This window comes from Schistocerca gregaria, chromosome 9 (genome assembly GCF_023897955.1).
Source record: "Schistocerca gregaria isolate iqSchGreg1 chromosome 9, iqSchGreg1.2, whole genome shotgun sequence".
Lineage (NCBI taxonomy): Eukaryota > Metazoa > Arthropoda > Insecta > Orthoptera > Acrididae > Schistocerca > Schistocerca gregaria.
Window position 1 is genome coordinate 113,695,937 of NC_064928.1, and position 144,179 is coordinate 113,840,115.

The following is a 144,179-nucleotide window of genomic DNA, read 5'->3' on the forward strand; positions in this document are numbered from 1 at the left end:
TTTGCAACGTAACACGAGTGGACAGAAGTCATTATGGTGCCTGTTGCATTCAGTCCCAATGCAATTTCTGTGTTTCATCGTCAATGTGGAGGTACATGAGTTTCAGCAAACGTGCAGTAGTGCATCGGAAAGAACTGCTGAACTCCCAGGAAAGTTTCCAAGAAGAGCCTGTTTGCAGTGTTTACACGAGTGGGCAGAAGTCGTTATAGTGAATGTTTCATTCAGTCCCGATGCAATTTCTGTGTTTCATCGTCAATGTGGTGGTACATGGAATACAGCAAACGCGCAGTAGTGCATCGGAAAGAACTGCTGAACTCCCAGGAAAGGTTCCAAGCAGAGCCTGTTTGCAGCGTAACACGAGTGGACATAAGTCGTTATGGTGCCTGTTGCATTCAGTCCCGATGCAATTTCTGTGTTTCATCGTCAATGTGGAGGTACATGGGTTACAACAAACGCGCAGTAGTGCAGCGGAAAGAACTACTGAACTCCCAGGAAAGGTTCCAAGCAGAGCCTGTTTGCAGCGTAACACGAGTGGACAGAAAACGTTATGGTGCCTATTGTATTCAGTCGCGATGCAATTTCTGTGTTTCATCGTCAATGTGGAGGTACATGGGTTGCAGCAAACGCGCAGTAGTGCATCGGAAAGAACTACTCAACTCCCAGGAAAGGTTCAAACCAGAGCCTGTTTTCAGCGTAACACGAGTGGACAGAAGTCGTTATGGTGCCTGTAGCATTCAGTACCGATGCAATTTCTGTGTTTCATCGTCAATGTGGATGTACATAGGTTACAGCAAACGCGCAGTAGTGCATCGGAAAGAACTACTGAACTCCCAGGAAAGGTTCCAAGAAGAGCCTGTTTGCAGCAAACACGAGTGGACAGAAGTCATTATGGTGCCTGTTGCATTCAGTCCCGACGCAATTTCTGTGTTTCACCGTCTGTGTGGAGGTACATGGGTTACAGCAATCAGGCCGTTTTGCGTCGAAAAGAACTACTGAACTTCCAGGAATGGTTCCAAGAAGAGCCTGTTTGCAGCGTAACACGAGTGGACAGAAGTCGTTATGGTGCCTGTTGCATTCAGTCCCTATTCAATTTCTGTGTTTCATCGTCAATGTGGATGTACATAGGTTGCAGCAAACGCGCAGTAGTGCATCGGAAAGAACTACTGAACTCCCAGGAAAGGTTCCAAGAAGAGCCTGTTTGCAGCGTAACACGAGTGGACAGAAGTCGTTATGGTGCCTGTTGCATTCAGTCCCGACGCAATTTCTGTGTTTCATCGTCAGTGTGGAGGTACATGGGTTACAGCAATCGCGCCGTGGTGCATCGAAAACAACTACTGAACTCCAAGGAATGGTTCCAAAAGAGCCTGTTTGCAGCGTAACACGAGTGGACAGAAGTCGTTATGGTGCCTGTTGCATTCAGTCCTGATGTAATTTCTGTGTTTCATCGTCAATGTGGAGGTACATGGGTTACAGCAAACGCGCAGTAGTGCATCGGAAAGAACTACTCAACTCCCAGGAAAGGTTCCAAACAGAGCCTGTTTGCAGCGTAACACGAGTGGACAGAAGTCGTTATGGTGCCTGTTGCATTCAGTACCGATGCAATTTCTGTGTTTCATCGTCAATGTGGAGGTACATGGGTTACAGCAAACGTGCAGTAGTGCATCGGAAAGAACTACTGAACTCCCAGGAAAGGTTCCAAGAAGAGCCTGTTTGCAGCGTAACAAGAGTGGACAGAGTCGTTATGGTGCCTGTTGCATTCAGTCCCGATGCAATTTCTAAGTTTCATCGTCAATGTGGAGGTACATGGGTTACAGCAAACGCGCAGTAGTGCATCGGAAAGAACTACTGAACTCCCAGGAAAGGATCCAATAAGAGCCTGTTTGCAGCGTAACACGAGTGGACAGAAGTCATTATGGTGCCTGTTGCGTTCAGTCCCGACGCAACTTCTGTTTTTCATCGTCAATGTGGAGGTACATGGGTTACAGCAAACGCGCAGTAGTGCATCGGAAAAAACTACTGAACTCCCAGGAAAGGTTCCAAAAATTGCCTGTTTGCAGCGTAACACGAGTGGGCAGAAGTCGTTATGGTGCCTGTTGCATTCAGTCCCGATGCAATTTCTGTGTTTCATCGTCAATGTGGAGGTACATGGGTTACAGCAAACGCGCAGTAGTGCATCGGAAAGAACTACTGAACTCCCAGGAAAGGATCCAATAAGAGCCTGTTTGCAGCGTAACACGAGTGGACAGAAGTCATTATGGTGCCTGTTGCATTCAGTCCCGATGCAACTTCTGTGTTTCATCGTCAATGTGGAGGTACATGGGTTACAGCAAACGCGCAGTAGTGCATCGGAAAGAACTACTGAACTCCCAGGAAAGGTTCCAAGAAGAGCCTGTTTGCAGCGTAACAGGAGTGGACTGAAGTCGTTATGGTGCCTGTTGCATTCAGTACCAATGCAATTTCTGTGTTTCATCGTCAATGTGGAGGTACATGTGTTACAGCAAACGCGCAGTAGTGCATCGGAAAGAACTACTGAACTCCCAGGAAAGGTTCCAAGAAGAGCCTGTTTGCAGCGTAACACGAGTGGGCAGAAGTCGTTATGGTGCCTGTTGCATTCAGTCCCGATGCAATTTCTGTGTTTCATCGTCAATGTGGAGGTACATGGGTTACAGCAAACGCGCAGTCGTGCATCGGAAAGAACTACTGAACTCCCAGGAAAGGTTGCAAGAAGAGCCTGTTTACAGCGTAACGCGAGTGCACAGAAGTTGTTATGGTGCCTGTTGCATTCAGTCGCGATGCAATTTCTGTGTTTCATCGTCAATGTGGAGGTACATGGGTTACAGCAAGCGCGCAGTAGTGCATCGGAAAGAACTACTCAACTCCCAGGAAAGGTTCAAAACAGAACCTGTTTGCAGCGTAACACGAGTGGACAGAAGTCGTTATGGTGCCTGTTGCATTCAGTCCCGATGCAATTTCTGTGTTTCATCGTCAATGTGGATGTACATAGGTTGCAGCAAACGCGCAGTAGTGCATCGGAAAGAACTACTGAACTCCCAGGAGAGGTTCCAAGAAGAGCCTGTTTGCAGCGTAACACGAGTGGACAGAAGTCGTTATGGTGCCTGTTGCATTCAGTCCCTATTCAATTTCTGTGTTTCATCGTCAATGTGGATGTACATAGGTTGCAGCAAACGCGCAGTAGTGCATCGGAAAGAACTACTGAACTCCCAGGAAAGGTTCCAAGAAGAGCCTGTTTGCAGCGTAACACGAGTGGACAGAAGTCGTTATGGTGCCTGTTGCATTCAGTCCCGACGCAATTTCTGTGTTTCATCGTCAGTGTGGAGGTACATGGGTTACAGCAATCGCGCCGTGGTGCATCGAAAACAACTACTGAACTCCAAGGAATGGTTCCAAAAGAGCCTGTTTGCAGCGTAACACGAGTGGACAGAAGTCGTTATGGTGCCTGTTGCATTCAGTCCTGATGTAATTTCTGTGTTTCATCGTCAATGTGGAGGTACATGGGTTACAGCAAACGCGCAGTAGTGCATCGGAAAGAACTACTCAACTCCCAGGAAAGGTTCCAAACAGAGCCTGTTTGCAGCGTAACACGAGTGGACAGAAGTCGTTATGGTGCCTGTTGCATTCAGTACCGATGCAATTTCTGTGTTTCATCGTCAATGTGGAGGTACATGGGTTACAGCAAACGTGCAGTAGTGCATCGGAAAGAACTACTGAACTCCCAGGAAAGGTTCCAAGAAGAGCCTGTTTGCAGCGTAACACGAGTGGACATAAGTCGTTATGGTGCCTGTTGCATTCAGTCCCGATGCAATTTCTGTGTTTCATCGTCAATGTGGAGGTACATGGGTTACAACAAACGCGCAGTAGTGCAGCGGAAAGAACTACTGAACTCCCAGGAAAGGTTCCAAGCAGAGCCTGTTTGCAGCGTAACACGAGTGGACAGAAAACGTTATGGTGCCTATTGTATTCAGTCGCGATGCAATTTCTGTGTTTCATCGTCAATGTGGAGGTACATGGGTTGCAGCAAACGCGCAGTAGTGCATCGGAAAGAACTACTCAACTCCCAGGAAAGGTTCAAACCAGAGCCTGTTTGCAGCGTAACACGAGTGGACAGAAGTCGTTATGGTGCCTGTAGCATTCAGTACCGATGCAATTTCTGTGTTTCATCGTCAATGTGGATGTACATAGGTTACAGCAAACGCGCAGTAGTGCATCGGAAAGAACTACTGAACTCCCAGGAAAGGTTCCAAGAAGAGCCTGTTTGCAGCAAACACGAGTGGACAGAAGTCATTATGGTGCCTGTTGCATTCAGTCCCGACGCAATTTCTGTGTTTCACCGTCTGTGTGGAGGTACATGGGTTACAGCAATCAGGCCGTGGTGCGTCGAAAAGAACTACTGAACTTCCAGGAATGGTTCCAAGAAGAGCCAGTTTGCAGCGTAACACGAGTGGACAGAAGTCGTTATGGTGCCTGTTGCATTCAGTCCCTATTCAATTTCTGTGTTTCATCGTCAATGTGGATGTACATAGGTTGCAGCAAACGCGCAGTAGTGCATCGGAAAGAACTACTGAACTCCCAGGAAAGGTTCCAAGAAGAGCCTGTTTGCAGCGTAACACGAGTGGACAGAAGTCGTTATGGTGCCTGTTGCATTCAGTCCCGACGCAATTTCTGTGTTTCATCGTCAGTGTGGAGGTACATGGGTTACAGCAATCGCGCCGTGGTGCATCGAAAACAACTACTGAACTCCAAGGAATGGTTCCAAAAGAGCCTGTTTGCAGCGTAACACGAGTGGACAGAAGTCGTTATGGTGCCTGTTGCATTCAGTCCTGATGTAATTTCTGTGTTTCATCGTCAATGTGGAGGTACATGGGTTACAGCAAACGCGCAGTAGTGCATCGGAAAGAACTACTGAACTCCCAGGAAAGGTTCCAAGAAGAGCCTGTTTGCAGCGTAACAAGAGTGGACAGAGTCGTTATGGTGCCTGTTGCATTCAGTCCCGATGCAATTTCTAAGTTTCATCGTCAATGTGGAGGTACATGGGTTACAGCAAACGCGCAGTAGTGCATCGGAAAGAACTACTGAACTCCCAGGAAAGGATCCAATAAGAGCCTGTTTGCAGCGTAACACGAGTGGACAGAAGTCATTATGGTGCCTGTTGCGTTCAGTCCCGACGCAACTTCTGTTTTTCATCGTCAATGTGGAGGTACATGGGTTACAGCAAACGCGCAGTAGTGCATCGGAAAAAACTACTGAACTCCCAGGAAAGGTTCCAAAAATTGCCTGTTTGCAGCGTAACACGAGTGGACAGAAGTCGTTATGGTGCCTGTTGCATTCAGTCCCGATGCAATTTCTGTGTTTCATCGTCAATGTGGAGGTACATGGGTTACAGCAAACGCGCAGTAGTGCATCGGAAAGAACTACTGAACTCCCAGGAAAGGATCCAATAAGAGCCTGTTTGCAGCGTAACACGAGTGGACAGAAGTCATTATGGTGCCTGTTGCATTCAGTCCCGATGCAACTTCTGTGTTTCATCGTCAATGTGGAGGTACATGGGTTACAGCAAACGCGCAGTAGTGCATCGGAAAGAACTACTGAACTCCCAGGAAAGGTTCCAAGAAGAGCCTGTTTGCAGCGTAACAGGAGTGGACTGAAGTCGTTATGGTGCCTGTTGCATTCAGTACCAATGCAATTTCTGTGTTTCATCGTCAATGTGGAGGTACATGTGTTACAGCAAACGCGCAGTAGTGCATCGGAAAGAACTACTGAACTCCCAGGAAAGGTTCCAAGAAGAGCCTGTTTGCAGCGTAACACGAGTGGGCAGAAGTCGTTATGGTGCCTGTTGCATTCAGTCCCGATGCAATTTCTGTGTTTCATCGTCAATGTGGAGGTACATGGGTTACAGCAAACGCGCAGTCGTGCATCGGAAAGAACTACTGAACTCCCAGGAAAGGTTGCAAGAAGAGCCTGTTTACAGCGTAACGCGAGTGCACAGAAGTTGTTATGGTGCCTGTTGCATTCAGTCGCGATGCAATTTCTGTGTTTCATCGTCAATGTGGAGGTACATGGGTTACAGCAAGCGCGCAGTAGTGCATCGGAAAGAACTACTCAACTCCCAGGAAAGGTTCAAAACAGAACCTGTTTGCAGCGTAACACGAGTGGACAGAAGTCGTTATGGTGCCTGTTGCATTCAGTCCCGATGCAATTTCTGTGTTTCATCGTCAATGTGGATGTACATAGGTTGCAGCAAACGCGCAGTAGTGCATCGGAAAGAACTACTGAACTCCCAGGAGAGGTTCCAAGAAGAGCCTGTTTGCAGCGTAACACGAGTGGACAGAAGTCGTTATGGTGCCTGTTGCATTCAGTCCCTATTCAATTTCTGTGTTTCATCGTCAATGTGGATGTACATAGGTTGCAGCAAACGCGCAGTAGTGCATCGGAAAGAACTACTGAACTCCCAGGAAAGGTTCCAAGAAGAGCCTGTTTGCAGCGTAACACGAGTGGACAGAAGTCGTTATGGTGCCTGTTGCATTCAGTCCCGACGCAATTTCTGTGTTTCATCGTCAGTGTGGAGGTACATGGGTTACAGCAATCGCGCCGTGGTGCATCGAAAACAACTACTGAACTCCAAGGAATGGTTCCAAAAGAGCCTGTTTGCAGCGTAACACGAGTGGACAGAAGTCGTTATGGTGCCTGTTGCATTCAGTCCTGATGTAATTTCTGTGTTTCATCGTCAATGTGGAGGTACATGGGTTACAGCAAACGCGCAGTAGTGCATCGGAAAGAACTACTCAACTCCCAGGAAAGGTTCCAAACAGAGCCTGTTTGCAGCGTAACACGAGTGGACAGAAGTCGTTATGGTGCCTGTTGCATTCAGTACCGATGCAATTTCTGTGTTTCATCGTCAATGTGGAGGTACATGGGTTACAGCAAACGTGCAGTAGTGCATCGGAAAGAACTACTGAACTCCCAGGAAAGGTTCCAAGAAGAGCCTGTTTGCAGCGTAACAAGAGTGGACAGAGTCGTTATGGTGCCTGTTGCATTCAGTCCCGATGCAATTTCTAAGTTTCATCGTCAATGTGGAGGTACATGGGTTACAGCAAACGCGCAGTAGTGCATCGGAAAGAACTACTGAACTCCCAGGAAAGGATCCAATAAGAGCCTGTTTGCAGCGTAACACGAGTGGACAGAAGTCATTATGGTGCCTGTTGCGTTCAGTCCCGACGCAACTTCTGTTTTTCATCGTCAATGTGGAGGTACATGGGTTACAGCAAACGCGCAGTAGTGCATCGGAAAAAACTACTGAACTCCCAGGAAAGGTTCCAAAAATTGCCTGTTTGCAGCGTAACACGAGTGGACAGAAGTCGTTATGGTGCCTGTTGCATTCAGTCCCGATGCAATTTCTGTGTTTCATCGTCAATGTGGAGGTACATGGGTTACAGCAAACGCGCAGTAGTGCATCGGAAAGAACTACTGAACTCCCAGGAAAGGATCCAATAAGAGCCTGTTTGCAGCGTAACACGAGTGGACAGAAGTCATTATGGTGCCTGTTGCATTCAGTCCCGATGCAACTTCTGTGTTTCATCGTCAATGTGGAGGTACATGGGTTACAGCAAACGCGCAGTAGTGCATCGGAAAGAACTACTGAACTCCCAGGAAAGGTTCCAAGAAGAGCCTGTTTGCAGCGTAACAGGAGTGGACTGAAGTCGTTATGGTGCCTGTTGCATTCAGTACCAATGCAATTTCTGTGTTTCATCGTCAATGTGGAGGTACATGTGTTACAGCAAACGCGCAGTAGTGCATCGGAAAGAACTACTGAACTCCCAGGAAAGGTTCCAAGAAGAGCCTGTTTGCAGCGTAACACGAGTGGGCAGAAGTCGATATGGTGCCTGTTGCATTCAGTCCCGATGCAATTTCTGTGTTTCATCGTCAATGTGGAGGTACATGGGTTACAGCAAACGCGCAGTCGTGCATCGGAAAGAACTACTGAACTCCCAGGAAAGGTTGCAAGAAGAGCCTGTTTACAGCGTAACGCGAGTGCACAGAAGTTGTTATGGTGCCTGTTGCATTCAGTCGCGATGCAATTTCTGTGTTTCATCGTCAATGTGGAGGTACATGGGTTACAGCAAGCGCGCAGTAGTGCATCGGAAAGAACTACTCAACTCCCAGGAAAGGTTCAAAACAGAACCTGTTTGCAGCGTAACACGAGTGGACAGAAGTCGTTATGGTGCCTGTTGCATTCAGTCCCGATGCAATTTCTGTGTTTCATCGTCAATGTGGATGTACATAGGTTGCAGCAAACGCGCAGTAGTGCATCGGAAAGAACTACTGAACTCCCAGGAGAGGTTCCAAGAAGAGCCTGTTTGCAGCGTAACACGAGTGGACAGAAGTCGCTATGGTGCCTGTTGCATTCAATCCCGTCGCAATTTCTGTGTTTCATCGTCAGTGTGGAGGTACATGGGTTACAGCAATCGCGCCGTGGTGCATCGAAAACAACTACTGAACTCCAAGGAATGGTTCCAAAAAGAGCCTGTTTGCAGCGTAACACGAGTGGACAGAAGTCGTTATGGTGCCTGTTGCATTCAGTCCTGATGCAATTTCTGTGTTTCATCGTCAATGTGGAGGTACATGGGTTACAGCAAACGCGCAGTAGTGCATCCGAAAGAACTACTCAACTCCCAGGAAAGTTTCCAAACAGAGCCTGTTTGCAGCGTAACACGAGTGGACAGAAGTCGTTATGGTGCCTGTTGCATACAGTACCGATGCAATTTCTGTGTTTCATCGTCAATGTGGAGGTACATGGGTTACAGCAAACGTGCAGTAGTGCATCGGAAAGAACTACTGAACTCCCAGGAAAGGTTCTAAGAAGTGCCTGTTTGCAGTGTAACACGAGTGGACAGAAGTCGTTATGGTGCCTGTTGCATTCAGTCCTGATGCAATTTCTACGTTTCATCGTCAATGTGGAGGTACATGGGTTTCAGCAAACGCGCAGTAGTGCATCGGAAAGAACTGCAGAACTCCCAGGAAAGGTTCCAAACAGAGCCTGTTTGCAGTGTAACACGAGTGGGCAGAAGTCGTTATGGTGAATGTTTCATTCAGTCCCGATGCAATTTCTGTGTTTCATTGTCAATGTGGTGGTACATGGAATACAGCAAACGCGCAGTAGTGCATGGGAAAGAACTGCTGAACTCCCAGGAAAGGTTCCAAGCAGAGCATGTTTGCAGCGTAACACGAGTGGACAGAAGTCGTTATGGTGCCTGTTGCATTCAGTCCCGATGCAATTTCTGTGTTTCATCTTCAATGTGGAGGTACATGGGTTACAGCAAACGCGCAGTAGTGCATCGGAAAGAACTACTGAACTCCCAGGAAAGGTTCCAAGAAGAGCCTGTTTGCAGCGTAACACGAGTGGACAGAAGTCGTTATGGTGCCTGTTGCATTCAGTCCCGACGCAATTTCTGTGCTTCATCGTCAGTGTGGAGGTACATGGGTTACAGCAATCGCGCCGTGGTGCATCGAAAAGAACTACTGAAGTCCCAGGAATGGTTCCAAGAAGAGCCTGTTTGCAGCGTAACACGAGTGGACAGAAGTCGTTATGGTGCCTGTTGCATTCAGTCCCGATGCAATTTCTGTGTTTCATCGTCAATGTGGATGTACATAGGTTGCAGCAAACGCGCAGTAGTGCATCGGAAAGAACTACTGAACTCCCAGGAGAGGTTCCAAGAAGAGCCTGTTTGCAGCGTAACACGAGTGGACAGAAGTCGCTATGGTGCCTGTTGCATTCAATCCCGACGCAATTTCTGTGTTTCATCGTCAGTGTGGAGGTACATGGGTTACAGCAATCGCGCCGTGGTGCATCGAAAACAACTACTGAACTCCAAGGAATGGTTCCAAAAAGAGCCTGTTTGCAGCGTAACACGAGTGGACAGAAGTCGTTATGGTGCCTGTTGCATTCAGTCCTGATGCAATTTCTGTGTTTCATCGTCAATGTGGAGGTACATGGGTTACAGCAAACGCGCAGTAGTGCATCGGAAAGAACTACTCAACTCCCAGGAAAGTTTCCAAACAGAGCCTGTTTGCAGCGTAACACGAGTGGACAGAAGTCGTTATGGTGCCTGTTGCATACAGTACCGATGCAATTTCTGTGTTTCATCGTCAATGTGGAGGTACATGGGTTACAGCAAACGTGCAGTAGTGCATCGGAAAGAACTACTGAACTCCCAGGAAAGGTTCCAAGAAGTGCCTGTTTGCAGTGTAACACGAGTGGACACAGTCGTTATGGTGCCTGTTGCATTCAGTCCCGATGCAATTTCTAAGTTTCATCGTCAATGTGGAGGTACATGGGTTTCAGCAAACGCGCAGTAGTGCATCGGAAAGAACTGCAGAACTCCCAGGTAAGTTTCCAAGAAGAGCCTGTTTGCAGTGTAACACGAGTGGGCAGAAGTCGTTATGGTGAATGTTTCATTCAGTCCCGATGCAATTTCTGTGTTTCATTGTCAATGTGGTGGTACATGGAATACAGCAAACGCGCAGTAGTACATCGGAAAGAACTACTGAACTCCCAGGAAAGGATCCAATAAGAGCCTGTTTGCAGCGTAACACGAGTGGACAGAAGTCATTATGGTGCCTGTTGCGTTCAGTCCCGATGCAACTTCTGTTTTTCATCGTCAATGTGGAGGTACATGGGTTACAGCAAACGCGCAGTAGTGCATCGGAAAAAACTACTGAACTCCCAGGAAAGGTTCCAAAAATTGCCTGTTTGCAGCGTAACACGAGTGGACAGAAGTCGTTATGGTGCCTGTTGCATTCAGTCGCGATGCAATTTCTGTGTTTCATCGTCAATGTGGAGGTACATGGGTTACAGCAAACGCGCAGTAGTGCATCGGAAAGAACTACTGAACTCCCAGGAAAGGTTCCAAGAAGAGCCTGTTTGCAGCGTAACAAGAGTGGACAGAGTCGTTATGGTGCCTGTTGCATTCAGTCCCGATGCAATTTCTAAGTTTCATCGTCAATGTGGAGGTACATGGGTTACAGCAAACGCGCAGTAGTGCATCGGAAAGAACTACTGAACTCCCAGGAAAGGATCCAATAAGAGCCTGTTTGCAGCGTAACACGAGTGGACAGAAGTCATTATGGTGCCTGTTGCGTTCAGTCCCGACGCAACTTCTGTTTTTCATCGTCAATGTGGAGGTACATGGGTTACAGCAAACGCGCAGTAGTGCATCGGAAAAAACTACTGAACTCCCAGGAAAGGTTCCAAGAAGAGCCTGTTTGCAGCGTAACACGAGTGGACAGAAGTCGTTATGGTGCCTGTTGCATTCAGTCCCGATGCAATTTCTGTGTTTCATCGTCAATGTGGAGGTACATGGGTTACAGCAAACGCGCAGTCGTGCATCGGAAAGAACTACTGAACTCCCAGGAAAGGTTGCAAGAAGAGCCTGTTTACAGCGTAACGCGAGTGCACAGAAGTTGTTATGGTGCCTGTTGCATTCAGTCGCGATGCAATTTCTGTGTTTCATCGTCAATGGGGAGGTACATGGGTTACAGCAAGCGCGCAGTAGTGCATCGGAAAGAACTACTCAACTCCCAGGAAAGGTTCAAAACAGAGCCTGTTTGCAGCGTAACACGAGTGGACAGAAGTCGTTATGGTGCCTGTAGCATTCAGTACCGATGCAATTTCTGTGTTTCATCGTCAATGTGGATGTACATAGGTTACAGCAAACGCGCAGTAGTGCATCGGAAAGAACTACTGAACTCCCAGGAAAGGTTCCAAGAAGAGCCTGTTTGCAGCGTAACACGATTGGACAGAAGTCATTATGGTGCCTGTTGCATTCAGTCCCGACGCAATTTCTGTGCTTCATCGTCAGTGTGGAGGTACATGGGTTACAGCAATCGCGCCGTGGTGCATCGAAAAGAACTACTGAACTCCCAGGAATGGTTCCAAGAAGAGCCTGTTTGCAGCGTATCACGAGTGGACAGAAGTCGTTATGGTGCCTGTTGCATTCAGTCCCGATGCAATTTCTGTGTTTCATCGTCAATGTGGATGTACATAGGTTGCAGCAAACGCGCAGTAGTGCATCGGAAAGAACTACTGAACTCCCAGGAGAGGTTCCAAGAAGAGCCTGTTTGCAGCGTAACACGAGTGGACAGAAGTCGCTATGGTGCCTGTTGCATTCAATCCCGACGCAATTTCTGTGTTTCATCGTCAGTGTGGAGGTACATGGGTTACAGCAATCGCGCCGTGGTGCATCGAAAACAACTACTGAACTCCAAGGAATGGTTCCAAAAAGAGCCTGTTTGCAGCGTAACACGAGTGGACAGAAGTCGTTATGGTGCCTGTTGCATTCAGTCCTGATGCAATTTCTGTGTTTCATCGTCAATGTGGAGGTACATGGGTTACAGCAAACGCGCAGTAGTGCATCGGAAAGAACTACTCAACTACCAGGAAAGTTTCCAAACAGAGCCTGTTTGCAGCGTAACACGAGTGGACAGAAGTCGTTATGGTGCCTGTTGCATACAGTACCGATGCAATTTCTGTGTTTCATCGTCAATGTGGAGGTACATGGGTTACAGCAAACGTGCAGTAATGCATCGGAAAGAACTACTGAACTCCCAGGAAAGGTTCCAAGAAGTGCCTGTTTGCAGTGTAACACGAGTGGACAGAGTCGTTATGGTGCCTGTTGCATTCAGTCCCGATGCAATTTCTAAGTTTCATCGTCAATGTGGAGGTACATGGGTTTCAGCAAACGCGCAGTAGTGCATCGGAAAGAACTGCAGAACTCCCAGGTAAGTTTCCAAGAAGAGCCTGTTTGCAGTGTAACACGAGTGGGCAGAAGTCGTTATGGTGAATGTTTCATTCAGTCCCGATGCAATTTCTGTGTTTCATTGTCAATGTGGTGGTACATGGAATACAGCAAACGCGCAGTAGTGCATGGGAAAGAACTGCTGAACTCCCAGGAAAGGTTCCAAGCAGGGCATGTTTGCAGCGTAACACGAGTGGACAGAAGTCGTTATGGTGCCTGTTGCATTCAGTCCCGATGCAATTTCTGTGTTTCATCTTCAATGTGGAGGTACATGGGTTACAGCAAACGCGCAGTAGTGCATCGGAAAGAACTACTGAACTCCCAGGAAAGGTTCCAAGAAGAGCCTGTTTGCAGCGTAACACGAGTGGACAGAAGTCGTTATGGTGCCTGTTGCATTCAGTCCCGATGCAATTTCTGTGTTTCATCGTCAATGTGGAGGTACATGGGTTACAGCAAACGCGCAGTCGTGCATCGGAAAGAGCTACTGAACTCCCAGGAAAGGTTGCAAGAAGAGCCTGTTTACAGCGTAACGCGAGTGCACAGAAGTTGTTATGGTGCATGTTGCATTCAGTCGCGATGCAATTTCTGTGTTTCATCGTCAATGTGGAGGTACATGGGTTACAGCAAGCGCGCAGTAGTGCATCGGAAAGAACTACTCAACTCCCAGGAAAGGTTCAAAACAGAGCCTGTTTGCAGCGTAACACGAGTGGACAGAAGTCGTTATGGTGCCTGTAGCATTCAGTACCGATGCAATTTCTGTGTTTCATCGTCAATGTGGATGTACATAGGTTACAGCAAACGCGCAGTAGTGCATCGGAAAGAACTACTCAACTCCCAGGAAAGGTTCCAAGAAGAGCCTGTTTGCAGCGTAACACGAGTGGACAGAAGTCGTTATGGTGCCTGTTGCATTCAGTTCCGATGCAATTTCTGTGTTTCATCGTCAATGTGGATGTACATAGGTTGCAGCAAACGCGCAGTAGTGCATCGGAAAGAACTACTGAACTCCCAGGAAAGGTTCAAAGAAGAGCCTGTTTGCAGCGTAACACGAGTGGACAGAAGTCGTTATGGTGCCTGTTGCATTCAGTCCCGACGCAATTTCTGTGTTTCATCGTCAGTGTGGAGGTACATGGGTTACAGCAATCGCGCCGTGGTGCATCGAAAACAACTACTGAACTCCAAGGAATGGTTCCAAAAAGAGCCTGTTTGCAGCGTAACACGAGTGGACAGAAGTCGTTATGGTGCCTGTTGCATTCAGTCCTGATGTAATTTCTGTGTTTCATCGTCAATGTGGAGGTACATGGGTTACAGCAAACGCGCAGTAGTGCATCGGAAAGAACTACTCAACTCCCAGGAAAGGTTCCAAACAGAGCCTGTTTGCAGCGTAACACGAGTGGACAGAAGTCGTTATGGTGCCTGTTGCATTCAGTCCCGATGCAACTTCTAAGTTTCATCGTCAATGTGGAGGTACATGGGTTACAGCAAACGCGCAGTAGTGCATCGGAAAGAACTACTGAACTCCCAGGAAAGGATCCAATAAGAGCCTGTTTGCAACGTAACACGAGTGGACAGAAGTCATTATGGTGCCTGTTGCATTCAGTCCCGATGCAACTTGTGTTTTTCGTCGTCAATGTGGAGGTACATGGGTTACAGGAAACGCGCAGTAGTGCATCGGAAAGAACTACTGAACTCCCAGGAAAGGTTCCAAAAATTCCCTGTTTGCAGCGTAACACGAGTGGACAGAAGTCGTTATGCTGCCTGTTGCATTCAGTCGCGATGCAATTTCTGTGTTTCATCGTCAATGTGGAGGTACATGGGTTACAGCAATCGCGCAGTACTGCATCGGAAAGAACTACTGAACTCACAGGAAAGGTTCCAAGAAGAGCCTGTTTGCAGCGTAACACGAGTGGACAGAAGTCGTTATGGTGCCTGGTGCATTCAGTCCCGATGCAATTTCTGTGTTTCATCTTCAATGTGGAGGTACATGGGTTACAGCAAACGCGCAGTAGTGCATCGGAAAGAACTACTGAACTCCCAGGAAAGGTTCCAAGAATTGCCTGTTTGCAGCGTAACACGAGTGGACAGAAGTCGTTATGGTGCCTGTTGCATTCAGTCCCGATGCAATTTCTGTGTTTCATCTTCAATGTGGAGGTACATGGGTTACAGCAAACGCGCAGTAGTGCATCGGAAAGAACTACTGAACTCCCAGGAAAGGTTCCAAGAAGAGCCTGTTTGCAGCGTAACACGAGTGGACAGAAGTCGTTATGGTGCCTGTAGCATTCAGTACCGATGCAATTTATGTGTTTCATCATCAATGTGGATGTACGTAGGTTGCAGCAAACGCGCAGTAGTGCATCGGAAAGAACTACTGAACTCCCAGGAAAGGTTCCAAGAAGAGCCTGTTTGCAGCGTAACACGAGTGGACAGAAGTCGTTATGGTGCCTGTTGCATTCAGTCCCGACGCAATTTCTGTGTTTCATCGTCAGTGTGGAGGTACATGGGTTACAGCAATCGCGCCGTGGTGCATCGAAATCAACTACTGAACTCCAAGGAATGGTTCCAAAAAGAGCCTGTTTGCAGCCTAACACGAGTGGACAGAAGTCGTTATGGTGCCTGTTGCATTCAGTCCCGATGCAATTTCTGTGTTTCATCGTCAATGTGGAGGTACATGGGTTACAGCAAACGCGCAGTAGTGCATCGGAAAGAACTACTCAACTCCCAGGAAAGGTTCCAAACAGAGCCTGTTTGCAGCGTAACACGAGTGGATGAGTCATTATGGTGCCTGTTGCATTCAGTCCCGATGCAATTTCTAAGTTTCATCGTCAATGTGGAGGTACATGGGTTTCAGCAAACGCGCAGTAGTGCATCGGAAAGAACTGCTGAACTCCCAGGAAAGTTTCCAAGAAGAGCCTGTTTGCAGTGTAACACGAGTGGGCAGAAGTCGTTATGGTGAATGTTTCATTCAGTCCCGATGCAATTTCTGTGTTTCATCGTCAATGTGGTGGTACATGGAATACAGCAAACGCGCAGTAGTGCATCGGAAAGAACTGCTGAACTCCCAGGAAAGGTTCCAAGCAGAGCATGTTTGCAGCGTAACACGAGTGGACAGAAGTCGTTATGGTGCCTGTTGCATTCAGTCCCGATGCAATTTCTGTGTTTCATCTTCAATGTGGAGGTACATGGGTTACAGCAAACGCGCAGTAGTGCATCGGAAAGAACTACTGAACTCCCAGGAAAGGTTCCAAGAAGAGCCTGTTTGCAGCGTAACACGAGTGGACAGAAGTCGTTATGGTGCCTGTAGCATTCAGTACCGATGCAATTTATGTGTTTCATCATCAATGTGGATGTACGTAGGTTGCAGCAAACGCGCAGTAGTGCATCGGAAAGAACTACTCAACTCCCAGGAAAGCTTCCAAACAGAGCCTGTTTGCAGCGTAACACGAGTGGACAGAAGACGTTATGGTGCCTGTTGCATTCAGTACCGATGCAATTTCTGTGTTTCATCGTCAATGTGGAGGTACATGGGTTACAGCAAACGTGCAGTAGTGCATCGGAAAGAACTACTGAACTCCCAGGAAAGGTTCCAAGAAGAGCCTGTTTGCAGCGTAACACGAGTGGACAGAGTCGTTATGGTGCCTGTTGCATTCAGTCCCGATGCAATTTCTGTGCTTCATCGTCAATGTGGAGGTACATGGGTTACAGCAAACGCGCAGTAGTGCATCGGAAAGAACTACTCAACTCTCAGGAAAGGTTCAAAACAGAGCCTGTTTGCAGCGTAACACGAGTGGACAGAAGTCGTTATGGTGCCTGTAGCATTCAGTACCGATGCAATTTCTGTGTTTCATCGTCAATGTGGATGTACATAGGTTGCAGCAAACGCGCAGTAGTGCATCGGAAAGAACTACTGAACTCCCAGGAAAGGTGCAAAGAAGAGCCTGTTTGCAGCGTAACACGAGTGGACAGAAGTCGTTATGGTGCCTGTTGCATTCAGTCCCGATGCAATTTCTGTGTTTCATCGTCAGTGTGGAGGTACATGGGTTACAGCAATCGCGCCGTGGTGCATCGAAAACAACTACTGAACTCCAAGGAATGGTTCCAAAAAGAGCCTGTTTGCAGCGTAACACGAGTGGACAGAAGTCGTTATGGTGCCTGTTGCATTCAGTCCTGATGTAATTTCTGTGTTTCATCGTCAATGTGGAGGTACATGGGTTACAGCAAACGCGCAGTAGTGCATCGGAAAGAACTACTCAACTCCCAGGAAAGCTTCCAAACAGAGCCTGTTTGCAGCGTAACACGAGTGGACAGAAGACGTTATGGTGCCTGTTGCATTCAGTACCGATGCAATTTCTGTGTTTCATCGTCAATGTGGAGGTACATGGGTTACAGCAAACGTGCAGTAGTGCATCGGAAAGAACTACTGAACTCCCAGGAAAGGTTCCAAGAAGAGCCTGTTTGCAGCGTAACACGAGTGGACAGAGTCGTTATGGTGCCTGTTGCATTCAGTCCCGATGCAATTTCTGTGCTTCATCGTCAATGTGGAGGTACATGGGTTACAGCAAACGCGCAGTAGTGCATCGGAAAGAACTACTGAACTCCCAGGAAAGGTTCCAAAAAGAGCCTGTTTGCAGCGTAACACGAGTGGACAGAAGTCGTTATGGTGCCTATTGCATTCAGCCGCGATGCAATTTCTGTGTTTCATCGTCAATGTTTAGGTACATGGGTTACAGCAAACGCGCAGTAGTGCATCGGAAAGAACTACTCAACTCTCAGGAAAGGTTCAAAACAGAGCCTGTTTGCAGCGTAACACGAGTGGACAGAAGTCGTTATGGTGCCTGTAGCATTCAGTACCGATGCAATTTCTGTGTTTCATCGTCAATGTGGATGTACATAGGTTGCAGCAAACGCGCAGTAGTGCATCGGAAAGAACTACTGAACTCCCAGGAAAGGTGCAAAGAAGAGCCTGTTTGCAGCGTAACACGAGTGGACAGAAGTCGTTATGGTGCCTGTTGCATTCAGTCCCGATGCAATTTCTGTGTTTCATCGTCAGTGTGGAGGTACATGGGTTACAGCAATCGCGCCGTGGTGCATCGAAAACAACTACTGAACTCCAAGGAATGGTTCCAAAAAGAGCCTGTTTGCAGCGTAACACGAGTGGACAGAAGTCGTTATGGTGCCTGTTGCATTCAGTCCTGATGTAATTTCTGTGTTTCATCGTCAATGTGGAGGTACATGGGTTACAGCAAACGCGCAGTAGTGCATCGGAAAGAACTACTCAACTCCCAGGAAAGCTTCCAAACAGAGCCTGTTTGCAGCGTAACACGAGTGGACAGAAGACGTTATGGTGCCTGTTGCATTCAGTACCGATGCAATTTCTGTGTTTCATCGTCAATGTGGAGGTACATGGGTTACAGCAAACGTGCAGTAGTGCATCGGAAAGAACTACTGAACTCCCAGGAAAGGTTCCAAGAAGAGCCTGTTTGCAGCGTAACACGAGTGGACAGAGTCGTTATGGTGCCTGTTGCATTCAGTCCCGATGCAATTTCTGTGCTTCATCGTCAATGTGGAGGTACATGGGTTACAGCAAACGCGCAGTAGTGCATCGGAAAGAACTACTGAACTCCCAGGAAAGGATCCAATAAGAGCCTGTTTGCAACGTAACACGAGTGGACAGAAGTCATTATGGTGCCTGTTGCATTCAGTCCCGATGCAACTTCTGTTTTTCATCGTCAATGTGGAGGTACATGGGTTACAGCAAACGCGCAGTAGTGCATCGGAAAGAACTACTGAACTCCCAGGAGAGGTTCCAAAAATTACCTGTTTGCAGCGTAACACGAGTGGACAGAAGTCGTTATGGTGCCTGTTGCATTCAGTCGCGATGCAATTTCTGTGTTTCATCGTCAATGTGGAGGTACATGGGTTACAGCAAACGCGCAGTACTGCATCGGAAAGAACTACTGAACTCACAGGAAAGGTTCCAAGAAGAGCCTGTTTGCAGCGTAACACGAGTGGACAGAAGTCGTTATGGTGCCTGTTGCATTCAGTCCCGATGCAATTTCTGTGTTTCATCTTCAATGTGGATGTACATGGGTTACAGCAAACGCGCAGTAGTGCATCGGAAGGAACTACTGAACTCCCAGGAAAGGTTCCAAGAATTGCCTGTTTGCAGCTTAACACGAGTGGACAGAAGTCGTTATGGTGCCTGTTGCATTCAGTCCCGATGCAATTTCTGTGTTTCATCTTCAATGTGGAGGTACATGGGTTACAGCAAACGCGCAGTAGTGCATCGGAAAGAACTACTGAACTCCCAGGAAAGGTCACTAGACGAGCCTGTTTGCAGCGTAACACGAGTGGACAGAAGTCGTTATGGTGCCTGTTGCATTCAGTCCCGATGCAATTTCTGTGTTTCATCGTCAATGTGGAGGTACATGGGTTACAGCAAACGCGCAGTAGTGCATCGGAAAGAACTACTGAACTCCCAGGAAAGGTTGCAAGAAGAGCCTGTTTGCAGCGTAACGCGAGTGCACAGAAGTTGTTATGGTGCCTGTTGCATTCAGTCGCGATGCAATTTCTGTGTTTCATCGTCAATGTGGAGGTACATGGGTTACAGCAAGCGCGCAGTAGTGCATCGGAAAGAACTACTCAACTCCCAGGAAAGGTTCAAAACAGAGCCTGTTTGCAGCGTAACACGAGTGGAGAGAAGTCGTTATGGTGCCTGTAGCATTCAGTACCGATGCAATTTCTGTGTTTCATCGTCAATGTGGATGTACATAGGTTACAGCAAACGCGGAGTAGTGCATCGGAAAGAACTACTGAACTCCCAGGAAAGGTTCCAGGAAGAGCCTGTTTGCAGCGTAACACGAGTTGACAGAAGTCATTATGGTGCCTGTTGCATTCAGTCCCGACGCAATTTCTGTGCTTCATCGTCAATGTGGAGGTACATGGGTTACAGCAAACGCGCAGTAGTGCATCGGAAAGAACTACTCAACTCCCAGGAAAGGTTCCAAACAGAGCCTGTTTGCAGCGTAACACGAGTGGATGAGTCATTATGGTGCCTGTTGCATTCAGTCCCGATGCAATTTCTAAGTTTCATCGTCAATGTGGAGGTACATGGGTTTCAGCAAACGCGCAGTAGTGCATCGGAAAGAACTGCTGAACTCCCAGGAAAGTTTCCAAGAAGAGCCTGTTTGCAGTGTAACACGAGTGGGCAGAAGTCGTTATGGTGAATGTTTCATTCAGTCCCGATGCAATTTCTGTGTTTCATCGTCAATGTGGTGGTACATGGAATACAGCAAACGCGCAGTAGTGCATCGGAAAGAACTGCTGAACTCCCAGGAAAGGTTCCAAGCAGAGCATGTTTGCAGCGTAACACGAGTGGACAGAAGTCGTTATGGTGCCTGTTGCATTCAGTCCCGATGCAATTTCTGTGTTTCATCGTCAATGTGGAGGTACATGGGTTACAGCAAACGCGCAGTAGTGCATCGGAAAGAACTACTGAACTCCCAGGAAAGGTTCCAAGCAGAGCCTGTTTGCAGCGTAACACGAGTGGCAGAAAACGTTATGGTGCCTATTGCATTCAGCCGCGATGCAATTTCTGTGTTTCATCGTCAATGTTTAGGTACATGGGTTACAGCAAACGCGCAGTAGTGCATCGGAAAGAACTACTCAACTCTCAGGAAAGGTTCAAAACAGAGCCTGTTTGCAGCGTAACACGAGTGGACAGAAGTCGTTATGGTGCCTGTAGCATTCAGTACCGATGCAATTTCTGTGTTTCATCGTCAATGTGGATGTACATAGGTTACAGCAAACGCGCAGTAGTGCATCGGAAAGAACTACTGAACTCCCAGGAAAGGTTCCAAGAAGAGCCTGTTTGCAGCGTAACACGAGTGGACAGAAGTCATTATGGTGCCTGTTGCATTCAGTCCCGACGCAATTTCTGTGTTTCATCGTCAGTGTGGAGGTACATGGGTTACAGCAATCGCGCCGTGGTGCATCGAAAAGAACTACTGAACTCCCAGGAATGGTTCCAAGAAGAGCCTGTTTGCAGCGTAACACGAGTGGACAGAAGTCGTTATGGTGCCTGTTGCATTCAGTCCCGATGCAATTTCTGTGTTTCATCGTCAATGTGGATGTACATAGGTTGCAGCAAACGCGCAGTAGTGCATCGGAAAGAACTACTGAACTCCCAGGAAAGGTGCAAAGAAGAGCCTGTTTGCAGCGTAACACGAGTGGACAGAAGTCGTTATGGTGCCTGTTGCATTCAGTCCCGATGCAATTTCTGTGTTTCATCGTCAGTGTGGAGGTACATGGGTTACAGCAATCGCGCCGTGGTGCATCGAAAACAACTACTGAACTCCAAGGAATGGTTCCAAAAAGAGCCTGTTTGCAGCGTAACACGAGTGGACAGAAGTCGTTATGGTGCCTGTTGCATTCAGTCCTGATGTAATTTCTGTGTTTCATCGTCAATGTGGAGGTACATGGGTTACAGCAAACGCGCAGTAGTGCATCGGAAAGAACTACTCAACTCCCAGGAAAGCTTCCAAACAGAGCCTGTTTGCAGCGTAACACGAGTGGACAGAAGACGTTATGGTGCCTGTTGCATTCAGTACCGATGCAATTTCTGTGTTTCATCGTCAATGTGGAGGTACATGGGTTACAGCAAACGTGCAGTAGTGCATCGGAAAGAACTACTGAACTCCCAGGAAAGGTTCCAAGAAGAGCCTGTTTGCAGCGTAACACGAGTGGACAGAGTCGTTATGGTGCCTGTTGCATTCAGTCCCGATGCAATTTCTGTGCTTCATCGTCAATGTGGAGGTACATGGGTTACAGCAAACGCGCAGTAGTGCATCGGAAAGAACTACTGAACTCCCAGGAAAGGATCCAATAAGAGCCTGTTTGCAACGTAACACGAGTGGACAGAAGTCATTATGGTGCCTGTTGCATTCAGTCCCGATGCAACTTCTGTTTTTCATCGTCAATGTGGAGGTACATGGGTTACAGCAAACGCGCAGTAGTGCATCGGAAAGAACTACTGAACTCCCAGGAGAGGTTCCAAAAATTACCTGTTTGCAGCGTAACACGAGTGGACAGAAGTCGTTATGGTGCCTGTTGCATTCAGTCCCGATGCAATTTCTGTGTTTCATCGTCAGTGTGGAGGTACATGGGTTACAGCAATCGCGCCGTGGTGCATCGAAAACAACTACTGAACTCCAAGGAATGGTTCCAAAAAGAGCCTGTTTGCAGCGTAACACGAGTGGACAGAAGTCGTTATGGTGCCTGTTGCATTCAGTCCTGATGTAATTTCTGTGTTTCATCGTCAATGTGGAGGTACATGGGTTACAGCAAACGCGCAGTAGTGCATCGGAAAGAACTACTCAACTCCCAGGAAAGCTTCCAAACAGAGCCTGTTTGCAGCGTAACACGAGTGGACAGAAGACGTTATGGTGCCTGTTGCATTCAGTACCGATGCAATTTCTGTGTTTCATCGTCAATGTGGAGGTACATGGGTTACAGCAAACGTGCAGTAGTGCATCGGAAAGAACTACTGAACTCCCAGGAAAGGTTCCAAGAAGAGCCTGTTTGCAGCGTAACACGAGTGGACAGAGTCGTTATGGTGCCTGTTGCATTCAGTCCCGATGCAATTTCTGTGCTTCATCGTCAATGTGGAGGTACATGGGTTACAGCAAACGCGCAGTAGTGCATCGGAAAGAACTACTGAACTCCCAGGAAAGGTTCCAAAAAGAGCCTGTTTGCAGCGTAACACGAGTGGACAGAAGTCGTTATGGTGCCTATTGCATTCAGCCGCGATGCAATTTCTGTGTTTCATCGTCAATGTTTAGGTACATGGGTTACAGCAAACGCGCAGTAGTGCATCGGAAAGAACTACTCAACTCTCAGGAAAGGTTCAAAACAGAGCCTGTTTGCAGCGTAACACGAGTGGACAGAAGTCGTTATGGTGCCTGTAGCATTCAGTACCGATGCAATTTCTGTGTTTCATCGTCAATGTGGATGTACATAGGTTGCAGCAAACGCGCAGTAGTGCATCGGAAAGAACTACTGAACTCCCAGGAAAGGTGCAAAGAAGAGCCTGTTTGCAGCGTAACACGAGTGGACAGAAGTCGTTATGGTGCCTGTTGCATTCAGTCCCGATGCAATTTCTGTGTTTCATCGTCAGTGTGGAGGTACATGGGTTACAGCAATCGCGCCGTGGTGCATCGAAAACAACTACTGAACTCCAAGGAATGGTTCCAAAAAGAGCCTGTTTGCAGCGTAACACGAGTGGACAGAAGTCGTTATGGTGCCTGTTGCATTCAGTCCTGATGTAATTTCTGTGTTTCATCGTCAATGTGGAGGTACATGGGTTACAGCAAACGCGCAGTAGTGCATCGGAAAGAACTACTCAACTCCCAGGAAAGCTTCCAAACAGAGCCTGTTTGCAGCGTAACACGAGTGGACAGAAGACGTTATGGTGCCTGTTGCATTCAGTACCGATGCAATTTCTGTGTTTCATCGTCAATGTGGAGGTACATGGGTTACAGCAAACGTGCAGTAGTGCATCGGAAAGAACTACTGAACTCCCAGGAAAGGTTCCAAGAAGAGCCTGTTTGCAGCGTAACACGAGTGGACAGAGTCGTTATGGTGCCTGTTGCATTCAGTCCCGATGCAATTTCTGTGCTTCATCGTCAATGTGGAGGTACATGGGTTACAGCAAACGCGCAGTAGTGCATCGGAAAGAACTACTGAACTCCCAGGAAAGGTTCCAAAAAGAGCCTGTTTGCAGCGTAACACGAGTGGACAGAAGTCGTTATGGTGCCTATTGCATTCAGCCGCGATGCAATTTCTGTGTTTCATCGTCAATGTTTAGGTACATGGGTTACAGCAAACGCGCAGTAGTGCATCGGAAAGAACTACTCAACTCTCAGGAAAGGTTCAAAACAGAGCCTGTTTGCAGCGTAACACGAGTGGACAGAAGTCGTTATGGTGCCTGTAGCATTCAGTACCGATGCAATTTCTGTGTTTCATCGTCAATGTGGATGTACATAGGTTGCAGCAAACGCGCAGTAGTGCATCGGAAAGAACTACTGAACTCCCAGGAAAGGTGCAAAGAAGAGCCTGTTTGCAGCGTAACACGAGTGGACAGAAGTCGTTATGGTGCCTGTTGCATTCAGTCCCGATGCAATTTCTGTGTTTCATCGTCAGTGTGGAGGTACATGGGTTACAGCAATCGCGCCGTGGTGCATCGAAAACAACTACTGAACTCCAAGGAATGGTTCCAAAAAGAGCCTGTTTGCAGCGTAACACGAGTGGACAGAAGTCGTTATGGTGCCTGTTGCATTCAGTCCTGATGTAATTTCTGTGTTTCATCGTCAATGTGGAGGTACATGGGTTACAGCAAACGCGCAGTAGTGCATCGGAAAGAACTACTCAACTCCCAGGAAAGCTTCCAAACAGAGCCTGTTTGCAGCGTAACACGAGTGGACAGAAGACGTTATGGTGCCTGTTGCATTCAGTACCGATGCAATTTCTGTGTTTCATCGTCAATGTGGAGGTACATGGGTTACAGCAAACGTGCAGTAGTGCATCGGAAAGAACTACTGAACTCCCAGGAAAGGTTCCAAGAAGAGCCTGTTTGCAGCGTAACACGAGTGGACAGAGTCGTTATGGTGCCTGTTGCATTCAGTCCCGATGCAATTTCTGTGCTTCATCGTCAATGTGGAGGTACATGGGTTACAGCAAACGCGCAGTAGTGCATCGGAAAGAACTACTGAACTCCCAGGAAAGGATCCAATAAGAGCCTGTTTGCAACGTAACACGAGTGGACAGAAGTCATTATGGTGCCTGTTGCATTCAGTCCCGATGCAACTTCTGTTTTTCATCGTCAATGTGGAGGTACATGGGTTACAGCAAACGCGCAGTAGTGCATCGGAAAGAACTACTGAACTCCCAGGAGAGGTTCCAAAAATTACCTGTTTGCAGCGTAACACGAGTGGACAGAAGTCGTTATGGTGCCTGTTGCATTCAGTCGCGATGCAATTTCTGTGTTTCATCGTCAATGTGGAGGTACATGGGTTACAGCAAACGCGCAGTACTGCATCGGAAAGAACTACTGAACTCACAGGAAAGGTTCCAAGAAGAGCCTGTTTGCAGCGTAACACGAGTGGACAGAAGTCGTTATGGTGCCTGTTGCATTCAGTCCCGATGCAATTTCTGTGTTTCATCTTCAATGTGGATGTACATGGGTTACAGCAAACGCGCAGTAGTGCATCGGAAGGAACTACTGAACTCCCAGGAAAGGTTCCAAGAATTGCCTGTTTGCAGCTTAACACGAGTGGACAGAAGTCGTTATGGTGCCTGTTGCATTCAGTCCCGATGCAATTTCTGTGTTTCATCTTCAATGTGGAGGTACATGGGTTACAGCAAACGCGCAGTAGTGCATCGGAAAGAACTACTGAACTCCCAGGAAAGGTTTCAAGAAGAGCCTGTTTGCAGCGTAACACGAGTGGACAGAAGTCGTTATGGTGCCTGTTGCATTCAGTCCCGATGCAATTTCTGTGTTTCATCGTCAATGTGGAGGTACATGGGTTACAGCAAACGCGCAGTAGTGCATCGGAAAGAACTACTGAACTCCCAGGAAAGGTTGCAAGAAGAGCCTGTTTGCAGCGTAACGCGAGTGCACAGAAGTTGTTATGGTGCCTGTTGCATTCAGTCGCGATGCAATTTCTGTGTTTCATCGTCAATGTGGAGGTACATGGGTTACAGCAAGCGCGCAGTAGTGCATCGGAAAGAACTACTCAACTCCCAGGAAAGGTTCAAAACAGAGCCTGTTTGCAGCGTAACACGAGTGGAGAGAAGTCGTTATGGTGCCTGTAGCATTCAGTACCGATGCAATTTCTGTGTTTCATCGTCAATGTGGATGTACATAGGTTACAGCAAACGCGGAGTAGTGCATCGGAAAGAACTACTGAACTCCCAGGAAAGGTTCCAGGAAGAGCCTGTTTGCAGCGTAACACGAGTTGACAGAAGTCATTATGGTGCCTGTTGCATTCAGTCCCGACGCAATTTCTGTGCTTCATCGTCAATGTGGAGGTACATGGGTTACAGCAAACGCGCAGTAGTGCATCGGAAAGAACTACTCAACTCCCAGGAAAGGTTCCAAACAGAGCCTGTTTGCAGCGTAACACGAGTGGATGAGTCATTATGGTGCCTGTTGCATTCAGTCCCGATGCAATTTCTAAGTTTCATCGTCAATGTGGAGGTACATGGGTTTCAGCAAACGCGCAGTAGTGCATCGGAAAGAACTGCTGAACTCCCAGGAAAGTTTCCAAGAAGAGCCTGTTTGCAGTGTAACACGAGTGGGCAGAAGTCGTTATGGTGAATGTTTCATTCAGTCCCGATGCAATTTCTGTGTTTCATCGTCAATGTGGTGGTACATGGAATACAGCAAACGCGCAGTAGTGCATCGGAAAGAACTGCTGAACTCCCAGGAAAGGTTCCAAGCAGAGCATGTTTGCAGCGTAACACGAGTGGACAGAAGTCGTTATGGTGCCTGTTGCATTCAGTCCCGATGCAATTTCTGTGTTTCATCGTCAATGTGGAGGTACATGGGTTACAGCAAACGCGCAGTAGTGCATCGGAAAGAACTACTGAACTCCCAGGAAAGGTTCCAAGCAGAGCCTGTTTGCAGCGTAACACGAGTGGCAGAAAACGTTATGGTGCCTATTGCATTCAGCCGCGATGCAATTTCTGTGTTTCATCGTCAATGTTTAGGTACATGGGTTACAGCAAACGCGCAGTAGTGCATCGGAAAGAACTACTCAACTCTCAGGAAAGGTTCAAAACAGAGCCTGTTTGCAGCGTAACACGAGTGGACAGAAGTCGTTATGGTGCCTGTAGCATTCAGTACCGATGCAATTTCTGTGTTTCATCGTCAATGTGGATGTACATAGGTTACAGCAAACGCGCAGTAGTGCATCGGAAAGAACTACTGAACTCCCAGGAAAGGTTCCAAGAAGAGCCTGTTTGCAGCGTAACACGAGTGGACAGAAGTCATTATGGTGCCTGTTGCATTCAGTCCCGACGCAATTTCTGTGTTTCATCGTCAGTGTGGAGGTACATGGGTTACAGCAATCGCGCCGTGGTGCATCGAAAAGAACTACTGAACTCCCAGGAATGGTTCCAAGAAGAGCCTGTTTGCAGCGTAACACGAGTGGACAGAAGTCGTTATGGTGCCTGTTGCATTCAGTCCCGATGCAATTTCTGTGTTTCATCGTCAATGTGGATGTACATAGGTTGCAGCAAACGCGCAGTAGTGCATCGGAAAGAACTACTGAACTCCCAGGAAAGGTGCAAAGAAGAGCCTGTTTGCAGCGTAACACGAGTGGACAGAAGTCGTTATGGTGCCTGTTGCATTCAGTCCCGATGCAATTTCTGTGTTTCATCGTCAGTGTGGAGGTACATGGGTTACAGCAATCGCGCCGTGGTGCATCGAAAACAACTACTGAACTCCAAGGAATGGTTCCAAAAAGAGCCTGTTTGCAGCGTAACACGAGTGGACAGAAGTCGTTATGGTGCCTGTTGCATTCAGTCCTGATGTAATTTCTGTGTTTCATCGTCAATGTGGAGGTACATGGGTTACAGCAAACGCGCAGTAGTGCATCGGAAAGAACTACTCAACTCCCAGGAAAGCTTCCAAACAGAGCCTGTTTGCAGCGTAACACGAGTGGACAGAAGACGTTATGGTGCCTGTTGCATTCAGTACCGATGCAATTTCTGTGTTTCATCGTCAATGTGGAGGTACATGGGTTACAGCAAACGTGCAGTAGTGCATCGGAAAGAACTACTGAACTCCCAGGAAAGGTTCCAAGAAGAGCCTGTTTGCAGCGTAACACGAGTGGACAGAGTCGTTATGGTGCCTGTTGCATTCAGTCCCGATGCAATTTCTGTGCTTCATCGTCAATGTGGAGGTACATGGGTTACAGCAAACGCGCAGTAGTGCATCGGAAAGAACTACTGAACTCCCAGGAAAGGATCCAATAAGAGCCTGTTTGCAACGTAACACGAGTGGACAGAAGTCATTATGGTGCCTGTTGCATTCAGTCCCGATGCAACTTCTGTTTTTCATCGTCAATGTGGAGGTACATGGGTTACAGCAAACGCGCAGTAGTGCATCGGAAAGAACTACTGAACTCCCAGGAGAGGTTCCAAAAATTACCTGTTTGCAGCGTAACACGAGTGGACAGAAGTCGTTATGGTGCCTGTTGCATTCAGTCCCGATGCAATTTCTGTGTTTCATCGTCAGTGTGGAGGTACATGGGTTACAGCAATCGCGCCGTGGTGCATCGAAAACAACTACTGAACTCCAAGGAATGGTTCCAAAAAGAGCCTGTTTGCAGCGTAACACGAGTGGACAGAAGTCGTTATGGTGCCTGTTGCATTCAGTCCTGATGTAATTTCTGTGTTTCATCGTCAATGTGGAGGTACATGGGTTACAGCAAACGCGCAGTAGTGCATCGGAAAGAACTACTCAACTCCCAGGAAAGCTTCCAAACAGAGCCTGTTTGCAGCGTAACACGAGTGGACAGAAGACGTTATGGTGCCTGTTGCATTCAGTACCGATGCAATTTCTGTGTTTCATCGTCAATGTGGAGGTACATGGGTTACAGCAAACGTGCAGTAGTGCATCGGAAAGAACTACTGAACTCCCAGGAAAGGTTCCAAGAAGAGCCTGTTTGCAGCGTAACACGAGTGGACAGAGTCGTTATGGTGCCTGTTGCATTCAGTCCCGATGCAATTTCTGTGCTTCATCGTCAATGTGGAGGTACATGGGTTACAGCAAACGCGCAGTAGTGCATCGGAAAGAACTACTGAACTCCCAGGAAAGGTTCCAAAAAGAGCCTGTTTGCAGCGTAACACGAGTGGACAGAAGTCGTTATGGTGCCTATTGCATTCAGCCGCGATGCAATTTCTGTGTTTCATCGTCAATGTTTAGGTACATGGGTTACAGCAAACGCGCAGTAGTGCATCGGAAAGAACTACTCAACTCTCAGGAAAGGTTCAAAACAGAGCCTGTTTGCAGCGTAACACGAGTGGACAGAAGTCGTTATGGTGCCTGTAGCATTCAGTACCGATGCAATTTCTGTGTTTCATCGTCAATGTGGATGTACATAGGTTGCAGCAAACGCGCAGTAGTGCATCGGAAAGAACTACTGAACTCCCAGGAAAGGTGCAAAGAAGAGCCTGTTTGCAGCGTAACACGAGTGGACAGAAGTCGTTATGGTGCCTGTTGCATTCAGTCCCGATGCAATTTCTGTGTTTCATCGTCAGTGTGGAGGTACATGGGTTACAGCAATCGCGCCGTGGTGCATCGAAAACAACTACTGAACTCCAAGGAATGGTTCCAAAAAGAGCCTGTTTGCAGCGTAACACGAGTGGACAGAAGTCGTTATGGTGCCTGTTGCATTCAGTCCTGATGTAATTTCTGTGTTTCATCGTCAATGTGGAGGTACATGGGTTACAGCAAACGCGCAGTAGTGCATCGGAAAGAACTACTCAACTCCCAGGAAAGCTTCCAAACAGAGCCTGTTTGCAGCGTAACACGAGTGGACAGAAGACGTTATGGTGCCTGTTGCATTCAGTACCGATGCAATTTCTGTGTTTCATCGTCAATGTGGAGGTACATGGGTTACAGCAAACGTGCAGTAGTGCATCGGAAAGAACTACTGAACTCCCAGGAAAGGTTCCAAGAAGAGCCTGTTTGCAGCGTAACACGAGTGGACAGAGTCGTTATGGTGCCTGTTGCATTCAGTCCCGATGCAATTTCTGTGCTTCATCGTCAATGTGGAGGTACATGGGTTACAGCAAACGCGCAGTAGTGCATCGGAAAGAACTACTGAACTCCCAGGAAAGGTTCCAAAAAGAGCCTGTTTGCAGCGTAACACGAGTGGACAGAAGTCGTTATGGTGCCTATTGCATTCAGCCGCGATGCAATTTCTGTGTTTCATCGTCAATGTTTAGGTACATGGGTTACAGCAAACGCGCAGTAGTGCATCGGAAAGAACTACTCAACTCTCAGGAAAGGTTCAAAACAGAGCCTGTTTGCAGCGTAACACGAGTGGACAGAAGTCGTTATGGTGCCTGTAGCATTCAGTACCGATGCAATTTCTGTGTTTCATCGTCAATGTGGATGTACATAGGTTGCAGCAAACGCGCAGTAGTGCATCGGAAAGAACTACTGAACTCCCAGGAAAGGTGCAAAGAAGAGCCTGTTTGCAGCGTAACACGAGTGGACAGAAGTCGTTATGGTGCCTGTTGCATTCAGTCCCGATGCAATTTCTGTGTTTCATCGTCAGTGTGGAGGTACATGGGTTACAGCAATCGCGCCGTGGTGCATCGAAAACAACTACTGAACTCCAAGGAATGGTTCCAAAAAGAGCCTGTTTGCAGCGTAACACGAGTGGACAGAAGTCGTTATGGTGCCTGTTGCATTCAGTCCTGATGTAATTTCTGTGTTTCATCGTCAATGTGGAGGTACATGGGTTACAGCAAACGCGCAGTAGTGCATCGGAAAGAACTACTCAACTCCCAGGAAAGCTTCCAAACAGAGCCTGTTTGCAGCGTAACACGAGTGGACAGAAGACGTTATGGTGCCTGTTGCATTCAGTACCGATGCAATTTCTGTGTTTCATCGTCAATGTGGAGGTACATGGGTTACAGCAAACGTGCAGTAGTGCATCGGAAAGAACTACTGAACTCCCAGGAAAGGTTCCAAGAAGAGCCTGTTTGCAGCGTAACACGAGTGGACAGAGTCGTTATGGTGCCTGTTGCATTCAGTCCCGATGCAATTTCTGTGCTTCATCGTCAATGTGGAGGTACATGGGTTACAGCAAACGCGCAGTAGTGCATCGGAAAGAACTACTGAACTCCCAGGAAAGGATCCAATAAGAGCCTGTTTGCAACGTAACACGAGTGGACAGAAGTCATTATGGTGCCTGTTGCATTCAGTCCCGATGCAACTTCTGTTTTTCATCGTCAATGTGGAGGTACATGGGTTACAGCAAACGCGCAGTAGTGCATCGGAAAGAACTACTGAACTCCCAGGAGAGGTTCCAAAAATTACCTGTTTGCAGCGTAACACGAGTGGACAGAAGTCGTTATGGTGCCTGTTGCATTCAGTCGCGATGCAATTTCTGTGTTTCATCGTCAATGTGGAGGTACATGGGTTACAGCAAACGCGCAGTACTGCATCGGAAAGAACTACTGAACTCACAGGAAAGGTTCCAAGAAGAGCCTGTTTGCAGCGTAACACGAGTGGACAGAAGTCGTTATGGTGCCTGTTGCATTCAGTCCCGATGCAATTTCTGTGTTTCATCTTCAATGTGGATGTACATGGGTTACAGCAAACGCGCAGTAGTGCATCGGAAGGAACTACTGAACTCCCAGGAAAGGTTCCAAGAATTGCCTGTTTGCAGCTTAACACGAGTGGACAGAAGTCGTTATGGTGCCTGTTGCATTCAGTCCCGATGCAATTTCTGTGTTTCATCTTCAATGTGGAGGTACATGGGTTACAGCAAACGCGCAGTAGTGCATCGGAAAGAACTACTGAACTCCCAGGAAAGGTTTCAAGAAGAGCCTGTTTGCAGCGTAACACGAGTGGACAGAAGTCGTTATGGTGCCTGTTGCATTCAGTCCCGATGCAATTTCTGTGTTTCATCGTCAATGTGGAGGTACATGGGTTACAGCAAACGCGCAGTAGTGCATCGGAAAGAACTACTGAACTCCCAGGAAAGGTTGCAAGAAGAGCCTGTTTGCAGCGTAACGCGAGTGCACAGAAGTTGTTATGGTGCCTGTTGCATTCAGTCGCGATGCAATTTCTGTGTTTCATCGTCAATGTGGAGGTACATGGGTTACAGCAAGCGCGCAGTAGTGCATCGGAAAGAACTACTCAACTCCCAGGAAAGGTTCAAAACAGAGCCTGTTTGCAGCGTAACACGAGTGGAGAGAAGTCGTTATGGTGCCTGTAGCATTCAGTACCGATGCAATTTCTGTGTTTCATCGTCAATGTGGATGTACATAGGTTACAGCAAACGCGGAGTAGTGCATCGGAAAGAACTACTGAACTCCCAGGAAAGGTTCCAGGAAGAGCCTGTTTGCAGCGTAACACGAGTTGACAGAAGTCATTATGGTGCCTGTTGCATTCAGTCCCGACGCAATTTCTGTGCTTCATCGTCAATGTGGAGGTACATGGGTTACAGCAAACGCGCAGTAGTGCATCGGAAAGAACTACTCAACTCCCAGGAAAGGTTCCAAACAGAGCCTGTTTGCAGCGTAACACGAGTGGATGAGTCATTATGGTGCCTGTTGCATTCAGTCCCGATGCAATTTCTAAGTTTCATCGTCAATGTGGAGGTACATGGGTTTCAGCAAACGCGCAGTAGTGCATCGGAAAGAACTGCTGAACTCCCAGGAAAGGATCCAATAAGAGCCTGTTTGCAACGTAACACGAGTGGACAGAAGTCATTATGGTGCCTGTTGCATTCAGTCCCGATGCAACTTGTGTTTTTCGTCGTCAATGTGGAGGTACATGGGTTACAGCAAACGCGCAGTAGTGCATCGGAAAGAACTACTCAACTCCCAGGAAAGGTTCCAAACAGAGCCTGTTTGCAGCGTAACACGAGTGGATGAGTCATTATGGTGCCTGTTGCATTCAGTCCCGATGCAATTTCTGTGTTTCATCGTCAATGTGGAGGTACATGGGTTACAGCAAACGCGCAGTAGTGCATCGGAAAGAACTACTGAACTCCCAGGAAAGGTTGCAAGAAGAGCCTGTTTGCAGCGTAACGCGAGTGCACAGAAGTTGTTATGGTGCCTGTTGCATTCAGTCGCGATGCAATTTCTGTGTTTCATCGTCAATGTGGAGGTACATGGGTTACAGCAAGCGCGCAGTAGTGCATCGGAAAGAACTACTCAACTCCCAGGAAAGGTTCAAAACAGAGCCTGTTTGCAGCGTAACACGAGTGGAGAGAAGTCGTTATGGTGCCTGTAGCATTCAGTACCGATGCAATTTCTGTGTTTCATCGTCAATGTGGATGTACATAGGTTACAGCAAACGCGGAGTAGTGCATCGGAAAGAACTACTGAACTCCCAGGAAAGGTTCCAGGAAGAGCCTGTTTGCAGCGTAACACGAGTTGACAGAAGTCATTATGGTGCCTGTTGCATTCAGTCCCGACGCAATTTCTGTGCTTCATCGTCAATGTGGAGGTACATGGGTTACAGCAAACGCGCAGTAGTGCATCGGAAAGAACTACTCAACTCCCAGGAAAGGTTCCAAACAGAGCCTGTTTGCAGCGTAACACGAGTGGATGAGTCATTATGGTGCCTGTTGCATTCAGTCCCGATGCAATTTCTAAGTTTCATCGTCAATGTGGAGGTACATGGGTTTCAGCAAACGCGCAGTAGTGCATCGGAAAGAACTGCTGAACTCCCAGGAAAGGTTCCAAGCAGAGCATGTTTGCAGCGTAACACGAGTGGACAGAAGTCGTTATGGTGCCTGTTGCATTCAGTCCCGATGCAATTTCTGTGTTTCATCGTCAATGTGGAGGTACATGGGTTACAGCAAACGCGCAGTAGTGCATCGGAAAGAACTACTGAACTCCCAGGAAAGGTTCCAAGCAGAGCCTGTTTGCAGCGTAACACGAGTGGCAGAAAACGTTATGGTGCCTATTGCATTCAGCCGCGATGCAATTTCTGTGTTTCATCGTCAATGTTTAGGTACATGGGTTACAGCAAACGCGCAGTAGTGCATCGGAAAGAACTACTCAACTCTCAGGAAAGGTTCAAAACAGAGCCTGTTTGCAGCGTAACACGAGTGGACAGAAGTCGTTATGGTGCCTGTAGCATTCAGTACCGATGCAATTTCTGTGTTTCATCGTCAATGTGGATGTACATAGGTTACAGCAAACGCGCAGTAGTGCATCGGAAAGAACTACTGAACTCCCAGGAAAGGTTCCAAGAAGAGCCTGTTTGCAGCGTAACACGAGTGGACAGAAGTCATTATGGTGCCTGTTGCATTCAGTCCCGACGCAATTTCTGTGTTTCATCGTCAGTGTGGAGGTACATGGGTTACAGCAATCGCGCCGTGGTGCATCGAAAAGAACTACTGAACTCCCAGGAATGGTTCCAAGAAGAGCCTGTTTGCAGCGTAACACGAGTGGACAGAAGTCGTTATGGTGCCTGTTGCATTCAGTCCCGATGCAATTTCTGTGTTTCATCGTCAATGTGGATGTACATAGGTTGCAGCAAACGCGCAGTAGTGCATCGGAAAGAACTACTGAACTCCCAGGAAAGGTGCAAAGAAGAGCCTGTTTGCAGCGTAACACGAGTGGACAGAAGTCGTTATGGTGCCTGTTGCATTCAGTCCCGATGCAATTTCTGTGTTTCATCGTCAGTGTGGAGGTACATGGGTTACAGCAATCGCGCCGTGGTGCATCGAAAACAACTACTGAACTCCAAGGAATGGTTCCAAAAAGAGCCTGTTTGCAGCGTAACACGAGTGGACAGAAGTCGTTATGGTGCCTGTTGCATTCAGTCCTGATGTAATTTCTGTGTTTCATCGTCAATGTGGAGGTACATGGGTTACAGCAAACGCGCAGTAGTGCATCGGAAAGAACTACTCAACTCCCAGGAAAGCTTCCAAACAGAGCCTGTTTGCAGCGTAACACGAGTGGACAGAAGACGTTATGGTGCCTGTTGCATTCAGTACCGATGCAATTTCTGTGTTTCATCGTCAATGTGGAGGTACATGGGTTACAGCAAACGTGCAGTAGTGCATCGGAAAGAACTACTGAACTCCCAGGAAAGGTTCCAAGAAGAGCCTGTTTGCAGCGTAACACGAGTGGACAGAGTCGTTATGGTGCCTGTTGCATTCAGTCCCGATGCAATTTCTGTGCTTCATCGTCAATGTGGAGGTACATGGGTTACAGCAAACGCGCAGTAGTGCATCGGAAAGAACTACTGAACTCCCAGGAAAGGATCCAATAAGAGCCTGTTTGCAACGTAACACGAGTGGACAGAAGTCATTATGGTGCCTGTTGCATTCAGTCCCGATGCAACTTCTGTTTTTCATCGTCAATGTGGAGGTACATGGGTTACAGCAAACGCGCAGTAGTGCATCGGAAAGAACTACTGAACTCCCAGGAGAGGTTCCAAAAATTACCTGTTTGCAGCGTAACACGAGTGGACAGAAGTCGTTATGGTGCCTGTTGCATTCAGTCCCGATGCAATTTCTGTGTTTCATCGTCAGTGTGGAGGTACATGGGTTACAGCAATCGCGCCGTGGTGCATCGAAAACAACTACTGAACTCCAAGGAATGGTTCCAAAAAGAGCCTGTTTGCAGCGTAACACGAGTGGACAGAAGTCGTTATGGTGCCTGTTGCATTCAGTCCTGATGTAATTTCTGTGTTTCATCGTCAATGTGGAGGTACATGGGTTACAGCAAACGCGCAGTAGTGCATCGGAAAGAACTACTCAACTCCCAGGAAAGCTTCCAAACAGAGCCTGTTTGCAGCGTAACACGAGTGGACAGAAGACGTTATGGTGCCTGTTGCATTCAGTACCGATGCAATTTCTGTGTTTCATCGTCAATGTGGAGGTACATGGGTTACAGCAAACGTGCAGTAGTGCATCGGAAAGAACTACTGAACTCCCAGGAAAGGTTCCAAGAAGAGCCTGTTTGCAGCGTAACACGAGTGGACAGAGTCGTTATGGTGCCTGTTGCATTCAGTCCCGATGCAATTTCTGTGCTTCATCGTCAATGTGGAGGTACATGGGTTACAGCAAACGCGCAGTAGTGCATCGGAAAGAACTACTGAACTCCCAGGAAAGGTTCCAAAAAGAGCCTGTTTGCAGCGTAACACGAGTGGACAGAAGTCGTTATGGTGCCTATTGCATTCAGCCGCGATGCAATTTCTGTGTTTCATCGTCAATGTTTAGGTACATGGGTTACAGCAAACGCGCAGTAGTGCATCGGAAAGAACTACTCAACTCTCAGGAAAGGTTCAAAACAGAGCCTGTTTGCAGCGTAACACGAGTGGACAGAAGTCGTTATGGTGCCTGTAGCATTCAGTACCGATGCAATTTCTGTGTTTCATCGTCAATGTGGATGTACATAGGTTGCAGCAAACGCGCAGTAGTGCATCGGAAAGAACTACTGAACTCCCAGGAAAGGTGCAAAGAAGAGCCTGTTTGCAGCGTAACACGAGTGGACAGAAGTCGTTATGGTGCCTGTTGCATTCAGTCCCGATGCAATTTCTGTGTTTCATCGTCAGTGTGGAGGTACATGGGTTACAGCAATCGCGCCGTGGTGCATCGAAAACAACTACTGAACTCCAAGGAATGGTTCCAAAAAGAGCCTGTTTGCAGCGTAACACGAGTGGACAGAAGTCGTTATGGTGCCTGTTGCATTCAGTCCTGATGTAATTTCTGTGTTTCATCGTCAATGTGGAGGTACATGGGTTACAGCAAACGCGCAGTAGTGCATCGGAAAGAACTACTCAACTCCCAGGAAAGCTTCCAAACAGAGCCTGTTTGCAGCGTAACACGAGTGGACAGAAGACGTTATGGTGCCTGTTGCATTCAGTACCGATGCAATTTCTGTGTTTCATCGTCAATGTGGAGGTACATGGGTTACAGCAAACGTGCAGTAGTGCATCGGAAAGAACTACTGAACTCCCAGGAAAGGTTCCAAGAAGAGCCTGTTTGCAGCGTAACACGAGTGGACAGAGTCGTTATGGTGCCTGTTGCATTCAGTCCCGATGCAATTTCTGTGCTTCATCGTCAATGTGGAGGTACATGGGTTACAGCAAACGCGCAGTAGTGCATCGGAAAGAACTACTGAACTCCCAGGAAAGGTTCCAAAAAGAGCCTGTTTGCAGCGTAACACGAGTGGACAGAAGTCGTTATGGTGCCTATTGCATTCAGCCGCGATGCAATTTCTGTGTTTCATCGTCAATGTTTAGGTACATGGGTTACAGCAAACGCGCAGTAGTGCATCGGAAAGAACTACTCAACTCTCAGGAAAGGTTCAAAACAGAGCCTGTTTGCAGCGTAACACGAGTGGACAGAAGTCGTTATGGTGCCTGTAGCATTCAGTACCGATGCAATTTCTGTGTTTCATCGTCAATGTGGATGTACATAGGTTGCAGCAAACGCGCAGTAGTGCATCGGAAAGAACTACTGAACTCCCAGGAAAGGTGCAAAGAAGAGCCTGTTTGCAGCGTAACACGAGTGGACAGAAGTCGTTATGGTGCCTGTTGCATTCAGTCCCGATGCAATTTCTGTGTTTCATCGTCAGTGTGGAGGTACATGGGTTACAGCAATCGCGCCGTGGTGCATCGAAAACAACTACTGAACTCCAAGGAATGGTTCCAAAAAGAGCCTGTTTGCAGCGTAACACGAGTGGACAGAAGTCGTTATGGTGCCTGTTGCATTCAGTCCTGATGTAATTTCTGTGTTTCATCGTCAATGTGGAGGTACATGGGTTACAGCAAACGCGCAGTAGTGCATCGGAAAGAACTACTCAACTCCCAGGAAAGCTTCCAAACAGAGCCTGTTTGCAGCGTAACACGAGTGGACAGAAGACGTTATGGTGCCTGTTGCATTCAGTACCGATGCAATTTCTGTGTTTCATCGTCAATGTGGAGGTACATGGGTTACAGCAAACGTGCAGTAGTGCATCGGAAAGAACTACTGAACTCCCAGGAAAGGTTCCAAGAAGAGCCTGTTTGCAGCGTAACACGAGTGGACAGAGTCGTTATGGTGCCTGTTGCATTCAGTCCCGATGCAATTTCTGTGCTTCATCGTCAATGTGGAGGTACATGGGTTACAGCAAACGCGCAGTAGTGCATCGGAAAGAACTACTGAACTCCCAGGAAAGGATCCAATAAGAGCCTGTTTGCAACGTAACACGAGTGGACAGAAGTCATTATGGTGCCTGTTGCATTCAGTCCCGATGCAACTTCTGTTTTTCATCGTCAATGTGGAGGTACATGGGTTACAGCAAACGCGCAGTAGTGCATCGGAAAGAACTACTGAACTCCCAGGAGAGGTTCCAAAAATTACCTGTTTGCAGCGTAACACGAGTGGACAGAAGTCGTTATGGTGCCTGTTGCATTCAGTCGCGATGCAATTTCTGTGTTTCATCGTCAATGTGGAGGTACATGGGTTACAGCAAACGCGCAGTACTGCATCGGAAAGAACTACTGAACTCACAGGAAAGGTTCCAAGAAGAGCCTGTTTGCAGCGTAACACGAGTGGACAGAAGTCGTTATGGTGCCTGTTGCATTCAGTCCCGATGCAATTTCTGTGTTTCATCTTCAATGTGGATGTACATGGGTTACAGCAAACGCGCAGTAGTGCATCGGAAGGAACTACTGAACTCCCAGGAAAGGTTCCAAGAATTGCCTGTTTGCAGCTTAACACGAGTGGACAGAAGTCGTTATGGTGCCTGTTGCATTCAGTCCCGATGCAATTTCTGTGTTTCATCTTCAATGTGGAGGTACATGGGTTACAGCAAACGCGCAGTAGTGCATCGGAAAGAACTACTGAACTCCCAGGAAAGGTTTCAAGAAGAGCCTGTTTGCAGCGTAACACGAGTGGACAGAAGTCGTTATGGTGCCTGTTGCATTCAGTCCCGATGCAATTTCTGTGTTTCATCGTCAATGTGGAGGTACATGGGTTACAGCAAACGCGCAGTAGTGCATCGGAAAGAACTACTGAACTCCCAGGAAAGGTTGCAAGAAGAGCCTGTTTGCAGCGTAACGCGAGTGCACAGAAGTTGTTATGGTGCCTGTTGCATTCAGTCGCGATGCAATTTCTGTGTTTCATCGTCAATGTGGAGGTACATGGGTTACAGCAAGCGCGCAGTAGTGCATCGGAAAGAACTACTCAACTCCCAGGAAAGGTTCAAAACAGAGCCTGTTTGCAGCGTAACACGAGTGGAGAGAAGTCGTTATGGTGCCTGTAGCATTCAGTACCGATGCAATTTCTGTGTTTCATCGTCAATGTGGATGTACATAGGTTACAGCAAACGCGGAGTAGTGCATCGGAAAGAACTACTGAACTCCCAGGAAAGGTTCCAGGAAGAGCCTGTTTGCAGCGTAACACGAGTTGACAGAAGTCATTATGGTGCCTGTTGCATTCAGTCCCGACGCAATTTCTGTGCTTCATCGTCAATGTGGAGGTACATGGGTTACAGCAAACGCGCAGTAGTGCATCGGAAAGAACTACTCAACTCCCAGGAAAGGTTCCAAACAGAGCCTGTTTGCAGCGTAACACGAGTGGATGAGTCATTATGGTGCCTGTTGCATTCAGTCCCGATGCAATTTCTAAGTTTCATCGTCAATGTGGAGGTACATGGGTTTCAGCAAACGCGCAGTAGTGCATCGGAAAGAACTGCTGAACTCCCAGGAAAGGATCCAATAAGAGCCTGTTTGCAACGTAACACGAGTGGACAGAAGTCATTATGGTGCCTGTTGCATTCAGTCCCGATGCAACTTGTGTTTTTCGTCGTCAATGTGGAGGTACATGGGTTACAGGAAACGCGCAGTAGTGCATCGGAAAGAACTACTGAACTCCCAGGAGAGGTTCCAAAAATTACCTGTTTGCAGCGTAACACGAGTGGACAGAAGTCGTTATGGTGCCTGTTGCATTCAGTCCCGATGCAATTTCTGTGTTTCATCGTCAATGTGGAGGTACATGGGTTACAGCAAACGCGCAGTAGTGCATCGGAAAGAACTACTCAACTCCCAGGAAAGGTTCCAAACAGAGCCTGTTTGCAGCGTAACACGAGTGGACAGAAGTCGTTATGGTGCCTGTTGCATTCAGTCCCGATGCAACTTCTAAGTTTCATCGTCAATGTGGAGGTACATGGGTTACAGCAAACGCGCAGTAGTGCATCGGAAAGAACTACTGAACTCCCAGGAAAGGATCCAATAAGAGCCTGTTTGCAACGTAACACGAGTGGACAGAAGTCATTATGGTGCCTGTTGCATTCAGTCCCGATGCAACTTGTGTTTTTCGTCGTCAATGTGGAGGTACATGGGTTACAGGAAACGCGCAGTAGTGCATCGGAAAGAACTACTGAACTCCCAGGAAAGGTTCCAAAAATTCCCTGTTTGCAGCGTAACACGAGTGGACAGAAGTCGTTATGCTGCCTGTTGCATTCAGTCGCGATGCAATTTCTGTGTTTCATCGTCAATGTGGAGGTACATGGGTTACAGCAATCGCGCAGTACTGCATCGGAAAGAACTACTGAACTCACAGGAAAGGTTCCAAGAAGAGCCTGTTTGCAGCGTAACACGAGTGGACAGAAGTCGTTATGGTGCCTGGTGCATTCAGTCCCGATGCAATTTCTGTGTTTCATCTTCAATGTGGAGGTACATGGGTTACAGCAAACGCGCAGTAGTGCATCGGAAAGAACTACTGAACTCCCAGGAAAGGTTCCAAGAATTGCCTGTTTGCAGCGTAACACGAGTGGACAGAAGTCGTTATGGTGCCTGTTGCATTCAGTCCCGATGCAATTTCTGTGTTTCATCTTCAATGTGGAGGTACATGGGTTACAGCAAACGCGCAGTAGTGCATCGGAAAGAACTACTGAACTCCCAGGAAAGGTTCCAAGAAGAGCCTGTTTGCAGCGTAACACGAGTGGACAGAAGTCGTTATGGTGCCTGTAGCATTCAGTACCGATGCAATTTATGTGTTTCATCATCAATGTGGATGTACGTAGGTTGCAGCAAACGCGCAGTAGTGCATCGGAAAGAACTACTGAACTCCCAGGAAAGGTTCCAAGAAGAGCCTGTTTGCAGCGTAACACGAGTGGACAGAAGTCGTTATGGTGCCTGTTGCATTCAGTCCCGACGCAATTTCTGTGTTTCATCGTCAGTGTGGAGGTACATGGGTTACAGCAATCGCGCCGTGGTGCATCGAAATCAACTACTGAACTCCAAGGAATGGTTCCAAAAAGAGCCTGTTTGCAGCCTAACACGAGTGGACAGAAGTCGTTATGGTGCCTGTTGCATTCAGTCCCGATGCAATTTCTGTGTTTCATCGTCAATGTGGAGGTACATGGGTTACAGCAAACGCGCAGTAGTGCATCGGAAAGAACTACTCAACTCCCAGGAAAGGTTCCAAACAGAGCCTGTTTGCAGCGTAACACGAGTGGATGAGTCATTATGGTGCCTGTTGCATTCAGTCCCGATGCAATTTCTAAGTTTCATCGTCAATGTGGAGGTACATGGGTTTCAGCAAACGCGCAGTAGTGCATCGGAAAGAACTGCTGAACTCCCAGGAAAGTTTCCAAGAAGAGCCTGTTTGCAGTGTAACACGAGTGGGCAGAAGTCGTTATGGTGAATGTTTCATTCAGTCCCGATGCAATTTCTGTGTTTCATCGTCAATGTGGTGGTACATGGAATACAGCAAACGCGCAGTAGTGCATCGGAAAGAACTGCTGAACTCCCAGGAAAGGTTCCAAGCAGAGCATGTTTGCAGCGTAACACGAGTGGACAGAAGTCGTTATGGTGCCTGTTGCATTCAGTCCCGATGCAATTTCTGTGTTTCATCGTCAATGTGGAGGTACATGGGTTACAGCAAACGCGCAGTAGTGCATCGGAAAGAACTACTGAACTCCCAGGAAAGGTTCCAAGCAGAGCCTGTTTGCAGCGTAACACGAGTGGCAGAAAACGTTATGGTGCCTATTGCATTCAGCCGCGATGCAATTTCTGTGTTTCATCGTCAATGTTTAGGTACATGGGTTACAGCAAACGCGCAGTAGTGCATCGGAAAGAACTACTCAACTCTCAGGAAAGGTTCAAAACAGAGCCTGTTTGCAGCGTAACACGAGTGGACAGAAGTCGTTATGGTGCCTGTAGCATTCAGTACCGATGCAATTTCTGTGTTTCATCGTCAATGTGGATGTACATAGGTTACAGCAAACGCGCAGTAGTGCATCGGAAAGAACTACTGAACTCCCAGGAAAGGTTCCAAGAAGAGCCTGTTTGCAGCGTAACACGAGTGGACAGAAGTCATTATGGTGCCTGTTGCATTCAGTCCCGACGCAATTTCTGTGTTTCATCGTCAGTGTGGAGGTACATGGGTTACAGCAATCGCGCCGTGGTGCATCGAAAAGAACTACTGAACTCCCAGGAATGGTTCCAAGAAGAGCCTGTTTGCAGCGTAACACGAGTGGACAGAAGTCGTTATGGTGCCTGTTGCATTCAGTCCCGATGCAATTTCTGTGTTTCATCGTCAATGTGGATGTACATAGGTTGCAGCAAACGCGCAGTAGTGCATCGGAAAGAACTACTGAACTCCCAGGAAAGGTGCAAAGAAGAGCCTGTTTGCAGCGTAACACGAGTGGACAGAAGTCGTTATGGTGCCTGTTGCATTCAGTCCCGATGCAATTTCTGTGTTTCATCGTCAGTGTGGAGGTACATGGGTTACAGCAATCGCGCCGTGGTGCATCGAAAACAACTACTGAACTCCAAGGAATGGTTCCAAAAAGAGCCTGTTTGCAGCGTAACACGAGTGGACAGAAGTCGTTATGGTGCCTGTTGCATTCAGTCCTGATGTAATTTCTGTGTTTCATCGTCAATGTGGAGGTACATGGGTTACAGCAAACGCGCAGTAGTGCATCGGAAAGAACTACTCAACTCCCAGGAAAGCTTCCAAACAGAGCCTGTTTGCAGCGTAACACGAGTGGACAGAAGACGTTATGGTGCCTGTTGCATTCAGTACCGATGCAATTTCTGTGTTTCATCGTCAATGTGGAGGTACATGGGTTACAGCAAACGTGCAGTAGTGCATCGGAAAGAACTACTGAACTCCCAGGAAAGGTTCCAAGAAGAGCCTGTTTGCAGCGTAACACGAGTGGACAGAGTCGTTATGGTGCCTGTTGCATTCAGTCCCGATGCAATTTCTGTGCTTCATCGTCAATGTGGAGGTACATGGGTTACAGCAAACGCGCAGTAGTGCATCGGAAAGAACTACTGAACTCCCAGGAAAGGATCCAATAAGAGCCTGTTTGCAACGTAACACGAGTGGACAGAAGTCATTATGGTGCCTGTTGCATTCAGTCCCGATGCAACTTCTGTTTTTCATCGTCAATGTGGAGGTACATGGGTTACAGCAAACGCGCAGTAGTGCATCGGAAAGAACTACTGAACTCCCAGGAGAGGTTCCAAAAATTACCTGTTTGCAGCGTAACACGAGTGGACAGAAGTCGTTATGGTGCCTGTTGCATTCAGTCCCGATGCAATTTCTGTGTTTCATCGTCAGTGTGGAGGTACATGGGTTACAGCAATCGCGCCGTGGTGCATCGAAAACAACTACTGAACTCCAAGGAATGGTTCCAAAAAGAGCCTGTTTGCAGCGTAACACGAGTGGACAGAAGTCGTTATGGTGCCTGTTGCATTCAGTCCTGATGTAATTTCTGTGTTTCATCGTCAATGTGGAGGTACATGGGTTACAGCAAACGCGCAGTAGTGCATCGGAAAGAACTACTCAACTCCCAGGAAAGCTTCCAAACAGAGCCTGTTTGCAGCGTAACACGAGTGGACAGAAGACGTTATGGTGCCTGTTGCATTCAGTACCGATGCAATTTCTGTGTTTCATCGTCAATGTGGAGGTACATGGGTTACAGCAAACGTGCAGTAGTGCATCGGAAAGAACTACTGAACTCCCAGGAAAGGTTCCAAGAAGAGCCTGTTTGCAGCGTAACACGAGTGGACAGAGTCGTTATGGTGCCTGTTGCATTCAGTCCCGATGCAATTTCTGTGCTTCATCGTCAATGTGGAGGTACATGGGTTACAGCAAACGCGCAGTAGTGCATCGGAAAGAACTACTGAACTCCCAGGAAAGGTTCCAAAAAGAGCCTGTTTGCAGCGTAACACGAGTGGACAGAAGTCGTTATGGTGCCTATTGCATTCAGCCGCGATGCAATTTCTGTGTTTCATCGTCAATGTTTAGGTACATGGGTTACAGCAAACGCGCAGTAGTGCATCGGAAAGAACTACTCAACTCTCAGGAAAGGTTCAAAACAGAGCCTGTTTGCAGCGTAACACGAGTGGACAGAAGTCGTTATGGTGCCTGTAGCATTCAGTACCGATGCAATTTCTGTGTTTCATCGTCAATGTGGATGTACATAGGTTGCAGCAAACGCGCAGTAGTGCATCGGAAAGAACTACTGAACTCCCAGGAAAGGTGCAAAGAAGAGCCTGTTTGCAGCGTAACACGAGTGGACAGAAGTCGTTATGGTGCCTGTTGCATTCAGTCCCGATGCAATTTCTGTGTTTCATCGTCAGTGTGGAGGTACATGGGTTACAGCAATCGCGCCGTGGTGCATCGAAAACAACTACTGAACTCCAAGGAATGGTTCCAAAAAGAGCCTGTTTGCAGCGTAACACGAGTGGACAGAAGTCGTTATGGTGCCTGTTGCATTCAGTCCTGATGTAATTTCTGTGTTTCATCGTCAATGTGGAGGTACATGGGTTACAGCAAACGCGCAGTAGTGCATCGGAAAGAACTACTCAACTCCCAGGAAAGCTTCCAAACAGAGCCTGTTTGCAGCGTAACACGAGTGGACAGAAGACGTTATGGTGCCTGTTGCATTCAGTACCGATGCAATTTCTGTGTTTCATCGTCAATGTGGAGGTACATGGGTTACAGCAAACGTGCAGTAGTGCATCGGAAAGAACTACTGAACTCCCAGGAAAGGTTCCAAGAAGAGCCTGTTTGCAGCGTAACACGAGTGGACAGAGTCGTTATGGTGCCTGTTGCATTCAGTCCCGATGCAATTTCTGTGCTTCATCGTCAATGTGGAGGTACATGGGTTACAGCAAACGCGCAGTAGTGCATCGGAAAGAACTACTGAACTCCCAGGAAAGGATCCAATAAGAGCCTGTTTGCAACGTAACACGAGTGGACAGAAGTCATTATGGTGCCTGTTGCATTCAGTCCCGATGCAACTTCTGTTTTTCATCGTCAATGTGGAGGTACATGGGTTACAGCAAACGCGCAGTAGTGCATCGGAAAGAACTACTGAACTCCCAGGAGAGGTTCCAAAAATTACCTGTTTGCAGCGTAACACGAGTGGACAGAAGTCGTTATGGTGCCTGTTGCATTCAGTCGCGATGCAATTTCTGTGTTTCATCGTCAATGTGGAGGTACATGGGTTACAGCAAACGCGCAGTACTGCATCGGAAAGAACTACTGAACTCACAGGAAAGGTTCCAAGAAGAGCCTGTTTGCAGCGTAACACGAGTGGACAGAAGTCGTTATGGTGCCTGTTGCATTCAGTCCCGATGCAATTTCTGTGTTTCATCTTCAATGTGGATGTACATGGGTTACAGCAAACGCGCAGTAGTGCATCGGAAGGAACTACTGAACTCCCAGGAAAGGTTCCAAGAATTGCCTGTTTGCAGCTTAACACGAGTGGACAGAAGTCGTTATGGTGCCTGTTGCATTCAGTCCCGATGCAATTTCTGTGTTTCATCTTCAATGTGGAGGTACATGGGTTACAGCAAACGCGCAGTAGTGCATCGGAAAGAACTACTGAACTCCCAGGAAAGGTTTCAAGAAGAGCCTGTTTGCAGCGTAACACGAGTGGACAGAAGTCGTTATGGTGCCTGTTGCATTCAGTCCCGATGCAATTTCTGTGTTTCATCGTCAATGTGGAGGTACATGGGTTACAGCAAACGCGCAGTAGTGCATCGGAAAGAACTACTGAACTCCCAGGAAAGGTTCCAAGCAGAGCCTGTTTGCAGCGTAACACGAGTGGGCAGAAGTCGTTATGGTGAATGTTTCATTCAGTCCCGATGCAATTTCTGTGTTTCATCGTCAATGTGGTGGTACATGGAATACAGCAAACGCGCAGTAGTGCATCGGAAAGAACTGCTGAACTCCCAGGAAAGGTTCCAAGCAGAGCATGTTTGCAGCGTAACACGAGTGGACAGAAGTCGTTATGGTGCCTGTTGCATTCAGTCCCGATGCAATTTCTGTGTTTCATCGTCAATGTGGAGGTACATGGGTTACAGCAAACGCGCAGTAGTGCATCGGAAAGAACTACTGAACTCCCAGGAAAGGTTCCAAGCAGAGCCTGTTTGCAGCGTAACACGAGTGGCAGAAAACGTTATGGTGCCTATTGCATTCAGCCGCGATGCAATTTCTGTGTTTCATCGTCAATGTTTAGGTACATGGGTTACAGCAAACGCGCAGTAGTGCATCGGAAAGAACTACTCAACTCTCAGGAAAGGTTCAAAACAGAGCCTGTTTGCAGCGTAACACGAGTGGACAGAAGTCGTTATGGTGCCTGTAGCATTCAGTACCGATGCAATTTCTGTGTTTCATCGTCAATGTGGATGTACATAGGTTACAGCAAACGCGCAGTAGTGCATCGGAAAGAACTACTGAACTCCCAGGAAAGGTTCCAAGAAGAGCCTGTTTGCAGCGTAACACGAGTGGACAGAAGTCATTATGGTGCCTGTTGCATTCAGTCCCGACGCAATTTCTGTGTTTCATCGTCAGTGTGGAGGTACATGGGTTACAGCAATCGCGCCGTGGTGCATCGAAAAGAACTACTGAACTCCCAGGAATGGTTCCAAGAAGAGCCTGTTTGCAGCGTAACACGAGTGGACAGAAGTCGTTATGGTGCCTGTTGCATTCAGTCCCGATGCAATTTCTGTGTTTCATCGTCAATGTGGATGTACATAGGTTGCAGCAAACGCGCAGTAGTGCATCGGAAAGAACTACTGAACTCCCAGGAAAGGTGCAAAGAAGAGCCTGTTTGCAGCGTAACACGAGTGGACAGAAGTCGTTATGGTGCCTGTTGCATTCAGTCCCGATGCAATTTCTGTGTTTCATCGTCAGTGTGGAGGTACATGGGTTACAGCAATCGCGCCGTGGTGCATCGAAAACAACTACTGAACTCCAAGGAATGGTTCCAAAAAGAGCCTGTTTGCAGCGTAACACGAGTGGACAGAAGTCGTTATGGTGCCTGTTGCATTCAGTCCTGATGTAATTTCTGTGTTTCATCGTCAATGTGGAGGTACATGGGTTACAGCAAACGCGCAGTAGTGCATCGGAAAGAACTACTCAACTCCCAGGAAAGCTTCCAAACAGAGCCTGTTTGCAGCGTAACACGAGTGGACAGAAGACGTTATGGTGCCTGTTGCATTCAGTACCGATGCAATTTCTGTGTTTCATCGTCAATGTGGAGGTACATGGGTTACAGCAAACGTGCAGTAGTGCATCGGAAAGAACTACTGAACTCCCAGGAAAGGTTCCAAGAAGAGCCTGTTTGCAGCGTAACACGAGTGGACAGAGTCGTTATGGTGCCTGTTGCATTCAGTCCCGATGCAATTTCTGTGCTTCATCGTCAATGTGGAGGTACATGGGTTACAGCAAACGCGCAGTAGTGCATCGGAAAGAACTACTGAACTCCCAGGAAAGGATCCAATAAGAGCCTGTTTGCAACGTAACACGAGTGGACAGAAGTCATTATGGTGCCTGTTGCATTCAGTCCCGATGCAACTTCTGTTTTTCATCGTCAATGTGGAGGTACATGGGTTACAGCAAACGCGCAGTAGTGCATCGGAAAGAACTACTGAACTCCCAGGAGAGGTTCCAAAAATTACCTGTTTGCAGCGTAACACGAGTGGACAGAAGTCGTTATGGTGCCTGTTGCATTCAGTCCCGATGCAATTTCTGTGTTTCATCGTCAGTGTGGAGGTACATGGGTTACAGCAATCGCGCCGTGGTGCATCGAAAACAACTACTGAACTCCAAGGAATGGTTCCAAAAAGAGCCTGTTTGCAGCGTAACACGAGTGGACAGAAGTCGTTATGGTGCCTGTTGCATTCAGTCCTGATGTAATTTCTGTGTTTCATCGTCAATGTGGAGGTACATGGGTTACAGCAAACGCGCAGTAGTGCATCGGAAAGAACTACTCAACTCCCAGGAAAGCTTCCAAACAGAGCCTGTTTGCAGCGTAACACGAGTGGACAGAAGACGTTATGGTGCCTGTTGCATTCAGTACCGATGCAATTTCTGTGTTTCATCGTCAATGTGGAGGTACATGGGTTACAGCAAACGTGCAGTAGTGCATCGGAAAGAACTACTGAACTCCCAGGAAAGGTTCCAAGAAGAGCCTGTTTGCAGCGTAACACGAGTGGACAGAGTCGTTATGGTGCCTGTTGCATTCAGTCCCGATGCAATTTCTGTGCTTCATCGTCAATGTGGAGGTACATGGGTTACAGCAAACGCGCAGTAGTGCATCGGAAAGAACTACTGAACTCCCAGGAAAGGTTCCAAAAAGAGCCTGTTTGCAGCGTAACACGAGTGGACAGAAGTCGTTATGGTGCCTATTGCATTCAGCCGCGATGCAATTTCTGTGTTTCATCGTCAATGTTTAGGTACATGGGTTACAGCAAACGCGCAGTAGTGCATCGGAAAGAACTACTCAACTCTCAGGAAAGGTTCAAAACAGAGCCTGTTTGCAGCGTAACACGAGTGGACAGAAGTCGTTATGGTGCCTGTAGCATTCAGTACCGATGCAATTTCTGTGTTTCATCGTCAATGTGGATGTACATAGGTTGCAGCAAACGCGCAGTAGTGCATCGGAAAGAACTACTGAACTCCCAGGAAAGGTGCAAAGAAGAGCCTGTTTGCAGCGTAACACGAGTGGACAGAAGTCGTTATGGTGCCTGTTGCATTCAGTCCCGATGCAATTTCTGTGTTTCATCGTCAGTGTGGAGGTACATGGGTTACAGCAATCGCGCCGTGGTGCATCGAAAACAACTACTGAACTCCAAGGAATGGTTCCAAAAAGAGCCTGTTTGCAGCGTAACACGAGTGGACAGAAGTCGTTATGGTGCCTGTTGCATTCAGTCCTGATGTAATTTCTGTGTTTCATCGTCAATGTGGAGGTACATGGGTTACAGCAAACGCGCAGTAGTGCATCGGAAAGAACTACTCAACTCCCAGGAAAGCTTCCAAACAGAGCCTGTTTGCAGCGTAACACGAGTGGACAGAAGACGTTATGGTGCCTGTTGCATTCAGTACCGATGCAATTTCTGTGTTTCATCGTCAATGTGGAGGTACATGGGTTACAGCAAACGTGCAGTAGTGCATCGGAAAGAACTACTGAACTCCCAGGAAAGGTTCCAAGAAGAGCCTGTTTGCAGCGTAACACGAGTGGACAGAGTCGTTATGGTGCCTGTTGCATTCAGTCCCGATGCAATTTCTGTGCTTCATCGTCAATGTGGAGGTACATGGGTTACAGCAAACGCGCAGTAGTGCATCGGAAAGAACTACTGAACTCCCAGGAAAGGATCCAATAAGAGCCTGTTTGCAACGTAACACGAGTGGACAGAAGTCATTATGGTGCCTGTTGCATTCAGTCCCGATGCAACTTCTGTTTTTCATCGTCAATGTGGAGGTACATGGGTTACAGCAAACGCGCAGTAGTGCATCGGAAAGAACTACTGAACTCCCAGGAGAGGTTCCAAAAATTACCTGTTTGCAGCGTAACACGAGTGGACAGAAGTCGTTATGGTGCCTGTTGCATTCAGTCGCGATGCAATTTCTGTGTTTCATCGTCAATGTGGAGGTACATGGGTTACAGCAAACGCGCAGTACTGCATCGGAAAGAACTACTGAACTCACAGGAAAGGTTCCAAGAAGAGCCTGTTTGCAGCGTAACACGAGTGGACAGAAGTCGTTATGGTGCCTGTTGCATTCAGTCCCGATGCAATTTCTGTGTTTCATCTTCAATGTGGATGTACATGGGTTACAGCAAACGCGCAGTAGTGCATCGGAAGGAACTACTGAACTCCCAGGAAAGGTTCCAAGAATTGCCTGTTTGCAGCTTAACACGAGTGGACAGAAGTCGTTATGGTGCCTGTTGCATTCAGTCCCGATGCAATTTCTGTGTTTCATCTTCAATGTGGAGGTACATGGGTTACAGCAAACGCGCAGTAGTGCATCGGAAAGAACTACTGAACTCCCAGGAAAGGTTTCAAGAAGAGCCTGTTTGCAGCGTAACACGAGTGGACAGAAGTCGTTATGGTGCCTGTTGCATTCAGTCCCGATGCAATTTCTGTGTTTCATCGTCAATGTGGAGGTACATGGGTTACAGCAAACGCGCAGTAGTGCATCGGAAAGAACTACTGAACTCCCAGGAAAGGTTGCAAGAAGAGCCTGTTTGCAGCGTAACGCGAGTGCACAGAAGTTGTTATGGTGCCTGTTGCATTCAGTCGCGATGCAATTTCTGTGTTTCATCGTCAATGTGGAGGTACATGGGTTACAGCAAGCGCGCAGTAGTGCATCGGAAAGAACTACTCAACTCCCAGGAAAGGTTCAAAACAGAGCCTGTTTGCAGCGTAACACGAGTGGAGAGAAGTCGTTATGGTGCCTGTAGCATTCAGTACCGATGCAATTTCTGTGTTTCATCGTCAATGTGGATGTACATAGGTTACAGCAAACGCGGAGTAGTGCATCGGAAAGAACTACTGAACTCCCAGGAAAGGTTCCAGGAAGAGCCTGTTTGCAGCGTAACACGAGTTGACAGAAGTCATTATGGTGCCTGTTGCATTCAGTCCCGACGCAATTTCTGTGCTTCATCGTCAGTGTGGAGGTACATGGGTTACAGCAATCGCGCCGTGGTGCATCGAAAAGAACTACTGAACTCCCAGGAATGGTTCCAAGAAGAGCCTGTTTGCAGCGTAACACGAGTGGACAGAAGTCGTTATGGTGCCTGTTGCATTCAGTCCCGATGCAATTTCTGTGTTTCATCGTCAATGTGGATGTACATAGGTTGCAGCAAACGCGCAGTAGTGCATCGGAAAGAACTACTGAACTCCCAGGAAAGGTTCCAAGAAGAGCCTGTTTGCAGCGTAACACGAGTGGACAGAAGTCGTTATGGTGCCTGTTGCATTCAGTCCCGACCCAATTTCTGTGTTTCATCGTCAGTGTGGAGGTACATGGGTTACAGCAATCGCGCCATGGTGCATCGAAAACAACTACTGAACTCCAAGGAATGGTTCCAAAAAGAGCCTGTTTGCAGCGTAACACGAGTGGACAGAAGTCGTTATGGTGCCTGTTGCATTCAGTCCCGATGCAATTTCTGTGTTTCATCGTCAATGTGGAGGTACATGGGTTACAGCAATCGCGCAGTAGTGCATCGGAAAGAACTACTGAACTCCCAGGAAAGGTTCCAAGAATTGCCTGTTTGCAGCGTAACACTAGTGGACAGAAGTCGTTATGGTGCCTGTTGCATTCAGTCGCGATGCAATTTCTGTGTTTCATCGTCAATGTGGAGGTACATGGGTTACAGCAAACGCGCAGTCGTGCATCGGAAAGAACTACTGAACTCCCAGGAAAGGTTGCAAGAAGAGCCTGTTTACAGCGTAACGCGAATGCACAGAAGTTGTTATGGTGCCTGTTGCATTCAGTCGCGATGCAATTTCTGTGTTTCATCGTCAATGTGGAGGTACATGGGTTACAGCAAGCGCGCAGTAGTGCATCGGAAAGAACTACTCAACTCCCAGGAAAGGTTCAAAACAGAGCCTGTTTGCAGCGTAACACGAGTGGACAGAAGTCGTTATGGTGCCTGTAGCATTCAGTACCGATGCAATTTCTGTGTTTCATCGTCAATGTGGATGTACATAGGTTACAGCAAACGCGGAGTAGTGCATCGGAAAGACCTACTGAACTCCCAGGAAAGGTTCCAAGTAGAGACTGTTTGCAGCGTAACACGAGTGGACAGAAGTAATTATGCTGCCTGTTGCATTCAGTCCCGACGCAATTTCTGTGTTTCATCGTCAGTGTGGAGGTACATGGGTTACAGCAATCGCGCCGTGGTGCATCGAAAAGAACTACTGAACTCCCAGGAATGGTTCCAAGAAGAGCCTGTTTGCAGCGTAACACGAGTGGACAGAAGTCGTTATGGTGCCTGTTGCATTCATTCCCGATGCAATTTCTGTGTTTCATCGTCAATGTGGATGTACATAGGTTGCAGCAAACGCGCAGTAGTGCATCGGAAAGAACTACTGAACTCAGAGGCAAGGTTCCAAGAAGAGCCTGTATGCAGCGTAACACGAGTGGACAGAAGTCGCTATGGTGCCTGTTGCATTCAGTACCGATGCAATTTCTGTGTTTCATCGTCAATGTGGAAGTACATGGGTTACAGCAAACGTGCAGTAGTGCATCGGAAAGAACTACTGAACTCCCAGGAAAGGTTCCAAGAAGAGCCTGTTTGCAGCGTAACACGAGTGGACAGAGTCGTTATGGTGCCTGTTGCATTCAGTCCCGATGCAATTTCTAAGTTTCATCGTCAATGTGGAGGTACATGGGTTTCAGCAAACGCGCAGTAGTGCATCGGAAAGAACTGCTGAACTCCCAGGAAAGTTTCCAAGAAGAGCCTGTTTGCAGTGTAACACGAGTGGGCAGAAGTCGTTATGGTGAATGTTTCATTCAGTCCCGATGCATTTTCTGTGTTTCATCGTCAATGTGGTGGTACATGGAATACAGCAAACGCGCAGTAGTGCATCGGAAGGAACTGCTGAACTCCCAGGAAAGGTTCCAAGCAGAGCACGTTTGCAGCGTAACACGAGTGGACAGAAGTCGTTATGGTGCCTGTTGCATTCAGTCGCGATGCAATTTCTGTGTTTCATCGTCAATGTGGAGGTACATGGGTTACAGCAAACGCGCAGTACTGCATCGGAAAGAACTACTGAACTCCCAGGAAAGGTTCCAAGCAGAGCCTGTTTGCAGCGTAACACGAGTGGACAGAAAACGTTATGGTGCCTATTGCATTCAGTCGCGATGCAATTTCTGTGATTCATCGTCAATGTTTAGGTACATGGGTTACAGCAAACGCGCAGTAGTGCATCGGAAAGAACTGCTGAACTCCCAGGAAAGTTTCCAAGAAGAGCCTGTTTGCAGTGTAACACGAGTGACCAGAAGTCGTTATGGTGAATGTTTCATTCAGTCCCGATGCATTTTCTGTGTTTCATCGTCAATGTGGTGGTACATGGAATACAGCAAACGCGCAGTAGTGCATCGGAAAGAACTGCTGAACTCCCAGGAAAGGTTCCAAGCAGAGCATGTTTGCAGCGTAACACGAGTGGACAGAAGTCGTTATGGTGCCTGTTGCATTCAGTCGCGATGCAATTTCTGTGTTTCATCGTCAATGTGGAGGTACATGGGTTACAGCAAACGCGCAGTACTGCATCGGAAAGAACTACTGAACTCCCAGGAAAGGTTCCAAGCAGAGCCTGTTTGCAGCGTAACACGAGTGGACAGAAAACGTTATGGTGCCTATTGCATTCAGTCGCGATGCAATTTCTGTGATTCATCGTCAATGTTTAGGTACATGGGTTACAGCAAACGCGCAGTAGTGCATCGGAAAGAACTACTCAACTCCCAGGAAATGTTCAAAACAGAGCCTGTTTGCAGCGTAACACGAGTGGACAGAAGTCGTTATGGTGCCTGTAGCATTTAGTACCGATGCAATTTCTGTGTTTCATCGTCAATGTGGATGTACATAGGTTACAGAAAACGCGCAGTAGTGCATCGGAAAGAACTACTGAACTCCCAGGAAAGGTTCCAAGAAGAGCCTGTTTGCAGCGTAACACGAGTGGACAGAAGTCATTATGGTGCCTGTTGCATTCAGTCCCGACGCAATTTCTGTGTTTCATCGTCAGTGTGGAGGTACATGGGTTACAGCAATCGCGCCGTGGTGCATCGATAAGAACTACTGAACTCCCAGGAATGGTTCCAAGAAGAGCCTGTTTGCAGCGTAACACGAGTAGGCAGCAGTCGTTATGGTGCCTGTTGCATTCAGTCCCGATGCAATTTCTGTGTTTCATCGTCAATGTGGATGTACATAGGTTGCAGCAAACGCGCAGTAGTGCATCGGAAAGAACTACTGAACTCCCAGGAAAGGTTCAAAGAAGAGCCTGTTTGCAGCGTAACACGAGTGGACAGAAGTCGTTATGGTGCCTGTTGCATTCAGTCGCGATGCAATTTCTGTGTTTCATCGTCAATGTGGAGGTACATGGGTTACAGCAAACGCGCAGTACTGCATCGGAAAGAACTACTGAACTCACAGGAAAGGTTCCAAGAAGAGCCTGTTTGCAGCGTAACACGAGTGGACAGAAGTCGTTATGGTGAATGTTGCATTCAGTCCCGATGCAATTTCTGTGTTTCATCTTCAATGTGGAGGTACATGGGTTACAGCAAACGCGCAGTAGTGCATCGGAAAGAACTACTGAACTCCCAGGAAAGGTTCCAAGAATTGCCTGTTTGCAGCGTAACACGAGTTTACAGAAGTCGTTATGGTGCCTGTTGCATTCCGTCCCGATGCAATTTCTGTGTTTCATCTTCAATGTGGAGGTACATGGGTTACAGCAAACGCGCAGTAGTGCATCGGAAAGAACTACTGAACTCCCAGGAAAGGTTCCAAGAAGAGCCTGTTTGCAGCGTAACACGAGTGGACAGAAGTCGTTATGGTGCCTGTTGCATTCAGTCCCGATGCAATTTCTGTGTTTCATCGTCAATGTGGAGGTACATGGGTTACAGCAAACGCGCAGTAGTGCATCGGAAAGAACTACTGAACTCCCAGGAAAGGTTGCAAGAAGAGCCTGTTTGCAGCGTAACGCGAGTGCACAGATGTTGTTATTGTGCCTGTTGCATTCAGTCGCGATGCAATTTCTGTGTTTCATCGTCAATGTGGAGGTACATGGGTTACAGCAAGCGCGCAGTAGTGCATCGGAAAGAACTACTCAACTCCCAGGAAAGGTTCAAAACAGAGCCTGTTTGCAGCGTAACACGAGTGGACAGAAGTCGTTATGGTGCCTGTAGCATTCAGTACCGATGCAATTTCTGTGTTTCATCGTCAATGTGGAGGTACATGGGTTACAGCAAGCGCGCAGTAGTGCATCGGAAAGAACTACTCAACTCCCAGGAAAGGTTCAAAACAGAGCCTGTTTGCAGCGTAACACGAGTGGACAGAAGTCGTTATGGTGCCTGTAGCATTCAGTACCGATGCAATTTCTGTGTTTCATCGTCAATGTGGATGTACATAGGTTACAGCAAACGCGCAGTAGTGCATCGGAAAGACCTACTGAACTCCCAGGAAAGGTTCCAAGTAGAGACTGTTTGCAGCGTAACATGAGTGGACAGAAGTAATTATGCTGCCTGTTGCATTCAGTCCCGACGCAATTTCTGTGTTTCATCGTCAGTGTGGAGGTACATTGGTTACAGCAATCGCGCCGTGGTGCATCGAAAAGAACTACTGAACTCCCAGGAATGGTTCCAAGAAGAGCCTGTTTGCAGCGTAACACGAGTGGACAGAAGTCGTTATGGTGCCTGTTGCATTCATTCCCGATGCAATTTCTGTGTTTCGTCGTCAATGTGGATGTACATAATTTGCAGCAAACGCGCAGTAGTGCATCGGAAAGAACTACTGAACTCAGAGGCAAGGTTCCAAGAAGAGCCTGTATGCAGCGTAACACGAGTGGACAGAAGTCGCTATGGTGCCTGTTGCATTCAGTCCCGACGCAGTTTCTGTGTTTCATCGTCAGTGTGGAGGTACATGGGATACAGCAATCGCGCCGTGGTGCATCGAAAACAACTACTGAACTCCAAGGAATGGTTCCAAAAAGAGCCTGTTTGCAGCGTAACACGAGTGGACAGAAGTCGTTATGGTGCCTGTTGCATTCAGTCCTGATGCAATTTCTGTGTTTCATCGTCAATGTGGAGGTACATGGGTTACAGCAAACGCGCAGTAGTGCATCGGAAAGAACTACTCAACTCCCAGGAAAGGTTCCAAACAGAGCCTGTTTGCAGCGTAACACGAGTGGACAGAAGTCGTTATGGTGCCTGTTGCATTCAGTACCGATGCAATTTCTGTGTTTCATCGTCAATGTGGAAGTACATGGGTTACAGCAAACGTGCAGTAGTGCATCGGAAAGAACTACTGAACTCCCAGGAAAGGTTCCAAGAAGAGCCTGTTTGCAGCGTAACACGAGTGGACAGAGTCGTTATGGTGCCTGTTGCATTCAGTCCCGATGCAATTTCTAAGTTTCATCGTCAATGTGGAGGTACATGGATTTCAGCAAACGCGCAGTAGTGCATCGGAAAGAACTGCTGAACTCCCAGGAAAGTTTCCAAGAAGAGCCTGTTTGCAGTGTAACACGAGTGGGCAGAAGTCGTTATGGTGAATGTTTCATTCAGTCCCGATGCATTTTCTGTGTTTCATCGTCAATGTGGTGGTACATGGAATACAGCAAACGCGCAGTAGTGCATCGGAAAGAACTGCTGAACTCCCAGGAAAGGTTCCAAGCAGAGCATGTTTGCAGCGTAACACGAGTGGACAGAAGTCGTTATGGTGCCTGTTGCATTCAGTCCCGATGCAATTTCTGTGTTTCATCGTCAATGTGGAGGTACATGGGTTACAGCAAACGCGCAGTACTGCATCGGAAAGAACTACTGAACTCCCAGGAAAGGTTCCAAGAAGAGCCTGTTTGCAGCGTAACACGAGTGGACAGAAGTCGTTATGGTGCCTGTTGCATTCAGTCCCGATGCAATTTCTGTGTTTCATCGTCAATGTGGAGGTACATGGGTTACAGCAAACGCGCAGTAGTGCATCGGAAAGAACTACTGAACTCCCAGGAAAGGTTGCAAGAAGAGCCTGTTTGCAGCGTAACGCGAGTGCACAGATGTTGTTATTGTGCCTGTTGCATTCAGTCGCGATGCAATTTCTGTGTTTCATCGTCAATGTGGAGGTACATGGGTTACAGCAAGCGCGCAGTAGTGCATCGGAAAGAACTACTCAACTCCCAGGAAAGGTTCAAAACAGAGCCTGTTTGCAGCGTAACACGAGTGGACAGAAGTCGTTATGGTGCCTGTAGCATTCAGTACCGATGCAATTTCTGTGTTTCATCGTCAATGTGGAGGTACATGGGTTACAGCAAGCGCGCAGTAGTGCATCGGAAAGAACTACTCAACTCCCAGGAAAGGTTCAAAGCAGAGCCTGTTTGCAGCGTAACACGAGTGGACAGAAGTCGTTATGGTGCCTGTAGCATTCAGTACCGATGCAATTTCTGTGTTTCATCGTCAATGTGGATGTACATAGGTTACAGCAAACGCGCAGTAGTGCATCGGAAAGACCTACTGAACTCCCAGGAAAGGTTCCAAGTAGAGACTGTTTGCAGCGTAACATGAGTGGACAGAAGTAATTATGCTGCCTGTTGCATTCAGTCCCGACGCAATTTCTGTGTTTCATCGTCAGTGTGGAGGTACATTGGTTACAGCAATCGCGCCGTGGTGCATCGAAAAGAACTACTGAACTCCCAGGAATGGTTCCAAGAAGAGCCTGTTTGCAGCGTAACACGAGTGGACAGAAGTCGTTATGGTGCCTGTTGCATTCATTCCCGATGCAATTTCTGTGTTTCATCGTCAATGTGGATGTACATAGGTTGCAGCAAACGCGCAGTAGTGCATCGGAAAGAACTACTGAACTCAGAGGCAAGGTTCCAAGAAGAGCCTGTATGCAGCGTAACACGAGTGGACAGAAGTCGCTATGGTGCCTGTTGCATTCAGTCCCGACGCAGTTTCTGTGTTTCATCGTCAGTGTGGAGGTACATGGGATACAGCAATCGCGCCGTGGTGCATCGAAAACAACTACTGAACTCCAAGGAATGGTTCCAAAAAGAGCCTGTTTGCAGCGTAACACGAGTGGACAGAAGTCGTTATGGTGCCTGTCGCATTCAGTCCTGATGCAATTTCTGTGTTTCATCGTCAATGTGGAGGTACATGGGTTACAGCAAACGCGCAGTAGTGCATCGGAAAGAACTACTCAACTCCCAGGAAAGGTTCCAAACAGAGCCTGTTTGCAGCGTAACACGAGTGGACAGAAGTCGTTATGGTGCCTGTTGCATTCAGTACCGATGCAATTTCTGTGTTTCATCGTCAATGTGGAAGTACATGGGTTACAGCAAACGTGCAGTAGTGCATCGGAAAGAACTACTGAACTCCCAGGAAAGGTTCCAAGAAGAGCCTGTTTGCAGCGTAACACGAGTGGACAGAGTCGTTATGGTGCCTGTTGCATTCAGTCCCGATGCAATTTCTAAGTTTCATCGTCAATGTGGAGGTACATGGGTTTCAGCAAACGCGCAGTAGTGCATCGGAAAGAACTGCTGAACTCCCAGGAAAGTTTCCAAGAAGAGCCTGTTTGCAGTGTAACACGAGTGGGCAGAAGTCGTTATGGTGAATGTTTCATTCAGTCCCGATGCATTTTCTGTGTTTCATCGTCAATGTGGTGGTACATGGAATACAGCAAACGCGCAGTAGTGCATCGGAAAGAACTGCTGAACTCCCAGGAAAGGTTCCAAGCAGAGCATGTTTGCAGCGTAACACGAGTGGACAGAAGTCGTTATGGTGCCTGTTGCATTCAGTCCCGATGCAATTTCTGTGTTTCATCGTCAATGTGGAGGTACATGGGTTACAGCAAACGCGCAGTACTGCATCGGAAAGAACTACTGAACTCCCAGGAAAGGTTCCAAGCAGAGCCTGTTTGCAGCGTAACACGAGTGGACAGAAAACGTTATGGTGCCTATTGCATTCAGTCGCGATGCAATTTCTGTGATTCATCGTCAATGTTTAGGTACATGGGTTACAGCAAACGCGCAGTAGTGCATCGGAAAGAACTACTCAACTCCCAGGAAATGTTCAAAACAGAGCCTGTTTGCAGCGTAACACGAGTGGACAGAAGTCGTTATGGTGCCTGTAGCATTTAGTACCGATGCAATTTCTGTGATTCATCGTCAATGTGGATGTACATAGGTTACAGAAAACGCGCAGTAGTGCATCGGAAAGAACTACTGAACTCCCAGGAAAGGTTCCAAGAAGAGCCTGTTTGCAGCGTAACACGAGTGGACAGAAGTCATTATGGTGCCTGTTGCATTCAGTCCCGACGCAATTTCTGTGTTTCATCGTCAGTGTGGAGGTACATGGGTTACAGCAATCGCGCCGTGGTGCATCGATAAGAACTACTGAACTCCCAGGAATGGTTCCAAGAAGAGCCTGTTTGCAGCGTAACACGAGTAGGCAGAAGTCGTTATGGTGCCTGTTGCATTCAGTCCCGATGCAATTTCTGTGTTTCATCGTCAATGTGGATGTACATAGGTTGCAGCAAACGCGCAGTAGTGCATCGGAAAGAACTACTGAACTCCCAGGAAAGGTTCAAAGAAGAGCCTGTTTGCAGCGTAACACGAGTGGACAGAAGTCGTTATGGTGCCTGTTGCATTCAGTCCCGATGCAATTTCTGTGTTTCATCGTCAATGTGGAGGTACATGGGTTACAGCAAACGCGCAGTACTGCATCGGAAAGAACTACTGAACTCACAGGAAAGGTTCCAAGAAGAGCCCGTTTGCAGCGTAACACGAGTGGACAGAAGTCGTTATGGTGAATGTTGCATTCAGTCCCGATGCAATTTCTGTGTTTCATCTTCAATGTGGAGGTACATGGGTTACAGCAAACGCGCAGTAGTGCATCGGAAAGAACTACTGAACTCCCAGGAAAGGTTCCAAGAATTGCCTGTTTGCAGCGTAACACGAGTTTACAGAAGTCGTTATGGTGCCTGTTGCATTCAGTCCCGATGCAATTTCTGTGTTTCATCTTCAATGTGGAGGTACATGGGTTACAGCAAACGCGCAGTAGTGCATCGGAAAGAACTACTGAACTCCCATGAAAGGTTCCAAACAGAGCCTGTTTGCAGCGTAACACGAGTGGACAGAAGTCGTTATGGTGCCTGTTGCATTCAGTACCGATGCAATTTCTGTGTTTCATCATCAATGTGGAAGTACATGGGTTACAGCAAACGTGCAGTAGTGCATCGGAAAGAACTACTGAACTCCCAGGAAAGGTTCCAAGAAGAGCCTGTTTGCAGCGTAACACGAGTGGACAGAGTCGTTATGGTGCCTGTTGCATTCAGTCCCGATGCAATTTCTAAGTTTCATCGTCAATGTGGAGGTACATGGGTTTCAGCAAACGCGCAGTAGTGCATCGGAAAGAACTGCTGAACTCCCAGGAAAGTTTCCAAGAAGAGCCTGTTTGCAGTGTAACACGAGTGGGCAGAAGTCGTTATGGTGAATGTTTCATTCAGTCCCGATGCATTTTCTGTGTTTCATCGTCAATGTGGTGGTACATGGAATACAGCAAACGCGCAGTAGTGCATCGGAAAGAACTGCTGAACTCCCAGGAAAGGTTCCAAGCAGAGCATGTTTGCAGCGTAACACGAGTGGACAGAAGTCGTTATGGTGCCTGTTGCATTCAGTCCCGATGCAATTTCTGTGTTTCATCGTCAATGTGGAGGTACATGGGTTACAGCAAACGCGCAGTACTGCATCGGAAAGAACTACTGAACTCCCAGGAAAGGTTCCAAGCAGAGCCTGTTTGCAGCGTAACACGAGTGGACAGAAAACGTTATGGTGCCTATTGCATTCAGTCGCGATGCAATTTCTGTGATTCATCGTCAATGTTTAGGTACATGGGTTACAGCAAACGCGCAGTAGTGCATCGGAAAGAACTACTCAACTCCCAGGAAATGTTCAAAACAGAGCCTATTTGCAGCGTAACACGAGTGGACAGAAGTCGTTATGGTGCCTGTAGCATTTAGTACCGATGCAATTTCTGTGTTTCATCGTCAATGTGGATGTACATAGGTTACAGAAAACGCGCAGTAGTGCATCGGAAAGAACTACTGAACTCCCAGGAAAGGTTCCAAGAAGAGCCTGTTTGCAGCGTAACACGAGTGGACAGAAGTCATTATGGTGCCTGTTGCATTCAGTCCCGACGCAATTTCTGTGTTTCATCGTCAGTGTGGAGGTACATGGGTTACAGCAATCGCGCCGTGGTGCATCGATAAGAACTACTGAACTCCCAGGAATGGTTCCAAGAAGAGCCTGTTTCATCGTCAATGTGGAGGTACATGGGTTACAGCAAACGCGCAGTACTGCATCGGAAAGAACTACTGAACTCACAGGAAAGGTTCCAAGAAGAGCCTGTTTGCAGCGTAACACGAGTGGACAGAAGTCGTTATGGTGAATTTTGCATTCAGTCCCGATGCAATTTCTGTGTTTCATCTTCAATGTGGAGGTACATGGGTTACAGCAAACGCGCAGTAGTGCATCGGAAAGAACTACTGAACTCCCAGGAAAGGTTCCAAGAATTGCCTGTTTGCAGCGTAACACGAGTTTACAGAAGTCGTTATGGTGCCTGTTGCATTCAGTCCCGATGCAATTTCTGTGTTTCATCTTCAATGTGGAGGTACATGGGTTACAGCAAACGCGCAGTAGTGCATCGGAAAGAACTACTGAACTCCCAGGAAAGGTTCCAAGAAGAGCCTGTTTGCAGCGTAACACGAGTGGACAGAAGTCGTTATGGTGCCTGTTGCATTCAGTCCCGATGCAATTTCTGTGTTTCATCGTCAATGTGGAGGTACATGGGTTACAGCAAACGCGCAGTAGTGCATCGGAAAGAACTACTGAACTCCCAGGAAAGGTTGCAAGAAGAGCCTGTTTGCAGCGTAACGCGAGTGCACAGATGTTGTTATTGTGCCTGTTGCATTCAGTCGCGATGCAATTTCTGTGTTTCATCGTCAATGTGGAGGTACATGGGTTACAGCAAGCGCGCAGTAGTGCATCGGAAAGAACTACTCAACTCCCAGGAAAGGTTCAAAACAGAGCCTGTTTGCAGCGTAACACGAGTGGACAGAAGTCGTAATGGTACCTGTAGCATTCAGTACCGATGCAATTTCTGTGTTTCATCGTCAATGTGGAGGTACATGGGTTACAGCAAACGTGCAGTAGTGCATCGGAAAGAACTACTGAACTCCCAGGAAAGGTTCCAAGAAGAGCCTGTTTGCAGCGTAACACGTGTGGACAGAGTCGTTATGGTGCCTGTTGCATTCAGTCCCGTATCAATTTCTAAGTTTCATCGTCAATGTGGAGGTACATGGGTTACAGCAAACGCGCAGTAGTGCATCGGAAAGAACTAATGAACTCCCAGGAAAGGATCCAATAAGAGCCTGTTTGCAGCGTAACACGAGTGGACAGAAGTCATTATGGTGCCTGTTGCATTCAGTCCCGATGCAACTTCTGTTTTTCATCGTCAATGTGGAGGTACATGGGTTACAGCAAACGTGCAGTAGTGCATCGGAAAGAACTACTGAACTCCCAGGAAAGGATCCAATAAGAGCCTGTTTGCAGCGTAACACGAGTGGACAGATGTCATTATGGTGCTTGTTGCATTCAGTCCCGATGCAACTTCTGTTTTTCATCGTCAATGTGGAGGTACATGGGTTACAGCAAACGCGCAGTAGTGCATCGGAAAGAACTACTGAACTCCCAGGAAAGGTTCCAAGAATTGCCTGTTTGCAGCGTAACACGAGTGGACAGAAGTCGTTATGGTGCCTGTTGCATTCAGTCGCGATGCAATTTCTGTGTTTCATCGTCAATGTGGAGGTACATGGGTTACAGCAAACGCCCAGTAGTGCATCGGAAAGAACTACTGAACTCCCAGGAAAGGATCCAATAAGAGCCTGTTTGCAGCGTAACACGAGTGGACAGAAGTCATTATGGTGCCTGTTGCATTCAGTCCCGATGCAACATCTGTGTTTCATCGTCAATGTGCAGGTACATGGGATACAGCAAACGCGCAGTACTGCATCGGAAAGAACTACTGAACTCCCAGGAAAGGTTCCAAGAAGAGCCTGTTTGCAGCGTAACACGAGTGGACAGAAGTCGTTATGGTGCCTGTTGCATTCAGTACCAATGCAATTTCTGTGTTTCATCGTCAATGTGGAGGTACATGTGTTACAGCAAACGCGCAGTAGTGCATCGGAAAGAACTACTGAACTCCCAGGAAAGGTACCAAGAATTGCCTGTTTGCAGCGTAACACGAGTGGACAGAAGTCATTATGGTGCCTGTTGCATTCAGTCCCGATGCAATTTCTGTGTTTCATCTTCAATGTGGAGGTACATGGGTTACAGCAAACGCGCAGTAGTGCATCGGAAAGAACTACTGAACTCCCAGGAAAGGTTCCAAGAATTGCCTGTTTGCAGCGTAACACGAGTGGACAGAAGTCGTTATGGTGCCTGTTGCATTCAGTCCCAATGCAATTTCTGTGTTTCATCGTCAATGTGGAGGTACATGGGTTACAGCAAACGCGCAGTAGTGCATCGGAAAGAACTACTGAACTCCCAGGAAAGGTTCCAAGAAGAGCCTGTTTGCAGCGTAACACGAGTGGACAGAAGTCGTTATGGTGCCACTTGCATTCAGTCCCGATGCAATTTCTGTGTTTCATCGTCAATGTGGAGGTACATGGGATACAGCAAAGGCGCAGTAGTGCATCGGAAAGAATTACTGAACTCCCAGGAAAGGATCCAAGAAGAGCCTGTTTGCAGCATTACACGAGTGGACAGAAGTCATTATGGTGCCTGCTGCATTCAGTCCCGATGCAATTTCTGTGTTTCATCGTCAATGTGGATGTAAATAGGTTACAGCAAACGCGCAGTAGTGCATCGGAAAGAACTACTGAACTCCCAGGAAAGGTTCCAAGAAGAGCCTGTTTGCAGCGTAACACGAGTGGACAGAAGTCGTTATGGTGCCTGTTGCATTCAGTACCGATGCAATTTCTGTGTTTCATCGTCAATGTGGATGTACATAGGTTACAGCAAACGCGCAGTAGTGCATTGGAAAGAACTACTGAGCTCCCAGGAAAGGTTCCAAGAAGAGCCTGTTTGCAGCGTAACACGAGTGGACAGAAGTCGTTATGGTGCCTGTTGCATTCAGTCCCGATGCAATTTCTGTGTTTCAACGTCAATGTGGAGGTACATGGGTTACAGCAAACGCGCAGTAATGCATCGGAAAGAACTACTGAACTCCCAGGAAAGGTTGCAAGAAGAGCCTGTACACAGCGTAACACGAGTGGACAGAAGTCGTTATGGTGCCTGTTGCATTCAGTCCCGATGCAATTTCTGTGTTTCATCGTCAATGTGGAGGTACATGGGTTACAGAAAACGTGCAGTAGTGCATCGGAAAGAACTAGTGAACTCACAGGAAAGGTTCAAAGAAGAGCCTGTTTGCAGCGTAACACGAGTGGACAGAGTCGTTATGGTGCCTGTTGCATTCAGTCCCGATGCAATCTCTGAGTTTCATCGTCAACGTGGAGGTACATGGGTTACAGCAAACGCGCAGTAGTGCATCGGAAAGAACTACTCAACTCCCAGGAAAGGTTCCAAGAAGAGCCTGTTTGCAGCATAACACGAGTGGACAGAAGTCATTATGGTGCCTGTTGCATTCAGTCCTGATGCAATTTCTGTGTTTCATCGTCAATGTGGAGGTACATGGGTTACAGCAAACGCGCAGTAGTGCATCGGAAAGAACTACTGAACTCCCAGGAAAGGTTCCAAGAAGAGCCTGTTTGCAGCGTAACACGAGTGGACAGAAGTCGTTATGGTGCCTGTTGCATTCAGTACCGATGCAATTTCTGTGTTTCATCGTCAATGTGGATGTACATAGGTTACAGCAAACGCGCAGTAGTGCATCGGAAAGAACTACTGAACTCCCAGGAAAGGTTCCAAGAAGAGCCTGTTTGCAGCGTAACACGAGTGGACAGAAGTCGTTATGGTGCCTGTTGCATTCAGTCCCGATGCAATTTCTGTGTTTCATCGTCAATGTGGAGGTACATGGGTTACAGCAAACGCGCAGTAGTGCATCGGAAAGAACTACTGAACTCCCAGGAAAGGTTCCAAGAATTGCCTGTTTGCAGCGTAACACGAGTTTACAGAAGTCGTTATGGTGCCTGTTGCATTCAGTCCTGATGCAATTTCTGTGTTTCATCTTCAATGTGGAGGTACATGGGTTACAGCAAACACGCAGTAGTGCATCGGAAAGAACTACTGAACTCCCAGGAAAGGTTCCAAGAAGAGCCTGTTTGCAGCGTAACACGAGTGGACAGAAGTCGTTATGGTGCCTGTTGCATTCAGTCCCGATGCAATTTCTGTGTTTCATCGTCAATGTGGAGGTACATGGGTTACAGCAAACGCGCAGTAGTGCATCGGAAAGAACTACTGAACTCCCAGGAAAGGTTGCAAGAAGAGCCTGTTTGCAGCGTAACGCGAGTGCACAGAAGTTGATATTGTGCCTGTTGCATTCAGTCGCGATGCAATTTCTGTGTTTTATCGTCAATGTGGAGGTACATGGGTTACAGCAAGCGCGCAGTAGTGCATCGGAAAGAACTACTCAACTCCCAGGAAAGGTTCAAAACAGAGCCTGTTTGCAGCGTAACACGAGTGGACAGAAGTCGTTATGGTGCCTGTAGCATTCAGTACCGATGCAATTTCTGTGTTTCATCGTCAATGTGGAGGTACATGGGTTACAGCAAACGTGCAGTAGTGCATCGGAAAGAACTACTGAACTCCCAGGAAAGGTTCCAAGAAGAGCCTGTTTGCAGCGTAACACGAGTGGACAGAGTCGTTATGGTGCCTGTTGCATTCAGTCCCGATGCAATTTCTAAGTTTCATCGTCAATGTGGAGGTACATGGGTTACAGCAAACGCGCAGTAGTGCATCGGAAAGAACTACTGAACTCCCAGGAAAGGATCCAATAAGAGCCTGTTTGCAGCGTAACACGAGTGGACAGAAGTCATTATGGTGCCTGTTGCATTCAGTCCCGATGCAACTTCTGTTTTTCATCGTCAATGTGGAGGTACATGGGTTACAGCAAACGTGCAGTAGAGCATCGGAAAGAACTACTGAACTCCCAGGAAAGGATCCAATAAGAGCCTGTTTGCAGCGTAACACGAGTGGACAGATGTCATTATGGTGCCTGTTGCATTCAGTCCCGATGCAACTTCTGTTTTTCATCGTCAATGTGGAGGTACATGGGTTACAGCAAACGCGCAGTAGTGCATCGGAAAGAACTACTGAACTCCCAGGAAAGGTTCCAAGAATTGCCTGTTTGCAGCGTAACACGAGTGGACAGAAGTCGTTATGGTGCCTGTTGCATTCAGTCGCGATGCAATTTCTGTGTTTCATCGTCAATGTGGAGGTACATGGGTTACAGCAAACGCGCAGTAGTGCATCGGAAAGAACTACTGAACTCCCAGGAAAGGATCCAATAAGAGCCTGTTTGCAGCGTAACACGAGTGGACAGAAGTCATTATGGTGCCTGTTGCATTCAGTCCCGATGCAACATCTGTGTTTCATCGTCAATGTGCAGGTACATGGGTTACAGCAAACGCGCAGTACTGCATCGGAAAGAACTACTGAACTCCCAGGAAAGGTTCCAAGAAGAGCCTGTTTGCAGCGTAACACGAGTGGACAGAAGTCGTTATGGTGCCTGTTGCATTCAGTACCAATGCAATTTCTGTGTTTCATCGTCAATGTGGAGGTACATGTGTTACAGCAAACGCGCAGTAGTGCATCGGAAAAAACTACTGAACTCCCAGGAAAGGTTCCAAGAATTGCCTGTTTGCAGCGTAACACGAGTGGACAGAAGTCATTATGGTGCCTGTTGCATTCAGTCCCGATGCAATTTCTGTGTTTCATCTTCAATGTGGAGGTACATGGGTTACAGCAAACGCGCAGTAGTGCATTGGAAAGAACTACTGAGCTCCCAGGAAAGGTTCCAAGAAGAGCCTGTTTGCAGCGTAACACGAGTGGACAGAAGTCGTTATGGTGCCTGTTGCATTCAGTCCCGATGCAATTTCTGTGTTTCAACGTCAATGTGGAGGTACATGGGTTACAGCAAACGCGCAGTAATGCATCGGAAAGAACTACTGAACTCCCAGGAAAGGTTGCAAGAAGAGCCTGTACGCAGCGTAACACGAGTGGACAGAAGTCGTTATGGTGCCTGTTGCATTCAGTCCCGATGCAATTTCTGCGTTTCATCGTCAATGTGGAGGTACATGGGTTACAGAAAACGTGCAGTAGTGCATCGGAAAGAGCTAGTGAACTCACAGGAAAGGTTCAAAGAAGAGCCTGTTTGCAGCGTAACACGAGTGGACAGAGTCGTTATGGTGCCTGTAGCATTCAGTCCCGATGCAATTTCTGAGTTTCATCGTCAACGTGGAGGTACATGGGTTACAGCAAACGCGCAGTAGTGCATCGGAAAGAACTACTGAACTCCCAGGAAAGGTTCCAAGAAGAGCCTGTTTGCAGCATAACACGAGTGGACAGAAGTCATTATGGTGCCTGTTGCATTCAGTCCTGATGCAATTTCTGTGTTTCACCGTCAATGTGGAGGTACATGGGTTACAGCAAACGCACAGTAGTGCATCGGAAAGAACTACTGAACTCCCAGGAAAGGTTCCAAGAAGAGCCTGTTTGCAGCGTAACACGAGTGGACAGAAGTCGTTATGGTGCCTGTTGCATTCAGTACCGATGCAATTTCTGTGTTTCATCGTCAATGTGGATGTACATAGGTTACAGCAAACGCGCAGTAGTGCATCGGAAAGAACTACTGAACTCCCAGGAAAGGTTCCAAGAAGAGCCTGTTTGCAGCGTAACACGAGTGGACAGAAGTCGTTATGGTGCCTGTTGCATTCAGTCCCGATGCAATTTCTGTGTTTCATCGTCAATGTGGAGGTACATGGGTTACAGCAAACGCGCAGTAGTGCATCGGAAAGAACTACTGAACTCCCAGGAAAGGTTCCAAGAATTGCCTGTTTGCAGCGTAACACGAGTTTACAGAAGTCGTTATGGTGCCTGTTGCATTCAGTCCCGATGCAATTTCTGTGTTTCATCTTCAATGTGGAGGTACATGGGTTACAGCAAACACGCAGTAGTGCATCGGAAAGAACTACTGAACTCCCAGGAAAGGTTCCAAGAAGAGCCTGTTTGCAGCGTAACACGAGTGGACAGAAGTCGTTATGGTGCCTGTTGCATTCAGTCCCGATGCAATTTCTGTGTTTCATCGTCAATGTGGAGGTACATGGGTTACAGCAAACGCGCAGTAGTGCATCGGAAAGAACTACTGAACTCCCAGGAAAGGTTGCAAGAAGAGCCTGTTTGCAGCGTAACGCGAGTGCACAGAAGTTGTTATTGTGCCTGTTGCATTCAGTCGCGATGCAATTTCTGTGTTTTATCGTCAATGTGGAGGTACATGGGTTACAGCAAGCGCGCAGTAGTGCATCGGAAAGAACTACTCAACTCCCAGGAAAGGTTCAAAACAGAGCCTGTTTGCAGCGTAACACGAGTGGACAGAAGTCGTTATGGTGCCTGTAGCATTCAGTACCGATGCAATTTCTGTGTTTCATCGTCAATGTGGAGGTACATGGGTTACAGCAAACGTGCAGTAGTGCATCGGAAAGAACTACTGAACTCCCAGGAAAGGTTCCAAGAAGAGCCTGTTTGCAGCGTAACACGAGTGGACAGAGTCGTTATGGTGCCTGTTGCATTCAGTCCCGATGCAATTTCTAAGTTTCATCGTCAATGTGGAGGTACATGGGTTACAGCAAACGCGCAGTAGTGCATCGGAAAGAACTACTGAACTCCCAGGAAAGGATCCAATAAGAGCCTGTTTGCAGCGTAACACGAGTGGACAGAAGTCATTATGGTGCCTGTTGCATTCAGTCCCGATGCAACTTCTGTTTTTCATCGTCAATGTGGAGGTACATGGGTTACAGCAAACGTGCAGTAGAGCATCGGAAAGAACTACTGAACTCCCAGGAAAGGATCCAATAAGAGCCTGTTTGCAGCGTAACACGAGTGGACAGATGTCATTATGGTGCCTGTTGCATTCAGTCCCGATGCAACTTCTGTTTTTCATCGTCAATGTGGAGGTACATGGGTTACAGCAAACGCGCAGTAGTGCATCGGAAAGAACTACTGAACTCCCAGGAAAGGTTCCAAGAATTGCCTGTTTGCAGCGTAACACGAGTGGACAGAAGTCGTTATGGTGCCTGTTGCATTCAGTCGCGATGCAATTTCTGTGTTTCGTCGTCAATGTGGAGGTACATGGGTTACAGCAAACGCGCAGTAGTGCATCGGAAAGAACTACTGAACTCCCAGGAAAGGATCCAATAAGAGCCTGTTTGCAGCGTAACACGAGTGGACAGAAGTCATTATGGTGCCTGTTGCATTCAGTCCCGATGCAACATCTGTGTTTCATCGTCAATGTGCAGGTACATGGGTTACAGCAAACGCGCAGTACTGCATCGGAAAGAACTACTGAACTCCCAGGAAAGGTTCCAAGAAGAGCCTGTTTGCAGCGTAACACGAGTGGACAGAAGTCGTCATGGTGCCTGTTGCATTCAGTACCAATGCAATTTCTGTGTTTCATCGTCAATGTGGAGGTACATGTGTTACAGCAAACGCGCAGTAGTGCATCGGAAAAAACTACTGAACTCCCAGGAAAGGTTCCAAGAATTGCCTGTTTGCAGCGTAACACGAGTGGACAGAAGTCATTATGGTGCCTGTTGCATTCAGTCCCGATGCAATTTCTGTGTTTCATCTTCAATATGGAGGTACATGGGTTACAGCAAACGCGCAGTAGTGCATCGGAAAGAACTACTGAACTCCCAGGAAAGGTTCCAAGAATTGCCTGTTTGCAGCGTAACACGAGTGGACAGAAGTCGTTATGGTGCCTGTTGCATTCAGTCCCAATGCAATTTCTGTGTTTCATCGTCAATGTGGAGGTACATGGGTTACAGCAAACGCGCAGTAGTGCATCGGAAAGAACTACTGAACTCCCAGGAAAGGTTCCAAGAAGAGCCTGTTTGCAGCGTAACACGAGTGGACAGAAGTCGTTATGGTGCCACTTGCATTCAGTCCCGATGCAATTTCTGTGTTTCATCGTCAATGTGGAGGTACATGGGATACAGCAAAGGCGCAGTAGTGCATCGGAAAGAATTACTGAACTCCCAGGAAAGGATCCAAGAAGAGCCTGTTTGCAGCGTTACACGAGTGGACAGAAGTCATTATGGTGCCTGTTGCATTCAGTCCCGATGCAATTTCTGTGTTTCATCGTCAATGTGGATGTAAATAGGTTACAGCAAACGCGCAGTAGTGCATCGGAAAGAACTACTGAACTCCCAGGAAAGGTTGGAAGAAGAGCCTGTACGCAGCGTAACACGAGTGGACAGAAGTCGTTATGGTGCCTGTTGCATTCAGTCCCGATGCAATTTCTGTGTTTCATCGTCAATGTGGAGGTACATGGGTTACAGAAAACGTGCAGTAGTGCATCGGAAAGAACTAGTGAACTCCCAGGAAAGGTTCAAAGAAGAGCCTGTTTGCAGCGTAACACGAGTGGACAGAGTCGTTATGGTGCCTGTTGCATTCAGTCCCGATGCAATTTCTGAGTTTCATCGTCAACGTGGAGGTACATGGGTTACAGCAAACGCGCAGTAGTGCATCGGAAAGAACTACTCAACTCCCAGGAAAGGTTCCAAGAAGAGCCTGTTTGCAGCATAACACGAGTGGACAAAAGTCATTATGGTGCCTGTTGCATTCAGTCCTGATGCAATTTCTGTGTTTCATCGTCAATGTGGAGGTACATGGGTTACAGCAAACGCGCAGTAGTGCATCGGAAAGAACTACTGAACTCCCAGGAAAGGTTCCAAGAAGAGCCTGTTTGCAGCGTAACACGAGTGGACAGAAGTCGTTATGGTGCCTGTTGCATTCAGTACCGATGCAATTTCTGTGTTTCATCGTCAATGTGGATGTACATAGGTTACAGCAAACGCGCAGTAGTGCATCGGAAAGAACTACTGAACTCCCAGGAAAGGTTCCAAGAAGAGCCTGTTTGCAGCGTAACACGAGTGGACAGAAGTCGTTATGGTGCCTGTTGCATTCAGTCCCGATGCAATTTCTGTGTTTCATCGTCAATGTGGAGGTACATGGGTTACAGCAAACGCGCAGTAGTGCATCGGAAAGAACTACTGAACTCCCAGGAAAGGTTCCAAGAAGAGCCTGTTTGCAGCGTAACACGAGTGGACAGAAGTCGTTATGGTGCCTGTTGCTTTCAGTCCCGATGCAATTTCTGTGTTTCATCGTCAATGTGGAGGTACATGGGTTACAGCAAACGCGCAGTACTGCATCGGAAAGAACTACTGAACTCCCAGGAAAGGTTCCAAGAAGAGCCTGTTTGCAGCGTAACACGAGTGGACAGAAGTCGTTATGGTGCCTGTTGCATTCAGTCCCGATGCAATTTCTGTGTTTCATCGTCAATGTGGAGGTACATGGGTTACAGCAAACGCGCAGTAGTGCATCGGAAAGAACTACTGAACTCCCAGGAAAGGAATCAATAAGAGCCGGTTTGCAGCGTAACACGAGTGGACAGAAGTCATTATGGTGCCTGTTGCATTCAGTCCCGATGCAATATCTGTGTTTCATCGTCAATGTGGATGTACATAGGTTACAGCAAACACGCAGTAGTGCATCGGAAAGAACTACTGAACTCCCAGGAAAGGTTCCAAGAAGAGCCTGTTTGCAGCGTAACACGAGTGGACAGAAGTCGTTATAGTGCCTGTTGCATTCAGTACCGATGCAATTTCTGTGTTTCATCGTCAATGTGGATGTACATAGGTTACAGCAAACGCGCAGTAGTGCATCGGAAAGAACTACTGAACTCCCAGGAAAGGTTCCAAGAAGAGCCTGTTTGCAGCGTAACACGAGTGGACAGAAGTCGTTATGGTGCCTGTTGCATTCAGTCCCGATGCAATTTCTGTGTTTCATCGTCAATGTGGAGGTACATGGGTTACAGCAAACGCGCAGTAATGCATCGGAAAGAACTACTGAACTCCCAGGAAAGGTTGCAAGAAGAGCCTGTACGCAGCGTAACACGAGTGGACAGAAGTCGTTATGGTGCCTGTTGCATTCAGTCCCGATGCAATTTCTGTGTTTCATCGTCAATGTGGAGGTACATGGGTTACAGCAAACGTGCAGTAGTGCATCGGAAAGAACTACTGAACTCCCAGGAAAGGTTCCAAGAAGAGCCTGTTTGCAGCGTAACACGAGTGGACAGAAATCGTTAGGTGCCTGTTGCATTCAGTCCCGATGCAATTTCTGTGTTTCATCGTCAATGTGGAGGTACATGGGTTACAGCAAACAAGCAGTACTGCATCGGAAAGAACTACTGAACTCCCAGGAAAGGTTCCAAGCAGAGCCTGTTTGCAGCGTAACACGAGTGGACAGAAAACGTTATGGTGCCTATTGCATTCAGTCGCGATGCAATTTCTGTGATTCATCGTCAATGTTTAGGTACATGGGTTACAGCAAACGCGCAGTAGTGCATCGGAAAGAACTACTCAACTCCCAGGAAATGTTCAAAACAGAGCCTGTTTGCAGCGTAACACGAGTGGACAGAAGTCGTTATGGTGCCTGTAGCATTTAGTACCGATGCAATTTCTGTGTTTCATCGTCAATGTGGATGTACATAGGTTACAGAAAACGCGCAGTAGTGCATCGGAAAGAACTACTGAACTCCCAGGAAAGGTTCCAAGAAGAGCCTGTTTGCAGCGTAACACGAGTGGACAGAAGTCATTATGGTGCCTGTTGCATTCAGTCCCGACGCAATTTCTGTGTTTCATCGTCAGTGTGGAGGTACATGGGTTACAGCAATCGCGCCGTGGTGCATCGATAAGAACTACTGAACTCCCAGGAATGGTTCCAAGAAGAGCCTGTTTGCAGCGTAACACGAGTAGGCAGAAGTCGTTATGGTGCCTGTTGCATTCAGTCCCGATGCAATTTCTGTGTTTCATCGTCAATGTGGATGTACATAGGTTGCAGCAAACGCGCAGTAGTGCATCGGAAAGAAGTACTGAACTCCCAGGAAAGGTTCAAAGAAGAGCCTGTTTGCAGGGTAACACGAGTGGACAGAAGTCGTTATGGTGCCTGTTGCATTCAGTCGCGACGCAATTTCTGTGTTTCATCGTCAATGTGGAGGTACATGGGTTACAGCAAACGCGCAGTACTGCATCGGAAAGAACTACTGAACTCACAGGAAAGGTTCCAAGAAGAGCCTGTTTGCAGCGTAACACGAGTGGACAGAAGTCGTTATGGTGAATGTTGCATTCAGTCCCGATGCAATTTCTGTGTTTCATCTTCAATGTGGAGGTACATGGGTTACAGCAAACGCGCAGTAGTGCATCGGAAAGAACTACTGAACTCCCAGGAAAGGTTCCAAGAATTGCCTGTTTGCAGCGTAACACGAGTTTACAGAAGTCGTTATGGTGCCAGTTGCATTCAGTCCCGATGCAATTTCTGTGTTTCATCTTCAATGTGGAGGTACATGGGTTACAGCAAACGCGCAGTAGTGCATCGGAAAGAACTACTGAACTCCCAGGAAAGGTTCCAAGAAGAGCCTGTTTGCAGCGTAACACGAGTGGACAGAAGTCGTTATGGTGCCTGTTGCATTCAGTCCCGATGCAATTTCTGTGTTTCATCGTCAATGCGGAGGTACATGGGTTACAGCAAACGCGCAGTAGTGCATCGGAAAGAACTACTGAACTCCCAGGAAAGGTTGCAAGAAGAGCCTGTTTGCAGCGTAACGCGAGTGCACAGATGTTGTTATTGTGCCTGTTGCATTCAGTCGCGATGCAATTTCTGTGTTTCATCGTCAATGTGGAGGTACATGGGTTACAGCAAGCGCGCAGTAGTGCATCGGAAAGATCTACTCAACTCCCAGGAAAGGTTCAAAACAGAGCCTGTTTGCAGCGTAACACGAGTGGACAGAAGTCGTTATGGTGCCTGTAGCATTCAGTACCGATGCAATTTCTGTGTTTCATCGTCAATGTGGAGGTACATGGGTTACAGCAAACGTGCAGTAGTGCATCGGAAAGAACTACTGAACTCCCAGGAAAGGTTCCAAGAAGAGCCTGTTTGCAGCGTAACACGAGTGGACAGAGTCGTTATGGTGCCTGTTGCATTCAGTCCCGATGCAATTTCTAAGTTTCATCGTCAATGTGGAGGTACATGGGTTACAGCAAACGCGCAGTAGTGCATCGGAAAGAACTAATGAACTCCCAGGAAAGGATCCAATAAGAGCCTGTTTGCAGCGTAACACGAGTGGACAGAAGTCATTATGGTGCCTGTTGCATTCAGTCCCGATGCAACTTCTGTTTTTCATCGTCAATGTGGAGGTACATGGGTTACAGCAAACGTGCAGTAGTGCATCGGAAAGAACTACTGAACTCCCAGGAAAGGATCCAATAAGAGCCTGTTTGCAGCGTAACACGAGTGGACAGATGTCATTATGGTGCTTGTTGCATTCAGTCCCGATGCAACTTCTGTTTCTCATCGTCAATGTGGAGGTACATGGGTTACGGCAAACGCGCAGTAGTGCATCGGAAAGAACTACTGAACTCCCAGGAAAGGTTCCAAGAATTGCCTGTTTGCAGCGTAACACGAGTGGACAGAAGTCGTTATGATGCCTGTTGCATTCAGTCGCGATGCAATTTCTGTGTTTCATCGTCAATGTGGAGGTACATGAGTTACAGCAAACGCCCAGTAGTGCATCGGAAAGAACTACTGAACTCCCAGGAAAGGATCCAATAAGAGCCTGTTTGCAGCGTAACACGAGTGGACAGAAGTCATTATGGTGCCTGTTGCATTCAGTCCCGATGCAACATCTGTGTTTCATCGTCAATGTGCAGGTACATGGGTTACAGCAAACGCGCAGTACTGCATCGGAAAGAACTACTGAACTCCCAGGAAAGGTTCCAAGAAGAGCCTGTTTGCAGCGTAACACGAGTGGACAGAAGTCGTTATGGTGCCTGTTGCATTCAGTACCAATGCAATTTTTGTGTTTCATCGTCAATGTGGAGGTACATGTGTTACAGCAAACGCGCAGTAGTGCATCGGAAAGAACTACTGAACTCCCAGGAAAGGTTCCAAGAATTGCCTGTTTGCAGCGTAACACGAGTGGACAGAAGTCATTATGGTGCCTGTTGCATTCAGTCCCGATGCAATTTCTGTGTTTCATCTTCAATGTGGAGGTACATGGGTTACAGCAAACGCGCAGTAGTGCATCGGAAAGAACTACTGAACTCCCAGGAAAGGTTCCAAGAATTGCCTGTTTGCAGCGTAACACGAGTGGACAGAAGTCGTTATGGTGCCTGTTGCATTCAGTCCCAATGCAATTTCTGTGTTTCATCGTCAATGTGGAGGTACATGGGTTACAGCAAACGCGCAGTAGTGCATCGGAAAGAACTACTGAACTCCCAGGAAAGGTTCCAAGAAGAGCCTGTTTGCAGCGTAACACGAGTGGACAGAAGTCGTTATGGTGCCACTTGCATTCAGTCCCGATGCAATTTCTGTGTTTCATCGTCAATGTGGAGGTACATGGGATACAGCAAAGGCGCAGTTGTGCATCGGAAAGAATTACTGAACTCCCAGGAAAGGATCCAAGAAGATCCTGTTTGCAGCGTTACACGAGTGGACAGAAGTCATTATGGTGCCTGCTGCATTCAGTCCCGATGCAATTTCTGTGTTTCATCGTCAATGTGGATGTAAATAGGTTACAGCAAACGCGCAGTAGTGCATCGGAAAGAACTACTGAACTCCCAGGAAAGGTTCCAAGAAGAGCCTGTTTGCAGCGTAACACGAGTGGACAGAAGTCGTTATGGTGCCTGTTGCATTCAGTACCGATGCAATTTCTGTGTTTCATCGTCAATGTGGATGTACATAGGTTACAGCAAACGCGCAGTAGTGCATTGGAAAGAACTACTGAGCTCCCAGGAAAGGTTCCAAGAAGAGCCTGTTTGCAGCGTAACACGAGTGGACAGAAGTCGTTATGGTGCCTGTTGCATTCAGTCCCGATGCAATTTCTGTGTTTCATCGTCAATGTGTAGGTACATGGGTTACAGCAAACGCGCAGTAATGCATCGGAAAGAACTACTGAACTCCCAGGAAAGGTTGCAAGAAGAGCCTGTACGCAGCGTAACACGAGTGGACAGAAGTCGTTATGGTGCCTGTTGCATTCAGTCCCGATGCAATTTCTGTGTTTCATCGTCAATGTGGAGGTACATGGGTTACAGAAAACGTGCAGTAGTGCATCGGAAAGAACTAGTGAACTCACAGGAAAGGTTCAAAGAAGAGCCTGTTTGCAGCGTAACACGAGTGGACAGAGTCGTTATGGTGCCTGTTGCATTCAGTCCCGATGCAATTTCTGAGTTTCATCGTCAACGTGGAGGTACATGGGTTACAGCAAACGCGCAGTAGTGCATCGGAAAGAACTACTCAACTCCCAGGAAAGGTTCCAAGAAGAGCCTGTTTGCAGCATAACACGAGTGGACAGAAGTCATTATGGTGCCTGTTGCATTCAGTCCTGATGCAATTTCTGTGTTTCATCGTCAATGTGGAGGTACATGGGTTACAGCAAACGCGCAGTAGTGCATCGGAAAGAACTACTGAACTCCCAGGAAAGGTTCCAAGAAGAGCCTGTTTGCAGCGTAACACGAGTGGACAGAAGTCGTTATGGTGCCTGTTGCATTCAGTACCGATGCAATTTCTGTGTTTCATCGTCAATGTGGATGTACATAGGTTACAGCAAACGCGCAGTAGTGCATCGGAAAGAACTACTGAACTCCCAGGAAAGGTTCCAAGAAGAGCCTGTTTGCAGCGTAACACGAGTGGACAGAAGTCGTTATGGTGCCTGTTGCATTCAGTCCCGATGCAATTTCTCTGTTTCATCGTCAATGTGGAGGTACATGGGTTACAGCAAACGCGCAGTAGTGCATCGGAAAGAACTACTGAACTCCCAGGAAAGGTTCCAAGAATTGCCTGTTTGCAGCGTAACACGAGTTTACAGAAGTCGTTATGGTGCCTGTTGCATTCAGTCCCGATGCAATTTCTGTGTTTCATCTTCAATGTGGAGGTACATGGGTTACAGCAAACACGCAGTAGTGCATCGGAAAGAACTACTGAACTCCCAGGAAAGGTTCCAAGAAGAGCCTGTTTGCAGCGTAACACGAGTGGACAGAAGTCGTTATGGTGCCTGTTGCATTCAGTCCCGATGCAATTTCTGTGTTTCATCGTCAATGTGGAGGTACATGGGTTACAGCAAACGCGCAGTAGTGCATCGGAAAGAACTACTGAACTCCCAGGAAAGGTTGCAAGAAGAGCCTGTTTGCAGCGTAACGCGAGTGCACAGAAGTTGTTATTGTGCCTGTTGCATTCAGTCGCGATGCAATTTCTGTGTTTCATCGTCAATGTGGAGGTACATGGGTTACAGCAAGCGCGCAGTAGTGCATCGGAAAGAACTACTCAATTCCCAGGAAAGGTTCAAAACAGAGCCTGTTTGCAGCGTAACACGAGTGGACAGAAGTCGTTATGGTGCCTGTAGCATTCAGTACCGATGCAATTTCTGTGTTTCATCGTCAATGTGGAGGTACATGGGTTACAGCAAACGTGCAGTAGTGCATCGGAAAGAACTACTGAACTCCCAGGAAAGGTTCCAAGAAGAGCCTATTGCAGCGTAACACGAGTGGACAGAGTCGTTATGGTGCCTGTTGCATTCAGTCCCGATGCAATTTCTAAGTTTCATCGTCAATGTGGAGGTACATGGGTTACAGCAAACGCGCAGTAGTGCATCGGAAAGAACTACTGAACTCCCAGGAAAGGATCCAATAAGAGCCTGTTTGCAGCGTAACACGAGTGGACAGAAGTCGTTATGGTGCCTGTTGCATTCAGTCCCGATGCAACTTCTGTTTTTCATCGTCAATGTGGAGGTACATGGGTTACAGGAAACGTGCAGTAGAGCATCGGAAAGAACTACTGAACTCCCAGGAAAGGATCCAATAAGAGCCTGTTTGCAGCGTAACACGAGTGGACAGATGTCATTATGGTGCCTGTTGCATTCAGTCCCGATGCAACTTCTGTTTTTCATCGTCAATGTGGAGGTACATGGGTTACAGCAAACGCGCAGTAGTGCATCGGAAAGAACTACTGAACTCCCAGGAAAGGTTCCAAGAATTGCCTGTTTGCAGCGTAACACGAGTGGACAGAAGTCGTTATGGTGCCTGTTGCATTCAGTCGCGATGCAATTTCTGTGTTTCATCGTCAATGTGGAGGTACATGGGTTACAGCAAACGCGCAGTAGTGCATCGGAAAGAACTACTGAACTCCCAGGAAAGGATCCAATAAGAGCCTGTTTGCAGCGTAACACGAGTGGACAGAAGTCATTATGGTGCCTGTTGCATTCAGTCCCGATGCAACATCTGTGTTTCATCGTCAATGTGCAGGTACATGGGTTACAGCAAACGCGCAGTACTGCATCGGAAAGAACTACTGAACTCCCAGGAAAGGTTCCAAGAAGAGCCTGTTTGCAGCGTAACACGAGTGGACAGAAGTCGTTATGGTACCTGTTGCATTCAGTACCAATGCAATTTCTGTGTTTCATCGTCAATGTGGAGGTACATGTGTTACAGCAAACGCGCAGTAGTGCATCGGAAAGAACTAATGAACTCCCAGGAAAGGTTCCAAGAATTGCCTGTTTGCAGCGTAACACGAGTGGACAGAATTCATTATGGTGCCTGTTGCATTCAGTCCCGATGCAATTTCTGTGTTTCATCTTCAATGTGGAGGTACATGGGTTACAGCAAACGCGCAGTAGTGCATCGGAAAGAACTACTGAACTCCCAGGAAAGGTTCCAAGAATTGCCTGTTTGCAGCGTAACACGAGTGGACAGAAGTCGTTATGGTGCCTGTTGCATTCAGTCCCAATGCAATTTCTGTGTTTCATCGTCAATGTGGAGGTACATGGGTTACAGCAAACGCGCAGTAGTGCATCGGAAAGAACTACTGAACTCCCAGGAAAGGTTCCAAGAAGAGCCCGTTTGCAGCGTAACACGAGTGGACAGAAGTCGTTATGGTGCCACTTGCATTCAGTCCCGATGCAATTTCTGTGTTTCATCGTCAATGTGGAGGTACATGGGATACAGCAAAGGCGCAGTAGTGCATCGGAAAGAATTACTGAACTCCCAGGAAAGGATCCAAGAAGAGCCTGTTTGCAGCGTTACACGAGTGGACAGAAGTCATTATGGTGCCTGTTGCATTCAGTCCCGATGCAATTTCTGTGTTTCATCGTCAATGTGGATGTAAATAGGTTACAGCAAACGCGCAGTAGTGCATCGGTAAGAACTACTGAACTCCCAGGAAAGGTTCCAAGAAGAGCCTGTTTGCAGCGTAACACGAGTGGACAGAAGTCGTTATGGTGCCTGTTGCATTCAGTACCGATGCAATTTCTGTGTTTCATCGTCAATGTGGATGTACATAGGTTACAGCAAACGCGCAGTAGTGCATTGGAAAGAACTACTGAGCTCCCAGGAAAGGTTCCAAGAAGAGCCTGTTTGCAGCATAACACGAGTGGACAGAAGTCGTTATGGTGCCTGTTGCATTCAGTCCCGATGCAATTTCTGTGTTTCATCGTCAATGTGGAGGTACATGGGTTACAGCAAACGCGCAGTAATGCATCGGAAAGAACTACTGAACTCCCAGGAAAGGTTGCAAGAAGAGCCTGTACGCAGCGTAACACGAGTGGACAGAAGTCGTTATGGTGCCTGTTGCATTCAGTCCCGATGCAATTTCTGTGTTTCATCGTCAATGTGGAGGTACATGGGTTACAGCAAACGTGCAGTAGTGCATCGGAAAGAACTACTGAACTCCCAGGAAAGGTTCCAAGAAGAGCCTGTTTGCAGCGTGACACGAGTGGACAGAAATCGTTAGGTGCCTGTTGCATTCAGTCCCGATGCAATTTCTGTGTTTCATCGTCAATGTGGAGGTACATGGGTTACAGCAAACGCGCAGTACTGCATCGGAAAGAACTACTGAACTCCCAGGAAAGGTTCCAAGAAGAGCCTGTTTGCAGCGTAACACGAGTGGACAGAAGTCGTTATGGTGCCTGTTGCATTCAGTCCCGATGCAATTTCTGTGTTTCATCGTCAATGTGGAGGTACATGGGTTACAGCAAACGCGCAGTAGTGCATCGGAAAGAACTACTGAACTCCCAGGAAAGGATCCAATAAGAGCCGGTTTGCAGCGTAACACGAGTGGACAGAAGTCATTATGGTGCCTGTTGCATTCAGTCCCGATGCAATTTCTGTGTTTCATCGTCAATGTGGAGGTACATGGGTTACAGCAAACGCGCAGTAGTGCATCGGAAAGAACTACTGAACTCCCAGTAAAGGTTCCAAGAATTGCCTGTTTGCAGCGTAACACGAGTGGACAGAAGTCGTTATGGTGCCTGTTGCATTCAGTCGCGATGCAATTTCAGTGTTTCATCGTTAATGTGGAGGTACATGGGTTACAGCAAACGCGCAGTAGTGCATCGGAAAGAATTACTGAACTCCCAGGAAAGGATCCAAGAAGAGCCTGTTTGCAGCGTTACACGAGTGGACAGAAGTCATTATGGTGCCTGTTGCATTCAGTCCCGATGCAATTTCTGTGTTTCATCGTCAATGTGGATGTACATAGGTTACAGCAAACGCGCAGTAGTGCATCGGAAAGAACTACTGAACTCCCAGGAAAGGTTCCAAGAAGAGCCTGTGTGCAGCGTAACACGAGTGGACAGAAGTCGTTATGGTGCCTGTTGCATTCAGTCCCGATGCAATTTCTGTGTTTCATCGTCAATGTGGAGGTACATGGGTTACAGCAAACGCGCAGTAATGCATCGGAAAGAACTACTGAACTCCCTGGAAAGGTTGCAAGAAGAGCCTGTACGCAGCGTAACACGAGTGGACAGATGTCGTTATGGTGCCTGTTGCATTCAGTCCCGATGCAATTTCTGTGTTTCATCGTCAATGTGGAGATACATGGGTTACAGCAAACGTGCAGTAGTGCATCGGAAAGAACTACTGAACTCCCAGGAAAGGTTCCAAGAAGAGCCTGTTTGCAGCGTAACACGAGTGGACAGAAATCGTTAGGTGCCTGTTGCATTCAGTCCCGATGCAATTTCTGTGTTTCATCGTCAATGTGGAGGTACATGGGTTACAGCAAACGCGCAGTACTGCATCGGAAAGAACTACTGAACTCCCAGGAAAGGTTCCAAGAAGAGCCTGTTTGCAGCGTAACACGAGTGGACAGAAGTCGTTATGGTGCCTGTTGCATTCAGTCCCGATGCAATATCTGTGTTTCATCGTCAATGTGGAGGTACATGGGTTACAGCAAACGAGCAGTAGTGCATCGGAAAGAACTACTGAACTCCCAGGAAAGGATCCAATAAGAGCCGGTTTGCAGCGTAACACGAGTGGACAGAAGTCATTATGGTGCCTGTTGCATTCAGTCCCGATGCAATTTCTGTGTTTCATCGTCAATGTGGAGGTACATGGGTTACAGCAAACGCGCAGTAGTGCATCGGAAAGAACTACTGAACTCCCAGGAAAGGTTCCAAGAATTGCCTGTTTGCAGCGTAACACGAGTGGACAGAAGTCGTTATGGTGCCTGTTGCATTCAGTCGCGATGCAATTTCAGTGTTTCATCGTTAATGTGGAGGTACATGGGTTACAGCAAACGCGCAGTAGTGCATCGGAAAGAATTACTGAACTCCCAGGAAAGGATCCAAGAAGAGTCTGTTTGCAGCGTTACACGAGTGGACAGAAGTCATTATGGTGCCTGTTGCATTCAGTCCCGATGCAATATCTGTGTTTCATCGTCAATGTGGATGTACATAGGTTACAGCAAACGCGCAGTAGTGCATCGGAAAGAACTACTGAACTCCCAGGTAAGGTTCCAAGAAGAGCCTGTTTGCAGCGTAACACGAGTGGACAGAAGTCGTTATGGTGCCTGTTGCATTCAGTACCAATCCAATTTCTGTGTATCATCGTCAATGTGGATGTACATAGGTTACAGCAAACGCGCAGTAGTGCATCGGAAAGAACTACTGAACTCCCAGGAAAGGTTCCAAGAAGAGCCTGTTTGCAGCGTAACACGAGTGGACAGAAGTCGTTATGGTGCCTGTTGCATTCAGTCCCGATGCAATTTCTGTGTTTCATCGTCAATGTGGAGGTACATGGGTTACAGCAAACGTGCAGTAGTGCATCGGAAAGAACTAGTGAACTCCCAGGAAAGGTTCCAAGAAGGGCCTGTTTGCAGTGTAACACAGGTGGACAGAGTCGTTATGGTGCCTGTTGCATTCAGTCCCGATGCAATTTCTGAGTTTCATCGTCAATGTGGAGGTACATGGGTTACAGCAAACGCGCAGTAGTGCATCGGAAAGAACTACTCAACTCCCAGGAAAGGTTCCAAGAAGAGCCTGTTTGCAGCGTAACACGAGTGGACAGAAGTCATTATGGTGCCTGTTGCATTCAGTCCTGATGCAATTTCAGTGTTTCATCGTCAATGTGGATGTACATAGGTTACAGCAAACGCGCAGTAGTGCATCGGAAAGAACTACTGAACTCCCAGGAAAGGTTCCAAGAAGAGCCTGTTTGCAGCGTAACACGAGTGGGCAGAAGTCGTTATGGTGCCTGTTGCATTCAGTCGCGATGCAATTTCTGTGTTTCATCGTCAATGTGGAGGTACATGGGTTACAGCAAACGCGCAGTAGTGCATCGGAAAGAATTACTGAACTCCCAGGAAAGGATCCAAGAAGAGCCTGTTTGCAGCGTTACACGAGTGGACAGAAGTCATTATGGTGCCTGTTGCATTCAGTCCCGATGCAATTTCTGTGTTTCGTCGTCAATGTGGAGGTACATAGGTTACAGCAAACGCGCAGTAGTGCATCGGAAAGAACTACTGAACTCCCAGGAAAGGTTCCAAGAAGAGCCTGTTTGCAGCGTAACACGAGTGGACAGAAGTCGTTATGGTGCCTGTTGCATTCAGTCCCGATGCAATTTCTGTGTTTCATCGTCAATGTGGAGGTACATGGGTTACAGCAAACACGCAGTAGTGCATCGGAAAGAACTACTCAACTCCCAGGAAAGGTTCCAAGAAGAGCCTGTTTGCAGCGTAACACGAGTGGACAGAAGTCGTTATGGTGCCTGTTGCATTCAGTCCCGATGCAATTTCTGTGTTTCATCGTCAATGTGGATGTACATAGGTTACAGCAAACGCGCAGTAGTGCATCGAAAAGAACTACTCAACTCCCAGGAAAGGTTCCAAGAAGAGCCTGTTTGCAGCGTAACACGAGTGGACAGAAGTCGTTATGGTGCCTGTTGCATTCAGTCCCGATGCAATTTCTGTGTTTCATCGTCAATATGGAGGTACATGGGTTACAGCAAACGCGCAGTAGTGCATCTGAAAGAACTACTGAACTCCAAGGAAAGGTTCCAAGAAGAGCCTGTTTGCAGCGTAACACGAGTGGACAGAAGTCGTTATGGTGCCTGTTGCATTCAGTCCCGATGCAATTTCTGTGTTTCATCGTCAATGTGGAGGTACACGTGTTACAGCAAACGCGCAGTGGTGCATCTGAAAGAACTACTGAACTCCCAGGAAAGGAACCAATAAGAGCCTGTTTGCAGCGTGACACGAGTGGACACAAGTCATTATGGTGCCTGTTGCATTCAGTCCCGATGCAATTTCTGTGTTTCGTCGTCAATGTGGAGGTACATAGGTTACAGCAAACGCGCAGTAGTGCATCGGAAAGAACTACTGAACTCCCAGGAAAGGTTCCAAGAAGAGCCTGTTTGCAGCGTAACACGAGTGGACAGAAGTCGTTATGGTGCCTGTTGCATTCAGTCCCGATGCAATTTCTGTGTTTCATCGTCAATGTGGAGGTACATGGGTTACAGCAAACACGCAGTAGTGCATCGGAAAGAACTACTCAACTCCCAGGAAAGGTTCCAAGAAGAGCCTGTTTGCAGCGTAACACGAGTGGACAGAAGTCGTTATGGTGCCTGTTGCATTCAGTCCCGATGCAATTTCTGTGTTTCATCGTCAATGTGGATGTACATAGGTTACAGCAAACGCGCAGTAGTGCATCGAAAAGAACTACTCAACTCCCAGGAAAGGTTCCAAGAAGAGCCTGTTTGCAGCGTAACACGAGTGGACAGAAGTCGTTATGGTGCCTGTTGCATTCAGTCCCGATGCAATTTCTGTGTTTCATCGTCAATATGGAGGTACATGGGTTACAGCAAACGCGCAGTAGTGCATCTGAAAGAACTACTGAACTCCAAGGAAAGGTTCCAAGAAGAGCCTGTTTGCAGCGTAACACGAGTGGACAGAAGTCGTTATGGTGCCTGTTGCATTCAGTCCCGATGCAATTTCTGTGTTTCATCGTCAATGTGGAGGTACACGTGTTACAGCAAACGCGCAGTGGTGCATCGGAAAGAACTACTGAACTCCCAGGAAAGGAACCAATAAGAGCCTGTTTGCAGCGTGACACGAGTGGACACAAGTCATTATGGTGCCTGTTGCATTCAGTCCCGATGCAACTTCTGTGTTTCATCGTCAATGTGGAGGTTCATGGGTTACAGCAAACGCGCAGTAGTGCATCGGAAAGAACTACTGAACTCCCAGGAAAGGTTCCAAGAAGAGCCGGTTTGCAGCGTAACACGAGTGGACAGAAGTCGTTATGGTGCCTGTTGCATTCAGTCGCGATGCAATTTCTGTGTTTCATCGTCAATGTGGAGGTACATGGGTTACAGCAAACGCGCAGTACTGCATCGGAAAGAACTACTGAACTCCCAGGAAAGGTTCCAAGTATTGCCTGTTTGCAGCGTAACATGAGTGGACAGAAGTCGTTATGGTGCCTGTTGCATTCAGTCCCGATGCAATTTCTGTGTTTCATCGTCAATGTGGAGGTACATGGGTTACAGCAAACGCGCAGTGGTGCTTCGGAAAGAGCTACTGAACTCCCAGGAAAGTTCCAAGAAGAGCCTGTTTGCAGTGTAACACGAGTGGACAGAAGTCGTTATGGTGCCTGTTGCATTCAGTCCCGATGCAATTTCTGTGTTTCATCGTCAATGTGGAGGTACATGGGTTACAGCAAACGCGCAGTAGTGCATCGGAAAGAACTACTGAACTCCCAGGAAAGGTTCCAAGAAGAGCCTGTTTGCAGCGTAACACAAGTGGACAGAAGTCGTTATGGTGCCTGTTGCATTCAGTCCCGATGCAATTTCTGTGTATCATCGTCAATGTGGATGTACATAGGTTACAGGAAACGCGCAGTAGTGCATCGGAAAGAACTACTGAACTCCCAGGAAAGGTTCCAAGAAGAGCCTGTTTGCAGCGTAACACGAGTGGACAGTGTCGTTATGGTGCCTGTTGCATTCAGTCCCGATGCAATTTCTGTGTTTCATCGTCAATGTGGAGGTACATGGGTTACAGCAAAGGCGCAGTAGTGCAACGGAAAGAACTACTGAACTCCCAGGAAAGGTTCCAAGAAGAGCCTGTTTGTAGCGTAACACGAGTGGACAGAAGTCGTTATGGTGCCTGTTGCATTCAGTCCCGATGCAATTTCTGTGTTTCATCGTCAATGTGGAGGTACATGGGTTACAGCAAACGCGCAGTAATGCATCGGAAAGAACTACTGAACTCCCAGGAAAGGTTGCAAGAAGAGCCTGTACGCAGCGTAACACGAGTGGACAGAGTCGTTATGGTGCCTGTTGCATTCAGTCCCGATGCAATTTCTGAGTTTCATCGTCAATGTGGAGGTATATGGGTTACAGCAAACACGCAGTAGTGCATCGGAAAGAACTACTCAACTCCCAGGAAAGGTTCCAAGAAGAGCCTGTTTGCAGCGTAACACGAGTGGACAGAATTCGTTATGGTGCCTGTTGCATACAGTCCCGATGCAATTTCTGTGTTTCATCGTCAATGTGGATGTACATAGGTTACAGCAAACGCGCAGTAGTGCATCGGAAAGAACTACAGAACTCCCAGGAAGGGTTCCAAGAAGAGCCTGTTTGCAGCGTAACACGAGTGGACAGAAGTCGTTATGGTGCCTTTTGCATTTAGTCCCGATGCAATTTCTGTGTTTCATCGTCAATATGGAGGTACATGGGTTACAGCAAACGCGCAGTAGTGCATCGGAAAGAACTACTGAACTCCAAGGAAAGGTTCCAAGAAGAGCCTGTTTGCAGCGTAACACGAGTGGACAGAAGTCGTTATGGTGCCTGTTGCATTCAGTCCCGATGCTATTTCTGTGTTTCATCGTCAATGTGGAGGTACATGTGTTACAGCAAACGCGCAGTAGTGCATCGGAAAGAACTACTGAACTCCCAGGAAAGGAACCAATAAGAGCCTGTTTGCAGCGTGACACGAGTGGACACAAGTCATTATGGTGCCTGTTGCATTCAGTCCCGATGCAACTTCTGTGTTTCATCGTCAATGTGGAGGTTCATGGGTTACAGCAAACGCGCAGTAGTGCATCGGAAAGAACTACTGAACTCCCAGGAAAGGTTCCAAGAAGAGCCTGTTTGCAGCGTAACGCGAGTGGACAGAAGTCGTTATGGTGCCTGTTGCATTCAGTCCCGATGCAATTTCTGTGTTTCATCGTCAATGTGGAGGTACATGGGTTACAGCAAACGCGCAGTAGTGCATCGGAAAGAACTACTGAACTCCCAGGAAAGGTTCCAAGAATTGCCTGTTTGCAGCGTAACACGAGTGGACAGAAGTCGTTATGGTGCCTGTTGCATTCAGTCCCGATGCAATTTCTGTGTTTCATCGTCATTGTGGAGGTATATGGGTTACAGCAAACGCGCAGTGGTGCATCGGAAAGAACTACTGAACTCCCAGGAAAGTTCCAAGAAGAGCCTGTTTGCAGCGTAACACGAGTGGACAGAAGTCGTTATGGTGCCTGTTGCATTCAGTCCCGATGCAATTTCTGTGTTTCATCGTCAATGTGGAGGTACATGGGTTACAGCAAACGCGCAGTAGTGCATCGGAAAGAACTACTGAACTCCCAGGAAAGGTTCCAAGAAGAGCCTGTTTGCAGCGTAACACAAGTGGACAGAAGTCGTTATGGTGCCTGTTGCATTCAGTCCCGATGCAATTTCTGTGTATCATCGTCAATGTAAATGTACATAGGTTACAGGAAACGCGCAGTAGTGCATCGCAAAGAACTACTGAACTCCCAGGAAAGGTTCCAAGAAGAGCCTGTTTGCAGCGTAACACAAGTGGACAGAGTCGTTATGGTGCCTGTTGCATTCAGTCCCGATGCAATTTCTGTGTTTCATCGTCAATGTGGAGGTACATGGGTTACAGCAAAGGCGCAGTAGTGCAACGGAAAGAACTACTGAACTCCCAGGAAAGGTTCCAAGAAGAGCCTGTTTGCAGCGTAACACGAGTGGACAGAAGTCGTTATGGTGCCTGTTGCATTCAGTCTCGATGCAAATTCTGTGTATCATCGTAAATGTGGATGTACATAGGTTACAGCAAACGCGCAGTAGTGCATCGAAAAGAACTACTGAACTCCCAGGAAAGGTTCCAAGAAGAGCCTATTTGCAGCATAACACGAGTGGACAGAAGTCATTATGGTGCCTGTTGAATTCAGTCCTGATGCAATTTCTGTGTTTCATCGTCAATGTGGAGGTACATGGGTTACAGCAAACGCGCAGTAGGGCATCGGAAAGAACTACTGAACTCCCAGGAAAGGTTCCAAGAAGAGCCTGTTTGCAGCGTAACACGAGTGGACAGAAGTCGTTATGGTGCCTGTTGCATTCAGTCCCGATGCAATTTCTGTGTTTCATCGTCAATGTGGAGGTACATGGGTTACAGCAAACGCGCAGTAGTGCATCGGAAAGAACTACTCAACTCCCAGGAAGGTTCCAAGAAGAGCCTGTTTGCAGCGTAACACGAGTGGACAGAAGTCGTTATGGTGCCTGTTGCATTCAGTCCCGATGCAATTTCTGTGTTTCATCGTCAATGTGGAGGTACATGGGTTACAGCAAACGCGCAGTAGTGCATCGGAAAGAACTACTGAACTCCCAGGAAAGGTTCCAAGAAGAGCCTGTTTGCAGCGTAACACGAGTGGACAGAAGTCGTTATGGTGCCTGTTGCATTCAGTCCCGATGCAATTTCTGTGTTTCATCGTCAATGTGGAGGTACATGTGTTACAGCAAACGCGCAGTAGTGCATCGGAAAGAACTACTGAACTCCCAGGAAAGGAACCAATAAGAGCCTGTTTGCAGCGTGACACGAGTGGACACAAGTCATTATGGTGCCTGTTGCATTCAGTCCCGATGCAACTTCTGTGTTTCATCGTCAATGTGGAGGTTCATGGGTTACAGCAAACGCGCAGTAGTGCATCGGAAAGAACTACTGAACTCCCAGGAAAGGTTCCAAGAAGAGCCTGTTTGCAGCGTAACGCGAGTGGACAGAAGTCGTTATGGTGCCTGTTGCATTCAGTCCCGATGCAATTTCTGTGTTTCATCGTCATTGTGGAGGTACATGGGTTACAGCAAACGCGCAGTGGTGCATCGGAAAGAACTTCTGAACTCCCAGGAAAGTTCCAAGAAGAGCCTGTTTGCAGCGTAACACGAGTGGACAGAAGTCGTTATGGTGCCTGTTGCATTCAGTCCCGATGCAATTTCTGTGTTTCATCGTCAATGTGGAGGTACATGGGTTACAGCAAACGCGCAGTAGTGCATCGGAAAGAACTACTGAACTCCCAGGAAAGGTTCCAAGAAGAGCCTGTTTGCAGCGTAACACAAGTGGACAGAAGTCGTTATGGTGCCTGTTGCATTCAGTCCCGATGCAATTTCTGTGTATCATCGTCAATGTGGATGTACATAGGTTACAGGAAACGCGCAGTAGTGCATCGCAAAGAACTACTGAACTCCCAGGAAAGGTTCCAAGAAGAGCCTGTTTGCAGCGTAACACAAGTGGACAGAGTCGTTATGGTGCCTGTTGCATTCAGTCCCGATGCAATTTCTGTGTTTCATCGTCAATGTGGAGGTACATGGGTTACAGCAAAGGCGCAGTAGTGCAACGGAAAGAACTACTGAGCTCCCAGGAAAGGTTCCAAGAAGAGCCTGTTTGCAGCGTAACACGAGTGGACAGAAGTCGTTATGGTGCCTGTTGCATTCAGTCTCGATGCAAATTCTGTGTATCATCGTAAATGTGGATGTACATAGGTTACAGCAAACGCGCAGTAGTGCATCGAAAAGAACTACTGAACTCCCAGGAAAGGTTCCAAGAAGAGCCTGTTTGCAGCATAACACGAGTGGACAGAAGTCATTATGGTGCCTGTTGCATTCAGTCCTGATGCAACTTCTGTGTTTCATCGTCAATGTGGAGGTACATGGGTTACAGCAAACGCGCAGTAGGGCATCGGAAAGAACTACTGAACTCCCAGGAAAGGTTCCAAGAAGAGCCTGTTTGCAGCGTAACACGAGTGGACAGAAGTCGTTATGGTGCCTGTTGCATTCAGTCCCGATGCAATTTCTGTGTTTCATCGTCAATGTGGAGGTACATGGGTTACAGCAAACGCGCAGTAGTGCATCGGAAAGAACTACTCAACTCCCAGGAAAGGTTCCAAGAAGAGCCTGTTTGCAGCGTAACACGAGTGGACAGAAGTCGTTATGGTGCCTGTTGCATTCAGTCCCGATGCAATTTCTGTGTTTCATCGTCAATGTGGAGGTACATGGGTTACAGCAAACGCGCAGTAGTGCATCGGAAAGAACTACTGAACTCCCAGGAAAGGTTCCAAGAAGAGCCTGTTTGCAGCGTAACACGAGTGGACAGAAGTCGTTATGGTGCCTGTTGCATTCAGTCCCGATGCAATTTCTGTGTTTCATCGTCAATGTGGAGGTACATGGGTTACAGCAAACGCGCAGTAATGCATCGGAAAGAACTACTGAACTCCCAGGAAAGGTTCCAAGAAGAGCCTGTACGCAGCGTAACACGAGTGGACAGAGTCGTTATGGTGCCTGTTGCATTCAGTCCCGATGCAATTTCTGAGTTTCATCGTCAATGTGGAGGTACATGGGTTACAGCAAACACGCAGTAGTGCATCGGAAAGAACTACTCAACTCCCAGGAAAGGTTCCAAGAAGAGCCTGTTTGCAGCGTAACACGAGTGGACAGAAGTCGTTATGGTGCCTGTTGCATTCAGTCCCGATGCAATTTCTGTGTTTCATCGTCAATGTGGATGTACATAGGTTACAGCAAACGCGCAGTAGTGCATCGAAAAGAACTACTCAACTCCCAGGAAAGGTTCCAAGAAGAGCCTGTTTGCAGCGTAACACGAGTGGACAGAAGTCGTTATGGTGCCTGTTGCATTCAGTCCCGATGCAATTTCTGTGTTTCATCGTCAATATGGAGGTACATGGGTTACAGCAAACGCGCAGTAGTGCATCGGAAAGAACTACTGAACTCCAAGGAAAGGTTCCAAGAAGAGCCTGTTTGCAGCGTAACACGAGTGGACAGAAGTCGTTATGGTGCCTGTTGCATTCAGTCCCGATGCAATTTCTGTGTTTCATCGTCAATGTGGAGGTACACGTGTTACAGCAAACGCGCAGTGGTGCATCGGAAAGAACTACTGAACTCCCAGGAAAGGAACCAATAAGAGCCTGTTTGCAGCGTGACACGAGTGGACACAAGTCATTATGGTGCCTGTTGCATTCAGTCCCGATGCAACTTCTGTGTTTCATCGTCAATGTGGAGGTTCATGGGTTACAGCAAACGCGCAGTAGTGCATCGGAAAGAACTACTGAACTCCCAGGAAAGGTTCCAAGAAGAGCCGGTTTGCAGCGTAACACGAGTGGACAGAAGTCGTTATGGTGCCTGTTGCATTCAGTCGCGATGCAATTTCTGTGTTTCATCGTCAATGTGGAGGTACATGGGTTACAGCAAACGCGCAGTACTGCATCGGAAAGAACTACTGAACTCCCAGGAAAGGTTCCAAGTATTGCCTGTTTGCAGCGTAACATGAGTGGACAGAAGTCGTTATGGTGCCTGTTGCATTCAGTCCCGATGCAATTTCTGTGTTTCATCATCAATGTGGAGGTACATGGGTTACAGCAAACGCGCAGTAGTGCATCGGAAAGAACTACTGAACTCCCAGGAAAGGTTCCAAGAAGAGCCTGTTTGCAGCGTAACACGAGTGGACAGAAGTCGTTATGGTGCCTGTTGCATTCAGTCCCGATGCAATTTCTGTGTTTCATCGTCAATGTGGAGGTACATGTGTTACAGCAAACGCGCAGTAGTGCATCGGAAAGAACTACTGAACTCCCAGGAAAGGAACCAATAAGAGCCTGTTTGCAGCGTGACACGAGTGGACACAAGTCATTATGGTGCCTGTTGCATTCAGTCCCGATGCAACTTCTGTGTTTCATCGTCAATGTGGAGGTTCATGGGTTACAGCAAACGCGCAGTAGTGCATCGGAAAGAACTACTGAACTCCCAGGAAAGGTTCCAAGAAGAGCCTGTTTGCAGCGTAACGCGAGTGGACAGAAGTCGTTATGGTGCCTATTGCATTCAGTCCCGATGCAATTTCTGTGTTTCATCGTCATTGTGGAGGTACATGGGTTACAGCAAACGCGCAGTGGTGCATCGGAAAGAACTACTGAACTCCCAGGAAAGTTCCAAGAAGAGCCTGTTTGCAGCGTAACACGAGTGGACAGAAGTCGTTATGGTGCCTGTTGCATTCAGTCCCGATGCAATTTCTGTGTTTCATCGTCAATGTGGAGGTACATGGGTTACAGCAAACGCGCAGTAGTGCATCGGAAAGAACTACTGAACTCCCAGGAAAGGTTCCAAGAAGAGCCTGTTTGCAGCGTAACACAAGTGGACAGAAGTCGTTATGGTGCCTGTTGCATTCAGTCCCGATGCAATTTCTGTGTATCATCGTCAATGTGGATGTACATAGGTTACAGGAAACGCGCAGTAGTGCATCGCAAAGAACTACTGAACTCCCAGGAAAGGTTCCAAGAAGAGCCTGTTTGCAGCGTAACACAAGTGGACAGAGTCGTTATGGTGCCTGTTGCATTCAGTCCCGATGCAATTTCTGTGTTTCATCGTCAATGTGGAGGTACATGGGTTACAGCAAAGGCGCAGTAGTGCAACGGAAAGAACTACTGAACTCCCAGGAAAGGTTCCAAGAAGAGCCTGTTTGCAGCGTAACACGAGTGGACAGAAGTCGTTATGGTGCCTGTTGCATTCAGTCTCGATGCAAATTCTGTGTATCATCGTAAATGTGGATGTACATAGGTTACAGCAAACGCGCAGTAGTGCATCGAAAAGAACTACTGAACTCCCAGGAAAGGTTCCAAGAAGAGCCTGTTTGCAGCATAACACGAGTGGACAGAAGTCATTATGGTGCCTGTTAAATTCAGTCCTGATGCAATTTCTGTGTTTCATCGTCAATGTGGAGGTACATGGGTTACAGCAAACGCGCAGTAGGGCATCGGAAAGAGCTACTGAACTCCCAGGAAAGGTTCCAAGAAGAGCCTGTTTGCAGCGTAACACGAGTGGACAGAAGTTGTTATGGTGCCTGTTGCATTCAGTCCCGATGCAATTTCTGTGTTTCATCGTCAATGTGGAGGTACATGGGTTACAGCAAACGCGCAGTAGTGCATCGGAAAGAACTACTCAACTCCCAGGAAAGGTTCCAAGAAGAGCCTGTTTGCAGCGTAACACGAGTGGACAGAAGTCGTTATGGTGCCTGTTGCATTCAGTCCCGATGCAATTTCTGTGTTTCATCGTCAATGTGGAGGTACATGGGTTACAGCAAACGCGCAGTAGTGCATCGGAAAGAACTACTGAACTCCCAGGAAAGGTTCCAAGAAGAGCCTGTTTGCAGCGTAACACGAGTGGACAGAAGTCGTTATGGTGCCTGTTGCATTCAGTCCCGATGCAATTTCTGTGTTTCATCGTCAATGTGGAGGTACATGGGTTACAGCAAACGCGCAGTAATGCATCGGAAAGAACTACTGAACTCCCAGGAAAGGTTCCAAGAAGAGCCTGTACGCAGCGTAACACGAGTGGACAGAGTCGTTATGGTGCCTGTTGCATTCAGTCCCGATGCTATTTCTGAGTTTCATCGTCAATGTGGAGGTACATGGGTTACAGCAAACACGCAGTAGTGCATCGGAAAGAACTACTCAACTCCCAGGAAAGGTTCCAAGAAGAGCCTGTTTGCAGCGTAACACGAGTGGACAGAAGTCGTTATGGTGCCTGTTGCATTCAGTCCCGATGCAATTTCTGTGTTTCATCGTCAATGTGGATGTACATAGGTTACAGCAAACGTGCAGTAGTGCATCGAAAAGAACTACTCAACTCCCAGGAAAGGTTCCAAGAAGAGCCTGTTTGCAGCGTAACACGAGTGGACAGAAGTCGTTATGGTGCCTGTTGCATTCAGTCCCGATGCAATTTCTGTGTTTCATCGTCAATATGGAGGTACATGGGTTACAGCAAACGCGCAGTAGTGCATCGGAAAGAACTACTGAACTCCAAGGAAAGGTTCCAAGAAGAGCCTGTTTGCAGCGTAACACGAGTGGACAGAAGTCGTTATGGTGCCTGTTGCATTCAGTCCCGATGCAATTTCTGTGTTTCATCGTCAATGTGGAGGTACACGTGTTACAGCAAACGCGCAGTGGTGCATCGGAAAGAACTACTGAACTCCCAGGAAAGGAACCAATAAGAGCCTGTTTGCAGCGTGACACGAGTGGACACAAGTCATTATGGTGCCTGTTGCATTCAGTCCCGATGCAACTTCTGTGTTTCATCGTCAATGTGGAGGTTCATGGGTTACAGCAAACGCGCAGTAGTGCATCGGAAAGAACTACTGAACTCCCAGGAAAGGTTCCAAGAAGAGCCGGTTTGCAGCGTAACACGAGTGGACAGAAGTCGTTATGGTGCCTGTTGCATTCAGTCGCGATGCAATTTCTGTGTTTCATCGTCAATGTGGAGGTACATGGGTTACAGCAAACGCGCAGTACTGCATCGGAAAGAACTACTGAACTCCCAGGAAAGGTTCCAAGTATTGCCTGTTTGCAGCGTAACATGAGTGGACAGAAGTCGTTATGGTGCCTGTTGCATTCAGTCCCGATGCAATTTCTGTGTTTCATCGTCAATGTGGAGGTACATGGGTTACAGCAAACGCGCAGTGGTGCATCGGAAAGAGCTACTGAACTCCCAGGAAAGTTCCAAGAAGAGCCTGTTTGCAGTGTAACACGAGTGGACAGAAGTCGTTATGGTGCCTGTTGCATTCAGTCCCGATGCAATTTCTGTGTTTCATCGTCAATGTGGAGGTACATGGGTTACAGCAAACGCGCAGTAGTGCATCGGAAAGAACTACTGAACTCCCAGGAAAGGTTCCAAGAAGAGCCTGTTTGCAGCGTAACACAAGTGGACAGAAGTCGTTATGGTGCCTGTTGCATTCAGTCCCGATGCAATTTCTGTGTATCATCGTCAATGTGGATGTACATAGGTTACAGGAAACGCGCAGTAGTGCATCGGAAAGAACTACTGAACTCCCAGGAAAGGTTCCAAGAAGAGCCTGTTTGCAGCGTAACACGAGTGGACAGAGTCGTTATGGTGCCTGTTGCATTCAGTCCCGATGCAATTTCTGTGTTTCATCGTCAATGTGGAGGTACATGGGTTACAGCAAAGGCGCAGTAGTGCAACGGAAAGAACTACTGAACTCCCAGGAAAGGTTCCAAGAAGAGCCTGTTTGTAGCGTAACACGAGTGGACAGAAGTCGTTATGGTGCCTGTTGCATTCAGTCCCGATGCAATTTCTGTGTTTCATCGTCAATGTGGAGGTACATGGGTTACAGCAAACGCGCAGTAATGCATCGGAAAGAACTACTGAACTCCCAGGAAAGGTTGCAAGAAGAGCCTGTACGCAGCGTAACACGAGTGGACAGAGTCGTTATGGTGCCTGTTGCATTCAGTCCCGATGCAATTTCTGAGTTTCATCGTCAATGTGGAGGTACATGGGTTACAGCAAACACGCAGTAGTGCATCGGAAAGAACTACTCAACTCCCAGGAAAGGTTCCAAGAAGAGCCTGTTTGCAGCGTAACACGAGTGGACAGAAGTCGTTATGGTGCCTTTTGCATTTAGTCCCGATGCAATTTCTGTGTTTCATCGTCAATATGGAGGTACATGGGTTACAGCAAACGCGCAGTAGTGCATCGGAAAGAACTACTGAACTCCAAGGAAAGGTTCCAAGAAGAGCCTGTTTGCAGCGTAACACGAGTGGACAGAAGTCGTTATGGTGCCTGTTGCATTCAGTCCCGATGCTATTTCTGTGTTTCATCGTCAATGTGGAGGTACATGTTTTACAGCAAACGCGCAGTAGTGCATCGGAAAGAACTACTGAACTCCCAGGAAAGGAACCAATAAGAGCCTGTTTGCAGCGTGACACGAGTGGACACAAGTCATTATGGTGCCTGTTGCATTCAGTCCCGATGCAACTTCTGTGTTTCATCGTCAATGTGGAGGTTCATGGGTTACAGCAAACGCGCAGTAGTGCATCGGAAAGAACTACTGAACTCCCAGGAAAGGTTCCAAGAAGAGCCTGTTTGCAGCGTAACGCGAGTGGACAGAAGTCGTTATGGTGCCTGTTGCATTCAGTCCCGATGCAATTTCTGTGTTTCATCGTCAATGTGGAGGTACATGGGTTACAGCAAACGCGCAGTAGTGCATCGGAAAGAACTACTGAACTCCCAGGAAAGGTTCCAAGAATTGCCTGTTTGCAGCGTAACACGAGTGGACAGAAGTCGTTATGGTGCCTGTTGCATTCAGTCCCGATGCAATTTCTGTGTTTCATCGTCATTGTGGAGGTACATGGGTTACAGCAAACGCGCAGTGGTGCATCGGAAAGAACTACTGAACTCCCAGGAAAGTTCCAAGAAGAGCCTGTTTGCAGCGTAACACGAGTGGACAGAAGTCGTTATGGTGCCTGTTGCATTCAGTCCCGATGCAATTTCTGTGTTTCATCGTCAATGTGGAGGTACATGGGTTACAGCAAACGCGCAGTAGTGCATCGGAAAGAACTACTGAACTCCCAGGAAAGGTTCCAAGAAGAGCCTGTTTGCAGCGTAACACAAGTGGACAGAAGTCGTTATGGTGCCTGTTGCATTCAGTCCCGATGCAATTTCTGTGTATCATCGGTAATGTGGATGTACATGGGTTACAGGAAACGCGCAGTAGTGCATCGCAAAGAACTACTGAACTCCCAGGAAAGGTTCCAAGAAGAGCCTGTTTGCAGCGTAACACAAGTGGACAGAGTCTTTATGGTGCCTGTTGCATTCAGTCCCGATGCAATTTCTGTGTTTCATCGTCAATGTGGAGGTACATGGGTTACAGCAAAGGCGCAGTAGTGCAACGGAAAGAACTACTGAACTCCCAGGAAAGGTTCCAAGAAGAGCCTGTTTGCAGCGTAACACGAGTGGACAGAAGTCGTTATGGTGCCTGTTGCATTCAGTCTCGATGCAAATTCTGTGTATCATCGTAAATGTGGATGTACATAGGTTACAGCAAACGCGCAGTAGTGCATCGAAAAGAACTACTGAACTCCCAGGAAAGGTTCCAAGAAGAGCCTGTTTGCAGCATAACACGAGTGGACAGAAGTCATTATGGTGCCTGTTGCATTCAGTCCTGATGCAATTTCTGTGTTTCATCGTCAATGTGGAGGTACATGGGTTACAGCAAACGCGCAGTAGGGCATCGGAAAGAACTACTGAACTCCCAGGAAAGGTTCCAAGAAGAGCCTGTTTGCAGCGTAACACGAGTGGACAGAAGTCGTTATGGTGCCTGTTGCATTCAGTCCCGATGCAATTTCTGTGTTTCATCGTCAATGTGGAGGTACATGGGTTACAGCAAACGCGCAGTAGTGCATCGGAAAGAACTACTCAACTCCCAGGAAAGGTTCCAAAAAGAGCCTGTTTGCAGCGTAACACGAGTGGACAGAAGTCGTTATGGTGCCTGTTGCATTCAGTCCCGATGCAATTTCTGTGTTTCATCGTCAATGTGGAGGTACATGGGTTACAGCAAACGCGCAGTAGTGCATCGGAAAGAACTACTGAACTCCCAGGAAAGGTTCCAAGAAGAGCCTGTTTGCAGCGTAACACGAGTGGACAGAAGTCGTTATGGTGCCTGTTGCATTCAGTCCCGATGCAATTTCTGTGTTTCATCGTCAATGTGGAGGTACATGTGTTACAGCAAACGCGCAGTAGTGCATCGGAAAGAACTACTGAACTCCCAGGAAAGGAACCAATAAGAGCCTGTTTGCAGCGTGACACGAGTGGACACAAGTCATTATGGTGCCTGTTGCATTCAGTCCCGATGCAACTTCTGTGTTTCATCGTCAATGTGGAGGTTCATGGGTTACAGCAAACGCGCAGTAGTGCATCGGAAAGAACTACTGAACTCCCAGAAAAGGTTCCAAGAAGAGCCTGTTTGCAGCGTAACGCGAGTGGACAGAAGTCGTTATGGTGCCTGTTGCATTCAGTCCCGATGCAATTTCTGTGTTTCATCGTCATTGTGGAGGTACATGGGTTACAGCAAACGCGCAGTGGTGCATCGGAAAGAACTACTGAACTCCCAGGAAAGTTCCAAGAAGAGCCTGTTTGCAGCGTAACACGAGTGGACAGAAGTCGTTATGGTGCCTGTTGCATTCAGTCCCGATGCAATTTCTGTGTTTCATCGTCAATGTGGAGGTACATGGGTTACAGCAAACGCGCAGTACTGCATCGGAAAGAACTACTGAACTCCCAGGAAAGGTTCCAAGAAGAGCCTGTTTGCAGCGTAACACAAGTGGACAAAAGTCGTTATGGTGCCTGTTGCATTCAGTCCCGATGCAATTTCTGTGTATCATCGTCAATGTGGATGTACATAGGTTACAGGAAACGCGCAGTAGTGCATCGCAAAGAACTACTGAACTCCCAGGAAAGGTTCCAAGAAGAGCCTGTTTGCAGCGTAACACAAGTGGACAGTGTCGTTATGGTGCCTGTTGCATTCAGTCCCGATGCAATTTCTGTGTTTCATCGTCAATGTGGAGGTACATGGGTTACAGCAAAGGCGCAGTAGTGCAACGGAAAGAACTACTGAACTCCCAGGAAAGGTTCCAAGAAGAGCCTGTTTGCAGCGTAACACGAGTGGACAGAAGTCGTTATGGTGCCTGTTGCATTCAGTCTCGATGCAAATTCTGTGTATCATCGTAAATGTGGATGTACATAGGTTACAGCAAACGCGCAGTAGTGCATCGAAAAGAACTACTGAACTCCCAGGAAAGGTTCCAAGAAGAGCCTGTTTGCAGCATAACACGAGTGGACAGAAGTCATTATGGTGCCTGTTGCATTCAGTCCTGATGCAATTTCTGTGTTTCATCGTCAATGTGGAGGTACATGGGTTACAGCAAACGCGCAGTAGGGCATCGGAAAGAACTACTGAACTCCCAGGAAAGGTTCCAAGAAGAGCCTGTTTGCAGCGTAACACGAGTGGACAGAAGTCGTTATGGTGCCTGTTGCATTCAGTCCCGATGCAATTTCTGTGTTTCATCGTCAATGTGGAGGTACATGGGTTACAGCAAACGCGCAGTAGTGCATCGGAAAGAACTACTCAACTCCCAGGAAAGGTTCCAAGAAGAGCCTGTTTGCAGCGTAACACGAGTGGACAGAAGTCGTTATGGTGCCTGTTGCATTCAGTCCCGATGCAATTTCTGTGTTTCATCGTCAATGTGGAGGTACATGGGTTACAGCAAACGCGCAGTAGTGCATCGGAAAGAACTACTGAACTCCCAGGAAAGGTTCCAAGAAGAGCCTGTTTGCAGCGTAACACGAGTGGACAGAAGTCGTTATGGTGCCTGTTGCATTCAGTCCCGATGCAATTTCTGTGTTTCATCGTCAATGTGGAGGTACATGGGTTACAGCAAACGCGCAGTAGTGCATCGGAAAGAACTACTGAACTCCCAGGAAAGGTTCCAAGAAGAGCCTGTACGCAGCGTAACACGAGTGGACAGAGTCGTTATGGTGCCTGTTGCATTCAGTCCCGATGCAATTTCTGAGTCTCATCGTCAATGTGGAGATACATGGGTTACAGCAAACACGCAGTAGTGCATCGGAAAGAACTACTCAACTCCCAGGAAAGGTTCCAAGAAGAGCCTGTTTGCAGCGTAACACGAGTGGACAGAAGTCGTTATGGTGCCTGTTGCATTCAGTCCCGATGCAATTTCTGTGTTTCATCGTCAATGTGGATGTACATAGGTTACAGCAAACGCGCAGTAGTGCATCGGAAAGAACTACTGAACTCCAAGGAAAGGTTCCAAGAAGAGCCTGTTTGCAGCGTAACACGAGTGGACAGAAGTCGTTATGGTGCCTGTTGCATTCAGTCCCGATGCAATTTCTGTGTTTCATCGTCAATGTGGAGGTACATGTGTTACAGCAAACGCGCAGTGGTGCATCGGAAAGAACTACTGAACTCCCAGGAAAGGAACCAATAAGAGCCTGTTTGCAGCGTGACACGAGTGGACACAAGTCATTATGGTGCCGGTTGCATTCAGTCCCGATGCAACTTCTGTGTTTCATCGTCAATGTGGAGGTTCATGGGTTACAGCAAACGCGCAGTAGTGCATCGGAAAGAACTACTGAACTCCCAGGAAAGGTTCCAAGAAGAGTCGGTTTGAAGCGTAACGCGAGTGGACAGAAGTCGTTATGGTGCCTGTTGCATTCAGTCCCCATGCAATTTCTGTGTTTCATCGTCAATGTGGAGGTACATGGGTTACAGCAAACGCGCAGTAGTGCATCGGAAACAACTACTGAACTCCCAGGAAAGGTTCCAAGAATTGCCTGTTTGCAGCGTAACACGAGTGGACAGAAGTCGTTATGGTGCCTGTTGCATTCAGTCCCGATGCAATTTCTGTGTTTCATCGTCAATGTGGAGGTACATGGGTTACAGCAAACGCGCAGTGGTGCATCGGAAAGAGCTACTGAACTCCCAGGAAAGTTCCAAGAAGAGCCTGTTTGCAGCGTAACACGAGTGGACAGAAGTCGTTATGGTGCCTGTTGCATTCAGTCCCGATGCAATTTCTGTGTTTCATCGTCAATGTGGAGGTACATGGGTTACAGCAAACGCGCAGTAGTGCATCGGAAAGAACTACTGAACTCCCAGGAAAGGATCCAATAAGAGCCGGTTTGCAGCGTAACACGAGTGGACAGAAGTCATTATGGTGCCTGTTGCATTCAGTCCCGATGCAATTTCTGTGTTTCATCGTCAATGTGGAGGTACATGGGTTACAGCAAACGCGCAGTAGTGCATCGGAAAGAACTACTGAACTCCCAGGAAAGGTTCCAAGAAGAGCCTGTTTGCAGCGTAACACGAGTGGACAGAAGTCGTTATGGTGCCTGTTGCATTCAGTCCCGATGCAATTTCAGTGTTTCATCGTCAATGTGGAGGTACATGGGTTACAGCAAACGCGCAGTAGTGCATCGGAAAGAATTACTGAACTCCCAGGAAAGGATCCAAGAAGAGCCTGTTTGCAGCGTAACACGAGTGGACAGAAGTCATTATGGTGCATGTTGCATTCAGTCCCGATGCAAAATCTGTGTTTCATCGTCAATGTGGATGTACATAGGTTACAGCAAACGCGCAGTAGTGCATCGGAAAGAACTACTGAACTCCCAGGAAAGGTTCCAAGAAGAGCCTGTTTGCAGCGTAACACGAGTGGACAGAAGTCGTTATGGTGCCTGTTGCATTCAGTACCGATGCAATTTCTGTGTTTCATCGTCAATGTGGATGTACATAGGTTACAGCAAACGCGCAGTAGTGCATCGGAAAGAACTACTGAACTCCCAGGAAAGGTTCCAAGAAGAGCCTGTTTGCAGCGTAATACGAGTGGACAGAAGTCGTTATGGTGCCTGTTGCATTCAGTCCCGATGCAATTTCTGTGTTTCATCGTCAATGTGGAGGTACATGGATTACAGCAAACGCGCAGTAATGCATCGGAAAGAACTACTGAACTCCCAGGAAAGGTTGCAAGAAGAGCCTGTACGCAGCGTAACACGAGTGGACAGAGTCGTTATGGTGCCTGTTGCATTCAGTCCCGATGCAATTTCTGTGTTTCATCGTCAATGTGGAGGTACATGGGTTACAGCAAACGTGCAGTAGTGCATCGGAAAGAACTACTGAACTCCCAGGAAAGGTTCCAAGAAGAGCCTGTTTGCAGCGTAACACGAGTGGACAGAAGTCGTTAGGTGCCTGTTGCATTCAGTCCCGATGCAATTTCTGTGTTTCATCGTCAATGTGGAGGTACATGGGTTACAGCAAACGCGCAGTACTGCATCGGAAAGAACTACTGAACTCCCAGGATAGGTTCCAAGAAGAGCCTGTTTGCAGCGTAACACGAGTGGACAGAAGTCGTTATGGTGCCTGTTGCATTCAGTCCCGATGCAATTTCTGTGTTTCATCGTCAATGTGGAGGTACATGGGTTACAGCAAACGCGCAGTAATGCATCGGAAAGAACTACTGAACTCCCAGGAAAGGATCCAATAAGAGACGGTTTGCAGCGTAACACGAGTGGTCAGAAGTCATTATGGTGCCTGTTGCATTCAGTCCCGATGCAATTTCTGTGTTTCATCGTCAATGTGGAGGTACATGGGTTACAGCAAACGCGCAGTAGTGCATCGGAAAGAACTACTGAACTCCCAGGAAAGGTTCCAAGAATTGCCTGTTTGCAGCGTAACACGAGTGGACAGAAGTCGTTATGGTGCCTGTTGCATTCAGTCGCGATGCAATTTCAGTGTTTCATCGTTAATGTGGAGGTACATGGGTTACAGCAAACGCGCAGTAGTGCATCGGAAAGAATTACTGAACTCCCAGGAAAGGATCCAAGAAGAGCCTGTTTGCAGCGTTACACGAGTGGACAGAAGTCATTATGGTGCCTGTTGCATTCAGTCCCGATGCAATTTCTGTGTTTCATCGTCAATGTGGATGTACATAGGTTACAGCAAACGCGCAGTAGTGCATCGGAAAGAACTACTGAACTCCCAGGAAAGGTTCCAAGAAGAGCCTGTTTGCAGCGTAACACGAGTGGACAGAAGTCGTTATGGTGCCTCCTGCATTCAGTCCCGATGCAATTTCTGTGTTTCATCGTCAATGTGGAGGTACATGGGTTACAGCAAACGCGCAGTAATGCATCGGAAAGAACTACTGAACTCCCAGGAAAGGTTGCAAGAAGAGCCTGTACGCAGCGTAACACGAGTGGACAGATGTCGTTATGGTGCCTGTTGCATTCAGTCCCGATGCAATTTCTGTGTTTCATCGTCAATGTGGAGGTACATGGGGTACAGCAAACGTGCAGTAGTGCATCGGAAAGAACTACTGAACTCCCAGGAAAGGTTCCAAGAAGAGCCTGTTTGCAGCGTAACACGAGTGGACAGAAATCGTTAGGTGCCTGTTGCATTCAGTCCCGATGCAATTTCTGTGTTTCATCGTCAATGTGGAGGTACATGGGTTACAGCAAACGCGCAGTACTGCATCGGAAAGAACTACTGAACTCCCAGGAAAGGTTCCAAGAAGAGCCTGTTTGCAGCGTATCACGAGTGGACAGAAGTCGTTATGGTGCCTGTTGCATTCAGTCCCGATGCAATTTCTGTGTTTCATCGTCAATGTGGAGGTACATGGGTTACAGCAAACGCGCAGTAGTGCATCGGAAAGAACTACTGAACTCCCAGGAAAGGTTCCAAGAAGAGCCTGTTTGCAGTGTAACACGAGTGGACAGAAGTCGTTATGGTGCCTGTTGCATTCAGTCCCGATGCAATTTCTGTGTTTCATCGTCAATGTGGAGGTACATAGGGTTACAGCAAACGTGCAGTAGTGCATCGGAAAGAACTAGTGAACTCCCAGGAAAGGTTCCAAGAAGAGCCTGTTTGCAGTGTAACACAGGTGGACAGAGTCGTTATGGTGCCTGTTGCATTCAGTCCCGATGCAATTTCTGAGTTTCATCGTCAATGTGGAGGTACATGGGTTACAGCAAACGCGCAGTAGTGCATCGGAAAGAACTACTCAACTCCCAGGAAAGGTTCCAAGAAGAGCCTGTTTGCAGCGTAACACGAGTGGACAGAAGTCATTATGGTGCCTGTTGCATTCAGTCCTGATGCAATTTCTGTGTTTCATCGTCAATGTGGATGTACATAGGTTACAGCAAACGCGCAGTAGTGCATCGGAAAGAACTACTGAACTCCCAGGAAAGGTTCCAAGAATTGCCTGTTTGCAGCGTTACACGAGTGGACAGAAGTCATTATGGTGCCTGTTGCATTCAGTCCCGATGCAATATCTGTGTTTCATCGTCAATGTGGATGTACATAGGTTACAGCAAACGCGCAGTAGTGCATCGGAAAGAACTACTGAACTCCCAGGAAAGGTTCCAAGAAGAGCCTGTTTGCAGCGTAACACGAGTGGACAGAAGTCGTTATGGTGCCTGTTGCATTCAGTACCAATCCAATTTCTGTGTATCATCGTCAATGTGGATGTACATAGGTTACAGCAAACGCGCAGTAGTGCATCGGAAAGAACTACTGAACTCCCAGGAAAGGTTCCAAGAAGAGCCTGTTTGCAGTGTAACACGAGTGGACAGAAGTCGTTATGGTGCCTGTTGCATTCAGTCCCGATGCAATTTCTGTGTTTCATCGTCAATGTGGAGGTACATGGGTTACAGCAAACGTGCAGTAGTGCATCGGAAAGAACTAGTGAACTCCCAGGAAAGGTTCCAAGAAGAGCCTGTTTGCAGTGTAACACAGGTGGACAGAGTCGTTATGGTGCCTGTTGCATTCAGTCCCGATGCAATTTCTGAGTTTCATCGTCAATGTGGAGGTACATGGGTTACAGCAAACGCGCAGTAGTGCATCGGAAAGAACTACTCAACTCCCAGGAAAGGTTCCAAGAAGAGCCTGTTTGCAGCGTAACACGAGTGGACAGAAGTCATTATGGTGCCTGTTGCATTCAGTCCTGATGCAATTTCTGTGTTTCATCGTCAATGTGGATGTACATAGGTTACAGCAAACGCGCAGTAGTGCATCGGAAAGAACTACTGAACTCCCAGGAAAGGTTCCAAGAAGAGCCTGTTTGCAGCGTAACACGAGTGGGCAGAAGTCGTTATGGTGCCTGTTGCATTCAGTCGCGATGCAATTTCTGTGTTTCATCGTCAATGTGGAGGTACATGGGTTACAGCAAACGCGCAGTAGTGCATCGGAAAGAATTACTGAACTCCCAGGAAAGGATCCAAGAAGAGCCTGTTTGCAGCGTTACACGAGTGGACAGAAGTCATTATGGTGCCTGTTGCATTCAGTCCCGATGCAATTTCTGTGTTTCATCGTCAATGTGGAGGTACATAGGTTACAGCAAACGCGCAGTAGTGCATCGGAAAGAACTACTGAACTCCCAGGAAAGGTTCCAAGAAGAGCCTGTTTGCAGCGTAACACGAGTGGACAGAAGTCGTTATGGTGCCTGTTGCATTCAGTCCCGATGCAATTTCTGTGTTTCATCGTCAATGTGGAGGTACATGGGTTACAGCAAACGCGCAGTAATGCATCGGAAAGAATTACTGAACTCCCAGGAAAGGTTGCAAGAAGAGCCTGTACGCAGCGTAACACGAGTGGACAGAGTCGTTATGGTGCCTGTTGCATTCAGTCCCGATGCAATTTCTGAGTTTCATCGTCAATGTGGAGGTACATGGGTTACAGCAAACACGCAGTAGTGCATCGGAAAGAACTACTGAACTCCCAGGAAAGGTTCCAAGAAGAGCCTGTTTGCAGCGTAACACGAGTGGACAGAAGTCGTTATGGTGCCTGTTGCATTCAGTCCCGATGCAATTTCTGTGTTTCATCGTCAATGTGGATGTACATAGGTTACAGCAAACGCGCAGTAGTGCATCGGAAAGAACTACTCAACTCCCAGGAAAGGTTCCAAGAAGAGCCTGTTTGCAGCGTAACACGAGTGGACAGAAGTCGTTATGGTGCCTGTTGCATTCAGTCCCGATGCAATTTCTGTGTTTCATCGTCAATATGGAGGTACATGGGTTACAGCAAACGCGCAGTAGTGCATCGGAAAGAACTACTGAACTCCAAGGAAAGGTTCCAAGAAGAGCCTGTTTGCAGCGTAACACGAGTGGACAGAAGTCGTTATGGTGCCTGTTGCATTCAGTCCCGATGCAATTTCTGTGTTTCATCGTCAATGTGGAGGTACACGTGTTACAGCAAACGCGCAGAGGTGCATCGACAAGAACTACTGAACTCCCAGGAAAGGAACCAATAAGAGCCTGTTTGCAGCGTGACACGAGTGGACACAAGTCATTATGGTGCCTGTTGCATTCAGTCCCGATGCAACTTCTGTGTTTCATCGCCAATGTGGAGGTTCATGGGTTACAGCAAACGCGCAGTAGTGCATCGGAAAGAACTACTGAACTCCCAGGAAAGGTTCCAAGAAGAGCCGGTTTGCAGCGTAACACGAGTGGACAGAAGTCGTTATGGTGCCTGTTGCATTCAGTCCCGATGCAATTTCTGTGTTTCATCGTCAATGTGGAGGTACATGGGTTACAGCAAACGCGCAGTACTGCATCGGAAAGAACTACTGAACTCCCAGGAAAGGTTCCAAAAATTGCCTGTTTGCAGCGTAACACAAGTGGACAGAAGTCGTTATGGTGCCTGTTGCATTCAGTCCCGATGCAATTTCTGTGTTTCATCGTCAATGTGGAGGTACATGGGTTACAGCAAACGCGCAGTGGTGCATCGGAAAGAGCTACTGAACTCCCAGGAAAGTTCCAAGAAGAGCCTGTTTGCAGTGTAACACGAGTGGACAGAAGTCGTTATGGTGCCTGTTGCATTCAGTCCCGATGCAATTTCTGTGTTTCATCGTCAATGTGGAGGTACATGGGTTACAGCAAACGCGCAGTAGTGCATCGGAAAGAACTACTGAACTCCCAGGAAAGGTTCCAAGAAGAGCCTGTTTGCAGCGTAACACAAGTGGACAGAAGTCGTTATGGTGCCTGTTGCATTCAGTCCCGATGCAATATCTGTGTATCATCGTTAATGTGGATGTACATAGGTTACAGGAAACGCGCAGTAGTGCATCGGAAAGAACTACTGAACTCCCAGGAAAGGTACCAAGAAGAGCCTGTTTGCAGCGTAACACGAGTGGACAGAGTCGTTATGGTGCCTGTTGCATTCAGTCCCGATGCAATTTCTGTGTTTCATCGTCAATGTGGAGGTACATGGGTTACAGCAAAGGCGCAGTAGTGCAACGGAAAGAACTACTGAACTCCCAGGAAAGGTTCCAAGAAGAGCCTGTTTGTAGCGTAACACGAGTGGACAGAAGTCGTTATGGTGCCTGTTGCATTCAGTCCCGATGCAATTTCTGTGTTTCATCGTCAATGTGGAGGTACATGGGTTACAGCAAACGCGCAGTAATGCATCGGAAAGAACTACTGAACTCCCAGGAAAGGTTGCAAGAAGAGCCTGTACGCAGCGTAACACGAGTGGACAGAGTCGTTATGGTGCCTGTTGCATTCAGTCCCGATGCAATTTCTGAGTTTCATCGTCAATGTGGAGGTACATGGGTTACAGCAAACACGCAGTAGTGCATCGGAAAGAACTACTCAACTCCCAGGAAAGGTTCCAAGAAGAGCCTGTTTGCAGCGTAACACGAGTGGACAGAATTCGTAATGGTGCCTGTTGCATACAGTCCCGATGCAATTTCTGTGTTTCATCGTCAATGTGGATGTACATAGGTTACAGCAAACGCGCAGTAGTGCATCGGAAAGAACTACTGAACTCCCAGGAAGGGTTCCAAGAAGAGCCTGTTTGCAGCGTAACACGAGTGGACAGAAGTCGTTATGGTGCCTGTTGCATTTAGTCCCGATGCAATTTCTGTGTTTCATCGTCAATATGGAGGTACATGGGTTACAGCAAACGCGCAGTAGTGCATCGGAAAGAACTACTGAACTCCAAGGAAAGGTTCCAAGAAGAGCCTGTTTGCAGCGTAACACGTGTGGACAGAAGTCGTTATGGTGCCTGTTGCATTCAGTCCCGATGCTATTTCTGTGTTTCATCGTCAATGTGGAGGTACATGTGTTACAGCAAACGCGCAGTAGTGCATCGGAAAGAACTACTGAACTCCCAGGAAAGGAACCAATAAGAGCCTGTTTGCAGCGTGACACGAGTGGACACAAGTCATTATGGTGCCTGTTGCATTCAGTCCCGATGCAACTTCTGTGTTTCATCGTCAATGTGGAGGTTCATGGGTTACAGCAAACGCGCAGTAGTGCATCGGAAAGAACTACTGAACTCCCAGGAAAGGTTCCAAGAAGAGCCTGTTTGCAGCGTAACGCGAGTGGACAGAAGTCGTTATGGTGCCTGTTGCATTCAGTCCCGATGCAATTTCTGTGTTTCATCGTCAATGTGGAGGTACATGGGTTACAGCAAACGCGCAGTAGTGCATCGGAAAGAACTACTGAACTCCCAGGAAAGGTTCCAAGAATTGCCTGTTTGCAGCGTAACACGAGTGGACAGAAGTCGTTATGGTGCCTGTTGCATTCAGTCCCGATGCAATTTCTGTGTTTCATCGTCATTGTGGAGGTACATGGGTTACAGCAAACGCGCAGTGGTGCATCGGAAAGAACTACTGAACTCCCAGGAAAGTTCCAAGAAGAGCCTGTTTGCAGCGTAACACGAGTGGACAGAAGTCGTTATGGTGCCTGTTGCATTCAGTCCCGATGCAATTTCTGTGTTTCATCGTCAATGTGGAGGTACATGGGTTACAGCAAACGCGCAGTAGTGCATCGGAAAGAACTACTGAACTCCCAGGAAAGGTTCCAAGAAGAGCCTGTTTGCAGCGTAACACAAGTGGACAGAAGTCGTTATGGTGCCTGTTGCATTCAGTCCCGATGCAATTTCTGTGTATCATCGTCAATGTGGATGTACATAGGTTACAGGAAACGCGCAGTAGTGCATCGGAAAGAACTACTCAACTCCCAGGAAAGGTTCCAAGAAGAGCCTGTTTGCAGCGTAACACGAGTGGACAGAGTCGTTATGGTGCCTGTTGCATTCAGTCCCGATGCAATTTCTGTGTTTCATCGTCAATGTGGAGGTACATGGGTTACAGCAAAGGCGCAGTAGTGCAACGGAAAGAACTACTGAACTCCCAGGAAAGGTTCCAAGAAGAGCCTGTTTGCAGTGTAACACGAGTGGACAGAAGTCGTTATGGTGCCTGTTGCATTCAGTCTCGATGCAAATTCTGTGTATCATCGTAAATGTGGATGTACATAGGTTACAGCAAACGCGCAGTAGTGCATCGAAAAGAACTACTGAACTCCCAGGAAAGGTTCCAAGAAGAGCCTGTTTGTAGCATTACATGAGTGGACAGAAGTCATTATGGTGCCTGTTGCATTCAGTCCTGATGCAATTTCTGTGTTTCATCGTCAATGTGGAGGTACATGGGTTACAGCAAACGCGCAGTAGGGCATCGGAAAGAACTACTGAACTCCCAGGAAAGGTTCCAAGAAGAGCCTGTTTGCAGCGTAACACGAGTGGACAGAAGTCGTTATGGTGCCTGTTGCATTCAGTCCCGATGCAATTTCTGTGTTTCATCGTCAATGTGGAGGTACATGGGTTACAGCAAACGCGCAGTAGTGCATCGGAAAGAACTACTGAACTCCCAGGAAAGGTTCCAAGAAGAGCCTGTTTGCAGCGTAACACGAGTAAACAGAAGTCGTTATGGTGCCTGTTGCATTCAGTTCCGATGCAATTTCTGTGTTTCATCGTCAATGTGGAGGTACATGGGTTACAGCAAACGCGCAGTAGTGCATCGGAAAGAACTACTGAACTCCCAGGAAAGGTTCCAAGAAGAGCCTGTTTGCAGCGTAACACGAGTGGACAGAAGTCGTTATGGTGCCTGTTGCATTCAGTCCCGATGCAATTTCTGTGTTTCATCGTCAATGTGGAGGTACATGGGTTACAGCAAACGCGCAGTAGTGCATCGGAAAGAACTACTGAACTCCCAGGAAAGGTTCCAAGAAGAGCCTGTTTGCAGCGTAACACGAGTGGACAGAAGTCGTTATGATGCCTGTTGCATTCAGTCCCGATGCAATTTCTGTGTTTCATCGTCAATGTGGAGGTACATGGGTTACAGCAAACGCGCAGTAGTGCATCGGAAAGAACTACTGAACTCCCAGGAAAGGTTCCAAGAAGAGCCTGTTTGCAGCGTAACACGAGTGGACAGAAGTCGTTATGGTGCCTGTTGCATTCAGTCCCGATGCAATTTCTGTGTTTCATCGTCAATGTGGAGGTACATGGGTTACAGCAAACGCGCAGTAATGCATCGGAAAGAACTACTGAACTCCCAGGAAAGGTTCCAAGAAGAGCCTGTACGCAGCGTAACACGAGTGGACAGAGTCGTTATGGTGCCTGTTGCATTCAGTCCCGATGCAATTTCTGAGTTTCATCGTCAATGTGGAGGTACATGGGTTACAGCAAACACGCAGTAGTGCATCGGAAAGAACTACTCAACTCCCAGGAAAGGTTCCAAGAAGAGCCTGTTTGCAGCGTAACACGAGTGGACAGAAGTCGTTATGGTGCCTGTTGCATTCAGTCCCGATGCAATTTCTGTGTTTCATCGTCAATGTGGATGTACATAGGTTACAGCAAACGCGCAGTAGTGCATCGGAAAGAACTACTCAACTCCCAGGAAAGGTTCCAAGAAGAGCCTGTTTGCAGCGTAACACGAGTGGACAGAAGTCGGTATGGTGCCTGTTGCATTCAGTCCCGATGCAATTTCTGTGTTTCATCGTCAATATGGAGGTACATGGGTTACAGCAAACGCGCAGTAGTGCATCGGAAAGAACTACTGAACTCCAAGGAAAGGTTCCAAGAAGAGCCTGTTTGCAGCGTAACACGAGTGGACAGAAGTCGTTATGGTACCTGTTGCATTCAGTTCCGATGCAATTTCTGTGTTTCATCGTCAATGTGGAGGTACATGTGTTACAGCAAACGCGCAGTGGTGCATCGGAAAGAACTACTGAACTCCCAGGAAAGGAACCAATAAGAGCCTGTTTGCAGCGTGACACGAGTGGACACAAGTCATTATGGTGCCTGTTGCATTCAGTCCCGATGCAACTTCTGTGTTTCATCGTCAATGTGGAGGTTCATGGGTTACAGCAAACGCGCAGTAGTGCATCGGAAAGAACTACTGAACTCCCAGGAAAGGTTCCAAGAAGAGCCGGTTTGAAGCGTAACGCGAGTGGACAGAAGTCGTTATGGTGCCTGTTGCATTCAGTCCCCATGCAATTTCTGTGTTTCATCGTCAATGTGGAGGTACATGGGTTACAGCAAAGGCGCAGTAGTGCAACGGAAAGAACTACTGAACTCCCAGGAAAGGTTCCAAGAAGAGCCTGTTTGTAGCGTAACACGAGTGGACAGAAGTCGTTATGGTGCCTGTTGCATTCAGTCCCGATGCAATTTCTGTGTTTCATCGTCAATGTGGAGGTACATGGGTTACAGCAAACGCGCAGTAATGCATCGGAAAGAACTACTGAACTCCCAGGAAAGGTTGCAAGAAGAGCCTGTACGCAGCGTAACACGAGTGGACAGAGTCGTTATGGTGCCTGTTGCATTCAGTCGCGATGCAATTTCTGAGTTTCATCGTCAATGTGGAGGTACATGGGTTACAGCAAACACGCAGTAGTGCATCGGAAAGAACTACTCAACTCCCAGGAAAGGTTCCAAGAAGAGCCTGTTTGCAGCGTAACACGAGTGGACAGAAGTCGTTATGGTGCCTGTTGCATACAGTCCCGATGCAATTTCTGTGTTTCATCGTCAATGTGGATGTACATAGGTTACAGCAAACGCGCAGTAGTGCATCGGAAAGAACTACTGAACTCCCAGGAAAGGTTCCAAGAAGAGCCTGTTTGCAGCGTAACACGAGTGGACAGAAGACGTTATGGTGCCTGTTGCATTTAGTCCCGATGCAATTTCTGTGTTTCATCGTCAATATGGAGGTACATGGGTTACAGCAAACGAGCAGTAGTGCATCGGAAAGAACTATTGAACTCCCAGGAAAGGTTCCAAGAAGAGCCTGTTTGCAGCGTAACACGAGTGGACACAAGTCGTTATGGTGCATGTTGCATTCAGTCCCGATGCAATTTCTGTGTTTCATCGTCAATGTGGAGGTACATGTGTTACAGCAAACGCGCAGTAGTGCATCGGAAAGAACTACTGAACTCCCAGGAAAGGAACCAATAAGAGCCTGTTTGCAGCGTGACACGAGTGGACACAAGTCATTATGGTGCCTGTTGCATTCAGTCCCGATGCAACTTCTGTGTTTCATCGTCAATGTGGAGGTTCATGGGTTACAGCAAACGCGCAGTAGTGCATCGGAAAGAACTACTGAACTCCCAGGAAAGGTTCCAAGAAGAGCCTGTTTGCAGCGTAACGCGAGTGGACAGAAGTCGTTATGGTGCCTGTTGCATTCAGTCCCGATGCAATTTCTGTGTTTCATCGTCAATGTGGAGGTACATGGGTTACAGCAAACGCGCAGTAGTGCATCGGAAAGAACTACTGAACTCCCAGAAAGGTTCCAAGAATTGCCTGTTTGCAGCGTAACACGAGTGGACAGAAGTCGTTATGGTGCCTGTTGCATTCAGTCCAGATGCAATTTCTGTGTTTCATCGTCAATGTGGAGGTACGTGGGTTACAGCAAACGCGCAGTGGTGCATCGGAAAGAACTACTGAACTCCCAGGAAAGTTCCAGGTAAGAGCCTGTTTGCAGCGTAACACGAGTGGACAGAAGTCGTTGTGGTGCCTGTTGCATTCAGTCCCCATGCAATTTCTGTGTTTCATCGTCAATGTGGAGGTACATGGGTTACAGCAAACGCGCAGTAGTGCATCGGAAAGAACTACTGAACTCCCAGGAAAGGTTCCAAGAAGAGCCTGTTTGCAGCGTAACACGAGTGGACACAAGTCGTTATGGTGCCTGTTGCATTCAGTCCCGATGCAATTTCTGTGTTTCATCGTCAATGTGGAGGTACATGGGTTACAGCAAACGCGCAGTAATGCATCGGAAAGAACTACTGAACTCCCAGGAAAGGATCCAATAAGAGCCGGTTTGCAGCGTAACACGAGTGGACAGAAGTCATTATGGTGCCTGTTGCATTCAGTCCCGATGCAATTTCTGTGTTTCATCGTCAATGTGGAGGTACATGGGTTACAGCAAATGCGCAGTAGTGCATCGGAAAGAACTACTGAACTCCCAGGAAAGGTTCCAAGAATTGCCTGTTTGCAGCGTAACACGAGTGGACAGAAGTCGTTATGGTGCCTGTTGCATTCAGTCCCGATGCAATTTCAGTGTTTCATCGTCAATGTGGAGGTACATGGGTTACAGCAAACGCGCAGTAGTGCATCGGAAAGAATTACTGAACTCCCAGGAAAGGATCCAAGAAGAGCCTGTTTGCAGCGTTACACGAGTGGACAGAAGTCATTATGGTGCCTGTTGCATTCAGTCCCGATGCAATATCTGTGTTTCATCGTCAATGTGGATGTACATAGGTTACAGCAAACGCGCAGTAGTGCATCGGAAAGAGCTACTGAACTCCCAGGAAAGGTTCCAAGAAGAGCCTGTTTGCAGCGTAACACGAGTGGACAGAAGTCGTTATGGTGCCTGTTGCATTCAGTCCCGATGCAATTTCTGTGTTTCATCGTCAATGTGGAGGTACATAGGTTACAGCAAACGCGCAGTAGTGCATCGGAAAGAACTACTGAACTCCCAGGAAAGGTTCCAAGAAGAGCCTGTTTGCAGCGTAACACGAGTGGACAGAAGTCGTTATGGTGCCTGTTGCATTCAATCCCGATGCAATTTCTGTGTTTCATCGTCAATGTGGAGGTACATGGGTTACAGCAAACGCGCAGTAATGCATCGGAAAGAACTACTGAACTCCCAGGAAAGGTTGCAAGAAGGGCCTGTACGCAGCGTAACACGAGTGGACAGAAGTCGTTATGGTGCCTGTTGCATTTAGTCCCGATGCAATTTCTGTGTTTCATCGTCAATGTGGAGGTACATGGGTTACAGCAAACGTGCAGTAGTGCATCGGAAAGAACTACTGAACTCCCAGGAAAGGTTCCAAGAAGAGCCTGTTTGCAGCGTAACACGAGTGGACAGAAGTCGTTAGGTGCCTGTTGCATTCAGTCCCGATGCAATTTCTGTGTTTCATCGTCAATGTGGAGGTACATGGGTTACAGCAAACGCGCAGTAGTGCATCGGAAAGAACTACTGAACTCCCAGGAAAGGTTCCAAGAAGAGCCTGTTTGCAGCGTAACACGAGTGGACAGAAGTCGTTATGGTGCCTGTTGCATTCAGTCCCGATGCAATTTCTGTGTTTCATCGTCAATGTGGAGGTACATGGGTTACAGCAAACGCGCAGTAGTGCATCGGAAAGAACTACTGAACTCCCAGGAAAGGATCCAATAAGAGCCGGTTTGCAGCGTAACATGAGTGGACAGAAGTCATTATGGTGCCTGTTGCATTCAGTCCCGATGCAATTTCTGTGTTTCATCGTCAATGTGGAGGTACATGGGTTACAGCAAACGCGCAGTAGTGCATCGGAAAGAACTACTGAACTCCCAGGAAAGGTTCCAAGAATTGCCTGTTTGCAGCGTAACACGAGTGGACAGAAGTCGTTATGGTGCCTGTTGCATTCAGTCCCGATGCAATTTCAGTGTTTCATCGTTAATGTGGAGGTACATGGGTTACAGCAAACGCGCAGTAGTGCATCGGAAAGAATTACTGAACTCCCAGGAAAGGATCCAAGAAGAGCCTGTTTGCAGCGTTACACGAGTGGACAGAAGTCATTATGGTGCCTGTTGCATTCAGTCCCGATGCAATATCTGTGTTTCATCGTCAATGTGGATGTACATAGGTTACAGCAAACGCGCAGTAGTGCATCGGAAAGAACTACTGAACTCCCAGGAAAGGTTCCAAGAAGAGCCTGTTTGCAGCGTAACAAGAGTGGACTGAAGTCATTATGGTGCCTGTTGCATTCAGTACCGATGCAATTTCTGTGTTTCATCGTCAATGTGGATGTACATAGGTTACAGCAAACGCGCAGTAGTGCATCGGAAAGAACTACTGAACTCCCAGGAAAGGTTCCAAGAAGAGCCTGTTTGCAGCGTAACACGAGTGGACAGAATTCGTTATGGTGCCTGTTGCATTCAGTCCCGATGCAATTTCTGTGTTTCATCGTCAATGTGGAGGTACATGGGTTACAGCAAACGCGCAGTAATGCATCGGAAAGAACTACTGAACTCCCAGGAAAGGTTGCAAGAAGAGCCTGTACGCAGCGTAACACGAGTGGACAGAAGTCGTTATGGTGCCTGTTGCATTCAGTCCCGATGCAATTTCTGTGTTTCATCGTCAATGTGGAGTTACATGGGTTACAGCAAACGTGCAGTAGTGCATCGGAAAGAACTACTGAACTCCCAGGAAAGGTTCCAAGAAGAGCCTGTTTGCAGCGTAACACGAGTGGACAGAAGTCGTTATGGTGCCTGTTGCATTCAGTCCCGATGCAATTTCTGTGTTTCATCGTCAATGTGGAGGTACATGGGTTACAGCAAACGCGCAGTAATGCATCGGAAAGAACTACTGAACTCCCAGGAAAGGTTGCAAGAAGAGCCTGTACGCATCGTAACACGAGTGGACAGAAGTCGTTATGGTGCCTGTTGCATTCAGTCCCGATGCAATTTCTGTGTTTCATCGTCAATGTGGATGTACATAGGTTACAGCAAACGCGCAGTAGTGCATCGAAAAGAACTACTGATCTCCCAGGAAAGGTTCCAAGAAGAGCCTGTTTGCAGCGTAACACGAGTGGACAGAAGTCGTTATGGTGCCTGTTGCATTCAGTCCCGATGCAATTTCTGTGTTTCATCGTCAATGTGGAGGTACATGGGTTACAGCAAACGCGCAGTAATGCATCGGAAAGAACTACTGAACTCCCAGGAAAGGTTGCAAGAAGAGCCTGTACGCAGCGTAACACGAGTGGACAGAAGTCGTTATGGTGCCTGTTGCATTCAGTCCCGATGCAATTTCTGTGTTTCATCGTCAATGTGGAGGTACATGGGTTACAGCAAACGTGCAGTAGTGCATCGGAAAGAACTAGTGAACTCCCAGGAAAGGTTCCAAGAAGAGCCTGTTTGCAGTGTAACACGAGTGGACAGAGTCGTTATGGTGCCTGTTGCATTCAGTCCCGATGCAATTTCTGTGTTTCATCGTCAATGTGGAGGTACATGGGTTACAGCAAACGTGCAGTAGTGCATCGGAAAGAACTACTGAACTCCCAGGAAAGGTTCCAAGAAGAGCCTGTTTGCAGCGTAACACGAGTGGACAGAAGTCGTTAGGTGCCTGTTGCATTCAGTCCCGATGCAATTTCTGTGTTTCATCGTCAATGTGGAGGTACATGGGTTACAGCAAACGCGCAGTAGTGCATCGGAAAGAACTACTGAACTCCCAGGAAAGGTTCCAAGAAGAGCCTGTTTGCAGCGTAACACGAGTGGACAGAAGTCGTTATGGTGCCTGTTGCATTCAGTCCCGATGCAATTTCTGTGTTTCATCGTCAATGTGGAGGTACATGGGTTACAGCAAACGCGCAGTAGTGCATAGGAAAGAACTACTGTACTCCCAGGAAAGGATCCAATAAGAGCCGGTTTGCAGCGTAACACGAGTGGACAGAAGTCCTTATGGTGCCTGTTGCATTCAGTCCCGATGCAATTTCTGTGTTTCATCGTCAATGTGGAGGTACATGGGTTACAGCAAACGCGCAGTAGTGCATCGGAAAGAACTACTGAACTCCCAGGAAAGGTTCCAAGAAGAGCCTGTTTGCAGTGTAACACGAGTGGACAGAGTCGTTATGGTGCCTGTTGCATTCAGTCCCGATGCAATTTCTGTGTTTCATCGTCAATGTGGAGGTACATGGGTTACAGCAAACGTGCAGTAGTGCATTGGAAAGAACTACTGAACTCCCAGGAAAGGTTCCAAGAAGAGCCTGTTTGCAGCGTAACACGAGTGGACAGAAGTCGTTAGGTGCCTGTTGCATTCAGTCCCGTTGCAATTTCTGTGTTTCATCGTCAATGTGGAGGTACATGGGTTACAGCAAACGCGCAGTAATGCATCGGAAAGAACTACTAAACTCCCAGGAAAGGATCCAATAAGAGCCGGTTTGCAGCGTAACACGAGTGGACAGAAGTAGTTATGGTGCCTGTTGCATTCAGTCCCGATGCAATTTCTGTGTTTCATCGTCAATGTGGAGGTACATGGGTTACAGCAAACGCGCAGTAGTGCATCGGAAAGAACTACTGATCTCCCAGGAAAGGTTCCAAGAATTGCCTGTTTGCAGCGTAACACGAGTGGACAGAAGTCGTTATGGTGCCTGTTGCATTCAGTCCCGATGCAATTTCAGTGTTTCATCGTTAATGTGGAGGTACATGGGTTACAGCAAACGCGCAGTAGTGCATCGGAAAGAATTACTGAACTCCCAGGAAAGGATCCAAGAAGAGCCTGTTTGCAGCGTTACACGAGTGGACAGAAGTCATTATGGTGCCAGTTGCATTCAGTCCCGATGCAATTTCTGTGTTTCATCGTCAATGTGGATGTACATATGTTACAGCAAACGCGCAGTAGTGCATCGGAAAGAACTACTGAACTCCCAGGAAAGGTTCCAAGAAGAGCCTGTTTGCAGCGTAACACGAGTGGACAGAAGTCGTTATGGTGCCTGTTGCATTCAGTACCGATGCAATTTCTGTGTTTCATCGTCAATGTGGATGTACATAGGTTACAGCAAACGCGCAGTAGTGCATCTGAAAGAACTACTGAACTCCCAGGAAAGGTTCCAAGAAAAGCCTGTTTGCAGCGTAACACGAGTGGACAGAAGTCGTTATGGTGCCTGTTGCATTCAGTCCCGATGCAATTTCTGTGTTTCATCGTCAATGTGGAGGTACATGGGTTACAGCAAACGCGCAGTAATGCATCGGAAAGAACTACTGAACTCCCAGGAAAGGTTGCAAGAAGAGCCTGTACGCAGCGTAACACGAGTGGACAGAAGTCGTTATGGTGCCTGTTGCATTCAGTCCCGATGCAATTTCTGTGTTTCATCGTCAATGTGGAGGTACATGGGTTACAGCAAACGTGCAGTAGTGCATCGGAAAGAACTAGTGAACTCCCAGGAAAGGTTCCAAGAAGAGCCTGTTTGCAGTGTAACACGAGTGGACAGAGTCGTTATGGTGCCTGTTGCATTCAGTCCCGATGCAATTTCTGAGTTTCATCGTCAATGTGGAGGTACATGGGTTACAGCAAACGCGCAGTAGTGCATCGGAAAGAACTACTCAACTCCCAGGAAAGGTTCCAAGAAGAGCCTGTTTGCAGCGTAACACGAGTGGACAGAAGTCATTATGGTGCCTGTTGCATTCAGTCCTGATGCAATTTCTGTGTTTCATCGTCAATGTGGAGGTACATGGGTTACAGCAAACGCGCAGTAGTGCATCGGAAAGAACTACTGAACTCCCAGGAAAGGTTCCAAGAAGAGCCTGTTTGCAGCGTAACACGAGTGGACAGAAGTCGTTATGGTGCCTGTTGCATTCAGTACCGATGCAATTTCTGTGTTTCATCGTTAATGTGGATGTACATAGGTTACAGCAAACGCGCAGTAGTGCATCGGAAAGAACTACTGAACTCCCAGGAAAGGTTCCAAGAAGAGCCTGTTTGCAGCGTAACACGAGTGGACAGAAGTCGTTATGGTGCCTGTTGCATTCAGTCGCGATGCAATTTCTGTGTTTCATCGTCAATGTGGAGGTACATGGGTTACAGCAAACGCGCAGTAGTGCATCGGAAAGAATTACTGAACTCCCAGGAAAGGATCCAAGAAGAGCCTGTTTGCAGCGTTACACGAGTGGACAGAAGTCATTATGGTGAGTGTTGCATTCAGTCCCGATGCAATTTCTGTGTTTCATCGTCAATGTGGAGGTACATAGGTTACAGCAAACGCGCAGTAGTGCATCGGAAAGAACTACTGAACTCCCAGGAAAGGTTCCAAGAAGAGCCTGTTTGCAGCGTAACACGAGTGGACAGAAGTCGTTATGGTGCCTGTTGCATTCAGTCCCGATGCAATTTCTGTGTTTCATCGTCAATGTGGAGGTACATGGGTTACAGCAAACGCGCAGTAATGCATCGGAAAGAACTACTGAACTCCCAGGAAAGGTTGCAAGAAGAGCCTGTACGCAGCGTAACAGGAGTGGACAGAAGTCGTTATGGTGCCTGTTGCATTCAGTCCCGATGCAATTTCTGAGTTTCATCGTCAATGTGGAGGTACATGGGGTACAGCAAACACGCAGTAGTGCATCGGAAAGAACTACTCAACTCCCAGGAAAGGTTCCAAGAAGAGCCTGTTTGCAGCGTAACACGAGTGGACAGAAGTCGTTATGGTGCCTGTTGCATTCAGTCCCGATGCAATTTCTGTGTTTCATCGTCAATGTGGATGTACATAGGTTACAGCAAACGCGCAGTAGTGCATCGGAAAGAACTACTGAACTCCCAGGAAGGTTCCAAGAAGAGCCTGTTTGCAGTGTAACACGAGTGGACAGAAGTCGTTATGGTGCCTGTTGCATTCAGTCCCGATGCAATTTCTGTGTTTCATCGTCAATATGGAGGTACATGGGTTACAGCAAACGCGCAGTAGTGCATCGGAAAGAACTACTGAACTCCAAGGAAAGGTTCCAAGAAGAGCCTGTTTGCAGCGTAACACGAGTGGACAGAAGTCGTTATGGTGCCTGTTGCATTCAGTCCCGATGCAATTTCTGTGTTTCATCGTCAATGTGGAGGTACATGTGTTACAGCAAACGCGCAGTAGTGCATCGGAAAGAACTACTGAACTCCCAGGAAAGGAACCAATAAGAGCCTGTTTGCAGCGTGACACGAGTGGACACAAGTCGTTATGGTGCCTGTTGCATTCAGTCCAGATGCAACTTCTGTGTTTCATCGTCAATGTGGAGGTTCATGGGTTACAGCAAACGCGCAGTAGTGCATCGGAAAGAACTACTGAACTCCCAGGAAAGGTTCCAAGAAGAGCCTGTTTGCAGCGTAACACGAGTGGACAGAAGTCGTTATGGTGCCTGTTGCATTCAGTCCCGATGCAATTTCTGTGTTTCATCGTCAATGTGGAGGTACATGGGTTACAGCAAACGCGCAGTAGTGCATCGGAAAGAACTACTGAACTCCCAGGAAAGGTTCCAAGAAGAGCCTGTTTGCAGCGTAACGCGAGTGGACAGAAGTCGTTATGGTGCCTGTTGCATTCAGTACCGATGCAATTTCTGTGTTTCATCGTCAATGTGGAGGTACATGCGTTACAGCAAACGCGCAGTAGTGCATCGGAAAGAACTACTGAACTCCCAGGAAAGGTTCCAATAATTGCCTGTTTGCAGCGTAACACGAGTGGACAGAAGTCGTTATGGTGCCTGTTGCATTCAGTCCCGATGCAATTTCTGTGTTTCATCGTCAATGTGGAGGTACATGGATTACAGCAAACGCGCAGTAGTGCATCGGAAAGAACTACTGAACTCGCAGGAAAGGATCCAATAAGAGCCTGTTTGCAGCGTAACACGAGTGGACAGAAGTCATAATGGTGCCTGTTGCATTCAGTCCTGATGCAATTTCTGTGTTTCATCGTCAATGTGGAGGTACATGGGTTACAGCAAACGCGCAGTAGTGCATCGGAAAGAACTAGTGAACTCCCAGGAAAGGTTCCAAGAAGAGCCTGTTTTCAGCGTAACACGAGTGGACAGAAGTCGTTATGGTGCCTGTTGCATTCAGTCCCGATGCAATTTCTGTGTTTCATCGTCAATGTGGAGGTACATGGGTTACAGCAAACGCGCAGTGGTGCATCGGAAAGAACTACTGAACTCCCAGGAAAGGTTCCAAGAAGAGCCTGTTTGCAGCGTAACACGAGTGGACAGAAGTCGTTATGGTGCCTGTTGCATTCAGTCCCGATGCAATTTCTGTGTTTCATCGTCAATGTGGAGGTACATGGGTTACAGCAAACGTGCAGTAGTGCATCGGAAAGAACTACTGAACTCCCAGGAAAGGTTCCAAGAAGAGCAGGCTTGCAGCGTAACACAAGTGGACAGAAGTCGTTATGGTGCCTGTTGCATTCAGTCCCGATGCAATTTCTGTGTATCATCGTCAATGTGGATGTACATAGGTTACAGGAAACGCGCAGTAGTGCATCGGAAAGAACTACTGAACTCCCAGGAAAGGTTCCAAGAAGAGCCTGTTTGCAGCGTAACACGAGTGGACAGAGTCGTTATGGTGCCTGTTGCATTCATTCCCGATGCAATTTCTGTGCTTCATCGTCAATGTGGAGATACATGGGTTACAGCAAAGGCGCAGTAGTGCAACGGAAAGAACTACTGAACTCCCAGGAAAGGTTCCAAGAAGAGCCTGTTTGCAGCGTAACACGAGTGGACAGAAGTCGTTATGGTGCCTGTTGCATTCAGTCTCGATGCAATTTCTGTGTATCATCGTCATTGTGGATGTACATAGGTTACAGCAAACGCGCAGTAGTGCATCGGAAAGAACTACTGAACTCCCAGGAAAGGTTCCAAGAAGAGCCTGTTTGCAGCGTAACACGAGTGGACAGAAGTCTTTATGGTGCCTGTTGCATTCAGGGAGGTACATGGTTTACAGCAAACGAGCAGTAGTGCATCGGAAAGAACTACTGAACTCCCAGGAAAGGTTCCAAGAAGAGCCTGTTTGCAGCGTAACACGAGCGACAGAAGTCATTATGGTGCCTGTTGCATTCAGTCCCGATGTAATTTCTGTGTTTCATCGTCAATGTGGAGGTACATGGGTTACAGCAAACGTGCAGTAGTGCATCGGAAAGAACTACTGAACTCCCAGGAAAGGTTCCAAGAAGAGCCTGTTTGCAGCGTAACACGAGTGGACATAAGTCGTTATGGTGCCTGTTACATTCAGTCCCGATATAATTTCTGTGTTTCATCGTCAATGTGGAGGTACATATGTTACAGAAAACGCGCAGTAGTGCATCGGAAAGAACTACTGAACTACAAGGAAAGGTTCCAAGAAGAGCCTGTTTGCAGCGTAACACGAGTGGACAGAAGTCGTTATGGAGCCTGTTGCATTCAGTCCCGATGCAATTTCTGTGTTTCATCGTCAATGTGGAGGTACATGGGTTACAGCAAACGTGCAGTAGTGCATCGGAAAGAACTACTGAACTCCCAGGAAAGGTTCCAAGAAGAGCCTGTTTGCAGCGTAACACGAGTGGACAGAAGTCTTTATGGTGCCTGTTGCATTCAGTCCCGATGCAATATCTGTGTTTCATCGTCAATGTGGAGGTACATGGGTTACAGCAAACGCGCAGTAGTGCATCGGAAAGAACTACTGAACTCCCAGGACAGGATCCAATAAGAGCCTGTTTGCAGCGTAACACGAGTGGACAGAAGTAGTTATGGTGCCTGTTGCATTCAGTCCCGATGCAATTTCTGTGTTTCATCGTCAATGTGGAGGTACATGGGTTACAGCAAACGTGCAGTAGTGCATCGGAAAGAACTACTGAACTCCCAGGAAAGGTTCCAAGCAGAGCCTGTTTGCAGCGTAACACGAGTGGGCAGAAGTCGTTATGGTGCCTGTTGCATTCAGTCCCGATGTAATTTCTGTGTTTCATCGTCAATGTGGAGGTACATGGGTTACAGCAAACGTGCAGTAGTGCATCGGAAAGAACTACTGAACTCCCAGGAAAGGTTCCAAGAAGAGCCTGTTTGCAGCGTAACACGAGTGGACATAAGTCGTTATGGTGCCTGTTACATTCAGTCCCGATGTAATTTCTGTGTTTCATCGTCAATGTGGAGGTACATATGTTACAGAAAACGCGCAGTAGTGCATCGGAAAGAACTACTGAACTACAAGGAAAGGTTCCAAGAAGAGCCTGTTTGCAGCGTAACACGAGTGGACAGAAGTCGTTATGGAGCCTGTTGCATTCAGTCCCGATGCAATTTCTGTGTTTCATCGTCAATGTGGAGGTACATGGGTTACAGCAAACGTGCAGTAGTGCATCGGAAAGAACTACTGAACTCCCAGGAAAGGTTCCAAGAAGAGCCTGTTTGCAGCGTAACACGAGTGGACAGAAGTCGTTATGGTGCCTGTTGCATTCAGTCCCGATGCAATATCTGTGTTTCATCGTCAATGTGGAGGTACATGGGTTACAGCAAACGCGCAGTAGTGCATCGGAAAGAACTACTGAACTCCCAGGACAGGATCCAATAAGATCCTGTTTGCAGCGTAACACGAGTGGACAGAAGTAGTTATGGTGCCTGTTGCATTCAGTCCCGATGCAATTTCTGTGTTTCATCGTCAATGTGGAGGTACATGGGTTACAGCAAACGTGCAGTAGTGCATCGGAAAGAACTACTGAACTCCCAGGAAAGGTTCCAAGAAGAGCCTGTTTGCAGCGTAACACGAGTGGACAGAGTCGCTATGGTGCCTGTTGCATTCAGTCCCGACGCAATTTCTGTGTTTCATCGTCAATGTGGAGGTACATGGGTTACAGCAAAGGCGCAGTAGTGCAACGGAAAGAACTACTGAACTACTAGAAAAGGTTCCAAGAAGAGCCTGTTTGCAGCGTAACACGAGTGGACAGATGTCGTTATGGTGCCTGTTGCATTCAGTCTCGATGCAATTTCTGTGTATCATCGTCAATGTGGAGGTACATAGGTTACAGCAAACGCGCAGTAGTGCATCGGAAAGAACTACTGAACTCCCAGGAAAGGTTCCAAGAAGAGCCTGTTAGCAGCGTAACACGAGTGGACAGAAGTCTTTATGGTGCCTGTTGCATTCAGTCCCGATGCAATTTCTGTGTTTCATCGTCAATGTGGAGGTACATGGTTTACAGCAAACGCGCAGTAGTGCATCGGAAAGAACTACTGAACTCCCAGGAAAGGTTCCAAGAAGAGCCTGTTTGCAGCGTAACACGAGTGGACAGAAGTCATTATGGTGCCTGTTGCATTCAGTCCTGATGCAATTTCTGTGATTCATCGTCAATGTGGAGGTACATGGGTTACAGCAAACGCGCAGTAGTGCATCGGAAAGAACTACTGAACTCCCAGGAAAGGTTCCAAGAAGAGAATGTTTGCAGCGTAACACGAGAGGATAGAAGTCGTTATGGTACCTGTTGCATTCAGTCCCGATGCAATTTCTGTGTTTCATCGTCAATGTGGAGGTACATAGGTTACAGCAAACGCGCAGTAGTGCATCGGAAAGAACTACTGAACTCCCAGGAAAGGTTCCAAGAAGAGCCTGTTTGCAGCGTAACACGAGTGGACAGAAGTCGTGATGGTGCCTGTTGCATTCAGTCCCGATGCAATTTCTGTGTTTCATCGTCAATGTGGAGGTACATGGGTTACAGCAAACGCGCAGTAGTGCATCGGAAAGAACTACTGAACTCCCAGGAAAGGTTCCAAGAAGAGCCTGTTTGCAGCGTAACACGAGTGGACAGAAGTCGTTATGGTGCCTCTTGCATTCAGTCCCGATGCAATTTCTGTGTTTCATCGTCAATGTGGAGGTACATGGGTTACAGCAAACGCGCAGTAGTGCATCGGAAAGAACTACTGAACTCCCAGGAAAGGTTCCAAGAATTGCCTGTTTGCAGCGTAACACGAGTGGACAGAGTCGTTATGGTGCCTGTTGCATTCAGACCTGATGCAATTTCTGTGTTTCATCGTCAATGTGGAGGTACATGGGTTACAGCAAAGGCGCAGTAGTGCAACGGAAAGAACTACTGAACTCCCAGGAAAGGTTCCAAGAATTGCCTGTTTGCAGCGTAACACGAGTGGACAGAGTCGTTATGGTGCCTGTTGCATTCAGTCCCGATGCAATTTCTGTGTTTCATCGTCAATGTGGAGGTACATGGGTTACAGCAAAGGCGCAGTAGTGCAACGGAAAGAACTACTGAACTCCCAGGAAAGGTTCCAAGAAGAGTCTGTTTGCAGCGTAACACGAGTGGACAGATGTCGTTATGGTGCCTGTTGCATTCAGTCTCGATGCAATTTCTGTGTTTCATCGTCAATGTGGATGTACATAGGTTACAGCAAACGCGCAGTATTGCATCGGAAAGAACTACTGAACTCCCAGGAAAGGTTCCAAGAAGAGCCTGTTTGCAGCGTAACACGAGTGGACAGAAGTCTTTATGGTGCCTGTTGCATTCAGTCCCGATGCAATTTCTGTGTTTCATCGTCAATGTGGAGGTACATGGTTTACAGCAAACGCGCAGTAGTGCATTGGAAAGAACTACTGAACTCCCAGGAATGGTTCCAAAAAGAGCCTTTTTGCAGCGTAACACGAGTGGACAGAAGTCGTTATGGTGCCTGTTGCAATCAGTCCCGACGCAATTTCTGTGTTTCATCGTCAGTGTGGAGGTACATGGGTTACATCAATCGCGCCGTGGTGCATCGAAAACAACTACTGAACTCCAAGGAATGGTTCCAAAAAGAGCCTGTTTGCAGCGTAACACGAGTTGACAGAATTCTATTATGGTGCCTGTTGCATTCAGTCCCGATGCAATTTCTGTGTTTCATCGTCAGTGTGGATGTACATAGGTTGCAGCAAACGCGCAGTAGTGCATCGGAAAGAACTACTGAACTCCCAGGAAAGGTTCCAAGAAGAGCCTGTTTGCATCGTAACACGAGTGGACAGAAGTCGTTATGGTGCCTGTTGCATTCAGTCCCGATGCAATTTCTGTATTTCACGGTCAATGTGGAGATACATGGGTTACAGCAAACGCGCAGTAGTGCATCGGAAAGAACTACTGAACTCCCAGGAAAGGTTCCAAGAAGAGCCTGTTTGCAGCGTAACACGCGTGGACAGTAGTCGTTATGGTGCCTGTTGCATTCAGTCCCGATGCAATTTCTGTGTTTCATCGTCAATGTGGACTTACATGGGTTACAGCAAACGCGCAGTAGTGCATTGGAAAGAACTACTGAACTCCCAGGAAAGGTTCCAATCAGAGCCTGTTTGCAGCGTAACACGAGTGGACAGAAGTCGTTATGGTGCCTGTTGCATTCAGTCCCGACGCAATTTCTGTGTTTCATCGTCAGTGTGGAGGTACATGGGTTAAAGCAATCGCGCCGTGGTGCATCGAAAACAACTACTGAACTCCCAGGAATGGTTCCAAAAAGAGCCTTTTTGCAGCGTAACACGAGTGGACAGAAGTCGTTATGGTGCCTGTTGCAATCAGTCCCGACGCAATTTCTGTGTTTCATCGTCAGTGTGGAGGTACATGGGTTACATCAATCGCGCCGTGGTGCATCGAAAACAACTACTGAACTCCAAGGAATGGTTCCAAAAAGAGCCTGTTTGCAGCGTAACACGAGTTGACAGAATTCTATTATGGTGCCTGTTGCATTCAGTCCCGATGCAATTTCTGTGTTTCATCGTCAGTGTGGATGTACATAGGTTGCAGCAAACGCGCAGTAGTGCATCGGAAAGAACTACTGAACTCCCAGGAAAGGTTCCAAGAAGAGCCTGTTTGCATCGTAACACGAGTGGACAGAAGTCGTTATGGTGCCTGTTGCATTCAGTCCCGATGCAATTTCTGTATTTCACGGTCAATGTGGAGATACATGGGTTACAGCAAACGCGCAGTAGTGCATCGGAAAGAACTACTGAACTCCCAGGAAAGGTTCCAAGAAGAGCCTTTTTGCAGCGTAACACGCGTGGACAGTAGTCGTTATGGTGCCTGTTGCATTCAGTCCCGATGCAATTTCTGTGTTTTATCGTCAATGTGGACTTACATGGGTTACAGCAAACGCGCAGTAGTGCATCGGAAAGAACTACTGAACTCCCAGGAAAGGTTCCAATCAGAGCCTGTTTGCAGCGTAACACGAGTGGACAGAAGTCGTTATGGTGCCTGTTGCATTCAGTCCCGACGCAATTTCTGTGTTTCATCGTCAATGTGGAGGTACATGGGTTACAGCAAACGCGCAGTAGTGCAGCGCAAAGAACTACTGAACTCCCAGGAATGGTTCCAAAAAGAGCCTTTTTGCAGCGTAACACGAGTGGACAGAAGTCGTTATGGTGCCTGTTGCATTCAGTCCCGATGCAATTTCTGTGTTTCATCGTCAATGTGGAGGTACATGGGTTACAGCAAACGCGCAGTAGTGTATCGGAAAGAACTACTGAACTCCCAGGAAAGGTTCCAAGAAGAGCCTGTTTGCAGCGTAACACGAGTGGACAGAAGTCGTTATGGTGCCTGTTGCATTCAGTCCCGATGCAATTTCTGTGTTTCATCGTCAATGTGGATGTACATAGGTTACAGCAAACGCGCAGTAGTGCATCGGAAAGAACTACTGAACTCCCAGGAAAGGTTCCAAGAAGAGCCTGTTTGCAGCGTAACAGGAGTGGACAGAAGTCGTTATGGTGCCTGTTGCATTCAGTCCCGATGCAATTTCTGTATTCATCGTCAATGTGGAGATACATGGGTTACAGCAAACGCGCAGTAGTGCATCGGAAAGAACTACTGAACTCCCAGGAAAGGTTCCAAGAAGAGCCTGTTTGCAGCGTAACACGCGTGGACAGATGTCGTTATGGTGCCTGTTGCATTCAGTCCCAATGCAATTTCTGTGTTTCATTGTCAATGTGGAGGTACATGGGTTACAGCAAACGCGTAGTAGTGCATCGGATAGAACTACAGAACTCCCAGGAAAGGTTCCAAGAAGAGTCTGTTTGCAGCGTAACACGAGTGGACAGAAGTCGTTATGGTGCCTGTTGCATTCAGTCCTGATGCAATTTCTGTGTTTCATCGTCAATGTGGAGGTACATGTGTTACAGCAAACGCGTAGTAGTGCATCGGATAGAACTACTGAACTCCCAGGAAAGGTTCGAAGAAGAGCCTGTTTGCAGCGTAACACGACTGGACACAGTCGTTATGGTGCCTGTTGCATTCAGTCCCGATGCAATTTCTGAGTTTCATCGTCAATGTGGAGGTACATGGGTTACAGCAAACGCGCAGTAGTGCATCGGAAAGAAATACTCAACTCCCAGGAAAGGTTCCAAGAAGAGCCTGTTTGCAGCGTAACACGAGTGGACAGAAGTCGTTATGGTGCCTGTTGCATTCAGTCCCGATGCAATTTCTGTGTTTCATCGTCAATGTGGAGGTACATGGGTTACAGCAAACGCGCAGTAGTGCATCGGAAAGAACTACTGAACTCCCGGGAAAGGTTGCAAGAAGAGCCTGTTTGTAGCGTAACACGAGTGGACAGAAGACGTTATGGTGCCTGTTGCATTCAGTCCCGATGCAATTTCTGTGTTTCATCTTTAATGTGGAGGTACATGGGTTACAGCAAACGCGCAGTGGTGCATCGAAAACAACTACTGAACTCCCAGGAAAGGTTCCAAGCAGAGCCTGTTTGCAGCGTAACACGAGTGGACAAAAGTGGTTATGGTGCCTGTTGCATTCAGTCCCGATGCAATTTCTGTGTTTCATCGTCAATGTGGAGGTACATGGGTTACAGCAAACGCGCAGTAGTGCAGCGGAAAGAACTACTGTACTCCCAGGAAAGGTTCCAAGAAGAGCCTGTTTGCAGCGTAACACGAGTAGACAGAAGTCGTTATGGTGCCTGTTGCATTCAGTCCCGATGCAATTTCTGTGTTTCATCGTCAATGTGGAGGTACATGGGTTACAGCAAACGCGCAGTAGTGCAGCGCAAAGAACTACTGTACTCCCAGGAAACGTTGCAAGAAGAACCTGTTTCGAGCGAAACACGAGTGGACAGAAGTCGTTATGGTGCCTGTTGCATTCAGTCCCGATGCAATTTCTGTGTTTCATCGTCAATGTGGATGTACATGGGTTACAGCAAACGCGCAGTAGTGCAGCGGAAAGAACTACTGTACTCCCAGGAGAGGTTCCAAGAAGAACCTGTTTCGAGCGTAACACGAGTGGACAGAAGTCGTTATGGTGCCTGTTGCATTCAGTCCCGATGCAATTTCTGTGTTTCATCGTCAATGTGGAGGTACATGTGTTACAGCAAAGGCGCAGTAGTGCATCTAAAACAACTACTGAACTCCCAGGAATGGTTCCAAGAAGAGCCTGTTTGCAGCGTAACACGAGTGGACAGAAGTCGTTATGGTGCCTGTTGCATTCAGTCCCGATGCAATTTCTGAGTTTCATCGTCAATGTGGAGGTACATGGGTTACAGCAAACGCGCAGTAGTGCATCGGAAAGAACTACTGAACTCCCAGGAAAGGTTCCAAGAAGAGCCTGTTTGCAGCGTAACACGAGTGGACAGTAGTCGTTATGGTGCCTGTTGCATTCAGTCCCGATGCAATTTCTGTGTTTCATCGTCAATGTGGAGGTACATGGGTTACAGCAAACGCGCAGTAGTGCAGCGGAAAGAACTACTGTACTCCCAGGAAAGGTTCCAAGAAGAGCCTGTTTGCAGCGTAACACGAGTGGACAGAATTCGTTATGGTGCCTGTTGCATTCAGTCCCGATGCAATTTCTGTGTTTCATCGTCAATGTGGAGGTACATGAGTTACAGCAAACGCGCAGTAGTGCATCTAAAACAACTACTGAACTCCCAGGAATGGTTCCAAGAAGAGCCTGTTTGCAGCGTAACACGAGTGGACAGAAATCGTTATGGTGCCTGTTGCATTCAGTCCCGATGCAATTTCTGTGTTTCATTGTCAATGTGGAGGTACATGGGTTACAGCAAACGCGCAGTAGTGCATCGGAAAGAACTACTGAACTCCCAGGAAAGGTTCCAAGAAGAGCCTGTTTGCAGCGTAACACGAGTGGACAGAAGTCGTTATGGTGCCTGTTGCATTCAGTCCCGATGCAATTTCTGTGTTTCATCGTCAATGTGGAGGTACATGGGTTACAGCAAATGCGCAGTAGTGCATCGGAAAGAACTACGGAACTCCCAGGAAAGGTTCCAAGAAGAGCCTGTTTGCAGCGTAACACGAGTTGAAAGAAGTCGTCATGGTGCCTGTTGCATTTAGTCCCGATGCAATTTCTGTGTTTCATCGTCAATGTGGATGTACATAGGTTACAGCAAACGCGCAGTAGTGCATCGGAAAGAACTACTGAACTCCCAGGAAAGGTTCCAAGAAGAGCCTGTTTGCAGCGTAACACGAGTGGACAGAAGTCGTTATGGTGCCTGATGCATTCAGTCCCGATGCAATTTCTGTGTTTCATCGTCAATGTGGAGGTACATGTGTTACAGCAAACGCGTAGTAGTGCATCGGATAGAACTACTGAACTCCCAGGAAAGGTTCGAAGAAGAGCCTGTTTGCAGCGTAACACGCGTGGACAGATGTCGTTATGGTGCCTGTTGCATTCAGTCCCAATGCAATTTCTGTGTTTCATTGTCAATGTGGAGGTACATGGGTTACAGCAAACGCGTAGTAGTGCATCGGATAGAACTACAGAACTCCCAGGAAAGGTTCCAAGAAGAGCCTGTTTGCAGCGTAACACGAGTGGACAGAAGTCGTTATGGTGCCTGTTGCATTCAGTCCCGATGCAATTTCTGTGTTTCATCGTCAATGTGGAGGTACATGTGTTACAGCAAACGCGTAGTAGTGCATCGGATAGAACTACTGAACTCCCAGGAAAGGTTCGAAGAAGAGCCTGTTTGCAGCGTAACACGACTGGACACAGTCGTTATGGTGCCTGTTGCATTCAGTACCGATGCAATTTCTGAGTTTCATCGTCAATGTGGAGGTACATGGGTTACAGCAAACGCGCAGTAGTGCATCGGAAAGAACTACTCAACTCCCAGGAAAGGTTCCAAGAAGAGCCTGTTTGCAGCGTAACACGAGTGGACAGAAGTCGTTATGGTGCCTGTTGCATTCAGTCCCGATGCAATTTCTGTGTTTCATCGTCAATGTGGAGGTACATGGGTTACAGCAAACGCGCAGTAGTGCATCGGAAAGAACTACTGAACTCCCGGGAAAGGTTGCAAGAAGAGCCTGTTTGTAGCGTAACACGAGTGGACAGAAGTCGTTATGGTGCCTGTTGCATTCAGTCCCGATGCAATTTCTGTGTTTCATCTTTAATGTGGAGGTACATGGGTTACAGCAAACGCGCAGTGGTGCATCAAAAAGAACTACTGAACTCCCAGGAAAGGTTCCAAGCAGAGCCTGTTTGCAGCGTAACACGAGTGAACAAAAGTGGTTATGGTGCCTGTTGCATTCAGTCCCGATGCAATTTCTGTGTTTCATCGTCAATGTGGAGGTACATGGGTTACAGCAAACGCGCAGTAGTGCAGCGGAAAGAACTACTGTACTCCCAGGAAAGGTTCCAAGAAGAGCCTGTTTGCAGCGTAACACGAGTGGACAGAAGTCGTTATGGTGCCTGTTGCATTCAGTCCCGATGCAATTTCTGTGTTTCATCGTCAATGTGGAGGTACATGGGTTACAGCAAACGCGCAGTAGTGCAGCGCAAAGAACTACTGTACTCCCAGGAAAGGTTGCAAGAAGAACCTGTTTCGAGCGTAACACGAGTGGACAGAAGTCGTTATGGTGCCTGTTGCATTCAGTCCCGATGCAATTTCTGTGTTTCATCGTCAATGTGGATGTACATGGGTTACAGCAAACGCGCAGTAGTGCAGCGGAAAGAACTACTGTACTCCCAGGGGAGGTTCCAAGAAGAACCTGTTTCGAGCGTAACACGAGTGGACAGAAGTCGTTATGGTGCCTGTTGCATTCAGTCCCGATGCAATTTCTGTGTTTCATCGTCAATGTGGAGGTACATGTGTTACAGCAAACGCGCAGTAGTGCATCTAAAACAACTACTGAACTCCCAGGAATGGTTCCAAGAAGAGCCTGTTTGCAGCGTAACACGAGTGGACAGAAGTCGTTATGGTGCCTGTTGCATTCAGTCCCGATGCAATTTCTGTGTTTCATCGTCAATGTGGAGGTACATGGGTTACAGCAAACGCGCAGTAGTGCATCGGAAAGAACTACTGAACTCCCAGGAAAGGTTCCAAGAAGAGCCTGTTTGCAGCGTAACACGAGTGGACAGAAGTCGTTATGGTGCCTGTTGCATTCAGTCCCGATGCAATTTCTGTGTTTCATCGTCAATGTGGAGGTACATGGGTTACAGCAAACGCGCAGTAGTGCAGCGGAAAGAACTACTGTACTCCCAGGAAAGGTTCCAAGAAGAGCCTGTTTGCAGCGTAACACGAGTGAACAGAAGTCGTTATGGTGCCTGTTGCATTCAGTCCCGATGCAATTTCTGTGTTTCATCGTCAATGTGGAGGTACATGTGTTACAGCAAACGCGCAGTAGTGCATCTAAAACAACTACTGAACTCCCAGGAATGGTTCCAAGAAGAGCCTGTTTGCAGCGTAACACGAGTGGACAGAAGTCGTTATGGTGCCTGTTGCATTCAGTCCCGATGCAATTTCTGTGTTTCATTGTCAATGTGGAGGTACATGGGTTACAGCAAACGCGCAGTAGTGCATCGGAAAGAACTACTGAACTCCCAGGAAAGGTTCCAAGAAGAGCCTGTTTGCAGCGTAACACGAGTGGACAGAAGTCGTTATGGTGCCTGTTGCATTCAGTCCCGATGCAATTTCTGTGTTTCATCGTCAATGTGGAGGTACATGGGTTACAGCAAATGCGCAGTAGTGCATCGGAAAGAACTACGGAACTCCCAGGAAAGGTTCCAAGAAGAGCCTGTTTGCAGCGTAACACGAGTTGAAAGAAGTCGTCATGGTGCCTGTTGCATTTAGTCCCGATGCAATTTCTGTGTTTCATCGTCAATGTGGAGGTACATGGGTTACAGCAAACGCGCAGTAGTGCATCGGAAAGAACTACTGAACTCCCAGGAAAGGTTCGAAGAAGAGCCTTTTTGCAGCGTAACACAAGTGGACAGAAGTCGTTATGGTGCCTGTTGCATTCAGTCCCGATGCAATTTCTGAGTTTCATCGTCAATGTGGAGGTACATGGGTTACAGCAAACGCGCAGTAGTGTATCGGAAAGAACTACTGAACTCCTAGGAAAGGTTCCAAGAAGAGCCTGTTTGCAGCGTAACACGAGTGGACAGAAGTCGTTATGGTGCCTGTTGCATTTAGTCCCGATGCAATATCTGTGACACATCTTCAATGAGGAGGTACATGGGTTACAGCAAACGCGCAGTAGTGCATTGGAAAGACCTACTGAACTCCCAGGAAAGGTTCCAAGAAGAGCCTGTTTGCAGCGTAACACGAGTGGACAGAAGTCGTTATGGTGCCTGTTGCATTCAGTCCCGATGCAATTTCTGTGTTTCATCGTCAATGTGGAGGTACATGGGTTACAGCAAACGCGCAGTAGTGCAGCGGAAAGAACTACTGTACTCCCAGGAAAGGTTTCAAGAAGAGCCTGTTTGCAGCGTAACACGAGTGGACAGAAGTCGTTATGGTGCCTGTTGCATTCAGTCGCGATGCAATTTCTGTGTTTCATCGTCAATGAGGAGGTACATGGGTTACAGCAAGCGCGCAGTAGTGCATCGGAAAGAACTACTCAACTCCCAGGAAAGGTTCAAAACAGAGCCTGTTTGCAGCGTAACACAGGTGGACAAAAGTGGTTATGGTGCCTGTTGCATTCAGTCCCGATGCAATTTCTGTGTTTCATCGTCAATGTGGAGGTACATGGGTTACAGCAAACGCGCAGTAGTGCAGCGGAAAGAACTACTGTACTCCCAGGAAAGGTTCCAAGAAGAGCCTGTTTGCAGCGTAACACGAGTGGACAGAAGTCGTTATGGTGCCTGTTGCATTCAGTCCCGATGCAATTTCTGTGTTTCATCGTCAATGTGGAGGTACATGGGTTACAGCAAACGCGCAGTAGTGCAGCGCAAAGAACTACTGTACTCCCAGGAAAGGTTGCAAGAAGAACCTGTTTCGAGCGTAACACGAGTGGACAGAAGTCGTTATGGTGCCTGTTGCATTCAGTCCCGATGCAATTTCTGTGTTTCATCGTCAATGTGGATGTACATGGGTTACAGCAAACGCGCAGTAGTGCAGCGGAAAGAACTACTGTACTCCCAGGGGAGGTTCCAAGAAGAACCTGTTTCGAGCGTAACACGAGTGGACAGAAGTCGTTATGGTGCCTGTTGCATTCAGTCCCGATGCAATTTCTGTGTTTCATCGTCAATGTGGAGGTACATGTGTTACAGCAAACGCGCAGTAGTGCATCTAAAACAACTACTGAACTCCCAGGAATGGTTCCAAGAAGAGCCTGTTTGCAGCGTAACACGAGTGGACAGAAGTCGTTATGGTGCCTGTTGCATTCAGTCCCGATGCAATTTCTGTGTTTCATCGTCAATGTGGAGGTACATGGGTTACAGCAAACGCGCAGTAGTGCATCGGAAAGAACTACTGAACTCCCAGGAAAGGTTCCAAGAAGAGCCTGTTTGCAGCGTAACACGAGTGGACAGAAGTCGTTATGGTGCCTGTTGCATTCAGTCCCGATGCAATTTCTGTGTTTCATCGTCAATGTGGAGGTACATGGGTTACAGCAAACGCGCAGTAGTGCAGCGGAAAGAACTACTGTACTCCCAGGAAAGGTTCCAAGAAGAGCCTGTTTGCAGCGTAACACGAGTGGACAGAAGTCGTTATGGTGCCTGTTGCATTCAGTCCCGATGCAATTTCTGTGTTTCATCGTCAATGTGGAGGTACATGTGTTACAGCAAACGCGCAGTATTGCATCTAAAACAACTACTGAACTCCCAGGAATGGTTCCAAGAAGAGCCTGTTTGCAGCGTAACACGAGTGGACAGAAGTCGTTATGGTGCCTGTTGCATTCAGTCCCGATGCAATTTCTGTGTTTCATTGTCAATGTGGAGGTACATGGGTTACAGCAAACGCGCAGTAGTGCATCGGAAAGAACTACTGAACTCCCAGGAAAGGTTCCAAGAAGAGCCTGTTTGCAGCGTAACACGAGTGGACAGAAGTCGTTATGGTGCCTGTTGCATTCAGTCCCGATGCAATTTCTGTGTTTCATCGTCAATGTGGAGGTACATGGGTTACAGCAAATGCGCAGTAGTGCATCGGAAAGAACTACGGAACTCCCAGGAAAGGTTCCAAGAAGAGCCTGTTTGCAGCGTAACACGAGTTGAAAGAAGTCGTCATGGTGCCTGTTGCATTTAGTCCCGATGCAATTTCTGTGTTTCATCGTCAATGTGGAGGTACATGGGTTACAGCAAACGCGCAGTAGTGCATCGGAAAGAACTACTGAACTCCCAGGAAAGGTTCGAAGAAGAGCCTTTTTGCAGCGTAACACAAGTGGACAGAAGTCGTTATGGTGCCTGTTGCATTCAGTCCCGATGCAATTTCTGAGTTTCATCGTCAATGTGGAGGTACATGGGTTACAGCAAACGCGCAGTAGTGTATCGGAAAGAACTACTGAACTCCTAGGAAAGGTTCCAAGAAGAGCCTGTTTGCAGCGTAACACGAGTGGACAGAAGTCGTTATGGTGCCTGTTGCATTTAGTCCCGATGCAATATCTGTGACACATCTTCAATGAGGAGGTACATGGGTTACAGCAAACGCGCAGTAGTGCATTGGAAAGACCTACTGAACTCCCAGGAAAGGTTCCAAGAAGAGCCTGTTTGCAGCGTAACACGAGTGGACAGAAGTCGTTATGGTGCCTGTTGCATTCAGTCCCGATGCAATTTCTGAGTTTCATCGTCAATGTGGAGGTACATGGGTTACAGCAAACGCGCAGTAGTGCATCGGAAAGAACTACTCAACTCCCAGGAAAGGTTCCAAGAAGAGCCTGTTTGCAGCGTAAGACGAGTGGACAGAAGTCGTTATGGTGCCTGTTGCATTCAGTCCCGATGCAATTTCTGTGCTTCATCGTCAATGTGGAGTTACATGGGTTACAGCAAACGCGCAGTAGTGCATCGGAAAGAACTACTGAACTCCCAGGAAAGGTTCCAAGAAGAGCCTGTTTGCAGCGTAACACGAGTGGACAGAAGTCGTTATGGTGCCTGTTGCATTCAGTCCCGATGCAATTTCTGTGTTTCATCGTCAATGTGGAGGTACATGGGTTACAGCAAACGCGCAGTAGTGCAGCGGAAAGAACTACTGTACTCCCAGGAAAGGTTTCAAGAAGAGCCTGTTTGCAGCGTAACACGAGTGGACAGAAGTCGTTATGGTGCCTGTTGCATTCAGTCCCGATGCAATTTCTGTGTTTCATCGTCAATGTGGAGGTACATGGGTTACAGCAAGCGCGCAGTAGTGCATCGGAAAGAACTACTCAACTCCCAGGAAAGGTTCAAAACAGAGCCTGTTTGCAGCGTAACACGAGTGGACAAAAGTGGTTATGGTGCCTGTTGCATTCAGTCCCGATGCAATTTCTGTGTTTCATCGTCAATGTGGAGGTACATGTGTTACAGCAAACGCGCAGTAGTGCATCTAAAACAACTACTGAACTCCCAGGAATGGTTCCAAGAAGAGCCTGTTTGCAGCGTAACACGAGTGGACAGAAGTCGTTATGGTGCCTGTTGCATTCAGTCCCGATGCAATTTCTGAGTTTCATCGTCAATGTGGAGGTACATGGGTTACAGCAAACGCGCAGTAGTGCATCGGAAAGAACTACTCAACTCCCAGGAAAGGTTCCAAGAAGAGCCTGTTTGCAGCGTAAGACGAGTGGACAGAAGTCGTTATGGTGCCTGTTGCATTCAGTCCCGATGCAATTTCTGTGCTTCATCGTCAATGTGGAGTTACATGGGTTACAGCAAACGCGCAGTAGTGCATCGGAAAGAACTACTGAACTCCCAGGAAAGGTTCCAAGAAGAGCCTGTTTGCAGCGTAACACGAGTGGACAGAAGTCGTTATGGTGCCTGTTGCATTCAGTCCCGATGCAATTTCTGTGTTTCATCGTCAATGTGGAGGTACATGGGTTACAGCAAACGCGCAGTAGTGCATCGGAAAGAACTACTGAACTCCCAGGAATGGTTCCAACCAGAGGCCGTTTACAGCGTCAGTCGCCTGGGCAGAAGCCGCCATGGTGCCTGTTGTTTACAATCCCGATGCATTTAATGTGTTTCATAGTCAATGTAAATGTTAACGCTTTACAGTGAACCAGTAGTTGTGGATCGAAAAGAACTACTGGATTCCCTGGAGAGGTTCGAAGCAGAGACCGTTTGTAGCGTTACTCGCGTGGACTGACATCTATATGGTGCCTGTTATATCCAATTCCGATGCAATTTTAGGCATTGATCGCCAATGGGAAAATAGAAGAATCATAGTAAACATCGGAAATACCGACTCCCAGAGAAGGTACCAAGCGGACACCGTTTGCAGTGTATTCGCTTGGACAGATGTCGTTTTGGTGCTTGTTGTCTTCAATTCTGATGTAATTTCTGTGTTTCATCATGGATGGAGCCTGTAGTAAACAATCCCGACGGAAGGTCTGTGTTGCATTGTCAAAGTGAGGGTGCAGCGTAACAGTGTATTAGCAGTGAGGCATCGCAGAAAAATTACTCCCAGTTGAAGTCTCATACTGCGAACGTAGCCGCGATTTACGCGTCTAGAAAAGTCGGCATGGAGCCTGTAGTACCCAATCACGACGTAATTTTTATGTTGCATTTTAATGTGAGTGTGCGAGTGTAAAAGTAACAAGCAGTGGTGCATCAGAAATGTACAAAATGAATATCAGGAGAAAATTCATAAGGTGAACATAGCCTTATTGCTGGCTTGGAGACAAGTCAAAATGGAGCCTGTAGTAAACAATCGCGTCGCAAATTCTGTGTTGCATCGTCAAGCTGAAGTTGCAACGTAATAGTAAACTAGTAGTGATGCATTGGAAAAAAATTACTTGACTTCCAGGTGAAGTTTCATATTGGTGCCGTCGTCGCGTTACTCGCTATTAGAAAAGTAAGCATAGAGCTTTCCTAAAGTAGGAAAAGACAGAGAAGGAAACATAGTAGGTGAATATGGATTAGGGCTAAGAAATGAAAGAGGAAGCCGCCTGGTAGAGTTTGCACAGAGCATACCTTAATCATAGCTAACACTTAGTTCAAGAATCATGAAAGAAGGTTGTATACATGGAAGAATCCTGGACATACTAGAAGGTATCAGATAGATTATATAATGGTAAGACAGAGATTTAGGAACCGGGTTCTAAATTGTAAGACATTTCCAGGGGCACATGTGGACTCTTAACACAATCTGTTGGTTATGAACTGTAGATTAAAACTGAAGAAGCTGCAAAAAGATGGGAATTTAAGGAGATGGGACCTTGATAAACTGAAACAACCAGATGTTGTACAGAGTTTCAGGGAGAGCATAAAGGAGCAATTGACTGGAATGGGGGAAAGAAGTACAGTAGAAGAAGAATGGGTAGCTCTGAGGGATGAAGTAGTGAAGGCAGCAGAGGATCAAGTAGGTAAAAAGACGAGGGCTAGTAGAAATCCTTGGGTAACAGAAGAAATATTGAATTTAATTGATGAAAGGAGAAAATATAAAAATACAGTAAATGAAGCAGGCAAAAAGGAATACAGACGTCTCAAAAATGAGATCGATAGGAAGTGCAGAATGGCTAAGCAGGGATGGCTAGAGGACAAATGTAAGGATGTAGAGGCTTATCTCACTTGGGGTAAGATAGATACTGCCTGCAGGAAAAGTAAAGAGACCTTTGGAGAAAAGAGAACCACTTGTATGAATGTCAAGAGTTCAGATGGAAACCCAGTTCTAATGACAGAAGGGAAAGCAGAAAGGTGGAAGGAGTATACAGAGGATCTATACAAGGGCGAAGTACATGAGGACAATATTCTGGAAATGGAAGAGAATGTAGATGAAGATGAAATGGGAGATACGATACTGCGTAATGAGTTTGACAGAGCCCTGAAAGACAAGGCCCCGGGAGTAGACAACGTTTCATTAGAACTACTGACAGCCTTGGGAGAGCCAGTCCTGACAAAACTCTACCATCTGGTGAGCAAGATGTATGAGACAGGCGAAATACCCTCAGACTTCAATAAGAATATAATAATTCCAGTCCCAAATAAAGGTGATGTTGACAGATGTGAAAATTACCGGACAATCGGTTTATTAAGCCACAGCTGGAAAATAATAAAGCGCATTCTTTACAGACGAATGAAAAAACTAGTAGAAGCCAACCATGGGGAATATCACTTTGGATTCCGTAGAAATATTAGAACACGCGAGGCAATACTGACCTTACGACTTATCTTAGAAGAAAGATTAAGGAAAGACAAACCTACCTTTCCAGCTTTTGTAGACTTAGAGAAAGCTTTTGACAATGTTGACTGGAATACTCTCTTTCAAATTCTGAAGGTGATAGGGGTAAAATACAGGGAGCGAAAGGCTATTTACAATTTGTACAGAAACCAGATGGCAGTTATAAATAAGAGTCGAGGGACATGAAAGGGAAGCAGTGGTTGGGAAGGGAGTGAGACAGGGTTGTAGCCTCACCCCGATGCTATTCAAAAATGGCTCTGAGTACTATGGGACTTAACATCGATGGTCATCAGTCCCCTAGAACTTAGAACTACTTAAAACTAACTAACCTAAGGACATCACACAACACCCAGCCATCACGAGGCAGAGAAAATCCCTGACTCCGCCGGGAATCAAGCCCGGGAACCCGGGCGTGGGCCCGATGTTATTCAATCTGTATATTGAGCAAGCAGTAAAGAAAACAAAAGAAAAATTTGGAGTTGGTATTAAAATCCATGGAGAGGAAATAAAAACTTTTAGGTTCGCCGATGACATTGTAATTCTGTCAGAGACAGCAAAGGACTTGGAAGAGCAGTTGAATGGAATGGACAGTTTCTTGAAAGGAGGATATAAGATGAACATCAACAAAAGTAAAACGAGGATAATGGAATGTAGTCGAATTAAGTCGGGTAATGCTGAGGGAATTAGATTAGGAAATGAGACACTTAAAGTAGCAAATGAGTTTTGCTATTTAGGGAGCAAAATAACTGATGATGATCGAAGTAGAAAGGATATAAAATGTAGACTGACAATGGCAAGAAAAGCGTTTCTGAAGAAGAGAAATTTGTTAACATCGCGTATAGATTTAAGTGTCAAGAAGTCGTTTCTGAAAGTATTTGTATGGAGTGTAGCCATGTATGGAAGTGAAACATGGACGATAAATAGTTTGGACAAGAAGAGAATAGAAGCTTTCGAAATGTGGTGCTACAGAAGAATGCTGTGGTAGATCACATAACTAATGATGAAGTATTGAGTAGAATTTGGGAGGAGTATGTGGCAGAACTTGACAAAAATAAGGGACCGGTCAGTAGGACATGTTCTGAGGCATCAAGGGATCACAAATTTAGGATTGGAGGGTAGCGTGGAGGGTAAAAATCGTAGAGGGAGACCAAGACATGAATACACTAAGCAGAGTCAGAAAGATGTGGGTTGCAGTAAGTACTGGGAGATGAAGAAGCTTGCACAGGATAGGGTAGCATGGAGAGCTGCATCAAACCAGTCTCAGGACTGAAGACAACAACAACAACAACAAGCATAGAGCCTGTAGTGTTCAAACGCGACGCAATTTGTGTGTTGCATCGTCAGTGTCAGGGTGCGAGGGTTACATTAAAATAGTAGTCGTGCATCAGAAACAAGCTACATGTCTACCCGCAGAAGTTTCAAAATGTGACGTAGCCTTGTTACACGATTGGAGATAAGTCGGCATGTACCCTGTAGTAAGCAATCGTGACTCAACTTCTATGTTGCATCACAAAGTATGCGTGCAGGCTAACAGTAACCTAGCAGTGAAGCATCGGAGAAAAATTGCTTGACTCCCAGGTGAAGTCTCGTATGGTGAACGTAACCGCGATACTCGCGTTCAGAAAAGACGGCATGGAGTCTGTAGTACTCAATCGTGCCGTAATTTTTATGTTGCACCGAGATGTGAGGGTGCAAGGGTTACAGTAAACTAGCGGAGGTGCGTGATAAACAAGCTACATGACTACCAGGAGACGTTTCATGAGGTGAACGTAGCCTTGTTACTCGCTTGGTGAGATGTCGGGATGCAGCCTGTAGTAAACAATCGCGACGTAATTTCTATCTTGTCTTGTCAAAGTAAGGGTTCAGGGTAACAGCAAACTAGCAGTGATGCATCGGAAAAGAATTTACTTGACTCCGAGGAGCAGCTTCATACGGTGAACGTCGCCTCGATACTCGCTTCTAGAAAAGTCGGCATGGAGTCTGTAGTACGTAATCGCAACGCCATTTGTGTGTTGCATCGTCAATTTCAGGTTGCGAGGGTTACAGCAAACTATCAGAGGTGGAACAGAAATTAGCCACATGACTACCAGAAGTAGTTCCATAAGGTGAACGTAGCCTTGTTACTCGCTTGGAGAGAAGTCGTGATGGGGCCTGTAGTAAACAATCGCGACGCAATTTCTGTGCAGCATCGCCAAAGTGAGGTTGCATGGTAACAGTAAACTAGTAGTGATGGATAGGAAAAACTCCCAGAAGACGTTTCTTACAGTTAATATCGCCGCTATATTGGCTTTTTCGAAAACTCGGTATGGAGCCTGTAGTACTCAATCGCGACGAAATTTGTGTTGCATCGTCAATCTGAGTATGCGAGGGTTACAGTAACCTAGCAGTGGTGCACGAAGAACAAGGTATATGACTACTAGGAGAAACTACATAAAGTGAACATAGCCTAGTTACTCGCTTGGAGAAATGTCGGGATGGGGCCCGCAGTAAACATTCGCGACGCAATTCTGTGTTGCATCGTCAATGGGATCGTTCGACGATTACAGTAAATTAGCAGCGTTGCATTAGAAACGAGCTACATGAGTACAAGGAGAAGTTTCAAAAGTTGAATATGGCTTTTTTACTAGACTGGAGAAATATCAGGGTGGAGCCTGAAGTAAACAATCGTGACGCAATTTCTGTGTTGTATCGTCGAAGTATGGGTGCAGGTTAACAATAAAACAGCAGTGTTGCATGGGAAATAAATTACGTGACTCCCAGGTGAAGGTACATTCGGGAAACGTCGCCGCTATACTCGATTTCTAGATAAGTCTTCACAAATAATGTAGTACTCAATCGCGACGCAATTTGTTTCCTGCTTCGTCAATGTGAGGGTGTTAGTGTTACAGTAAATTAACAGCGGTGCATTAGAAACAAGCTACATGACTACCAGGAGAAATTACATAAAGTGAACGTAGCCTAGTTACTCGCTTGGAGAGATGTCGGGATGGAGCCCGTAGCAAACAATCGCCGCGCAATTTCTTTGATGCATCGTGTAAGTGAGGGTGCAGGGTAAATGCAAAATATCAGTGATGCATCGGGAAAAAATTACTTGATTCACAGTTGAAGTTCGAACCGGTGAACGAATTCGCGATACTCGCTTCTAAAAAAAGTGGGCATGGAGCCTGGAGTACACATTCGCAACGCAATTTGTGTGTTGCATCGTCAATGTGAGGGTACGAAATTTACAGTAAACTAGCAGTTGTGCATCATAAACAAGCTACATGTGTAGCAAGAGAAATTAGATGGACGTAGCGTTGTTATTCGCTTGGAGAGATGTCTGGATGGAGCCTGTAGTAAACAATCGCGACACAATTTCTGTGTTTCATCGTCAAAGTGGGTTTACAGGGTAACAGTTAACCAGCAGTGATGCATAGGAAAATAATTACTTCACTCCCAGTTGTTCAATACGGTGAACTTCGCCACGATACTTAGTTTCTTGAATAGTCGGCATGGAGCCTGTAATAATCGTGACGCAATTTGTGTGTTGTATCGTAAATGGGAAGGTGCGACAGTTACAGTAAAGTAGCAGTGGTGCATCAGAAACAAGCTACATGAATACAAGGATAAGTTTCAGAACGTGAACGTAGCCTTGTTACTCGCTTGGAGAGAAGTCGAACGGAGCCTATAGTAAACAATGGCAACGCAATTTCTGTGTTGCATCGTCAGAGTGAGCGAGCAGCTTAACTGTAAACTATCAGTGAAGCATCGGAAAAAAATACTTGTCTCCCAGGTGACCATACATATAGTGACATCGCTGCGATATTCGATTTCTAGAAAAGTCGGCATGGAGCCTGTAGTACTCAATCGCGACGCAAGTTGTGTGTAGCATCGTCAATGAGAGGGTACGAGGTTTACAGTAAATTTAGCAGTGGTGCATAAGAAACAAGCTACATGAGTACCAGGAGATGTTTCATAAGATCAGTGTAGGCTTGTTACTCACTCGGAGACAAGTCGGTATGGGGCCTGTAGTACTCAGTCGCAACGCAATTTGTGTGTTGCTTCGTCAATGGGATGGTGCAAGGGTAACAAACAGTAAACTAGCAGTGATGGATCGGAAAAAAAATTACTTGACACCCAGGTAAAGTTTCATGAAGTGAACGTCGCCGCGATACTCGCTTCTAGAAAAGTCGGCATTGATATTTACTACTCAGTCGCGACGCAATTTGTGTCTTGCATCGTAAATGTGAGGGTGCGAGGTTTATAGTAACCTAGCAGCGGTGCACCAAAATCAAGCTACATGACTACCAGGAGAAGTTTCATAAGGCGAACATAGCTCTAACACTCGCATGGCGAGAAGTCGGAATGGAGCTTGCTTAAACAATCGCGACGCAAGTTCTGTGTTGCTTCGTCAACGTGTGGGTGAAGCGGAACAGTAATCTAGTAGTAATGCACTGGAAAAAAATTACTTGACTCCCAGGTGAAGTTTCATGCGGTGAATTTCGTCGCGATACTCGCTTCTAGTAAAGTCGGCATGTAGCATGTAGTACTCAAACGCGACGCCGTTTCTGTGTTGCATCGTCAATGTGAGGGTGCGAGGGTTACAGTAAACTAGCAGTGGTGTATCCGAAACAAGCTGCTTGACTCCCAGGTGAAGTTTCATCCGGTGAACGTAGCCGCGTTACTCTCTTGGAGAACAGTGGACATGGAGCTTCTAATACTCACTTGTATAAAAGCTGGCATGGAGCAACTAGTAGTCAAGTCCGTCGCAATTTGTGTCTTGCATCTCCAATGTGAGGGTGCAAGGGTTAGATTAACACTTTGGAGAAAAGCTACTCGTCACCCACGAGAAATTCCGTATGTTAGTCGCTTGCAGAGAAGTCAGCTCTGAACCTGTATTATGCAAATCCTGACGCAATGTCTGTGTTGCGTCGTCAATGTGAGGACTACAGTAAACTGGTAGGGGAGCTTGGAATACGAGTTACTTACCTCCCAGGAGTAGTTGCATACCGTGACTGTAGTCGCGTTAGTCGCATGGAGAGAAGTCGCCATTGAGCCGGTATTGTTCAGTGCCGCTACTATTTCTGGGTTGCATCGTCTGTCTGAGTGCGCGATCGTTACAGAGGAATTTCGCCGGTGCATCGGGATCGTGCTACTTGACTCCCAGGAGTAGTTTAAAAAGTTGAACGTAGCCGTGTTAGTCACTTGGAGAGAAGTCGGCATGGATGATGTGGTAGTCAAACGCGACGCAATTTGTGTGTTGCATCGTCAATGTGTGAGGGTTAGAGTAAACTGGCAACGGATCTTTGGAGACAAGCTACTGGACCCCAAGGAAAAGTTCCCTACGGTGACGGTAGTAGCGTTATTCGCTTGGAGAGAAGCCAGCAGTAGGTCTGTGTTATGCAGTCTCGACACTATGTGAGTCTGAAGGTGCGAGGTTACAGTAAAGTGGCAGTGGTGTATCGGAAACTTGCCACTTGACTACAGGGTGGTCCGTTGATCGTGACCCGGCCAAATATCTCGCGAAATAAGCGGCAAACGGAAAAACTACAAAGAACGAAACTTGTCTAGCTTGAAGGGGGAAACCAGATAGCGCTATGGTTGGCCCGCTAGATGGCGCTGCCATAGGTCAAACGGATATGAACTGCATTTTTTAAAATAGGAACACCATATTTTTTATTACATATTCGTGTAGTACGTAAAGAAATATGAATGTTTTAGCTGGGCCACTTTTTTCGCTTGTGATAGATGGCGCTGTAATAGTCACAAATATATCGCTCACAATTTTAGACGAACAGTTGGTAACATATAGGTTTTTTAACTTAAAATATAGAACGTAGGTACCTTCGAACATTTTATTTCGGTTGTTCCATTGTGATACATGCAACTTTGTGAACTTATTATTTTCAGAACGCATGCTATTACAGCGTGATTACCTGTAAATACCACATTAATGCAATAAATGCTCAAAATGATGTCCGTCAACCTCAATACATTTGGCAATACGTATAACGACATTACTCTCAACAGCAAGTAGTTCGCCTTCCGTATTGTTGGCACATGTATTGAGAATGCGCTGACGCGCGTTGCCGGCCGGAGTGGCTTAGCGGTTCTAGACGCTACAGTCTGGAACCGAGCGACCGCTACGGTCGCAGGTTCTAATCCTGCCTCCGGCATGGATGTGTGTGATGTCCTTAGGTTAGTTAAGATTAAGTAGTTCTAAGTTCTACGGGACTGATGGCCTCGGA